Consider the following 144,179-nt stretch of genomic DNA (forward strand, 5'->3'; position numbering starts at 1 on the left):
ACACTTTAGAAAGAATGTGAAGGCATCAAAGGCAGTGCAGGGAAAAGAACATAAGAAATAGGAGCAGGAGTAGGCCATCCAGCCCCTCGAGCCTGCCCCGCCATTCAATAAGATCATGGCTGATCTGTCGTGGCTCAGTTCCACTTTCCCGCCCTCTCCCCATAACCCTTAATCCCCTCTCTTATCAAAAACCCATCAACCCGCTTCTTAAAAATATTTAGCGAGGCAGCCTCCACCACTTCAACGGGCAGAGAATTCCAGAGGTTCACCACCCTTTGAGTGAAGAAGGTCCTCCTCAACTCCGTTCTAAACCGCCCCCCCTTTATCTTGAGGCTGTGCCCCCTAGTCCTACTGTCTTTTTTGAGCGGGAAGTGTCTCTCCACCTCTATCCTATCCATCCCATTCATCATCTTATATGTCTCAATGAGATCTCCCCTCATTCTTCTAAACTCTAACGAGTACAAGCCTAGTTTATTCAGCCTCTCCTCATAGCTCAACCCCCTCAACTCCGGTATCAGCCTAGTAAACCTCCTCTGCACTCCCTCCAAGGCCAAAATACCTTTGCGCAGGTGCGGCGCCCAAAACTGCACACAGTACTCCAGCTGCGGCCTCACCAATGCCCTATACAGCTGCAGCAAGACCTCCCTACTTTTATATTCAATCCCCCTCGCTATGAAGGCCAGCATCCCATTCGCCTTCCTGACCACCTGCTGCACCTGCAAGCTGGGTTTTTGCGACTCATGCACAAGGACCCCGAGGTCCCTCTGCACCGTCGCCTGCTGCAGTTTTTCGCCACGTAAGTAATAATCCTTCCTACCATTATTCCTACCAAAGTGGACCACCTCACACTTGCCAACATTAAATTCCATTTGCCATTTCCTGGCCCATTCGCCCAGCCTATCTAGATCCTTCTGCACACTCTCCACACCCTCCGCACAATTTGCCGTTCCCCCAATCTTGGTGTCATCAGCAAATTTCGACACCCTACACTCAGTTCCCTCCTCCAGATCATCTATATAAATGGTAAAAAGCTGAGGCCCCAGCACCGACCCCTGGGGCACTCCACTAGTCACCATCCGCCAATCCGAATAGCACCCATTGACCCCCACTCTCTGCCTCCTATTTGACAACCAGTCCTCTATCCACGCTAACACCCTACCCCCGACTCCATGTCCCCCGACCTTCTGCAATAACCTCTTGTGAGGTACTTTGTCAAACGCCTTCTGAAAATCCAGAAACACCACATCCACCGGCTCTCCTCTATCCACCGCCCTAGACACATCCTCATAGAACTCCAGTAAATTTGTCAGAAACGACTACCCTTTAATGAAACCATGCTGCGTCTGCTCTATCAAGCAATTCCCTTCTAGATGCCTCGCAATTTCCTCCTTAATGACGGATTCTAACATTTTACCTACCGCAGACGTTAAACTAACAGGCCTATAATTCCCCGCCTTTTGCCTGGCACCCTTCTTAAACAATGGCGTAACATTAGCCTTTTTCCAATCTTCCGGCACTTCCCTGGAATCCAGCGACGTCTGGAAAATAACCACAAAGGCATCCACTATCACCTCCGCCATTTCTTTCAGAACCCTCAGATGCATTCCATCCGGTCCTGGGGACTTGTCCACAATCAGCCCCCTCCAGTCTGTGGAGCACCGCCTCTCTAGTAACAGTAATGTCATTGAGACCCTCCAGTCCTACCACATTTCCATCGCGAACACCCGGCAAATTATTCACATCTTCCTCCATGAAGACAGAAACAAAAAAGTTATTCAAGACCTTAGCCATATCCCCATCCCCTACCACTAGGTCCCCTTTCTCATCCTCTAAAGGACCAACGTTCACCCTAGCCAACCTCTTCCTTTTTATATATTGATAAAAACTCTTGCTATCCTTTTTTATATTAAGCGCTAGCCCAGCTTCATAGTTTCTCCTACCCTTCTTAATCAACTTCTTTGTCAGTCTTTGTTGACATTTAAACCTCTCCCAATCCTCTTCTCGCCCACTACTCTTAGCTACTCTAAACGCCTCCGCTTTTAATTTAACACTTTCCTTCACCTCCTTCGTTACCAACGGCTTATTACCTCTCCTCCTACGGTCCTTTTTGACCATCGGAATAAATTTCTGCTGAGCACCAAGAAAGATCTCCTTAAAGATCCTCCACTGCTCCTCAGCAGACCTTCCCTCCAACTCGCTCCCCCAGTCCACATTCGCCAATTCTTCTCAGAAAAATCACAGGTGAGTTCCCCAGGAAGAGACAGATTGGAGAATTTGGGACCAAAAAAGGCAGTTGAGAGACTTGATAGAATTAATTAAAATCAAGAGTCATATGAGCAGAATGGATAGATGGAAAGCTGTTCCCATCGTCGAAACATTGATATGTAAGGACATAGGTTTAAGGTAATTGATAAAAGAAGCAACGGCGATATTGATATCAAGCAGAATTGGAGATCCAGTCGGGAATGGTGGTGGACAATTAAAAGTTTTAATTTATTAGTCACAAGTAAGGCCAGCATTAACACTGCAATGAAGTTACTGTGAAATACCCCAAGTCACCACACTCCGACACCTGTTCGGGTCAATGCACCTAATCAGCATGTTTTTCAAAATGCAGGAGGAAACTGGAGCACCCGGAGAAAATGCACGCAGACACAGGGAGAATGTGCAAACTCCACACAGGCAATGACCCAAGCAAGGAATTGAACCCGGGTCCCTGGCGCTGGCAACACTGTTAACCACTGTACCACGGTGCTGTCCACATATTGCAAAAATATTACAAGAGGAGGATGCTCCACAAATATCACTGCCCTCAATAACCAGGGATCACAGCACATCAGTGCAAAATACAGGGTCAGAGAATGTGCAGCCATTTACTGCCAACAATACCTAGTAGATGATTCACCTCGGTCTCCTCCTGTGGTCCATAACATCACAGATAACATTCCATTTTAATAAATCCACGTTGTATCAAGGAACGGCTGAAGGCATTGGATATTGCAAAGGCTATGGACACTGACAACATTCTTCTAATGGTACTAAGAACATAACAAATAGGAGCAGGAGTAGGCCATCTAGCTCCTCGAGCCTGCCCCGCCATTCAGTAAGATCATGGCTGATCTGTCGTGTCTCAGTTCCACATTCCCGCCCTCTCCCCATAACCCTTAATCCCCTTGTCTATCAAAAACCTATCAACCCGCGTCTTAAATATATTTAGCAAGGCAGCCTCCACCACTTCACCATCAGAGTGCTGGCTAATTGTGTAAAGAGGACTGTAGACAGGGCTTTAAACTAATTAGGGGGGGGGGGAGGGTGTGAGGGTAGGTGACATTGCGAGGTCTAAAGTTAAGGAGACGGTACAGGTAAGGATAGAGGCCGAGGATGTCCCAATAATAGAGGGAGTAAGGGGCGTGAGTATGGTTGGTGGCGTTCCAGCAAATAAGGTCCAGGTGAAGGCTGGGATGAAGGTGCTTTATCTGAATGCGCGAAGCATTAGGAATAAAGTGGATGAGTTGGTGGCGCAGATCGACACAAATGGATATGATCTGGTGGCCATTACAGAGACGTGGCTGCAAGGTGACAGGGACTGGGAGCTGAATGTCCAGGGGTATCAAGTGTTTAGGAAGGATAGGCAGGAGGAAAAAGGGGGGGGGGGGGTGTAGCTCTGCTGATTAAGGATAGCATCAGGGTGGTAGCGAGGGATGATATTGGAGCCAAGGAGCAGAAGGTGGAATCGTTGTGGGTAGAGATTAGGAACAGCAAAGGGAGGAAGACGCTGGTGGGTGTCGTCTATAGGCCCCCCAATAATGATCTGGAGGTGGGGCGGGCTGTTAACGCGCAAATAAGTGCGGCGTGCAGGAATGGGACGGCCGTGGTTATGGGGGATTTCAATCTGCATATTGATTGGTCAACCCATGTTGGACGCGGTGGGCTCGAGAAGGAGTTCTTGGAATGCTGCTGGGATAGTTTCCTGGAACAGTGTGTGTTGGAGCCGACAAGGGAGCGAGCTATCTTGGATCTGGTGCTATGTAATGAGGCGGGTAGAATTAGGGAGCTTGCGGTAAAGGATCCTCTTGGGGAGAGTGATCATTGTATGGTGGAGTTTCTGGTGCAGATGGAGGAGGAGAAAGTGGGTTCCCAGACACGCGTCCTTTGTCTGAACAGAGGGGAGTACGGTAGGATGAGAGAAGAATTGGCGACTGTGGACTGGGGGAGCGCGTTGGAAGGTAGGTCTGCTGAGGAGCAGTGGAGGATCTTTAAGCAGATCTTTCTTGGTGCTCAGCGGAAATTTATTCCGATAGTCAAAAAGGACCGTAGGAGGAGAGGTAATAAGCCGTGGATAATGAAGGAGGTGAAGGAAAGTGTTAAATTAAAAGCGGAGGCGTTTAGAGTAGCTAAGAGTAGTGGGCGAGAAGAGGATTGGGAGAGGTTTAAATGTCAACAAAGATTGACAAAGAAGTTGATAAAGGAGGGTAGGAGAAACTATGAAGCTGGGCTAGCGCTTAATATAAAAAAGGACAGCAAGAGTTTTTATCAATATATAAAAAGGAAGAGGCTGGCTAGGGTGAACGTTGGTCCCTTAGAGGATGAGAAGGGGGACTTAGAGGTAGGGGATGGATATATGGCGGAGGTCTTGAATAACTTTTTTGTTTCGGTCTTCACGGAGGAGGACGTGAATAATTTGCGGGGTGTTAGAGATGGAAATGTGATAGGACTGGAGGGTCTCGATGACATTACTGTTACTAGAGAGGCGGTGCTCGACAGACTGGAGGGGGCTGATTGTGGACAAGTCCCCAGGACCGGATGGAATGCATCCGAGGGTCCTGAAAGAAATGGCGGAGGTGATAGTGGATGCCTTGGTGGTTATTTTCCAGACGCTGCTGGATTCCGGGGAAGTGCCGGAAGATTGGAAAACGGCTAATGTTACGCCGTTGTTTAAGAAGGGTGCCAGGCAAAAGGCGGGGAATTATAGGCCTGTTAGTTTAACGTCTGTTGTAGGTAAAATGTTAGAATCCGTCATTAAGGAGGAAATTGCGAGGCATCTAGAAGGGAATTGCTTGATAGAGCAGACGCAGCACGGTTTCCTTAAAGGGAAGTCGTGTCTGACAAATTTACTGGAGTTCTATGAGGATGTGTCTAGGGCGGTGGATAGAGGAGAGCCGGTGGATGTGGTCTTTCTGGATTTTCAGAAGGCGTTTGACAAGGTACCTCACAAGAGGTTATTACAGAAGGTCAAGGGGCATGGAGTTGGGGGTAGGGTGTTAGCGTGGATAGAGGACTGGTTGTCAAATAGGAGGCAGAGAGTGGGGGTCAATGGGTGCTATTCGGATTGGCGGATGGTGACTAGTGGAGTGCCCCAGGGGTCGGTGCTGGGGCCTCAGCTATTTACCATTTATATAGATGATCTGGAGGAGGGAACGGAGTGCAGGGTGTCGAAATTTGCTGATGACACCAAAATTGGTGGAAAGGCAAATTGTGCGGAGGGTGGGGAGAGTCTACAGAAGGATCTAGATAGGCTGGGCGAATGGGCCAGGAAATGGCAAATGGAATTTAATGTTGGCAAGTGCGAGGTGGTCCACTTTGGTAGGAATAATGGTAGGAAGGATTATTACTTACGTGGCGAAAAACTGCAGCAGGCGACGGTGCAGAGGGACCTCGGGGTCCTTGTGCATGAGTCGCAAAAACCCAGCTTGCAGGTGCAGCAGGTGGTCAGGAAGGCAAATGGGATGCTGGCCTTCATAGCGAGGGGGATTGAATATAAAAGTAGGGAGGTCTTGCTGCGGCTGTATAGGGCGTTGGTGAGGCCGCAGCTGGAGTACTGTGTGCAGTTTTGGGCGCCGTACTTACGCAAGGATATTTTAACCTTGGAGGGAGTGCAGAGGAGGTTTACTAGGCTGATGCCGGAGTTGAGGGGGTTGAGCTATGAGGAGAGGCTGAATAAACTAGGCTTGTACTCGTTAGAGTTTAGAAGAATGAGGGGAGATCTCATTGAGACGTATAAGATGGTGAATGGGATGGATAGGATAGAGGTGGAGAGACTCTTCCCGCTCAGAAAGGATAGTAGGACTAGGGGGCATAGCCTCAAGGTAAAGGGGAGGCGGTTTAGAACAGAGTTGAGGAGGAACTTCTTCACTCAAAGGGTGGTGAATCTCTGGAATTCTCTGCCCGTTGAAGTGGTCGAGGCTGCCTCGCTAAATATTTTTAAGACGCGGGTTGATGGGTTTTTGATGAGAGAGGGGATTAAGGGTTATGGGGAGAGGGCGGGAATGTGGAACTGAGCCATGACAGATCAGCCATGATCTTATTGAATGGCGGGGCAGGCTCGAAGGGCTAGTTGGCCTACTCCTGCTCCTACTTCTTATGTTCTTATGTTCTTATGTACTTCAACGGGCAGAGAATTCCAGAGATTCACCACCCTTTGAGTGAAGAAGTTCCTCCTCAACTCCGTTCTAAACCGCCCGCCCCCCTTTATCTTGAGGCTGTGCCCCCTAGTCCTACTGTCCTTTCTGAGCGGGAAGACCCTCTCCACCTCTATCCTATCCATCCCATTCATCATCTTATATGTCTCAATGAGGTCTCCCCTCATTCTTCTAAACTCTAACGAGTACAAGCTTAGTTTATTCAGCCTCTCCTCATAGTTCAACCCCCTCAACTCCGGTATCAGCCTAGTAAACCTCCTCTGCACTCCCTCCAAGGCCAAAATATCCTTGCGTTAGTGCGGCGACCAAAACTGCACTCAGTACTCCAGCTGCGACCTCACCAATGCACTATACAGCTGCAGCAAGACCTCCCTACTTTTATATTCAATCCCCCTCGCTATGAAGGCCAGCATCCCATTCGCCTTCCTGACCACCTGCTGCACCTGCAGGCTGGGTTTTTGCGACTCATGCACAAGGACCCCGAGGTCCCTCTGCACCGTCGCATGCTGCATACTAAGGACCTGTAGTCCAGAATATAGGCACCCCCAAGCCAAAATATGCCAATACAACTAAAACCTGACAAAATGGAACATTGCCCATGTATAACCAAAACTCAAAACACAGGACAAGTCTAACTGAGCCAATTATCACATCGTCAGTTTGCTGAATATCATCAGGAAAATGATGGAAAGTGTTTTGCGCAATCCAATTAAGCGGTACTTACTCAAAATAACTTGGTTACTGATGCTCAGTTTGACTTCACCCGGGGCCACTCATCTGCTGATGTCATTACAGCCTTGACCAAACATGGTCAGAAGAGCTGAAAACGGGGTGAAAGCGACAACCCTTGACATTAAGGCAACATTTAATTAAAGATGACATTCAAGAGGCCTAGCAAATTTGACATAAATGAGAATCAGGGAAAACCTCGCAATTGGTTGGAATCATAGCTATCACAAAGGAAGATTGTTAGGGTTGTTGGAAGCCAACAGTCTCAGCTCCAAGACATCACTGCAGGAATTCATGAGGTTCGTGTCCTAGGCCCAACCATCTTCAGCTGCTTCATCAATGACCATTCCTCCGTCATAATGGCAGAAGTGGGGATCTTCATTGATCATTACACAATCTTCAGCATGATTAGAGAATCCTAAGATACTGAAACAATCTGCGACCACCTGCAGAAAATCTTGGACCATAACCTTCCTTGAGTTGATAACTGGCAAATAATGTTCATCCCATAGAAATAACCAAATCCAAAAAGGAAGAATCTAACCTCTCCGGCTAACGTTTATCGGAATTGCCATCGCTGAACACCCCATGATTAATGTCCTAGGGGTTAACGCCATTCAGAAATTGAACTTGGCTGGGTATATAAATACTATGGCTACAAAAGCAGATCAGAAGCAGGGAATTCTGCGGACAGTAACTCACTTCCTGAACCCTCAAAGCCTGTTCATCATCTCCAAGGCACAAGCTAGGAATGGAATTAAATACTTTCCAATAGCCTGGATGACTGCAGCTCCAAAAAACGCTCAAAAAGCTGCACGCCATTCAGCACAAAGCAACTCATTATTTGCATTCATCCACCACTTTGAAATTGCAATCCGTCCACTACCGATGCATTGCAGGAACAATCGAAAGCTCATTCGACTACTTGTTCAAAACTGCGACATCCACCACCAGAAGGGCGGGGCAACAGAAGCATGGGAAGACCACTTGCAAGTTTTCCTTCAAGTTGCGCACCATCCTGGCTTGAAAACATGCCCTTTCTTCATCGTCACTGGGTCAAAATCCTAAAACTCCTTCTCCATTTGCATAGTATTTCTATCTACACTGTGACTCTGGACGCAGGCCCAGCTCCAGGTGAGTGACAGACGATTTAGCTGGACTCTTGCAAGGGTTTTTCCTTGATGGAGAGCTGAGAGATTCCTCGGTGGTTGTCACATACTTGCCGATTGCAATCCCTCTTACAGAGGTGTACGATGGAAGCATCTTTAAGTTCCTGAGGAATGCATTCTTGCTTCCAAAAGGACTGGAACAACTCAGTCAGCTTCTCGATAAGTGCAGGACCAGCAGCTTGATAGATCTCTGCAGGCATGGCATCTGCCCCGGGGCTTTGCCATTGGATAGCTTTCATGACTTTGGCTACTACCGGTGGGTCATCCATGGCACTGTTGATATCAATCAGGGGAATCCGTTCTATTGCCTCATCGTTAATAGATGATGGTCGGTTGAGGACGGCTTCAAAGTGTTCAGCCCATCTCTGAAGGATCTGAACCTTCTCTGTAATGAGAGTTGTACCACCTGTATTCAGGAGGGGGGAACTCCCAGGAGATCGAGGTCCGTAGAGCGTGTTGAGGGCTTCATGGAACCTTTTCAAGTCGTTTCTGTCAGCGTATCCCTGTATTTCATCTGCCTTGACGCTCAGCCAGGCATCCTGTATTTTACACAGTTTATTCTGGACTGTCCTGCCATCACTGGTAAAAGCATTTTTCTTGGCAGCTGAAGATGGGTAGTTCTGACAGGCCCGATAAAGACTGTGCTTTTCAACAAGTAGAGCCTGTATCTCCCTATCATTCTCATTGAACCAATCATGCTGCTTGCGGGTAGAGGGCCCCGAGCATCTTCAGAAAAGATGCATGGACAGCATACTTGAAGTGTTCCCAGTCGCCCTCAGCGCTGCCTGTGAGGTGCAGGTCAGCAAGCTTGATTTCTAAGTCTTCAGCCAGTGCTGAAGCTATGCTGGGGTTCTTAGCTTGGCCGCATTGATTCTTTTCATAACCTTGCTTCCTTGCAGTTGCCTCTTGGGTCTGATGCAGAGCCTCATTTTGGAGACGATGAGCCTGTGATCTGTCCAGCAGTCAGCACCACACATGGCCTTGGTCACTCTGACATCCTGCCTGTCTTTTCTCCTGACCATGACATAGTCGATAAGATGCCAATGCTTAGAGCTGGAGTGCATCCAGGAGGTTTTGTTACAGGTAGGCAGATGGAAGGTTGTGTTGGTGATGAGGAGGTTGTGGGCTGCACAGGTCTTCATTAAGAGTAGGCCGTTACTGTTACTTTTCATTCACAGGTTTTAAGTCGGTCCACCTCGTGTCCAACGAGGGGCATACACGCGATGGATCGTACTGGGGCTGCTCTTGGTTGTTCGAGATTGGCCTAGTGCTTCATGTCATTAGTGTGTGCCTAAACTGGACAAGATACTGGGCAAGACGACAGCTCAGTCGTCTGCTCAGATAGGATTTATAGTTATTTGGAGAGTAATGAGTTGATTGGAGATAGTCAGCATGGTTTTGTGGCGGGTAGGTCGTGCCTTACTAACCTTATTGAGTTTTTTGAGAAAGTGACCAAAGAGGTGGATGGGGGTAAGGCAGTGGACGTGGTGTATATGGATTTTAGTAAGGCGTTTGATAAGGTTCACCATGGTAGGCTTCTGCACAAAATGCAGATGTATGGGATTGGGGGTGATCTAGAGAACTGGATTAGGAATTGGCTAGCGGATAGGAGACAGAGGGTAGTGGTTGACGGTAAATATTCATCATGGAGTTCGGTTACAAGTGGTGTGCCTCAGGGATCTGTGTTGGGGCCACTGCTGTTTGTGATTTTTATTAATGATCTGGATGAGGGTATAGTTGGGTGGATCAGTAAATTTGCTGATGACACCAAAGTCGGAGGTGTGGTAGATAGTGAGGAAGGGTGTCATAGTTTGCAGGAAGACTTGGACAGGTTGCAGAGCTGGGCCGAGAAGTGGCGGATGGAGTTTAATGCAGAGAAATGTGAGGTAATTCACTTTGGTAGGAATAACAGATGTGTTGAGTATAGGGCTAACGGGAAGACTTTGAATAGTGTGGAGGAGCAGAGGGATCTAGGTGTATGTGTACATAGATCCCTGAAAGTTGGGAATCAAGTAGATAAGGTTGTTAAGAAGGCATACAGTGTCTTGGCGTTTATTGGTAGGGGGATTGAATTTAGGAGTCGTAGCGTTATGTTGCAACTGTACACAACTCTGGTGCGGCCGCACTTGGAGTATTGTGTGCAGTTCTGGTCCCCACATTACAGGAAGGATGTGGAGGCTTTGGAGAGGGTGCAGAGGAGGTTTACCAGGATGTTGCCTGGTATGGAGGGGAGATCCTATGAGGAGAGGCTGAGGGATTTGGGGTTGTTTTCGCTGGAAAGAAGGCGGCTAAGAGGGGATCTTATTGAAACATATAAGATGATTAGAGGTTTAGATAGGGTGGATAGTGATAGCCTTTTTCCCCTGATGGAAAAATCTAGCACGAGGGGGCATGGCTTTAAACTAAGGGGGGGTAGTTATAGGACAGATGTCAGGGGTAGGTTCTTTACCCAGAGGGTGGTGAGGGATTGGAATGCCCTGCCTGCTGCAGTTGTAAATGCGCCTAGTTTGGGGGCGTTTAAGAGATCTGGGGACAGGTTTATGGACGAAAAGGGATTGGTTTAGGTTAGTGGGTCGTTGTTTTTTTTTAACTGGTCGGCGCAACATCGTGGGCCGAAGGGCCTGTTCTGCGCTGTAATGTTCTATGTTCTATGTTCTATGTTCAGTGACTATCGCTGATTGCTGTGCAGACACGTGGATTTGGGCCGGTGTCTGTGGGAGTTTGCGCATTCTCCCCGTGCTTGCGTGGGTTTTCTCCAGGTGCTCCGGTTTCCTCCCACATCCCAAAGATGTGCTGTTAGGCTGATTGACAGGAATAAATTGTCCCTAAATCAGATTCCCTCAATCTGGATGGCCATAAAACATTAGACAGGGGTCGTGGGTGGAGAGAGGGGCTGGTGGTGTTGAGATGGCAGCGCAGGCTCGTTGGGCTGAAGGGCCTGTTTCCCGGACTGATTTTGTTCTTTGTTCTTTGTTACACTTGCCTCCATGCCTCCCATTGACTCCCTGCCAGATTGCAGAGTCAGACCCTACTCTTGCACTGAAATTGCCAAGCACGATCAGCTTGTTGGTACTGCTCACTGCTGATAGTAGGGCATTTAGTTCTTCGTAGAACTTGTCTTTCATCTCGTCCAGGTTGTCCATTGTGGGGGCATAGGCACTGATCAGGGTGGCTTGACTTCTGTTCTGTAGCGGAAGCTGTAATGTCATAAGCCAGTCGTTCACACCCTTGGGTAGACTATCAAGTTTCCAAACAAGGTGACTCCTGACAGCGAATCCAACTCCAGCATCACGATGCTCACCACTGCCATGACTGCTCCAGAAAAAAGTGTATCCACCTCCCGTTTCGGTCAACTGACCTATGTTGGCAAGACGAGTTTCGCTCTGGGCTGCAATATCAATGTTATATCTTGCAAGTTCTCTGGCAACTAAGGCTGTTCTCTCTGGTCTGTCTGCTGGAAGGTTGTCTAAAAGCGTGTGCACATTCCAAGTGCAATGGTGAGCAGTGTCACCTCGTGTTTTATTTTGTTTGTTCGACCGCAAGATGGGATCCCCACCAGCCATGGTAAACTGGCCAGGGTGTAGTGAAGCAGGCGATGTTTAGGACACCTTTTCTAGCCCCTTCCTATTCTATGGAGGTGAGCAGTGCATTCCTGAAGAGGACTGCTCAGTCGCCCAGGTAGACTCCGAGTTCCACTGCTGCTTTGGTCAGTGGAAAACCATTAGACCTGAGCTGCCTGTGTGCAGGTCCATGACTACAGCTCCCAGTGTATCCACACCTGCTGCTTTGTTGCTCACCCATCGCCACAGGACTTCAAGGGTTGAACAGGACACTGATGATGTTGATGATGATGGTGTCGAAACCAGCGCTTGATTTGGATTAAAGTGAGGGAGTATTGCACTGCATCAGCCTTGCTCTCTCTTCCCAATTCCCATCAAGATCCAGTGGCAAGACAAGAGTCAAGAGGGCTGGAGATGGGACTAGGCGCAGTGGATGACCAGGACGTCTTCTGTGTCTTGTTCTGCTCTTCGTGTTCCATGATGCTTGCAAAGGCCACCTTCTTGACCGTTGGACCTTCCATTGGTCTCGTCCGCACAATCCGCCAGGTTCTGTCTTCACATGCTGGGATAGACATCTCCCTATCTCACCAAGGGTTGAGACCCGTCGGCCACCCTCAACTGGTTTAGCTGGCTTGTCGAAGCTGTTGCCCGGGGTGTGGCCGCTGTCACATGCAAACAGCTACTGGGGGCCACAGGTGAAAGCTGAGTGCTAGGTGGAGACAAATAGTGGACAAACTTCCCTGAAAGGACGCGACACGTTTCCCTCCCCAAACGGTGCTATCCCTCACTGACACCCATACACGCCCACAAAGCTTCCGCAAACGTTGTGGAACGATTAACATAATTTTTGCTGCACGCCAACTTCAGGAGAAGTGTCAGAAGCAGAATCGCGAACTCTACACAACCTTTTCTGACCTCGCGACAACCTCCGATATTGTAAGCTGACAAGGCCTGTGGGGGATCATGTCAAAGTTTGGCTGCCCCCCAAATTCATTCAGATGGTACGCCAGTTCCATGATGGCCAGAGTACTGGATGGCAGAGAATCCCCTGAGGCATTCCCAGACACCAATGGCGTCAAACAGAGCTGTGTGCTCGCACCCACACTGTTCAGCATGATGTTTACTGCCATGCTGAATGATGCCCTCCAGGACAGTGTTGCTGGAATCAGCCTCAAGTGCAGAGTGGATGGGAAACTCTTCAACTTGAGGAGACTTCAAGCTATTACCAAAGTGAAAGACACTGTTCTGAGAGATTTCCTCTTTGCTGATGACTGCACCCTGTATGCTGGCTCAGATGTGGAGATGCCGGTGTTGGACTTGGGTAAAACAGAAAGAAATCTCACAACACCAGATTAAAGTCCAACAAATTTATTTGTAGCAAACGCCCCAAGCTTTCGGAACACGTTGTTTCAAAGACCCACTCAAGGCCTCCCTGAAGTCACTTGACATTGACGCAACCACCTGGGAAACGCTGGCACAAAACCGCCCTACCTGGCGCTGCCTCATCCATGAAGGCTGTCAAGCTCACGAAGCAAGGTGTATTGCTGAAGCACAACTTAAGCGCGAGCTGCGCAAGTCCAGAGCCACCAGCGCAACAACTACAGTGTCTACACAAATCTGTCCAGTGGGTTCCAGGACATTCCGTGCCCGAGTTGGCCTGATCAGTCATCTTCAGACACATCACAACCAGTCTCAAAATGGCTAATGGTGTCGAGGTCCTCATCAATGATGATGGACGAACAACATTTCTATCTACACCACATGGACTGAAGTGAGTTGTGAGGAGGATGCAGAGATCCTTCAGTGTGATTTGGACAAGGTGAGCGAGTGGGCAAATGCATGGTAGATGCAGTACAATGCGGATAAATGTGAACTTATCCACTGTGGTCGCAAAAACAGGAAGGCAGGTTGTTAGCTGGATGGCTATAAATTGAGAGGAAGGAATGATCATCGAGACCTGGGTGTCCTTGTACACCAATCGATGAAGGTAAGAATGCAGGTGCAGCAGGGGGTAAAGAAAGCAAATGACATGTTGGCCTTCAGAGCGAGAGGATTCGACTGCAGTGTTAAGGATGTCTTGATGCAACTATACAGTGCCCTTGTTGAGACCACACCTGGAAGGGTATGTGTAGTTTTGGTTTGCTTATATGGGGAAGGATATTCTTGCGATAGAGGGAGAGCAGAGAAGGTTTAACAGACGGATTTCTGGTTGGCGGGACTGACGTATGAGGAGCGATTGAGTCGATTATAATTATATTCGCTGGAATTTAGAAGAATGAGGCGGACCTCATAAAAACCTATAAAAGTCTAACAGGACTGGACAAGTTGGGTGCAGGAAGAACATTCCCGATGGTGGAAGTGTCCAGAAATATGGTTCATAGTTTGAGGATGTCGGGTAAACCTTTTAGGACTGACATAAGGAGAAATGAGTTCACTCAGAGAAAAGTAACCCTGTGAAATTCCCTACCATCGATAATACATTGCTTGTTTTCAAGAAGGATTAGATATACTTCTTGCTGCTAAAGGGATCAAAGAATATGTGGAAAGCAGGATCAGGCTGTTGAGTTGTATGATGAATCGTGATGATATTGAATAGTGGAGCATGCGCGGAGGACAGACTGACATATTCCTGCACCAATTGTTTCTGTTGTTTCGATATTTCTATGCCTTTTTCTCTAATTTTCAAAGCCCCATTCAATACGTCAATTCCAACCGTGTTCCTAACCCCCGTGCAGCTTAGCCAGCCCCTCTACCATGGACATGGCTCTGGCTGAGTTCCCGAGATCACTCTTATCTAATTTAGAAAGAGTTCCGGTGAGTCCTGAACAGCATGCCTGGCCCTTCATGCTTGCGTGTGAGTCACACATTTCCTCATTGCCTGCATATCATTCAGCTACGGGTAGATAACATCTCTCACTGCTAATGCAAAATACAGTAATCATTTCCCGATGCTTCAGCGGAATGGGATTATTAAACCATACCAGATGCTATACAAGCTCAGCCAGTGAAATCTGCTTGGATATGCCATGTGATCCTCAATAGACAAATGTGCGTCAACTTCAATAAATAATCAAATGGATTTTAAAAATATCCTTCCGTTTAAATTGGCACAAATGTTTCCAAACGTGTTAAACGTTGCCACCCTAACTGTATCATTAATTATTATGGATCAATGATCTGGACATCGAATCAATCCAACAAGTTGTGAACAATTGCGGGCCAACAACTTTCATATCAATCAAACACAATTAAATTAAACTCCATATGTCAGGGACAAATTGCCTCAAGCATTTGACAGTAATTTTACTGCTTATTATCTCGCTTAACCAAGGAGGCGGAACCTCATTTGGGTTATTCCAATCTGGTTAATGCTGAGGCGCTTCTGCAGTGCAAGGCTGCTCCCGAGTATATAAATTAATTTCCAGGCGAGATATGCATTATGTTCTCCAGAGATCTCGAGGACGTTGCTGTTTCATTTGGATAATGCGATCGCTTTCTATCTGGAGATTTCTGTTTCTCCTCTCAGTGAAGAAGTATTTGGCGATTCAACCTCCATGCAAGCAGCGGGAAAGGTTCAATCGCGGAATCTCCCAAAATGGAGATATTGTATTGGGTGGCTTATTTCCAATACATTTCGGTACAACAACAGATGATCACACCTTTCGCTCTAAACCTAAGCCAATGCGCTGCTTTGTGTAAGTGAATTTACCAATCTTTCAAGAATCGCAGTTTGAATAGCAATGTTTCCCGAAATATGATCAAAGCTGCGTTTGTCAAATACCACCCAATTCTTAGAGCAGGATGGGCAATAGTTCTATAACGTATCGAAATACGTGGGCGCTGTGGACACATTCGGAAGGACGAGCCGATATGTTTCTGTGCCAGGTCTTCGGCAACAGAAACAAAACGGCAAGAGGGCAAGAGTTCTAACGACTGCAATTAAAAGGCAAACTAGTACTTGATTATAAATTCTACACTACAATTGAAAAAATAAAATCAGAGATTGTTCAAGGATCATCAGATCTTTAGCTGCTGAATAATGATGGAGAGTCGAGACCAAATGTTTCGCTTCGGTGGGGGGGTGAGGGGCGGGGAGGGGAGGGGGCGTGGGTGGCGGGGTTGGACATGGAGGAGTTCTAGTTGTTTCTGTGATTTTGAATATTTCTAACATTTTCTGTGCTTTTTTTTCCATCGCGGAAAGCTAAACACGATTCATTCTACACACTCCTGGTCACGTGCCTCTCGATCTTTTTACTTACAAAGCGAATTATCTTTTGATTTTCTCACTGGGGTTGCATTTGTTCTAATTGCCTATTTATTTCACCGTTGATTTGTTCTATCCGGGCATCTCTGTAGTTTGGAGAACACAATGAAGATATCACAACCTATCTGAGATTAGATCGAATTTCAATTTGGTTACAAGTAGAAGATAAGCCAATTCGCTCCCTGTTGTACTCTGACCAAATTCAATCCAGTAACTTCAAGAACCGGGAAATGGTGGCGAGGCCGTTCCATCTGGTTTGCACTGTCACCCAAGAAAAAATGCTAACTAGCCCGTTAGAATTCAGATCGGGGGATTTGGAGAACTAACAGAAGTTTTTTTTTCACGCTTGTTCTGTAAATTTTGAGAATGAATTGCAGTGCCACAGAGAGGCAAAGAATATGGCAATATAATTTGTTAGGGGGCGGTACGGTAGCACAGTGGTTAGTACTATTGTTCCGCAGCCACAGGCATCCAGGTTCAATTCCAGCCTTGGGTCATATTCTGCGTGGAGTTCGCACATTCTCTGGTTAGGTGCATTGAGCTGAACAAGCGCCGGACGGTGGTGACTAGGAAAATTTCACAGTAACCTCATTGCATTGTTGATGCAAGCCTTACTTGTGACTAATAAGTTATCTTGATAAACTTTTTGTTCAGTAAACAAATCCAATTTACAAAATTGGTAAATAGATCTATACGTTTACAGTAAAATGCTGCCTCAAATGCTTTCATTTTTGTTGCAATGTGTTTTAAAACTGCAACATCTTTGTCTTGCAAAAGGCCGGCGTAAAATTGTACAAAAGCAAAGAACTGCTCATACTGGAAATTTGCAATAAAATGCAGGAAACGCTCAGCAGAATCTTGATGACCTTTCATCAGACCTTTCAAAAAAAACTACGATGTCTATCTAAAGTGCTTTCACATTCAGGATGTCGATGTTTATTTAATAGACTCCGGCAAAGAGAGCTGCGCTGGATGCAAACGATGATCTTCGCAATAGAAGAAATCAACAGGAATCCAGAACTGCTTCCCGATGTAACATTGGGCTACAAGATCTTTGACAGCTGTCACACACATTCTAACTCGCTGAAAGGAACTCTCAAATTACTGAACGATGATGAGTCTGAATCCAGTTACAGGTGCGCGGAACTTCCGTCAGTGCCGATCATTGTGGGAGACGCGGCCTCGTCACAGTCCATTGCCGCGTCACGTTTGTTGGCTCCCTTTGGTATTGGCCTGGTAAGATTCATTCATTAACTTCATGGGTTAAAACACGTTTACTGAATGTCACATGGGTGCTGAACAAGTGAGTATTTAAATAAATAGCTGCAGCCAGCAGTCAACAGTAGACACTGGAGAACTCGTGTTAGGGTGGCCACGTTTGATTTATTATGTATTACATATCAGTAGCATGTGCTGGTACATTTTTACCGGAAGTATTCTTTATCACGAAATCTCATTCCACACAATCACTAATTGTATAACATCTCGTGACATCAGAACAAATTAAATCACAGTATTATACGCAGGGGATTTGATTTGTCGCCCCTTTAGCGGCCAAATTGATTTGACTCATATCGGGCTCCCTGACTGACATTGATTCGATCCGGGGGAAAAAAAACAATCGATTTCAAATGAAACAGACGGGATGATATTCCTTCCGAGCCACTGAGTGAAGCCAACGTCAGTGGATCACGTAATATTTTCTATTCGGAAGTGTTCGGGATTGCACCTGACACATGCATATTGTCCCAAGTTTTTGCTATTTTTTTCTGACGCTCATAGAGTTCTTTTTTAACGTTGTGTTCTCGGGTTCAATTCCCCGTGTTAAACAATTTTGGAAAATTATACTCAACGAAATAATTGCTAGTTCCGGAACAACGCTTGAATGTTTCCTTGTTTAGGCGCACGACCACTGAATTACAAATGCGTTTTTGTGTTATAACTGAAAATGTATGTTAACATCTAGGTCAGCTACTCTTCATCTTGTACCTGTCTGAGTGACAAGCGCGAATTCCCAACTTTCTTCAGGACAATTCCCAGTGACGGCGTTCAAGTAAAAGCCTTAGTGCGGCTGGTGCAGCGCTTCAAATGGATTTGGGTTGGGATTGTAACTGAAGACAGTGAATATGGCCGATTTGCGACAATGTCTTTTATTGAAGAAGTTTCCAAGTTCGAAACATGTATCGCCTTTATTGAATTCATGTCTCCCGACAGCACCAGAATTAAGCTGCTTCGGGTTGTAGAGACTATTCAAAGGTCTTCTGCTAAGGTGCTCATAATGTTCTCCCTTGAGCGTGATACAAAATCATTGGCAATAGAACTCAGACGGCACAACGTAACCGACATTCAGTTGATTGCAAGTGAAGCGTGGATCACATCCGTCAGATTATGGACAAAAGAAACACGGCAAATATTTTCAGGAACAATCGGATTCGGAATCAGGAGAGCAAAAATTCCGGGATTGAAGGAGTTTCTAGTCAAACTCCATCCTTCCAGAACAGCAGACAATCCCTTTGTGGAAGATCTCTGGCGGGATGTTTTTGGATGCAGCGTTAAAATTTCCAATCAGAGTCTGGAAGAGAACTCATCCCCTTACAAACCGTGTACAGGTTTAGAAAGCTTGGAGACAATTGAAAATACATACACCGATGTGTCACAATTACGAATTTCGTACAATGTGTATAAAGCAGTGTATGCGATAGCTCACGCTCTTCATAACTTAAAGACTTGTGAAAATGGGAAAGGCCCATTTCTCAACAAAACGTGTGGTCAACTACCTCGTATTCTCCCCTGGCAGGTGAGGAAACATCTGATCATCCAAGCGAGGCAAAATATAGCCTCTATTTCTGCACAAAGTATTTATTTAAAGTGTTCCTTGGAAGTTAGAATAACATATGCATATCTTTCTCATAGCCATGTGAAATGTTTAACTTGTGTTGAAATAATTGAACAGACAGGCTAGGGACCATTGGATGATTTATTGTTCTTCAGAATGGAATTGATTTTCTGTGTTTCAAGCTCTTGCACTATCTGAGGGAGGTCCGCTTCACAAACCAGTTAGGCGAGGAAATACGGTTCGATAAGAACGGAGACCCTACCGCTTCCTATGACGTGATAAATTGGCAACAGCGCGCAGATGGATCGGTGCATTTTGTTAAAGTTGGATATTACGATGCAGCATTGCCTGAAGGCGAAGAATTCGTCCTGAATGAAAGCAAAATCATTTGGCATGGATCCGAAAACAGAGTAAGGATTTTTCTACTGATTGTAGAACTGCACAATTTCATAATTAGGTTTTACTTTCAGTTTCACCCTGTACATGCCTCTGACGCATCTTACTCACGAGACGAAACAATCACTTATTCTACCCATAGCACAAAGTGGAAACAGAACCATTAATCGAGTGCAAAACTATAGCCCGCCAAATCTACTACCGCTGCATCTAGAAAAACTCGCCACATTCAATAGAGGGGCAATTACGACATAATCTCCAAACTCCCTTCCAAGTCATTCCCTATCTTTGCTTGAACATTTCACATTATTCCTTCATACGTGGCAAGTACAAACCCTGTAAGTTCAGCTATCTACAGTATTTAGCGCCTTGATATTGCGGATGCTGGAATCTGAAACAAAAACGCAAAATTCTAGAAAATCTCAGCAGGTATGACAGCGTCTGTGGGGAGAGAATTGAGCCAATGTTTCGAGTGTAGTTGACCCTACGTCAGAGCCTTGCCAGTGGTGATCAGGAATAATTGGAGTTCCTCCTCCCAAATCTCACATCCTGGATGATTTGTAACAGTGTCTGTTCCACAACTTACCTCCATGCCAACGGCTCCTTTATCTTTATAATTTGTTGACTATTTTATTCGTTTGCTTTTTATTTCTCCAAATCCAAAATCGTGCGTTGCAAGAACCGAATAGAACTGGGAAATAAATGTATCAGTTCTGAATTGAACAAGAGGAAATATACGGATGAAGTCTAAAAATTATTGAATACATTGAATATACAAGTTATGAAATTAATTATATTCATTACTCAAAATGACATCCCAAAGTCGATCGCATGTTATCACCGACTTCGGCCTTTCCACAGATATGCGGGCCAACAGGTAAGATTCATACGCTATAAAAGTTGAATAACCAAGGCAAACGAGGTACCCTGCAAAATCCATATTAATATAAAGCTCTAGACCCAAACTGTGTTTCAGAGTGGATTATTTTTGTTTCCACAGGTACCAATATCAGTCTGCAGTGGCATTTGTCCTGTGGGTACAAGAAAGGGCGCTCGGAAAGGGCAACCAGTCTGTTGCTTTGATTGTTTACCATGTTCTGACGGAGAGATTAGCAACCAAACAGGTAAACAGTATTAACATCTTAAAGATGAAAAATGAACATCCAATATCGACTCATAATGCAAATGTCGGCGAAATAACCTGAACTTCAGTATATCACAGGCGAGATGCAAGGTAAAAGAGACTAATCTCAGGCTGTAGGAAGATGTAAACCTGTGCTGTTGAGGTCCCGCTACATCAGAAACATGCAGTTTAGCCAACTGAGCTAAAGTGACTGGCATATTAGAATGATCTCGCACGATACTTAAATCGGCAATTCATGATGACTTTACCCGATTTTTCCACAGGTTCAACAGAATGCATCAAATGCCCTACGGACTACTGGTCCAATAGCCGAAGAGATCAGTGCCTGCCAAAAGAAATTGAGTTCATTTCCTTTCAAGACATTCTGGGAATAACACTGGCGGCGGTTTCCTTGTTTGGAGCTTGTATCACAGGAGCTGTTGCAGTAGTTTTCTTACATTTCATAAACACTCCCATCGTAAGGGCCAACAATTCGGAATTAAGTTTCCTTCTGTTAATCTCATTAATACTCTGCTTTCTCTGCTCCATTGCATTCATTGGACAGCCATCACCATGGTCATGTATGGTGCGTCACACTGTGTTTGGGATTAGCTTTGTTCTGTGTATTTCCTGTATTCTCAGTAAAACTCTGGTGGTTCTGATGGCATTTAAAGCAACTCTACCATCCAGTAATGTGATGAAATGGTTTGGACCCAAACAACAACGATCAATTGTCTTTCTCTGCACATTGATTCAAATTATAATATGTGTGATCTGGTTGCTGACATCTCCCCCAATCCCAGTTAAAAATACCAACTATCAAAGCTCTAAAATTATCCTCGAGTGCGATGTGGGTTCAACAGTTGCTTTCTGCTGTGTGTTAGGTTACATCGGGATATTAGCTTCTGTGTGTTTAATTTTAGCTTTCTTCGCCCGAGCTTTACCGGACAAGTTCAATGAAGCTAAATTTATAACTTTCAGCATGCTCATATTTTTTGCAGTTTGGGTAACTTTCATCCCCGCTTACGTGAGCACCCCTGGAAAATATACTGTGGCTGTGGAAATATTCGCAATTTTAGCATCAAGCTTTGGGTTGTTGATTTGTATCTTTGCTTCAAAATGTTATATTATCCTAGTCAAACCAGAAGAGAACTCGAGAAAGCAAATGATGAGTAGAACAGAAACATTATAGAATCATAAATTGAGAGTACAGAAGGGAGCCACTAGGGCCATTTCTCCTCAGCCAGACGAAACAGTGAATTGACGTTATTTTAAAATTTAATGCTTCTTTGAAATTATGGGAAATTGTGGAATACTGTGAAGAATTTTCTTAGGTTTTGCCATCACACAAACAAGAGCTGTTCTAATCGATTGTAGCAGTTACAAACTAGGATAGAATGCAATATAGCGCAAGGGTGGAACTTAAAATTTCCCTTTAAGCATTGCCCTTAGGAACTTATTTGTTGATTTGAATGCTGAATTTATTGATTAATAATAATTAATGCTATTCAATAAACCCTTTTGATTTTTTAATGGACATTTTATACGAATAAACGGACAAGCGAAAATATGAATTCGGAGCAGGAGTAAGCCATTCGGCCCTTCGATCCTGTTCCGCCATTCAATAAGACCATGGCTGGTCTGATGTTATCCTCATCATGTTATCTTTCATCATTTTGCGTATCAATAATCAATCAATCTCTATCTTTAAAATATTCAAAGATTCTGTCTCCACCTCTTTTTATAGAAGAGAGATCCTAAGAGTCATGACCCTCTAAGAGAAAATAATATACTCGTCTATCTTAAATGACTGACCCCTTATTTGTAAACAGTGACCCGTAGTTCTAGATTCGCTCACGAGAGAAAACATCGTCTCCATATCCACCTTGTCAAGAGCACTTCATGATCTTATATGCTTCAATCAAATCGCCTCTTACTCGACACTCCAGCCGATACAAGCTTACAGTGCCAGCCTTTCCTTATAAGATAGCTAGCCTGTTCCAGGTATTAATATGACGGATATTACTAGATTGTCATCTTGGCTGTGCAGTAAACATACTACGCAACGCAACCAGATGATCGCTTCTGTTCTAATCCGTCCAATTCACTGGAAATATTGTGAATTGACAAAATGATCGCACCCAAAGCATAAACTCGTCCGCATTATACAACTGTGGCCAAATCTGGAAACATCTCACCCAAAAGCATAACGAAGTCAATGTCTAGAATCCCCTTTCTCCTCATTCTTTCCGCAAAACATTCGTTTATTATTTAATCGAGATTTCTACTTACTTAATGTACTGAGATTTAGTTCCCGCAAGATATTTTAACGCCATATATCAATTAGAGAATCACTGGGTATCAACAGAAAATCTTACTGCCCTCGGGCACTGAATTGAATTCTATAGATTCTGCCATTGTTATCCTCTTTATATATAGATTCCTAAACACATAGGTTCTGGTGAGCTATTAATATGTCCACGAGTTGTGGATTCTCTGTCGAGGAGAAAGGCAATCCTGAGCTCCGCACTTCCCTTTATCTTTCAGCAGTGGATGTTTAACTTCCACTGTTGATATTTTCCCTATCTTAAAAAACTATCTAGTAGTATCCTGTCCTCCTCAGTTTCTTTATACAGAAGTCGATTTTCTGTTATGTTTTCCCTGAGTTTCATGGAATCATAGAATCCCACAGTGCAGGGAGAGGCCCTTCGGCCCATCGAGTCTGCACCGAACACAATCTCACCCAGGCCCTACCCCCGTATCCCTACATATTATAGCCACTAACCCCTCTAACCTACACATCCCTGGACTCTAAGGGGCAATTTCTTTGCATGGCCAATCAACCTAACCCGCACATCTTTGGACTGTGGGAGGAAACCGGAGTACCCGGAGGAAACCCACACAGACACGAGGAGAATGTGCAAACTCAACACAGACAGTGACCCGAGCCGGGGATCGAACTCAGGGCCCTGGAAATGTGAAGCAGCAGTGCTAACCATTGTGCTACTATGCCGCTTGTTTCCATTCTTTCATTTCCATCTGCTCTATAGCCAACAGTCCAGTTACGTCCTGGGCTCTGGAACACTTCACGTCATTTCCATTTATACCTCGGAAGAAGATCATTGGTCTGTAATGTCTATGAAGACGCGTTGCTTCAGTGATTAAAACTGTCAACGTTCCCTCCTCACCCTGCATTTCTTTTGCTTCTTCGGTGTGTAATAGCCGTTGCATTATCACTTCGTCTGGAAGCTGTCTTAAAGTTTCGAGATATTTTTACACAAAAGCAAGAATAATTACGCCTTTCCTTTAGTTTTGCACTGACAGACTCACTGCATAGTGCAGCAAGGTGGCACACTGGTTAGCACTGCTACCTTACAGCACCAGGGACCCGCGTTTGATTCCCGGCTTTGGACACTGTAAGGAATTTGCACGTTCTCGTGTCTGCTCCGGTTTCCTTCCACAGTCTGAAAGACCTGCTGATTAGATGATTTGACCCGAACAAGCGCCGCATTATGGCGACTAGGGCAATTTCACAGTCACTTCATTGCTGTGTTAATGTAAGCCTTACTTGTGACCAATAAACGTACTTTAATTTTTCATTAGGGTCACAAATAGGCGTACATTAACACTGCAAGGAAGTTATTGTGACAATCTCCTAGTCGCCTCACCCTGGCGCCTGTTCGAGTACACTATGGGAGAATTTAGCACGGCCAATGCACCGAACAAGCACGTCTTTCGAACTGTTGAGGAAAAAAAAACCGGAGCACCCGGAAATAACCCACGCAGGCACCGGCCGAACAGGCCAGGAATTGAGCACGGGTCCCTTTGCTAACCATCGTGTTACTGTGCCGCCGATGCCTCTTGACTATTAATGACTTGCATTGCAACTCCTCTTGTGCTGCCCTTTTCATTCCCCGCCCCCCCCCCCCCACCTCAAACTTTGCCACGTAAATTCGAGTACGATTTGAGCGTGCTCATTTAGCTGTGCATTTTCAGATTGTTCTTGGCTATTTTAAGCAACATCATACTTCACTTTATTCAGCCAAAGCTGATTCTGCTGGCTGGCGTCATATCTGGTACATGGGAAGATGGTGGTGGTTGTGGAACATCAGCTATCTCAGTTCCAGAACATCTCCGCAGGAATCCCTCAGGATAGTGTCCTAGGCCCAACCATCTTCAGCTGCTTCATCAGTGACCTTCACTCCGTCATGAGGACGTTCACCGATGACGGCACAATGCTCAGCAACATCCCTGACTCCTCTGATGCTGAGGTTGCCCATGTTGAAATGTAACAGGATCTGGACAATATTCGGACTTGGGCTGGCAAGTGGCAAAAGAACAAATAACAACGAACAAAGAAAATTACAGCACAGAAACAAGCACTTCCGTCCTCCAGGCCAGCACCAATAATGCCGGACTGAGCTAAAACCCCCTTCCCTTCCAGAGACTATATTCCTTCATTCCCATCCTATTCATATATTTGTTAAAATGCCCCTTAGAAGTCACTATCGTATCTGCTTCCACTACCTTCCCCAACAGCGAGTTCCCACCACCCTCTATGTAAAAAAGTAACATTCGTGCCACACAAATGCCGGACCATGACTATCACCAATAAGAGACACTCTAACCACTGCTCCTTGACATTCAATGGTGTTACCATTACTGAACCCTGCAATGTCAACAGTCCTGAGGTTACCATTGACCACAAACACAACTGGACTCGTCATATAAACACAAGTGCAGGACAGAGGCTAGGAATACTGCGGCGAGTAACTCACTCCTGACTCCCTTAAACATGTCCATCATCTACAAGGCACAAGTCAGCAGTGAGATGGTTGGGTCACGTCCAACAACACTCAAGAAGCTCAACACGATCCAGTCCAAAGCAGCCTGTTTGACTGGCACCACATACACGAAAATCCCTCCAACAACAATGCTCAGTAGGAGCTGTGTATACTATCCACTAGATGAACTGCAGAAATTCACCAAAGATCCTTAGACAGCACCTTCCAAACCCACGACCACTTCCATTTAGAAGGACAAGGGCAGCAGGTACACGAGAATACCGACAGCTGCAAGTTCCTCTCCAAGCTAGTCACCACACTGACTTAGAAGTATATACCTGTTCCTTCGCAGTCGAAGGGTCAAAATCCTAAACTCCATCCCGAAAGTTGTTGTGGGTCCGCCCACAGCATGTGGACTGCAACGATTCAAGATGGCAGCTCATCACCACCTGCTCAAGGACAACTAGGAATGGCCAATAGATCCTCTGCAGCCACCGACGCCCATGTCCTACGAATAGATAAAAAAAACATTTTACAGCTGCTGAAAATTTAACAAATAGCAGTTGAGTGGCATTTTGATTTGATGTTTTATGTTTCTTTTCGACTTTGTCTTTTATTTCGGGCTGTTCCCCCTCCTTTTGGGGAGCTGACTCTTTTAATGTGTTCCTCAGTTAACTTAAGTTCGTTTATTTGGTTGGTATTGAAAAGAAATACTTGATTGAGGTCCAGGCAGCGGGTTGTCCATCCTGAATTTTTGGGCGTGCGAGGAGGCAAAAATAAGGTATATTTTTCTGTTTATTCCGTTTAACTTTTTATTTTTAGTGTTAAGTCGCGAGTTTCGGCGGTTTTTTTTTAAATTAGTTAGAAACCGGAAGTCGTCACTAGGACGCTTACCGGTAGTTGTAGTTTTTTTTTCTCTCGTGCCCCTAACACTATAAATTAGTGCAGAGAGGATTCCCGATTCTCTACACTGGTAGAGAATCCCACCCTTCCAGCTCCTCGAACCTAATTATAAGTGTGAGGGAAGTTTTTTTTTTATATTTTTACTTTTCTGCTGGTAATTGATTCAGGGATGGCAGTTCAGGCTGTAAGCTGCATCTCCTGTGGGATGTATGTAGTGAGGGACTCCCACAGTGTTTCAGGTGATTTTACTTGTGGGAAGTGTGTTAGATTGCAGTTTCTGGAGGAGCGTGTAAAGGAGCTGGAAGGGGAATTAGAGGAGCTCCGTATAATTCGGGAAGTGGAGGCGGACATAGAAAGGAGTTATAAGGAGATAGTCACTCCTAGGAATAAGTCTTGGGTCACTGCCAGGAAGAGGGGCAAAAAGCAGTTGGGGGGACAATCCCCTGGGGCTGTTCCCCTCCAAAATAGGTTCTCGGTCCTGGAGGCTACAGTTGAGGAGAAATCAACTGGGGATAGCCAAAGGGAGCAGGTCTCTGGGGGTGAGCCTATTGGCAAGCCTCAGGTGGTTAGGGGTAAGAGATTGGGCCTCGTGATTGGGGACTCCACAGTTATGGGGATGGATAGGAGAGTTGGAGGTAAGGGTAGGGACTCTGGGCTGGTGTGTTGCCTACCAGGGGCTGGGGTCCAGGATGTATCGGACAGAGTATTCAGGACTCTTAGGGGAGAGGGAGATCAACCCCAAGTTATAGTTCATGTGGGGACACATGACATAGGGAGATTAAGGGAAGGGGATATTAAGCAAAGATTTATGGAGTTGGGGTGGAAACTAAAGGCGAAGTCAGAAAGAGTAGTTATATCTGGACTCTTGCCTGTGCCACGGGATAGTTTAGAGAGGAATAGGGAGAGGGAAAGTTTGAACTCGTGGCTGAGGGGATGGTGCAGGAAGGAGGGGTTCAGGTACTTGAGCAATTGGGGCTCATTCTGGGGAAGGTGAGACCTCTATAAGAGGGATGGTCTACACCTGAACCAGAGGGGAATCAATATCCTGGGGGGTAAATTTGCAAAAGCGATGCAGGAAGGTTTAAACTGATTCGGAGGGGGGGAGGGATAGTGAGGAAAGGGGGTGAAAGTGAGGGGGGCATAGTTGGGGAATGCAAGGCACGGCATAGTGGGGGTGGGGCGGAGCAGGGTTTGAAATGCGTGTACTTTAATGCGAGGAGTATTCGCAATAAAGTGGATGAACTTGCAGCGTGGATCAGTACCTGGGACTTTGATGTTGTGGCCATTTCTGAGACATGGATAGAGCAGGGTCAGGAATGGATGTTGCAGGTTCCGGGGTACAAATGCTTTAGTCGGAGTAGAGAAGAAGGTAGAAGAGGGGGTGGGGTAGCATTGCTAGTCAAGGACTGTATCACAGTGTCGGAGAGAAAGTTTGATGAGGACTTGTCAGTTGAGGTAGTATGGGCGGAGATTAGAAATAGGAGAGGAGAGGTCACCCTGTTGGGAGTCTTTTATAGACCTCCTAAAAGTTCTAGAGAGGTTGAGGAAAGGATTGCGGAGACAATCCTGGTTAGGAGTGAAAGTAATAGGGTAATTGTTATGGGGGACTTTAACTTTACGAATATTGATTGGAGTTGCTATAGTTCTAGCTCGCTAGAGGGGTCAGTGTTTGTACAAAGCGTGCAGGAAGGTTTTTTGTCTCAGTATGTAGACAGGCCAACTAGAGGTGAGGCTATATTGGATTTGGTGCTGGGAAATGAGCCAGACCAGGTGCTAGACTTGGAAGTTGGTGTGCATTTTGGTGATAGTGACCACAATTCGGTTACGTTCACCTTAGTGATGGGAAGAGATAGGCATGAACCTCGGGTCAGCAATTTTAGCTGGGGTAAGGGCGATTATGAGGCTATCAGGAGTGAATTAGGAAGCATGGATTGGATTAGGGGATTACAGGGACTGGGAACGTCTGAAATGTGGAGTTTTTTCAAGGAGCAGCTACTGCGAGTCCTTGATAGGTATGTCCCTGTCAGGCATGGTGGATTTGGTAGATCTAGGGAACCGTGGTGCACTAAAAGAGTTGAGTCGATGGTTAAAAAGAAAAAGGAGGCTTATGTTCGGATGAGATTGGAGGGCTCAGATAGTGCACTAGAAAGCTTTAGATTGGCTAGGAGGGAGTTGAAGAGTGAGTTGAGAAGGGCTAAAAGAGGACATGAGAAGACTTTGGCTGATAGGATTAAGGAGAATCCTAAGGCGTTCTATAGGTATGTCAAGAACAGAAGGTTGGTCAGGGCAAGATTAGGGCCAGTTACAGACAGCAGGGGGAAGTTGTGTGTGGAACCGGAGGAGATTGGAGAAGTATTGAACCAATATTTCTCTTCGGTGTTCACGCAGGGGGACATGAATATAGCTGAGGAGGACATTGGGTTGCAGGGGTGTAAAATAGACAGTATTACGGTTGATAAAGAGGATGTGCTGGAAATTCTTGAGGGGCTGAAAATAGATAAGTCCCCTGGTCCGGATGGGATCTACCCTAGGATTCTCTGGGAGGCTAGAGAGGTGATTGCAGAGCCTCTGGCTCAGATCTTCAGGTCGTCATTGGTCTCTGGTGTAGTCCCGGAGGATTGGAGGATAGCGAATGTTGTCCCATTGTTTAAGAAGGGGAACAGAGACTTTGCCGGGAATTATAGACCGGTGAGTCTTACTTCTGTTGTGGGCAAGGTTTTAGAAAAAATTATTAGGGATAGGATTTATAGTTATTTGGAGTGTAATGAATTGATTAGAAATAGTCAGCATGGTTTTGTAGCAGGTAGGTCGTGCCTTACTAACCTTATTGAGTTTTTTGAGAAGGTGACCAAAGAGGTGGATGGGGGTAAGGCAGTTGACGTGGTATACATGGATTTTAGTAAGGCGTTCGATAAGGTTCACCATGGTAGGCTTCTGCAGAAAATGCAGATGTATGGGATTGTGGGTAATCTAGGAAGTTGGATCAGGAATTGGCTATCAGATAAGAGACAGAGGGTGGTGGTGGATGGTAAATATTCATCATGGAGTGCAGTTACGAGTGGTGTGCCTCAGGGATCTGTTTTGGGGCCACTGTTGTTTGTAATTTTTATTAATGATCTGGATGAGGGTATAGTTGGGTGGATTAGTAAATTTGCTGATGACACCAAAGTTGGAGGTGTGGTAGATTGTGAGGAAGGGTGTCATAGTCTGCAGGGAGACTTAGATAGGTTGCAGAGCTGGGCCGAGAGGTGGCGGATGGAATTTAATGCGGAGAAGTGTGAGGTAATTCACTTTGGTAGGAGCAACAGATGTGTCGAGTATAGGGCTAACGGGAGGACTTTGAATAGTGTGGATGAACAGAGGGATCTAGGTGTGTGTGTACATAGATCCCTGAAAGTTGGGAATCAAGTAGATAAGGTTGTCAAGAAGGCGTACGGTGTCTTGGCGTTTATTGGTAGGGGGATTGAATTTAGGAGTCGCAGTGTAATGTTGCAACTGTACACTACTCTAGTGCGGCCGCACTTGGAGTACTGTGTGCAGTTCTGGTCCCCGCATTACAAGAAGGATGTGGAGGCGTTGGAGAGGGTGCAGAGGAGGTTTACTAGGATGTTGCCTGGTATGGTGGGGAGGTCCTATGAGGAGAGACTGAGGGATCTAGGGTTGTTTTCGTTGGAAAGAAGGCGGCTAAGAGGGGATCTTATTGAAACATATAAGATGATTAGAGGTTTAGATAGGGTGGATAGTGATAGCCTTTTTCCTCGGATGGAGAAAGCTAGCACGAGGGGGCATGGCTTTAAATTAAGGGGGGGTAGCTACAGGACGGATGTCAGGGGTAGGTTCTTTACCCAGCGGGTGGTGAGGGATTGGAATGCCCTGCCTGCTGCAGTTGTAAATGCGTCTAGTTTGGGGGCGTTTAAGAGATCTCTGGATAGGTTTATGGACGAAAAGGGATTGGTATAGGCTAGTGGGTCATTGTTTTTGTAACTGGTCGGCGCAACATCGTGGGCCGAAGGGCCTGTTCTGCGCTGTAATGTTCTATGTTCTATGTTCTATGAATGTCTGCCCCTCTAACGCGGCTATATTCGCGGCCAGGTGGGTCAGGAATGTGGGATGATGACATTTAGACATATCTTCCTAAAAATTTATGTGATACAGAACACTACATTTTTTTAAAAAAATTTGAATCCTTTTAAGCTTTTATGGTTGCATTTATTAATAGTAATCAAAATACAGTTGAAGCCTTGTCAGCAGACACTCAATGTCTTACAATTTCTAGTTCATACAAAATGAAGAACATTTCATAACGTTATCCACTGACGAAAGGTATCTCCAGTCGGAGCAATCTTATCATGAACTCATTGCCAAGAATATTGAAAGTGAAAACATTTGTGCTAAGTGTAAAACCGCATTAATCATTCAACATGCCCAATTCTTCATCATCGTGCAGACTTCTGCATTTACAAAACTGGTGTAATGTGTTATGGTTGCATATTTTTAGCCATCAGGTGCTTTTTGGTGTTCTCTTCTGATTTTAACAAGATAATGTAACATTTTGGAGCAAAGATACAGATCAGCAATCCATAGCTTGATGCTAAAATTGCAAATATTTCCACAACGACCGCATATTTCCCCGGATTGCTCACATAGGTTGGAATAAAAGTTATCCAAACAGCAAAAAAGATGAGCATGCTAAAGGTAATGAATTTAGCTTCATTGAACTTGTCCGGTAAAGCTCGGGCCAGGAAAGCTAAAATCAAACACGTGCAAGCTAACAGCCCGATGTAACCTATAACACTCCAGAAAGATACTGTGGAGCCCACGTCACACTTAAGGATAATCTTTGCATTCTGATACTCCGTGAATTTAACTGGGACTGGGGGAGATGTCACCAACCAGGTCACACAGATTATAATTTGAATCAAAGTGCAGAGAAAGACAATTGATCGTTGTTGTTTGGGTCCAAACCATTTCATCACATTACTGGATGGTAGGGTTGCTTTAAATGCCATCAGAACCACCAGAGTTTTACTGAGAATACAGGAAATACACAGAACAAAACTAATCCCAAACACAGTGTGACGCACCATACATGACCATGGTGATGGCTGTCCAATGAATGCAATGGAGCAGAGAAAACAGAGTATTAATGAGATTAACAGAAGGAAACTTAGCTCAGAATTGTTGGCCCTTACAATGGGAGTGTTTATGAAATGTAAGAAAACTGCTGCAACAGCTCCTGTGACACAAGCTCCAAACAGTGAAACCGTCACCAATGTTATTCCCATGCTGTCGTGAAACGAAAGGAACTCAATCTCTTTCGGAATGCATTGATTTCTTGGAACATTGGACCAGTAATCTGTTGGGCAGTTGATACATTCAATAGAATCTGTGGACAGAAATGTACAAATAATAGTTTAAAGGCACTTTTCGGAATTAATGAAAGCTGCTCTGATGACAAATCCAAACAATGCCTTGGTACATGCAATTCCCAAGTTCTTGTTTCCTGCTGGAATATTGAGGACTTTCTCATTCTTGCCTACCTGTCTGGTTACTGATCTCCCCATCAGCGCACGGTAAACAGTCAAAGCAGCAAATAGGCTGTCCCTTACGAACAGCTCTTCTTGTTCCTGGAACACAACTATCACTGCATACTGAGACAGGGACCTGTGGAGACAGAGACAATATTTTATCCTCAAAACACAATGTTTGCAAAGTGTTAAAATCCGTGCTGGGAAGTCTTACCAGATATTAACTTCCTGTGAAATTAAAACTGATTTTATTGATAAATATCATTGCTATCTGAGTTACCGCTGTAACAGTTACAATCCAAAACTCAAAATGTAATGAAAACACAAATTCATTTTGCAACTGCATGCATCGTTTCGGTGATGACTCAGCTACAATGAAAATATCACAAGACTGTTCATCTAAAGGCCCGGCTAATTCTCTGGAGAGATGCATTCAGAACCTACCACGGCAGCTGGTGGAATCAAACTTTAATTAATATATTCGGAAGTATTAATTTAGTCTCAGTACAATGACAACGAAGCCATCATTGATTTCTTTTAAAAGCCTGGTTAAAAGGAGTGAAAGCTAACCACATTGTCTGGTCTGGGGTTCCACGGCGGCATAGTTATAAGCACTACTGCCTCACAGCGCCAAAGACCCTGGTTCGTTTCCCGATTTGGGTTTCCTCCGGGTGCTCCTGTTTCCTCTCACAATCCAAAAGACGTGCTGGTTAGGGTGCATTGGCCATGCTAAATTCTCCCTCAGTGTACCCGAACAGGTGCTGGAGTGTGGCGACTGGGGGATTTGCAGTGTTAATGTAAGCCTGCTTGTGACACAAAAAATAAACTCGTCTAGCCCACATGGCGACTCAAAGGCATGTGATTTAACTGTTATCTGCCCTCTGAAATGTCAAAGTAAGAGACTTTTATCACGGACAATTAGAATGGAAAGTAAACACTGTCCTGGCCAGTCAAAGGGTTAAGAAAGTGGCATGCTCAGTTTGAGAGTAGCTTTGAATCTGTGAACGTATGTTTGCAGATCAGATAATGATGGGCCGAATTCTTCGCAAAGTTTTCAATCGTCATCAACTTAACATTGTTTACCAGAATACATGAAAGCGGGCAGTTACGGAATGGCTGTTGCAATTGAATCACCCAGCGCATGACTCCATCCAAGGTGGAACTGATGTGTTATTTCGAATGACCCAATGGCATAGGTTTTTTTTCAATTTCATTTGTTAATTAACTTAAATGTTCCTCATTGTTGTATCGAAAAGTCCTCATCTTTCTCTTTGCATTTTAATAAATTCCACTCAAGTCGTCTGCCTTTTCGAATTAAATATTGAGTTTTGCCCTCTCCATGATATTCACGATTGCACTGCCTTCACAAGACACTCTTCCTTTTGAAGAAGTATAACCATTTTTAAATTGATAAACATGGGATAACTATCTGCAAATGTTACATTTGTTCGAATATTTTCCAATTGGACATTGATTCATCGTAGCTTTCTGGAAAGAATTTTAAAAGTTTGTTCTTAGCATGTGTGTGAACAATCAAGTCATCCTTGATTGGCCATTCCCAGGTACACTGAAAATAAAGTTAACCCTGCAGCGTGGGGCCAAAGCTATGTATCATTCTCAGCAGGTAAGGCCATTCGCTCCTCTGAATGACATGAATGATGATCTTTGGATTTTTAAATTCATTCAGCAACTTTTATCCTGATGCCAGGCTATGGATTAAATTCAATTTCACACCTTGTCATGCAGAAGGATTGGAACTCATCACCACTGAGTTAAACATCCGAGGCCAGAGAGACTGCAAGATTGTGCCCTCTATTTGTCGTGAAATAAAACGGCATGTTTATACGTAGTGAGAATAATGTTCTTTTGACTATTTATCAAAATAAAGAAACTTCGATGAAAACGAAAATATGAAATTGTAAAATCAGAATAGAACATTAGACATTAATATGGAGATACCCAAGTTTGAAAAGGAAGTTGGAATTTTGGAATTGCTAGAAACAGAACAAGAATTTGGTCTACCGAGTTCGCCTCTTCCCACGCTGATAACCAAATGATACAACAACAATGGATTTGCTGATTAAGCATCTCATTCAATCTCTATCAATGACATTCTTCAACAGGGTAAAAAGTCTGACAACACCAGGTTTTTACTGTGTTTACGCCAGTCCAACGCCGGCATACCCACATCATTCTTCAACAGGCCCAGGCATGGTCTGTGGCAGCCAAATTGCTGAGGAAATATCGAGAAGTCTGTGTTCAAACTCACCTTTTTTTTCAATGCATGCATACTTATTGCACGCCAGGTCACATATTACTTCAAATTCTGTATTCCAAAACGTTACCCTCTGAAAGAATTCGTCCTAAAGTGTAGTTTGATCAACGTCAAGAGCCTCGAATATATCGTTAATACCAGAGGTCGAAATGGCGCTCACCGATATGGTGCACCAGATTGGGTTTCAGTTTGCCACCCCCAAATACTTTCAAGCTAAGGTTATGTCTTCCGCATGTGATGCCGAATCGTATCGGCAAACCCTAAAGCACAGAATCACTGTATATTTGCAGTGCAGAATCAGATTATTCGGCTCATCGAGGCTGCACTGGCTCTCTGAAAGAGATTTCTACCCAAACTCAGCCCCCAGCCTTATTCCCCTAACTTTGCACATTCACTCATTTCAGATAGAAACTAAATTCCCTTTTGAGCTCCTCAATAGAAATCACCGCCACCACCTTCCCACGAAATTTATTTCTGACTCCAGACACACTCTGGATGTAAAACAATGACTTCACATCATTTTAATCCGTTTAACAATTATTTTAAACCAATGAACTCAAACTCTTTGTCTGCACCTGAGAAGGAACAGTCTGTCACTATTCATATAGTTATTATCCTTGAGGATCTTTAATACCTCAATCAAGCCTCTTCTTTGGCTTCTTTTATCTAAGGGAACAGATAATCGCTCCAATCTATCCTTGTAGATACAGTGCGTTTACCCTGGAATCAGACTTATAAGTGTTCTCTCTACTTTCTCCAAATCCTTCGTATCCTTCGTCAAGTATGGCATTCAGAACTGAACGCAATCTCAAGATCAGGCCTAACTAGTACAATTTCAGGAAGACTTCTTTCCTCGATCCCGCTATTAATAAACAGTAAGATAGTATATAATTTATTAGCTGCTCTCTCAACTAGTCCTGCTTCAATGGCTTCTGTACGTATACACCGAGGTCCCTCTGTTGCTGCACCTCCCTTTATTGTAAGATGCCACTCCACATTCTAAGAATGAATCACCTCGCACTTCTCTGCACTAAACTTCACCTGTCACATGTCTACCCAACCCACAAACATGTGTTTGTTCTTTTGCAGTTCATAGGTATATGCATCAGGGTTCACAATTTTCCGCATCTTTGTACCAGCTGAAAAGAAATGCAAGCACCGCAGTCCACGTCTTACTATATGTCAGGAAGAGCAGTAACCCTAACATTGATCCCATACATTCAAAACAATTCTCGGAAGGCGTAACTGAACACCAGAATTGCATGGGCCGCTACCCCTGGAGTCTGGTTCAATCTCACCTACAGTGATAGTTCAAATAAATGCGATTAAGGAGAAGCTGTAAACAGTGACCGGAGACACCCTTTCTAGTCTTCCGTGCATTGAAAATCGCCTTACTTTTCTTTCTAGCCTTATATTGTGCCAAACGATTCTCCTTTCATCCAACGCGAGTTCTTCTCCTTCCGGTAACGCTGCATCATAATAACCAACTTTAACAAAATCAACCGACCAATCGCGGCGCTTCTGCCAGTTGACCAGGTCATAGGAAGCGATGGGATCTCCAAATTCATCGAAAGTTACTTCCTCCCCAAACTGGTTTGTGAAACGTACCTCCCGCAGGTACTGTAAAAGCTTTACAAAAGAGAAAACAATTATTACCTTCTCTAACTCTATGTTTCGCATACTTTGCAAAGAGATTAAAGCAGAATGAAACAAATTCCCAATCATTCGACTTTGGAACAGGTCTCCTGTGTGCTCTTGCCGATGTTTCTGACGAAATAAGAAATTATTCAGTTTTACAGAATGAATCGGAGTTTAAGACAATTTCTCACCTGCCAGGATAGATGGTTTGACTTTTGACCACATGTTTTATTGAAAAATGGGCCTTTCCCATTTTCGCATGATTGTAAGTTATGAAGGGCGTGCGCTGCAGCGTACACCGCTTTGTACACATTGTAGGAAATTCTTAACTGCGATACATCAGTAAATGGAGTCTCAGTTGTCTCCAATTTCTCTAAACCTGTGCATTGCTTGTAAAAAGAAGCTGTTTTGTTTTCTCCCAGAGTCTGATTTGAGATTTTACAGCCAAAGATTTCCCGCCAGAGTTCTTCTACAAATGGATTGTCTACTGCTGTGGAAGGATGGAATTTGATTAGAAATTCTCTCAGTCCTGCAATTTCCGCTCTCCTGATTCCAAACCCGATTGTTCCCGTTAAAATGTCCCGAGTTTCCGCTGTCCACATTTGGAATGATGTGACCCAGGCTTCACTCGCTATCAGTTGGATGTCGGTAATGTTCTGCGTTCGGAGTTCGCTTACCAAAGACATGGCGTCACTCTCTCCGCAGAATATTATCATCACCTTCGCCGAGGAATGTTTAATGGTATTCACAACCTGCCGCATCCTTTCTCTGGTGCGACCGGGTGAGAGGAATTCGATGTAGGCGATGCAAATGTCAAACTTCGCAGCTTCTTCAATTAAAGACCTCATCCCGAATCGGCCATAATCATTTTCTTCAGCCACAGCTCCGATCCAAGTCCAGCGGAAGTGGTGTATAACCCGGACTAAAGCTCTCACCTGAACGGTATCGCTGGGAATTGTCCTGAAAAAAGTCGGGAATTCACGCTTATCACTGAGGCATGTACATGAAGCGAAGTAGCTGACCTGTGGGGGTGGAGGGGGCGGAGAGAGAGAGAATATATGAATCGAGATATTTATATTCATTGATCACACATGAAGCACACAAGGTCCGTCTATAGAATTCTTCTCACTCCTCTCCACAAACCTTTACATATCCTGCTCTACCGGCGCGCTTTCTTCCAGCGTCTGATCCACGAGGATACCAAGTTCCCGCTGAATACCCACATTCCTCAATTTACACACTTTCAAGCAATAATATGTCTTCCTATTATTGCTACCAGAATGGAGAACCTCATATTTATCCACATCACACTGCATCTGCCATGCATATGCCCATATACTAAATCTGTGCAAATCATGCTGAAGCATCTCTGCATCTTCCTGAAAGATCACCCTCCACCCACTTTGTATCAACTGCAAATTTGGAGATACTGCATTCAGTTCTCTCTTCCAAATCATTAATATATAATGTGAACAGTTGGGATCCTAGCACAGATCCCTGCGGAACCCCACTAGTCACTGCCTGCCAATCAGAGAAAGACCCATTTATGTCAATTCTTTATTTCCTATCTGTGAACCAGATTTCTATCCACTTCAAGACATTACCTGCAATCCCATCTGCTTTAAATTTACATAGTAGTCTGTTCTGTGAAACCTTGTTGACAGCCTTCTGAAAGTCTGAATAAAAGCCACATCCACCGTTCTCCTCAGTTAATTCTATCAGTTCCATCTTCAAAGACTTCCAATAGATACAAGCATGATTTCCCTCCTGTAGACCCATGCTGATTTTGTCTGATTACACCACTGCCTTTCAAATGCTGAGTAATGAAATCCTTGATAATAGAGTCTAGTACCTTCCCCAGGACCGACGTTAGGTTCACTGTTTTCCCTCTACCTCCATTTCTGGATAGCGGACTTATATTGGCTACCTTCTGATCTATCAAAATTAATCAAGTGTCCAAATAAGTTTAGGAAATAATCACCAATATATCTACTATTTCCAGAGCCTCTTCCTTAAGAACTTTGGGATGAAGATTATCACGACCTGGAGATTTGTCCACCTTCAATCCCAACAATTTCCGCAAAACTATTTCACTACTAATGCTTCGCACTAAAACTGAGAACGTCTCGAAACCCCTTGCTTCTGAAAACAGTTAAATGTATTTTCATATAAATACGAAGAATGCTGAAATAATCGGCAGGACTGGCAGAGAGAGAAACAGAGTTACCCTTTCGGGCCAACGCCGCCCCCTCCAACTCTTTCCCCTCTCCACAGACGTTGCGAGAGCCTCTGAGTATCTCCAGCATGTTCTGACATTATTACAGATTTCTGGAACTTGCAGCATTTTATTTTTGTAAAAGTAATTGCAGGAGCGTGCTTTTGCCACGACCCGTGTAAATGCATTCACACATCTTACCATACCAATGGCAAAACGAGCCACCACTCGCGATACTGCGATAGATTGCGATGATCCGGCATCTCCCACAATCATGGGCACTGATGGAACGCCAGCACACGTGTCACCGGAAGTACTTCTGTCTTTCCCGTTTAGTAATTTGAAAGCTGCTTTAAGCCCTTCAGAAGCTGCGCCACAGCTGTCGAAAATCTTGTAACCCAGGGTGATGTTAGGAAGCAAATCTGGGTTCCCATTTATTTCTTCAATGGCAAACACCATAGTTAACGCCCACCGCAGTCCACTTTGGCTAAACCTGCCACACATTTATGGAGTTACACTTATTTCAAGACAATATCATTCCGTGTGCATCATTGTTCTTTGCAAAGTTGAGAAAAAGCACCATGCATTTTTTTTCGTGGAGATTACATCATAGAGATCTTTCAAGTGAGGGTACATGGAACAGGGTAGATAGAAACAATCTGTTTCCCGTAATTCAGGGGTCCTGAATAACGGCCCACAGATGCAAGATTTAGAGCAATAAATTTAGACAGGAGGGGTGAAGCCTATGGTCACGCAGAGAATTTTGACGCTGCGGCTTTCACTTCCAAGGGTAGGTGGATGAACGGAAAAGATTCGAGGCGATATGGGAACCTGGCTCACTGAAAACATTTCCCGCATCGACACGGGCTGGTTCTGTCTACGTTATAACCCTGTTCCAAATGGCCACTTTGTCATGGTCAATTCGGATTATGACAGGAAAAGTCTGCCCTGGGCATCTATTCCGTGGGAAGAAGGTGTCACGCTACCTTTCGTTGTCTCCTAACACAAAGCATTGTACTCGGTTCAGCACCGAACTACCGTTTATTCTAACGAAATCTAGACGAAGGCATTGAGACCTAGGATGATAATGCATTTTCTGCATTTCTATTTTCTTTGTTTGTTTTGTTATTCTTTACAGTTCGGCTATGGGAAGTTAAGAAAAAAAACTCACAATTACGGGCGGAAATTTCTGAAAACGGAGTTCGCATTCTTGGAAAGTGGCAGATGCCGGGTAATTGTATTGCTAATGTGATTGTAGCTGTTTTTTTATTGCTAAGTTTTTATCCCAGACTGTTCTTGACAGTCCACGACAATAACTTACTTCAAAAGCAGAAAATGCTGAAAAATCTCAGTAAGCCTGACAACATCTGTGGGCACAGAATAGAGCCAATGTTTCGAGTCTAGCTGACTGGAAACGTTGGGGGCGGCATGGTGGCACAGTGGTTAGCACTGCTGCCTCACAGTGCGAGGGATCCGGGTTCAATTCCTAGCTTGGGTCACTGCCTGTGTGGAGTATGTACATTCTCCTCGTGTCTAATCGGGTTTCTGCCGGGAGTTCCGGTTTCCTCCCACAGTCCAATCATGTGCGAGTTAGGTTGAATGCTAAATTTCCACAGCGTCAGGGGAACCAGTAGAGCGGATGCATTTGGGTATAGGGATGGGGCCTGGGTGGGATTGTGGTCGGTACAGACTCGATCGGCCTAACGGCCTTCTTATTCACTGCGGGGATTCTATGACTCTTCGTCGGAGCTAATAAGTTAAGAACATAAGAACATAAGAAATAGGAGCAGGAGTAGGCCATCTGGCCCTTCGAGCCTGCCCCGCCATTCAATAAGATCATGGCTGATCTGTTGTGGCTCAGTTCCACTTTCCCGCCCTCTCCCCATAACCCTTAATCCCCTCGCTTATCAAAAACCCATCAACCCGCTTCTTAAAAATATTTAGCGAGGCAGCCTCCACCACTTCAACGGGCAGAGAATTCCAGAGATTCACCACCCTTTGAGTGAAGAAGTTCCTCCTCAACTCCGTTCTAAACCGCCCCCCCTTTATCTTGAGGCTGTGCCCCCTAGTCCTACTGTCTTTTTTGAGCGGGAAGAGTCTCTCCACCTCTACCCTATCCATCCCATTCATCATCTTATACGTCTCAATGAGATCTCCCCTCATTCTTCTAAACTCTAACGAGTACAAGCCTAGTTTATTCAGCCTCTCCTCATAGCTCAACCCCCTCAACTCCGGTATCAGCCTAGTAAACCTCCTCTGCACTCCCTCCAAGGCCAAAATATCCTTGCGCAGGTGCGGCGCCCAAAACTGCACACAGTACTCCAGCTGCGGCCTCACCACTCACCAAAGTTAATTACTTTGAACCTGCCAATTTCCTGCAATGAAACATCATTTTTTCAGAAATTGTATTCGGTTTATTCCCGAAATTGTGACTCCTTTTTAGAACTTCAGCTAACTGATCGACAACAGGCTGCCAAAAAAAATCAAAAAGTGTTGGAAATCCATGCGTTGCATTTTTTGTACCAAACGGCAGACTCTTTTGTCTTATCCCAACCACTCATTAGATAAATCCAGCTTCTGAACCGCTCTGTACAATGAAGTACTTGCAGCCCTCTGCACTACTTCTGTAACAGCTGGAGCTAAGCCGCATCACTTCAGCTAAACTCAAAACAGAAAATGCTGGATAAGCTGAGCCGCTCCGGCAGCACCCGTGGAGAGTGAAACAAGGTCAAAATTATGAGCCTGTTTGACTCTTCTACGAATTAAAGAGGAGCAGAAATGTGATGAATTATATAGTTGCACAAGGGAATTTGGGGAGGGCGGTGGAATAGAAGGTCACGGATAGAGTCATAAAGGTTTGTAGCATAGAAAGAGGCTATTCGGCCCAATTTGTCAATGCCGACTCATTTTTCTTAACCACTAAGCTAATACCAATTGTCTGCGTTTGTTCGATATTCCTCTCTACCATCTTACCCATGTAACAGTCTAAACGCTTTTCAAAAGACAAAACTGTCCCTCCCTCAACTACTACTTCTTCAAGCTCATTCCAGACACCAACCACCCTCTATCTAAAAAAATGGCTCCTCTATGCCCTATAGTTTTCGACTTCCTTACCTTGGGAAAAGATATTGACTATCTAGCTGATCTATGTCCTTCATTATTTTATAGACTTCTATAAGATCACCCCTAAGCCTTCTAAGCTCCAGGGGAAAAAGTCCCAGTCTATTCAGTCTCTCCTTATAACTCAAACCATCAAGTCCCGTTAGCATCCTAGTAAATCTTTCCTGCACTCTTCCTGGTATAATAATACCCTTTTCTCTCATAGGGTGACGAGAGCTGTACACAGTATTACAAGTGTATTCCAAGATAGACTAATCCTGACCTGTTGGTCTCCAGACCCATTGTCCATAATTGCACGTACAATCGCGAGATTTTACAACAAATTAAGTTATTCAGCCCACCTTGTCACTGCAATCTCAATAGTCGCGCTTCACGTGGAAATACCTCCGGTTCAACTGAACATTCAATTAATTCCAGAAAATGGCAATTAAATCCGTTTCTTCTATCCTTTCTTGCAATTAATTCCAGATCAGAAATACGCACAATGGAAAATAATTCTCATCTCTCTTCTGGCTAATTTGCCCGTTAGGTTAAACTGTGCATTCTGCTCACTGATCCACCCGCACTTTTAAACAGATTACTGCAATTGCATTCAACTACCCTTAACCTCGTCACAAGTAAGCGAGGAATGCAAAACAATTGACACGTCTAATTGTACCAACGACAAAAGAGACGACCACATTGGACCCTGCGACGATCCTCTGTCCCCCCCACATAGGTTGATTGGTTCTGAATATGAATCATATTCGACTCACAAACACCGCTTCTCCCTCCACATATGCTGCCAGTATTTCCAGAACTTTATGTTTTTTTAAATATCCGTTAACGAACTTAACATATCAAAAACCCTGACAAGATTAAACATCTCTGCCCGAAGGAGAACAATCGAGTTTCTCTCGTCTTACCGAATTACTCAACATATAAGGGTTCGATAACTAAATGAACCAAGGGAAAACGGGAGAAGGAAAGCCAAGAATGTAAAAACATAGAAGGATCATAACGACCCAAAAGAAACACAGTGATCTAAACATTAAACTACACTTAGGGAAGATTCTATTCCAGACTGGAGTATTGTCAAACAAAATGACCAAAGATAACTCTCACTCACTCCACACAGCGCATTGGTTGAGGTTTTGTTTGGAATGAGTTATAATGCGGAGCGGTTCTTAAATGGATCGGGAATAAACCACCCAAGATGACATCTCCATCCTGAAACATTCCAGGGTTGAACCTTTCCCGAAGTTGGCATGTCTGATCAAGGCCGGATCCTACAATCTGGATCGGGATCAGTAGTAAAACGCTCCAAATGGAACAAATTGGCATCAGGAAAACCAAAAGAGTTTCTCAGGAGTCACTGGGAGGGGTGTTTCGGATCGGAGTGACAGCACTCTGCTGCAAGCAACACTCTACACGGGGAATATTTAACCTCACACATCAGTCCCCAGTGTTTTCAAACACAAACCTCACTAACGCTCATTCGCTGTCATACAAGGAAAGCTCATGTCATATTTTCCAGCGCTCGGGGCTGTTGTGTCTCTGACATTTTAGTTAGATCAAATGTGCACACCGAAATGTTACCACATTTGGAAGATAGTCTGTTCCATGTTCAGTACCGGCAAGGTGTGGGACTGTTATCGTCAGTGCATCTAAAGAGAAAGTGTTCGGTGTCGATCTGCGAGGAAGTAGACCCATATTCAACATTTCAAATCATTACAGAGGCACAAAAAGAGACATTTAGTAACAGGATGAAGATTCATTTAAAGGTTAACATTTCATAATTTGATGCGAATTTGAAGTTCCGGGAGTCGCACTAAATGAGCAGCGGCCCATCCATTAAAAAAACTCATCCATATTGTTCTCCTGCGGTGAAATGAGCTGTCTCACATTCTGAGAGTGGTAACAAATGTTGTCAATGAAAATAAAAGCCATGAGAGGAGGAACTTGCTCTCATTGCTTAGTATTTTTGCAAGTGAAAAAACGTAATAAAAAAGTCATCAAAATAAATTAGTTTCGTGTTCTCTCTCTCTCAGTGCAACTGCTGCCATTCTTTATGAATATTTCCAGCATTTTCTACTTCTTTACAAATTCATAAGGTTTCTTTGTCTTTATTGGAGAAATGTAGGCCGGGGCAGACGATGTGACCAAATCACAGATATTTTCACTCCCGTCGAAAACAACGAATCAAACCCCTTCAGACCAAGTACGATAATCCTGTTCTACCCGCATTCCCAAAACTTGCAACATCTGCTGATATAAGCTACCATAAAACTACACCTTCATAACGAATACGAACTCTTCCGAGTCTTCTTCTGCTACCATGGAATGTGGGCGCGGCAGGTAATTAGGGATAAGCAATGAATGTTGGCCGAGGCAGCGACACCCACGTTTCACTGATAGATTTAAAAATATATAGCAAAAATATCATTTGTCCTGGCAGTGACCCTGAGGGAACGCCACCGAATCCAAAAAACGACCATACACCACCGTTCTCTGCTTTCTCTCTTTAAGTGTCTTTTTAATTCAATTTAACTCCAACCACCCTATTCTACAAGCTCAGTTTTGTTAAATAACTTTTGATGCGATGCATTGGCAAAAATTTTCTTAATATCCGTGTAGGCAACATCTACTGTATTGACTCCATCAACTATCTGTGTTATTTCACAGTTAAATTTCTCTCTGTGGGCGACACAGCCGCACAGTGGCTAGCACTGCTGCCGCACAGCGCCAGAGTTCAATTCCTGGTTTGGGTCACTGACTTTGTGGAATTTGCACGCTTTTCACGTGTCTGCATGGGTTTCCTAGAGTGCTCCGTCCTCCCATAGTCTGAAAGATGTACTGGTTAGGTTCATTGAACAGAACAGGTGCCCGAGTGTGGCGACTAGGGGAATTTTACAAAAACTTCATTGCAGTATTAATGTAAGCCTTACTTGTGATGAATAAATTAACTTTAAAATCCACTAAATTAGTTCAAACATGTTGTGCATTTCACAATCTGTGCTGACTCTGCTTCATTAATGCAAACTTCTCCAAGTGCCTATCAATTTCCTTCCACGATCATGGATTCCCAAACCTTATCCACCACTAATATTAAACTAATTGGCCTGTCGTTGCTGGGACTGTCCTTACACACTTTCTTGAATAAAGATGTCACATTTTCCTGTGAAAAGTGCCCTGGCACCTCCCCAGCACCTAGAGAAAACATTAATGTAAGTCCTTCCACTACTTTCTTTCTCAACATGGAATTCAATCCATCGGAGCAAGGGACGTCTTCAAAAACTTAATTGATATTTCACTTGAAAGCAAAGGAGTAGAGAGGATTGAGGTCAATGTGAAGTTAAAGCAGTACGCTCGCGTTCGGATTGTCAGCAGCGATCTAAAAATAGGAACAATAAAGAGTAAAATAGCTGTTGCAGGCTATTCCTGGCACGGTAAACGAGGTAAATTAAGTCTGACAAGATGTAACCCTTCCATAAAAACGCTTCAAATTGTTTCCAATTCAATAACCATTCCTTGTTAAAGACCCAAATGCTAAGAATGCCCTTTAGAGCACCAGGAAACATATTCTTCAGCAGGGAAATATACTCGTTCCCCAGTGATTTCGGTCACAGAATCTTCTTTTACAAAAACAGCCAAACGAGTGGATAATCACAAGGACTGACCAACATTCTCAAGAGCTGCAGAAAATGTAACAAATCCCTGGTATGCGGGGGAGAGAAGAGTGCTTGAAACAATTGGAAGTCATGAATGTGGGATGATGAACTTCAGGCATTTCTTCCCAATACATTGGTGTTATGCAGAAACTTATTTTGGTCATTTGAATCCTTTTAAGCTTTTATAGTTGTATTTATTAATAATAATCGAAATACAGACTTATCAGCAAACACTCAAAATCTTACTATATGTGTTTCTAGTTTATACAGAATGAAGAACACTTCATTACTTAAACCACCGATGAAAGGTATCTTCATTCGGGGCAATCTTATCAGAAATAAATTAACTTTAAAATGCAATACATTAGTTCAACCATGTTGTGCATTTCACAATCTGTGCTGACTCTGCTTCATTAATGCAAACCCCTCCAAATCCCTATCAATTTTCTTCCACGATTATGGATTCTCAAATCATATCCACCGCTAATATTAAACTAATTGCCTGTCGTTGCTAGGACTGTCCTTACACACTTTCTTGAATAAGGATGTCACATTTTCCTCTGAAAAGTGCCCTGGCACCTTCCCAACACCTAGAGAAAATATTAATGTAACTCCTTCCACTACTTTCTTTCTCAACATTGCCAGGAATATTAAAATTCAAAACTTGTGTGTTAAGTGTAAAACTGCATTAGTCATTCAACATGTCCAATTCTTTATCATCGTTCAGACTTCTGCATTTACAAAACTCCTATAATTAGCTAAGGTTGCACATTTTTAGCCATCAGGTTCTTTTTGGTGTTCTCTTCTGATTTTAACAAGATAATGTAACATTTTGGAGCAAAGATACAAATCAGCAATCCATAGCTTGATGCTAAAATTGCAAATATTTCCACAACGACCGCATATTTCCCCGGATTGCTCACATAGGTTGGAATAAAAGTTATCCAAACGGCAAAAAAGATGAGCATGCTAAAGGTAATGAATTTAGCTTCATTGAACTTGTCCGGTAAAGCTCGGGCCAGGAAAGCTAAAATCAAACACGTGCAAGCTAACAGCCCGATGTAACCTATAACACTCCAGAAAGATACTGTGGAGCCCACGTCACACTTAAGGATAATCTTTGCATTCTGATACTCCGTGATTTTAACTGGGACTGGGGGAGATGTCACCAACCAGATCACACATATTATAATTTGAATAAAAGTGCAGAGAAAGACAATGGATCGTTGCTGTTTGGGTCCAAACCATTTCATCACATTACTGGATGGTAGGGTTGCTTTAAATGCCATCAGCACCACCAGGGTTTTACTGAGAATACAGGAAATACACAGAACAAAACTAATCCCAAACACAGTGTGACGCACCATACATGACCATGGTGATGGCTGTCCAATGAATGCAATGGAGCAGAGAAAGCAGAGTATTAATGAGATTAATAGAAGGAAACTCAATTCAGAATTGTTGGCCCTTACAATGGGAGTGTTTATGAAATAAAAGAAAACTACTGCAACAGCTCCTGTGATACAAGCTCCAAACACGGAAATCGCTGCGAGTGTTATTCCCATACTGTCGTGAAACGAGAGAAACTCAATCTCTTTCGGAATGCATTGATTTCTTGGAACGTTGGACCAGTAATCTGTTGGGCAGTTGATACATTCGATAGAATCTGTGGGCAGAAATATACAAATAATAGTTCAAATGCACTTTTTGGAATTAGTGAAAGCTACGCTGATGGCAAATCCAAAGAATGCCTTGGTACATGTAATTCTCACTTTTATTTTTCCTGCTGAAATATTAAGGATGTTCTCATTTTTGTTTACCTGTCTGGTTACTGATCTTCCCATCAGCGCACGGTAAACAGTCATAACAGCAAATAGGCTGCCCCTTACGAACAGCTCTTCTTGTTCCTGGAACACAACTATCACTACACACCGAGACAGGGACCTGCGGAGACAGAGACAATATTTTATCCTCAAAATACAATATTTTCAAAGTATTTACGTTGGTATTGGGAAGTCTTAACACATATTAACGTCATGCGAAATCACAGCCATTGATTTTATTGATTAATGTACCTTTGTAACCTGAGGGTTTGTGGTCTCTTCTTACTACCGTTGTAACTTGGTTATAATTCAAAATTCGAAATGTAATGAAAGCACAGCTTGTCTTTGTAATACACGCATTGCTCAAGAGAATATGGTGTTTCAATGGTAATGCAACTGGACTGCAAATCTAAAGGCCGAGACTAATGCTGAAGGGCAAAACCACCACGACAGCTGGTGGGATTCGAATTTAGTTAATATTTCTGGAATTGTAGATTTTCTTTCCATACGATAACAACGAAACCATCGTTGATTTCTCTAAAACGTCTGGTTAAAAGGAAAGAAATCTGACCACCTTATCTGGCCCGACCTGCTTTGAGACGCAAAGCGATGTGGTTTAACTCCTAACCATCCTCTGATAAGGCTTTGTAGGCCATTCAGTTTAGGGACAAATAGGGATGGCCAGCAAATATTGGCTTTGCCGGTGACAGCCACATTACATCAAAGAATAAAGGAAAAACTATGGCTAATTATGAATCCAAATTTCCAATTATTCCATAAAAGGCAATAGAATGATTTGCGGGACATAGTTAGTGTGCTTCAAGGGACGAATATCAACTGCTTGAAACTCTTTCAATAAAACACAGACCAGACAGAGGCAGTACCTTGATACCTCAGAGGCTAATGGTAAAATATTTCATCAAATCTACAGGGCTAAGAAGTGGCGTGTGGAATATGAAAGGTTTCATTGAACTGTGACCATAAATGTTGCAGACCCGATGATTAATCAAATGTTTTGTCAATTTTTTAAGGTTCGTCAACATAACATTAATTACCAGAACGTCGGAAAATGGTGAGTTCATCAAAGTAAGAAGTGTCACAACACCAGGTTAAAGTCCAACAAGTTTATCTTATTGTGCTTACCCCAGTCCAAGGCCAGAATCTCCACATCATGAGTTCATCAAAGGTCATTACATTACAATCATCTGGTGCATTACATCTTCCACTGTGGATTTTGAATGATTCCGATGCCATGGGCTCTCTTATTTCTTTTGCAATTAGCCAACATGTTCCTTATTATTTCCTCGATAAGTCTTCATGTATCTAATTAGTATTTCAATAAATACCACTGATCACGTCTATCTCCATTTTCCGGTGAACTTGAAATTGAATTTTGCGTTTACTTTGTCCATGCTATTCATTATTCACCTGGCGTTCTTCCTTTCGAAGAACTAAACAAATTATAAATTGATATGCAGGGGATAACTACCTGCAAATATCATATTTGTTAGAATAGTTTCCACTTGGACATTGATTCATCAAAGCTTCCTAGAAAGACTTGTTAGTTTGTTAACAGACAAGACATTCGTCGTTGGTCATTCCTAGGTACCCTGAGAACAGTGTATAAATGACGAATAAGAGAGGACCCAGCACATATCCCTGTGGTACCCCACCGGACAACTAAGTCAATTTCGAATCCGCATTATCAAGTTATCCTGTATGTCATGTACATTTGACTTGTTTATATCTCCCACGTGGAACTTTGTCAAAGGTTTAGTTGTGTATAGGATTATGAGGCGAATGGACAGGGTGTATAAGGAGCAGCTGGCCCTCTTAGTTCAAGGGTCAGTCACGAGATGACACAAGCTCAAACTGAAGGGCAGGAGGTTTAGGGGGAATGTGAGGAAAATCCTTTTGTACCCACAGGGTGGTGACGTCCTGGAATGCTGCGCCTGGGAGGGCGGTAGAGGTGAGTTGCCTCATATACTTTAAAAAAAACCTGAATCAGCGCTTGGCACATCATAACATTTATATAGGTCAGGTGGTGACAGATGGGATTAAGTAAGTCGGTCAGGTGTCAAGAGAAGTGATCCTAACCTTGACCCTCATACATTCAAAACCATTCTCGAAAAACTGTGACTGAACAGATTCACTCAGGGTTGCTATGGCAGGAGTCTGGTTCAGTCTAATCTACAATAGTAGCTCAAATAAACTCGATTATGAGGCAGCTGTAATCAGTGACATTTTCTTTTATTTGTTCATGGGATGTGGGGGTCGCTGGCTGGGCCAGCATTCATGGTCCATCCCTGAGAGTACTTTGTTCGACCACATTGCTGTGACTCTGAAGTTACATGTAGACCAGACCAGGTAAGGACGGCAGAATTCCTTCCCTAAAGGACATTTGTGAACGAGATGGGTTTTACAACAATCGACAATGGTTTCATGGTTCTCAGAAATTTTTGAGTGAATTCAAATTCCACCATCTGCCGTGGAATTAAATCCAGGTCCTCAGACCATTATCCTAGGCCGCTGGATTACTAGTCCAGTAACAATGCCGCCATGTCACTGCTGTCCCAAGGCATCAGAGGCATCGTTTCTAGTCTTTGGTGGATTAAAAATGTACTTACTTTCTTTTCTAGCCCTCTTTTATGCCAAACGATTCTCCTTTCATCCAACCCGAGTTCTTCTCCTTCCGGTAACGCTGCATCATAATAACCAACTTTAACAAAATCAACCGACCAATCACGGCGCTTCTGCCAGTTGATCAGTTCATAGGACGCGATGGGATCTCCGTATTCATCGAAAGTTACTTCCTCCCCAAACTGGTTTGTGAAACGTACCTCCCGCAGGTACCGTAAAAGCTTTAGATAAGGGAAAACAATTATTATCTTCCGAAACTCTGACTCAATTTTACAGAATGAATTAGAGTTTGAGGCAATTTCTCACCTGCCAGGATAGATGGTTTGACTTTTGACCACACGATTTATTCGGAAAAGGGCCTTTCCCATTTTCGCACCATTGTAAGTTATGAAGGGCGTGCGCTGCAGCGTACACCGCTTTGTACACATTGTAGGAAATTCTTAACTGCGATACATCAGTAAATGGAGTCTCAATTGTTTCCAAGTTCTCTAAACCTGTGCATTGCTTGTAAAAGGAAGCTGTTATGTTTTTTCCCAGAGTCTGATTTGAGATTTTACAGCCAAAGATTTCCCGCCAGAGTTCTTCTACAAATGGGTTGTCTACAGCTGTGGAAGGATGGAATTTGATTAGAAACTCTCTCAGTCCTGCAATTTCCGCTCTCCTGATTCCAAACCCGATTGTTCCCGTTAAAATGTCCCGAGTTTCCGCTGTCCACATTTGGAATGATGTGACCCAGGCTTCACTCGCTATCAATTGGATGTCGGTAATGTTCTGCATTCGGAGTTCGCTTACCAAAGACATGGCGTCACTCTCTCCGCAGAATATTATCATCACCTTCGCCGAGGAATGTTTAATGGTATTCACAACCTGCCGCATCCTTTCTCTGGTGCGACCGGGTGAGAGGAATTCGATGTAGGCGATGCAAATGTCAAACTTCGCAGCTTCTTCAATTAAAGACCTCATCCCGAATCGGCCATAATCATTATCTTCAGCCACAGCTCCGATCCAAGTCCAGCGGAAGTGGTGTATAATCCGCACTAAAGCTCTCACCTGAATGGTATCGCTGGGAATTGTCCTGAAAAAAGTCGGGAACTCACGCTTATCACTGAGGCATGTACATGAAGCGAAGTAGCTGATCTGTTTGGGGTTGGGGGTGGGAGGGACGGAGGAGGGGGCGAAGAGAGAGGGAATTAATGAACTGAGACATTTATATTCATGGGTTACACACGAAACACACAAGGTCCGTCTATTGAATTATTCTCGTCCCCTCCACAACCCCCCAGTACCATACCACTCACTTCTCCCCCTCTCCCCCCCACCCCCCACTCCATCCTTCCACATTATCTGTAAGCATTTCCTTCCTGGCGATTTACCCAATAAATTTTTCAAAGTTGCTCCTAACTCTGACTCCACCGTTCAGGATAACAACTCGAGTTGTAAGCACCACTGACTGGGCTAACTTTTATTGCCCGACCGCGATTGCCCGGCGGCATCATTTCGGAGGGTATTTCAGAATCAACCACGTTGCTGTGGATATGGAATCATTCATAGAACAGGCCAGATGAGGGCGGCAGACTTCCTTCCCTGGATGACTTTACCTAGATGTTGTTTTATATATGGCAATCGACAATGATTTAATGGTCATCATCAGACTTTTAATTGCAGGCTATTTTAATTTTTCAAGATGGGATTCGAACACGGGTCCCCAGAGTATTACCATGCGCCTCTGAATTCCTCGTATCGTCAAATTACCACGAAGCCACCGCCTCCCTGTGCGTCACCACCTCCCTTTTTTTCTGGCTCATTTGCAAATTCCTCTACAATCTGTGCACCCTAATTATCGAAATTCGTTGCCTCTAGCAACCGTTAAATGTAATTTCATCTAAACACTAAACGGTGGAGATAGAAACAGAGTCAATGCCCCTCTTCACCTCTTTCCTCTCTCCACAGGTGCTGCTAGACTGTCTGAGGATTTCCAACATTTTCCGTTTTATTTCGGATTTCTAGCATTTACAGTATTTTACTTTTATCAGTGTAATTACAGCCGTGTGCTTTTGCCACGTCCGTTGAATGCATTGACACATCTTACCATACCAATGGCGAAAGGAGCGACTACTCGCGATACTGCGATAGATTGCGATGATCCGCCATCTCCAACAATCATGGATACTGATGGAACGCCAGCACACGCGTCATTGGAAGTGATTCTGTCTTTCCCATTTAGTAATTTGAAAGCTCCTTTAAGCCCTTCAGATGGTGTGTCACAGCTGTCGAAAATCTTGTAACCCAGGGTGATGTTAGGAAGCAAATCTGGGTTCCCATTTATTTCTTCAATGGCAAACACCATAGTTAGCGCCCACCGCAGTCCACTTTGGCTAAACCTGCCACACATTTATGGAGTTATTTCAAGAAAATATAATTCCGGCTGCATATTGTTCATTACAACGCTGAGAAAAACTTGAAAGAATTTATGTTTTGACGGGCAGATTACATGCTGAGATGTTTAAACTGGGGGGGTACATGAAACAAGGTGGGTAGATAGCAGCAGCAGAAACAGACAATTCTGGGAAAACTCAGCAGATCTGACATCATTGTGGGGAGAGAATAGAGCTAACGTTTCGAATCTGGATAATCTTTGTCAAGAGTGAATGCACAGACTCTAACAAGGGTCATCCTGACTCGAAACGTTGCCTCTATTCTCTCTCCACAAATGCCTTCAGACAAGCTGAGATTTTCCAGCACTTTCTACTTGTTGCCTCAGATTGTAGCATCTGCAGTATTCTAACTTTTCTGCCAATCTCCAGACCTGCTTTCCATATTCGCACATTCAATCGCGAGATCTTACAAAAAATGCGGTTTTTTGGCCCATCTCATTCGCTGCAATCCCAATAATCCCACTTGGCATGGAAATGTCTCCAGTTCAACCCAAATCCAATTCACTTCCGAAAATTACAACTAATTCCGTTTCTCCCATCCTTTCGGTCGATGGATTCCAGATCAGAAAAACACACAATGAGAACAACTGTCATCTTTAGCGATGAGGAGATGTTGGATAAACTTAGTTTGTTCTCACTGGAACGGCGGTGGTTGAGGGGTGACCTGATAGAGATCTACAAGATTATGAGTGATAGGGACAGAGTGGATAGTCAGATGCTCTTTTCTCGGGTAGAAAAGTTAAGTACTAGGAGGCATAGGGAAATTTGGAGGCGATATGCGAGACAAGTTTTTTACGCAGAGGATGGTGAATGTCTGGAATTTGTTGCCTGTAGAGGTGGTGGGAGCAGGTGCGATAGCAGCAGCTAAGGAGCAACTAGACGAATATATGAATAGGGTAGGAATGAAAGGATGTAGATTCCGTAACTGCATACAGTTTTAGTTTAGGCAACCTTCATTATCGGCGCAAGGTTAGAGGGTGGAAGGGCCTGTTCCTGTGCTGTACTTTTCTTTGTTCTCTTTATTTTCCTCTCTGTTCTCCCCTCAGCTTATTTTGCCAGTTCGGTTAAACTGTGTATTCTGCTCACTGATCTACCTGCATTTTTAAACAGATTGCCGCAACTGCACCAAACTGCCCTCCACCTTGCCCCAAGAAAACGTTTAATGCAGAAAAAATCTCATTGTGCCCGCTGGGCTCACCGAGGATCCTTTACCGCCCCTCCCCAACAAATTTGTCGATTGATTCTGAATAATAATCATATTTGACTCATAAAATTAACCCAGCTTCTCTCTTCACAGGTGCTGCCAACCCTGACCAGCATTCCCAGCACTTTATGCTTTTTGTTTTAATAACTGTGAGCAAATTCAAAATCCCTGATAATATTAAACACTTCCACCCCTTAGCATTCCCTGCCCTGAGGAAAACAATCCGAGTTTCTCTGGTCTCAGCGAATTGCCCAACATATAAGAGTTCGATAAATGAATCAAAGGAAGATAGGAGGAAGAAAACCAAGAATGTGAAAACCTGGAAGGATAATAACTACCCAAAAGAGACACAGTGACCTCAACATTAAACTATGCTTAGGCGAGATTCCATTCCAGACTGGAGTATTATCAAATAGAATGACCAAACATAATTCTCACTCACTCCACGCAGCGCACTGGTTGAGGTTTTGTTTGGAATGAGTTATACTCCGGAGCTGCTCTTAAATGGATCGGGAATAAACCGCCCAGGATGACGTCTCCATCCTGAAACATTCCAGGGTTGAACCTTTCCCGAAGTTGGCATGTCTGATCAGGGCCGGAGCCTACAATCTGGATCGGCATCAGAAATAAAACGCTCCAAATGGTATAAAATGGCATCAGGAAAACCGAAAGAGTTTTTCAGGAGTCGCTGGGAAAGATGTTTCGGATCGGAGTGACAGCACTCTGTTGTAAGCAACATTCTACATGGGGAATATTTAAGCGTCACACACCAGTCCCAAGAGTTTTCCAACACAAATCTCACTGACGCTCATTCGCTGTCATACAGGGAAGGCTCATGTCATATTTTCCAGCGCTCGGGGCTATTGTGTTCCTAACATTTTATGTAGATTAAATGTGCACACTGAAGACCCATTTCCATTTTTGGAAGATGGCCTGTTCTGTATTGGCAAGGTGTGGGACTGCTATTGTCAGTGCATCGATTGAGAAAGTGTTCGGTGTCGATCTGCGGGGAAATAGCCCCATATTCAACACTTCAAACCATTGCACAGGCATTGAAAGAGATACTTAGTATCGGGGTGAAAATTCGGTTAAAGATTAACATTCCATATTTTGATGCGAATTTGAAGTTCCAGGAGTCGCACAGAGGAGAGACTAAATCAGCAGCGGCCCATCCGTTAAAAAATACCTCATCCATATTGTTCTCTGGTGTGAAATAGCTGCCTCACATTCTGAGTGTGAAACAGATGTTGTCAATGAGGAGGAGCCTGCTCTGATTGCTTAGTATTTCTTGCAGGTTATAGCACGCAGTGAAAAGTTATAGAGTCAGAGAAGTTTACAGCATGGAAACAGGCCGTTCGGCCCAACTTGTCGATGCCGCCTTTCCTTTTAAACCCCTAAGCTAGTCCCAATTGCCCGCATTTGGTCCATATCCCCCGATACCCATCTTACCCATGTAACTCTTTGAACGCTTTTTAAACGACAAAATTGCACCCGCCTCCTCCAGACACTCACCACCTTCTGTGAAAAAAATACCCCTCTGGATACTTTTGTATCTCTCACATCTCACATTAAACCTATGCCATCTAGTTTTAGACTCCCTTACCTCTAGGAAAAGATATTGACCAGCGAATGTATGTTCCTCATTACTTTATAGACCTCTATAACATCGCCCCTGAGCCCCCGACTCTCCAGAGAAAAAAGTCCCAGTTTATCCAGCCTCTCCTTATAACTCAAACTATCAAGTCCTGATGGCATGCTAGTAAAGCGTTTCTGCTCTTACTAGTTTAATATCCTTTCTGTAATAGGGTGCACTGTATTCCAAATGTGGTCCTACCACTATCTTGTACAACTTCAACCACTCGTACCAACTCCTGTATTCAATGTCCTGACCAATGAAACCAAGCATGCTGATTGCCATCATCACCAAACTGTCCGCCTGTGATTTCACTTTCAAGGAACTATAAATCTGTATCCCTAGATCTCTTTGTTCTGTATCTCTCCCCAACGCCCTACCATTAACTGAGTAAGTCCTGCCCCAGTTCAATCCACCAAAATGCATCATCTTGCATTTATCCAAATTAAACTCCATCTGCCATTCGTCAGCAAGATCCCGTTGCAATCCGAGATAACCTTCTTCACTCTCCACCATGCCATGGATCTTGGTGTCATCTGCAAAGTTACTAACCATGCCTCTTTATTCTCATCCAAATCATTCATATAAATGAAAAATAACAGTGGACCCAACACCGATCCCTGAGGCACGCCGCTGGTCAGAGGCCTCCAGTTTGAAAAACAGCCCTCTACAATCATCCTCTGGCTTCTGTCATCAAGACAATTTTGTATCCATTTTGGTAACTCATCCTGAACCCTGTGAGATTTAATCTTATGCAACAACCTACTATGCGGTTACCTTGTCGAAGACTTTGTCAAAATCCGTGTAGACAACATCAACTGCACTGCCCTCAATGACGAGGCAGAGTGCAGGAATGGAATAAAAAATCTGGTGAACTAGTACAGCGGCCACAATAATCTATCTCTCAATTTCAACTAAGCAAAGGAGATTGTCATCGATTTTAGGCAGCATAGTGAGAACATGCCCCTGTCTACATCAACGAGGACGAAGTAGAAGTGGTCGAGACATTCAAGTTTTTAGGTGTCCAGATCACCAACAACCTGTCCTGGTCCACCCCACGCAGACACCGCAGTTAAGAAAGCCCACCAATGCCTTTACTTTCGCAAAAGACGAAGAAAATTTGGCATATCAGCTACAACTCTCACCAAACTTTACAGATGCACCATAGAAAGTATTATTTCTGGTTATATCACAGCTTGGTATGGCTCCTGCTCTGCCCAAGATCGCAAGAAACTACAAAATGCCATAAATGTAGCCCAGTCCAGCACGCAAATCTGTTCCCATCTATTGACTCTGTCTACACTTCCCGCTGACTTGGAAAAGTAGGCAGCATAATTAAGGACCCCATTCACCCCGGAAATTCTCTCTTCCACCTTCTTCCGTCGGGGAAAAGCTACAAAAGTCTGAGGTCACGTGCCAACTGACTCAAGAACGGTTTCTTCGCTGCTGCTGTCAGACTTTTGAATGAACCTACCGTGCATTAAGTTGATCTTCATATCTTAGCTATGACTGTAACATTAAATTCTGCATTCTCTCCTTTCCTTCTCTGTGAACGGTATACTTTGTTTGTATAGCGCATAAAGAACAATACTTTTAATTGGATACTAATACTTGTGATAATGGAGATCTCATTGAGACATATAAGATGATGAATGGGATGGATAGGATAGAGGTGGAGAGACTCTTCCCGCTCAGAAAGGACAGTAGGACTAGGGGGCACAGCCTCAAGATAAAGGGGGGCGGTTTAGAACGGAGTTGAGGAGGAACTTCTTCACTTAAAGGGTGGTGAATCTCTGGAATTCTCTGCCCGTTGAAGTGGTGGAGGCTGCCTCGCTAAATATTTTTAAGACGCGGGTTGATAGGTTTTTGATAAGCGAGGGGATTAAGGGTTATGGGGAGAGGGCGGGAATGTGGAACTGAGACACGACACATCAGCCATGATCTTATTGAATGGCGAGGCAGGCTCGAAGGGCCAGATGGCCTACTCCTGCTCCTATTTTCTTATGTTCTTAAAGCAACATGCTCCGGTTTGCATTGTAAGCAGCGATCTATAAATAGGAACAATAAAGAATAAAATAGTTGTTGCAGATTATTTCTGGCATGTGAGTTAAATTAAGTCTGACAAGATATAACACTTCTAAGAAGCGGTTCAAATTGTTTCCAACCAGATAACCATCCTTATTAAAAGCCAAGCGCTGAAAATGCGCCACAGAGCACCAGCAAACGCATTCTTCAGAAGGGAATTGTATCCTTTTCCCAATAATTTCTGTCAGAGAAACCTCTTTAACAATAACAGCCAATTGAGTGCAAAAGCACAAGGACTGACCTATGCTCTCAAAAGCTGGAAAAATGTAACACATTACAGATATATGCAGGACAGAAGCGTGCTTGAAGCAATTGGGTGTCACGCATGTGGGATAGAACCATAGAAAATTACTGCTCAGAAACAGGCCTTTTGGCCCTTCTTGTCTGTGCCGAACCATTTTTTGCCTACTCCCACTGATCTGCACTTGAACCATATCCCTCCACACCCCTCTCATGGGTGATGAACTTCAGGCATTTCTTCCCATACATTTGTGTTGTACAGCAACCTAATTTGTTCATTTGAAACCTTTTTACGCTTTTATAGTTGCATTTATTAATAGTAATCAAAATACAGCCTTAAGCCTGGTCAGCAGACACTCAAAATCTTACATTTGCTCTTCTAGTTTCTGCAAAAAGAACATTTCATAACGTAATTCACCGATGAAAGTATCTTCAATTGGAGCAATCTTATCAGAAAACATTGCCAGGAATATTAAAATTCAAAACTTGTGTGTTAAGTGTAAAACTGCATTAGTCATTCAACATGTCCAATTCTTTATCATCGTTCAGACTTCTGCATTTACAAAACTCGTATAATTAGCTAAGGTTGCATATTTTTAGCCATCAGGTGCTTTTTGGTGTTCTCTTCTGATTTTAACAAGATAATGTAACATTTTGGAGCAAAGATACAAATCAGCAATCCATAGCTTGATGCTAAAATTGCAAATATTTCCACCACAACCGCATATTTCCCCGGATTGCTCACATAGGTTGGAATAAAAGTTATCCAAACAGCAAAAAAGATGAGCATGCTAAAGGTAATGAATTTAGCTTCATTGAACTTGTCCGGTAAAGCTCGGGCCAGGAAAGCTAAAATCAAACACGTGCAAGCTAACAGCCCGATGTAACCTATAACACTCCAGAAAGATACTGTGGAACCCACGTCACACTTAAGGATAATCTTTGCACTCTGATACTCCATGTTTTTAACTGGGACTGGGGGAGATGTCACCAACCAGATCACACATATTATGATTTGAATCAATGTGCAAAGAAAGACAATTGATCGTTGTTGTTTGGGTCCAAACCATTTCATCACATTACTGGATGGTAGGGTTGCTTTAAATGCCATCAGCACCACCAGGGTTTTACTGAGAATACAGGAAATACACAGAACAAAACTAATCCCAAACACAGTGTGACGCACCATACATGACCATGGTGATGGCTGTCCAATGAATGCAATGGAGCAGAGAAAGCAGAGTATTAATGAGATTAACAGGAGGAAACTCAATTCAGAATTGTTGGCCCTTACAATGGGAGTGTTTATGAAATAAAAGAAAACTACTGCAACAGCTCCTGTGATACAAGCTCCAAACAGTGAAACTGTCACCAATGTTATTCCCATACTGTCGTGAAACGAGAGAAACTCAATCTCTTTCGGAATGCATTGATTTCTTGGAACGTTGGACCAGTAATCTGTTGGGCAGTTGATACATTCGATAGAATCTGTGGACAGAAATGTACAAATAATAGTTCAAATGCACTTTTTGGAATTAATAAAAACTGCTCTGATGGCAAATCCAGCCCATGCCTTGGTACACGCAATTCCCACTTGCACTTTTCCTGCTGGAATATTAAGGATGTTCTCATTCTTGCCTACCTGTCTGGTTACTGATCTCTCCATCAGCGCACGGTAAACAGTCAAAGCAGCAAATGGGCTGTCCCTTACGAACAGCTCTTCTTGTTCCTGGAACACAACTATCACTACACACTGAGACAGGGGCCTGTGGAGACAGAGACAATATTTTATCCTCAAATCCTAACTATTTACAAAGCGTGCAAATTGGAACTAGGAAGCCTTAGTAAGTATTAACGTCATGCGCAAATATAACTGTTAGTGTTATCAATAAGTGTACCTTTGCTACCTGAGAATATGTGGTCTCTTCTTACTACCGCTGTAACTTGGTTATAATTCAAAAATCGAAATGTAATGAAAACAGAAATTGCCTTTGCAACTACATTCATTGCTCATGGGGAACACGGCGCTACAATGGTAATGTCAACTCGTCTACTAATCTAAAGGCCGAGGCTAATGCTCTGGGGCTCTGGGGAACCAGCACTTTATACAGATTCAATATAATCTCACTGTTTTTAAACTTCATTCTTCTAGCAATGAAGGAGAAAATTCCATTTTCCTTCTTAATTACCTGCTGCACCTGAAAACCAGCTCCTTGCGATTTTTGCACCAGGACACCCAGCTCCTTCTTCACAGCAGCATGTTGCATTATTTTATCATTTAAATAATAGTCGATTTTGCTGTTATTGCTACCAAAGTGGATGTCCTCACATTTACCAACATTGTACTCCATCTGCCAGACACTCGCCTACGCATTTAGACTATCCATATCCCTTTGCAGACTTTCAGCGTCCTCTGCACACTTTGCTCTGCCACCCATCTTAGTGTCATCTGTGAATTTTGACAAACTGCACTTGGTCCCCAACTCCAACATTGCGGTCCCAGCTGTGATTCCCTGAGGCACACCACTAGTCACTGATCGCCAACCAGAAAAACACCCATTTACCCACAATCTTTGCTTTCTGTTAGTTAACCAATCCTCTATCCTTGCTAATACATTACACGTAACACCGTGCACCTTTATCTTATGCAGCAGGCTTTGGTGCGGCACCTTGTCAATCCAGGTACACCACATCCACATGTTACCCATTGTTCACTGCGCATATAATGTTCTCAAGAAATTCCACCAAATTAGTCAAACATGACCTGCCCTTCATGATACAGGTTATCTTGTTTCATTTGACAATTCACCTGCACGTTCCTCATTGATTGCTCGAAAAGTCTTAATGTTTCTCGTTAGTATTTCAATAAATTCCACTCATCTCGGGTCTCTCTTTTTTGTGATGCACTTGAATTTAAATGTTGGTGTTTGCTTTGTCCATGCTATTCATTATTATGTTACCTTCACCTGGCGCTCTTCCTTTTGAAGAACATAATAAATTATAAATTGATATACAGGGGATAACTATGTGCAAATATCGTATTGTTGGAATAGTTTCCACTTGGACCTTGACTGATCAAAGCTTATAAGAAAGATTTTGAATTTGTTCTTGGCGTGTGCATTAACTGACAAGCCATCCTTTGTTGGTCAGTACCCTGAGAATAGTATATAAATGATGTATAAGAGGGGACCCAGCACACATCACTCTGGACACTGTCTTCCAGTAACTAAAGCAGCCATCTGTCATTAGCCTTTGTCTCCTACAACTAAGCCAATTTTGAATACAGTTTATCAAATTATCATGCATCTCATGTATATTTGCCTTCTTTGTGTCTCCCACGTGGAACTTTGTCAAAGGTTTAGCCGTGTATAAGATTATGAGGCGACTGGACAGGGTGGGTAAGGAGCAGCTGGTCCTTTAGTTCAACGTTCAGTCACGAGGTGACACAAGCTCAAGGTGAGGGTCAAGAGGTTTAGGGGGAATGTGAGAAAATCCTTTCTTTCCTAGAAGGTGGTGACGTTCTGGAATGCGCTGCCAGTGAGGGTGGAGGAGGTGAGCTGCCCCAAGTCCTTTAAAAAGTACCTGGATGAGCAATTGGCACATCATCGCAGTCGTTGGGTCAAAATCCTGGAATCTCTCCTTAACGGCATTGTGGGTCAACCCTCTGAACATGGGCAGCAGCGATTCAAGAAGGGAGCTCACCACCACCTTCCCTTCTCAAGAACGACGAGGGTTGGGCAATAAATGCTGGCCGGCCAGGGACGCCCATGTCCCACAAATGAACAAAAAAAAAATTCATATGGGTCAGGTAGTGGCAGATGGGATTAGGTAGGTCGGTCGGTCAGATGTTTCTCATGTGTGAGTGCAGACACCTTCGGCCAAAGGGCCTCTTCTGCACAATGTGATCCTGTGATTTCACTTAGTCTCCTCACCCCTCAGATTTTGAATTTCTCTAACAAGTCTCTAACGAAGGCAATCCCAACCACTCCAATCTACTCTCGTAGCTAAAATTCTTTATCACTGGAGTCATTGTCGTCAATCTCTTCTCCATTCTCTCCAATGTCTTCATATCCGTCCTCAAGTATGGCGTCAAGAACGGGTCGCGATCTCCAGCTGACGGCTAACTAGTGCCTTGTACAAGTTCAACATGACCTTCTTACTTGTGTACTCAGTGCCCCTATGAATAAAGCCTACGGTACCACCTCTGCTCTATCGAGGTGTCCTCCACTTCAATGACTCATGTACTTATACACCGAGGCCAATCTGTTCCTGCTCCTCCTTTCGAGAATTTCCCTTTAGTTTAAGATGTCTCTCCATATTCCTCCTGCTAAAATGCATCAAATCACATTTCTCTTCATGAACTTCTTCTATCATCTGTCAGCCCAATGTACAAACATGATTCTGTCCTTCCAAAGATCAAAAATCTCCTCATCACTGTTGACGACTTTTCCAATTTTCGTAGAATCTGAAAAACTTACAAACGTACCCTGGACACCACAATCCATGTCATGAATATATATTAGGAAGACAAGTGATCTTAACCTTGACCCCAAACATTCAAAATCATTCTCGAAAATGTGACTGAACAGAATCGCTCGGGTCGCTACCGCAGGAGTCTGGTTCAATCTCATCTACAATAATGCTCAAATAAATTCGACTGTGGAGCAGCTGCAAAGAGTGAACTTTCGTTTGCTCATGGGATATGGGCGTAGTTGGCTGGGCCAGCACTTATTGCACATCTCTGAGGACACTTTGTCAACCACATTGCTGTGGCTTTGAAGTCACATATAAGCTAGACCAGGTAATGAAGGCAGATTTCCTTCCCTAAAGGCCATTAGTGAAACTGATGGGCTTTTACAACAATCGAAATTGTTTCATAGTCCTCGGTAAATTCTTACTTCCAGAAATTTTTGAGCAAGTTCAAATACCACCATTTGCCTTGGTGGGATTCGAACCCAGGTTATCAGATCATTATCCTAGGTTTCTGGATTACTGGTCCAGTAACAATACTGCCATGTCACTTTCTCCTCAAGGCATCAGAGGCATGGCATCGTTTCTAGTCTTTGGTGGATTAAAAATGTACTTACTTTCTTTTCTAGCCCTCTTTTGTGCCAAACGATTCTCCTTTCATCCAACGCGAGTTCTTCTCCTTCCGGTAACGCTGTATCATAATAACCAACTTTAACAAAATCAACCGACCAATCACGGCGCTTCTGCCAGTTGACCAGGTCATAGGACGCGATGGGATCTCCGTATTCATCGAAAGTTACTTCCTCCCCGAACTGGTTTGTGAAACGTACCTCCCGCAGATACTGTAAAAGCTTTAGAAAAGGGAAAGCAATTATTATCTTCTGTAACTCTGACAATGTTTCGCATTGTCTGCAGAGAAATTAAGGCAGCATGACATAAATTCCCAGTCATTCGATTTTGGGACATGTCTCCTCTGCGCTCTTGGGATGTCTCTGGCGAAACAAGAATTGTGTTAGCTTGACAGAATGAATAGAAGTTGTGGTTATGGTTAGAGTTAGGCAATTTCTCACCTGCCAGGATAGGTGGTTTGACTTTTGACCACATGTTTTATTGAAAAATGGGCCTTTCCCATTTTCGCACGACTGTAAGTTATGAAGTGCGTGCGCTGCAGCGTACACCGCTTTGTACACATTGTAGGAAATTCTTAACTGCGATACATCAGTAAATGGAGTCTCAATTGTCTCCAAGTTCTCTAAACCTGTACATGGCTTGTAAAAGGAAGCTGTTATGTTTTCTCCCAGAGTCTGATTTGAGATTTTACAGCCAAAGATTTCCCGCCAGAGTTCTTCTACAAATGGGTTGTCTACAGCTGTGGAAGGATGGAATTTGATTAGAAACTCTCTCAGTCCTGCAATTTCCGCTCTCCTGATTCCAAACCCGATTGTTCCCGTTAAAATGTCCCGAGTTTCCGCTGTCCACATTTGGAATGATGTGACCCAGGCTTCACTCGCTATCAATTGGATGTCGGTAATGTTCTGCATTCGGAGTTCGCTTACCAAAGACATGGCGTCGCTCTCTCCGCAGAATATTATTATCACCTTCGCCGAGGAATGTTTAATGGTATTCACAACCTGCCGCATCCTTTCTCTGGTGCGACCGGGTGAGAGGAATTCGATGTAGGCGATGCAAATGTCAAACTTCGCAGCTTCTTCAATTAAAGACCTCATCCCGAATCGGCCATAATCATTATCTTCAGCCACAGCTCCGATCCAAGTCCAGCGGAAGTGGTGTATAATCCGCACTAAAGCTCTCACCTGAACGGTATCGCTGGGAATTGTCCTGAAAAAAGTCGGGAACTCACGCTTATCACTGAGGCATGTACATGAAGCGAAGTAGCTGATCTGTTTGGGGTTGGAGGGTAGGCGAAGACAGAGAGAATTAATGAAGTGTGACATTTAGAATCACGGGTTACACATGAAACATACAACATTGAATTATTCAATTCCCGTCCGCAGCGCCCCCACCAGGCGGCAGACAACGCCCCCTCCCATCCTTCGACCCCCGCCCCCCGCCCCCCCGCCGACCCCACCCCTCCCCACTCATTATCCTGTAAATATTTTCTTTTCATCTATTTATCCAATAAATCTGTTTCAAAGTTGCTGCTAACTCTGATTCCACCGGTAGCTCTTTCCGGATAACTCAAACACAACATTTTTATTCATTCTTGGGTTGTGAGCATCGCTGAGTGGGCTAACATTTATTTCCCGACCTCGGTTGCCCCCCACCGCCTCCCCCCTCTCCCCACGCCATTTCAAAGGGCATTTCAGAATCAAACGCATTGTTGTGGATATGGAATCGAACATAGAACAGGCCAGGTGAGGACTGCAGATTTCCTTCCCTAAAGAATATTTGTGAACCAGATGGGGTTTTCTGACAATGGTTTAATTTTCATCATTAAACTTTTAATTCCAGAACTTTTTATTGATTTCTATCTCCATCATTTGTAAAGGTGGGATTTGAACCTGGGTCCCCAGAGCATTAACATGGGTCTCTGAATTACTACCACTAAGTCACTACCTCCCTATCCGCCACAACCTTCCATTCTCTTCACCTATCATCTGGTTCACTTGCAAATTCCTCTTCAATCTGTGTACCCTAATTATAGAGATTTCTTGCCTCTCCAGTTAAATGTAATTAAATGTAAAGGCTAAAATGTTTAAAAGAATCAGCAGGTCTTAGAACATAAGAACTAGGAGCAGGATTGGGCCATCTGGTCTCTCGAGCCTGCTCCACTATTCAATAAGATCATGGCTGATCTTTTGGTGGATTCAGCTCCACTTACCCGCCCGCTCACCATAACCCTTAATTCCTTTACTATTCAAAAATGTATCTATCCTTGCCTTAAAAACATTCAATGAGGTAGCCTCAACTGCTTCACGGACAGGGAATTCCACAGATTCACAATACTTTGTGTAAAGAAGTTTCTCCTCAACTCAGTCCTAAATCTGCTCCCCCTTATTTTGAGGCCATGCCCCCTAGTTCTAGTTTCACCCGCCAGTGGAAACAACTTCCCTGTTTCTATCTTATCTATTCCCTTCATAATCTTATATGTTTCTATAAGATCTCCCCTCATTCTTCTGAATTCCAATGAGTATAGCCCCAGTCTACTCAGTCTCTCCTCATAAGCCAACCCTCTCAACGCCGGGATCAATCTAGTGAATCTCTTCTGCACCTTCTCCAGTGCCAATACATCTTTTCTCAAGTAAGAGACCAAAACTGTACACAGTCCTCCAGGTGTGGCCTCACCAGCATCTTATACAGCTGCAACATAACCTCGCTGTTTTTAAACTCCATCCTTTTAGCAATGAAGGGCAGAATTCCATTTGCCTTCTTAATTACCTGTACACCAACGCCTTGAGATTCCTGCACACGGACACCCAGGTCCCTCTGAACAGCAGCATACTGGAATTTTTTTTTACCATTTAAATAATAGGTCTTGCAGCAACCGTAGAGAGACAAACGGAGTTAACGTTTTAGGGGAACTGGTGAAGGCACATCTAGAATATTGTGAGTAGTTGTGATCCCCGGATGTCAGGAAAGGCATAATTTCATTGGAGACAGTTCAGAGAAGGTTCACTAAGATGTTCACAGGTATGAAGGAATTGCCTTATGGGGAAAGGTTAAACAAGTTCGGACTCCACTCAGTGTAATTTAGAAGAATGAGAGGTGATCTCATTGAAATATTACGATTTCTGAAGAGGGCTTGTCAGATTAAAAATTGAGATGAAGTTTCTCCTCGTGGGAGAGGCTTAGACCAAGGGGCATAGCCTCAGAATAAAGGGATGCCAAGTTCAGACTGAGACGAGTAGGAATTTCTGGAACTCCTTGCCACAGACAACTGAGGAGACAGAGTCCTTGTGTATTTTTAAGGTTGAGATAAATAGGTTATTGATCAATGAGGGAATAGGGGGAAAGAACAGGAAAGTGAACGTGAGGAATGTTAGCTCAGTAATGAATTAGGAGAAGGTTCTAGGTCCGAATAGTACACTTCTGTTTCTATTTCTTAAGTTCTAACTCTTCACCTCTTTTCTCCCTCCACAGATGCTGCCAGGTCTTTTGCGTATTTCCAGCATTTTCTGTTTTTATTTCGGATTTCTAGCATTTACAGTATTTTATTTATGTCAGTGTAATTACGGCCGTGTGCTTTTGCCACGTCCGTTGAATGCATTCACACATCTTACCATACCAATGGCGAAAGGAGCGACTACTCGCGATACTGCGATAGATTGCGATGATCCGCCATCTCCAACAATCATGGATACTGATGGAACGCCAGCACACGCGTCATTGGAAGTGATTCTGTCTTTCCCATTTAGTAATTTGAAAGCTCCTTTAAGCCCTTCAGATGGTGTGTCACAGCTGTCGAAAATCTTGTAGCCCAGGGTGATGTTAGGAAGCAAATCTGGGTTCCCATTTATTTCTTCAATGGCAAACACCATAGTTAGCGCCCACCGCAGTCCACTTTGGCTAAACCTGCCACACATTTATAGAGTTATACTTATTTCAAGACAATAAAATTTCGGCTGTATCATTGTTCATTACAATGCTGAGAAAAACTTGAAAGAATTTATGTTTTGACGGGCAGATTACATGCTGCAGATGTTTAAAGTGGGCGGGGGGGGGGGGTACATGGAACAAGGTGGGTAGATAGCAGCACCAGAAACAGAAAATGCTGGGAAAACTCGACAATCCTCGCACGGTACAGCGCGGCACAATGAGCTGTATCTATTTCAAGTCATAGAGGTTTACAGCTCTACTTGTCCATGCCGCCCTTTTTTAACCACTAAGCTAGTTCCAATTATCCACTTTTGGTCCATATCCCTCTATACCCAGCTTATCCAAGTAACTGCTTGTTGCGGTAGATTCTAGCATCTGCAGTATTCTGTCTTTTTCCGCTAATCTCCAGACCTGTTTTCGATCTTCGCACATTCCATCGCGAGATCTAACACAAAATGAAGTTTGTCGGCTCAACAGATCCGCTGCAATCCCAATAATCCCACTCCGCATGGAAATGCCTCCTGTTCAACTCAATATCCAAATCACTTCCAAGAATTACAATTAAATCCGTTTCTCCCATCCTTTCAGGCAATGAATTCCAGATCAGAAAAACACACGATGAAAACAACTCTCACCTGCTCTCTGCTTATTCTGCCAGTTGGGTTAAGCTGTGCATTCTGCTCACTGATCGACCCGCATTCTTATAAGATTACAGCAACTGCACTAAACTGCCCTCTACCTCATCCCAAGTAAACATTTAATGCTAAAAAAAACTCTGTGCGGTGCTGGTCACCTTATCATAGAAAGGGTATTGTTAAACTAGGAAGAGTGCAGAAAAGATTTACAAGGACGCAACCGGGACTTGATGTTTTGAGTTATAAGGAGAGGCTGGATAGACTGGGACTTTTTCTCTGGGAGGCCTAAGAAGCTCAGGGTTGATCTTATAGAGGTCTATAAAATAATGAGGAGCATAGATCAGCCTGATAGACCAATTTTTTTCTCAAAGGCAAAGGTGTCTAAAACGAGAGGACGTTGGTTTAAAGTGAGAGAAGAGAGATACGAAAGGGTCCAGAGGGGCACTTTTTTTCACACAGAAGGTGCGAGACTGTCTGAATAAGCTGCCAGAGGTTGTAGTAGAGACGGGTACAATTTTGCCTTTTAAAAAGCATTTAGACAGTTACATGGGTATGATGGGTATAGAGGGATATGGGCAATTAGGATTAGCTTAGTGGTTAAAAAAGGGATGGCATGGACAGGTTGGGCCGAAGGACCTGAGTCCATGCTGTAAACCTCTATGACTCGAAATAGATACAGCTCATTGCACCTCTCTGGACCCTGCAAGGATCCTTTATCTCCTCTACAAAAGATACATCCATTGGTTCTGAATACGAACCATATTCGATTCACAATATTAACCCCGCTTCCTCCTCCACGGATGCTGCCAGTCCCAACCAGCATTCCCAGCACTTTATGTTTTCTTTTTAAATAACTGTAAACAACTTTACCGCATCAAATACCCTGATAATATTAAACACCTCTACACCTTAGCATTCCCTGCCCTGAGGAAAACTGTCCAAGTTTCTCTGGCCTCAGCGAATTACCCAACATATCAGAGCTCGATAACTAAATGACTCAAAGGAGACGGGAGAAGAAAAGCCACGAATTTAAAAACCTGGAAGGATAACAACTACCCAAAAAAGACTCAGTGAACTCAACATTAAACTATGCTTAGGCGAGATTCCATTCCAGACCGGAGTATTGTCAAACAGAATGACCAAATATAACTCTCACTCACTCCACACAGCGCACAGGTTGAGGTTTCGATTGGAACGAGTTATAATCCGGAGCTGCTCTTAAATGGATTGCGAATAAACCACCCAGAATGACGTCTCCATCCCGAAACATTCCAGGGTTGAACCTTTCCCGAAGTTGGCATGTCAGATCAAGGCCGGATCCTACAATCTGGATCGGCATCAGTAATAAAACGCTCCAAATGGAATAAAATGGCATCAGGAAAACTGAAAGAGATTCTCAGGAGTTACTGGGAAGGGTGTTTCGGATCGGAGTGACAGCACTCTGCTGTAAGCAACACTCTACACGGGGAATATTTAACCGCATACACCAGTCCCAAGTGTTTTCCAACACAAATCTTACTGACGCTCATTCTCTATCATATAGGGGAGGCTCATGTCATATTTTCCAGCGCTCGGGGCTATTGTGTCCCTGATATTTTAGTTAGATGAAATGAGTACACTGAAGACCAGTTACCATATTTGGAAGATAGTCTGTTCTATGTTCAGTACATGCTCAGCACCGGCAAGGTGTGGGACTGCTATTATAGGTTATAGGGTTATGAGGAGAAAGCAGGAAAGTGGAACTGATCCACTTCAGATCAGCCATCATCTTATTGAATGGCCGGGCAGGCTCGAAGGGCTAGATGGCCTACTCCTGCTCCTATTTCTTATGTTCTTATGTTCTATTGTCAGTGCATCTATTGAGAAAGTGTTTGGTGTCGATCTGCGGGGAAGTAGCCTCATATTCAACACTTCAAACCATTGCGCTGAAAGAGACATTTAGTAGCAGGGTGAAGATTCAATTAAAGGTTAACATTCTATAATTTGATGAGAATTTGAAGTTCCGGGAGTTGCGCAGAGGTGAAACTAAATCAGCATTGGCTCATCCATTAAAAAATATTCATCCACATTGTTTTCCTGGTGTGAAATGAACTGCCTCACATTTTGAATGTGATAACAGATGTCAAAGAACCGCACTGAGAGGGCCCTGCTCTCATTGCTTAGTATTTCTGCAGGTTATAACACGCAGTAAAAAGATCATTATCTTTATTTTTCTTTCCAAACAGCTGCTGTCAAACTTAATAGATATTTCCAGCATTTTCTAAACGTTACAAATTCATAAGATCTCTTTGCTTTTTCTGGATAAATGTAGGTCAGGGCAAACGATGTGACCGCATTGGAGATATTTTCACTGCTGTCGGAAACAATGAATCACAATGTAACAGCGAAACGGTATCCAGCTCGACAACATGTAAATACTGCCCATCAAAGCGCACTCTGGGTTGGAAAACATGTGTTAGAACCCAACTGAAACAACTTCAGGTGCCTTCAAACCAGGAAGCATGGTGAACTTGTTCTACCTGCGTCCCCAAAGGCTGCAGAAGCTACTGGTACCAGTTACCATAAACCTAAACCAAACATGATTCACTCCGAGTCTTCTCCTGTACTTTCATGGAATTTCGGCGTCGCTGACAAGGCCAACATTTGCTGCACTTATCTATGTGTCCATAAAATTGTGCTGTTGAGTCGCCTTCTTGCACCGTTTAGGCCCATGTAGTGTAGGTGTTCCTGGGTGATGTTGAGCTTCTTCCGTGTCCGTGGAATTGCATCATGAGGCCAGTGGACAGCATTCCATTAAGGGGATATACGATATAATAGTATTGTCATTGGCCTAGCAATCCAGAGGCCCAAGGTCACCCTGAGTGGCTGGGTTCGATCCTGCCATGACCCTAATGAAATTCAACAAATATCGAATGATGACCATGAAAACTACTGCCGGTTGCCATGAAAAACCAAGTACTTCATTAATGTCCTTCAGCGAAGGAAATCTGCCACCCTTGCCCGGTCTGACCTACACGTGTCTCGAGATCCACAGAAATGTGGTTGACTTTTGAACGCCCTCAGTTCGAGGTCAATTAACAATGAGTAATAAATGTTGGCCCAGCCAGCGACTTCCCAAATCCTCTGAAAGTTTTTTTTTAAATCATGTCCCTGACTTGTGCTTTCTAGTTTGTGAACAGAGTTTTGTCAGTCAGGAGGTGAGTTACTTGCTGTGATTTTCCCGAAAAAATTCAAATGGCCCAATGGGAGGGAAAGCAGAAGGTTTTCCACCCCGTTTTTGGATAACCTTAGTGAAATGAATTTACGGCAATCTGTGCAGCAAGAAGGCCGTCAGCCGATTCATACCAATCCCACCCTCCAGGCCAGTGTCCGACTGCCGAGGGGGCCACTGTGCCTACACTAATCTCCCAGTGCATAGGGATATGGGTTGACATGCTCCTCCCCACTCTTGATCGCTGATCCCGACTCCCTCCACCGCGCACATTGCCAGCCCCGCCGTCCGCCTCCCCCCAAACCCCCAGCGCGCCCCCCCCCCCCCCCCCGCCCTTCACCCGCCAAGCATCACCAATCTTCCATGCCGAGTTCCCTCTTCCCTTCCACCTGCCTTGTCTGGTTCTGCACCCGATTGGATCTGTCCCGTGCTTCTCTTCCCTCTTGGCACTGCCCAGTGCCCAGTGGGCATTTCCACTGGCAGTGCCAGCGGTGCCCAGTGAGCAGTACCAGGATGCCAGGCTGGCAATCAACCTAATCAAACCCTGAAAGCTCTAGGGGAAAACATTAAAATAACAAAACGGCATTAGCCCAGATTAAAGCAAACACTCCAACCATCATGATGTAGATGTAGGAAATGTTGTCCCAATTAAGAAACATTTTTATTGATTTAACTTATTAAAGTTGGCTTTAGCTTCAAAACGAGATTGAAAATGACATAATTGAAATGAGTTGCATCAATTGGAGCACAGCCAAAGTAATGGTACCAAAACCGGATGGTACTTAATGCTTGTATGTGAACTATAGAAAAGTTAATGCAGTTACAATGTCAGATTAATACCATATTCCTCAGTTGGAAGACTGCATTGCGAGGGTGGGACAAACAACTTTTATTTCCAAATTTGACTTACTCGAAGGAGGTAGGCAGGTACCTTTATTCGAAAGAATGAAGGAGATTACAGCTTTTCTATCATCAAATGGTTTGTACCCGTTCAAATTCATGGCATTTGGAACAAGAAATGTCTCAGCCACCTTTCCAATAAACAAGTGAGGTAATTTCCAGATTGTCGAGTTGTGTAGACAATCTGCTGATTTTTAGTCATACTTGGAAGTAACAATTGGAGCACACAATGGCATTGTTCAATCGACTTCAGGAGGCGGGTTTGGTGGTAATCTTGGTTAAGAGTTAGTTTGCAAAAATCCAAGTCACGTTACTCAGCCATACAATTGGACATGGACAGATGGCCCGACGTGATCTGGAAACAAAGGTTATTGGGGAGTTCCCAACTGGGGAGACGAGAAGGGTATATTGAAATCCCTGGACATGAGTGGTTTTTACAGAAAATGTGTGCTGAATTTTAGCAGTGCGAATGTTCCACTGACTGACCTGCGAAATAAATGCAGCAAATTTCAGTGGATGGCTGAGTGTCCTCAGAAATCTGATAGCCTGAAAACTTGTGTGAATGACTCCCCAAATAGTCACCACACCAAATTATGGCAAAACCATTCAAGATGACTATTGATGGAAGTGCTGTGGGTATTGGTGCTGTATCATTATGAGAAGACAACGAGAAGATAGAAAGCCTATTGGTTTTTTTTTAAGTTAAAGCATCAACAGGAGACATATGCAAGCATTGTGAAAGAGACATTGAGTTTGGTGCTGGTGTTGCACCATTTTAACATTTATGTTTCCAGTAATTCATCTGAGGTGGTTTTGTCCACTGAGCACAATCCTTTGATGTTTTCAGAAAACTTTAAGAATAAAAATGCAGCACTATTTAGATGGTGTTCATTATTATAGCCATTTAATTTGAAAATTATACATGTTGCATGGAGAATGAATATGATGGCTGATGTGTTTTCACAAATTTGATGAAAGAAGGAATGTTCGATGGTAGAAGAAAAGGATAAAAATGGAGTATAATACTGTTATGTTTGCATGTTTCAATTTTATAAAAATGCATATATAAATATATAGTAGTGTACCGGTAGTATAAAACTAAAAGGTTTTAAAAATAAAGCAATTTTGGCATATTGATGGTTCACTTTTTCTTAAGAGAAAGATGTGATGACACTGTGCCTTTAATAAATGTATGGTAATCATATTTCTGTGCTAAATGTCCAGTCCCTTCCATTTCACTGGAGATATTTTGGCTGGATCCAGCAGTACTGTATTGTTTCTGCAGCAGTATAATTGATCTTGATGGCTGCGATTTCAATTTTAATCTGAACAAGTGCAGAGTTCTGCTGTGTGATGTTTTTTCCTGGGGTATTTCAGAGTGAGCGTTGATTAAGTTGATTGACAAGCAAGGCCCTATGACTAGATGTGCTTGGGCTTTCACAGAGAACTCAATGCAGTTCTGCTTTGGGTCTTTTTACAGAGTGCTTCTTGATCAGTTTGAAGCGGAGACTGGAAACTGCCAGGCATTTTTCTTTTTCTCTGAGATTCTATCGGAGATGGCTGAGCTCTGCCTGCAAGTTGCTGCATGAATTTTAGAAGACAGATGTATGCCCAGATTACTTTCCAGAAGTGTCAAAAGCCTGAATATCTAATACCTACATAAGCATCTCTGTGCTAGCTCGTTCCAAAGAAGGAATTTATCTCTATGGGAGATGCTGTTCTTTTGGAACAATCGAGATAGTAAGCTGTTAGGAATTATACTTTGGATAAAAGAAGTACTTCTTCAAGATAGGCATAGAAAACAATGAAGGCGGAGGGGGGAGGGGAGAGAGGGAGACAGAGGAATTATATTTTTCATGTTAAAGTGTTTAATACTTCATAGTTTAGTAAGTCATTTTGTTATTTTCTAAGTTTGTTTTTAGAAAGCATTTGTCTGATAAAAGCTTTGTAGTGGGTCACTTGAATCATACCTGGAGCGAGACACATTATATTCGCTCTAATGCCAAAATCAGGAGTAAAGGTTGGGACTCAGCTAACTCCATAATATACCTTGGAATTTCTGACCTGGTTTCTAAAACATGTCTCATCCTCCAGGGCATCTCTACTTTGCATGGTGATGCCATTGACTGCGCAGCAAACCACCACTTTTTCAGACGCATATGAGGGGGACAGGATGATGCAACTCAAGATCTGTCCAGGTACAGGAATCCAATCCTTAGGCAACTGACCTTCAGCGCGAGAGTGGCTCTGGTGCTTTCGTATCTCTCATTGCATCTGCTCCCTGTGTCAGCTCTGAGGACACACAAACCCCATCAGCCATATTTTCTGTGATAACCTTTATTATCCCTTAGCCATCCCTCCACCATATCCAGGCCCATGCACTGATGTGGAATGTAAGTCCCTAAGGATGTAGGAATCATGACTGCTGCCCGGGTACCTGGCACGCACCTGTGTAACCCATTGAGTATGGCCAAGCACCAGCCTCACGTTGATTGAACACAAGTAATTTCTGTTAATAAAGGTGCAAGGTGGTCTCGCAGAGGTCTTAATGAGCAGTCAATGGCTTCTTGCATCCTAGTGAAACCCGCAATTGCTGCAAATTCCCGGGCTCTGTCCGTTAGAGACAGCAGTGGGAATTTATGTGTGGAACCGAAAGAGATTGGAGAGGCATTGAACCAATATTTCTCTTCGGTGTTCTCGCAGGGGGACATAAATGTAGCTGTGGAGAACTCTGGGTTACAGGGTTGTAAACTGGACAGTATTGCAGTTGATAGGGAGGATGTGCTATTTATTCTTGAGGGTTTGAAAATAGATAAGTCCCCTGGGCCGGACGGGATTTACCCTAGGATTATCTGGGAGGCAAGGGAGGAGATTGCAGAGCCTCTGGCTCTGATCTTCAGGTCGTCGTTGGTCACCGGTATAGTGCCAGAAGATTGGAGGTTAGCGAATGTTGTCCCATTGTTTAAGAAGGGGAACAGAGACTTCCCTGGGAATTATAGACCGGTGAGTCTTACTTCTGTTGTGGGCAAGGTTTTAGAAAAAATTATTAGAGATAGGATTTATAGTTATTTGGAGAGTAATGAAATGATTAGAGATAGTCAGCGTGGTTTTGTGGAGGGTAGATCGTGCCTTACTAACTTTATTGAGTTTTTTGAGAAAGTGACCAAAGGGGTGGATAGGGGTAAGGCAGTTGACGTGGTATATATGGACTTTAGTAAAGCGTTTGATAAGATTCACCATGGAAGCCTGCAGAAATTGCAGATGTATGGGATTGAGGGTGATTTAGGAAATTGGATTCGGAATTGGCTGGTGGATAGGAGACAGAGGGTGGTGGTTGATGGTAAGTATTCGTCATGGAGTTCAGTTACGAGTGGTGTGCCTCAGGGATCTGTTTTGGGGCCACTGCTGTTTGTAATTTTTATAAATGATCTGGATGAGGGTATAGCTGGGTGGATTAGTAAATTTGCTGATGACACCAAAGTCGGAGGTGTAGTAGATAGTGAGGAAGGGTGTCTTAGTCTACAGGGAGACTTGGACAAGTTGCAGTGCTGGGCCGAGAGGTGGAGGATGGAGTTTAATGCGGAAAAATGTGAGGTAATTCACTTTGGCAGGAATAATGGATGTGTAGGGTATAGGGCTAACGGTAGGGCTCTGAATAGTGTGGATGAACAGAGGGATCTAGGTGTATGTGTACATAGATCCCTGAAAGTTGGGAATCAAGTAGATAGGGTTGTTAGGAAGGCATATGGTGTCTTGGCGTTTATTGGTAGGGGGATTGAATTTAGGAGCCACAGCATCATGTTGCAACTGTACAAAACTCTGGTGCGTCCGCATTTGGAGTATTGTGTGCAGTTCTGATCCCCACATTATAGGAAGGATGTGGAGGCTTTGGAGAGGGTGCAGAGGAGGTTTACCAGGATGTTGCCTGGTATGGAGGGGAGGTCCTATGAGGAGAGACTGAGGGATTTGAGGTTGTTTTCATTAGAAAGAAGGCGGCTGCGAGGGGACCTTATTGAAACATATAAGATGATTAGAGGTTTGGATAGGGTGGACAGTGATAGCCTTTTTCCTCGGATGGAGAAAGCTAGCACGAGGGGGCATAGCTTTAAATTAAGGGGTGGTAGTTATAGGACGGATGTCAGGGGTAGGTTCTTTACCCAGAGGGTGGTGACAGATTGGAATGCCCTGCCTGCTGCAGTTGTAAATGCGCCTAGTTTGGGGGCGTTTAAGAGATCTGTGGATAGGTTTATGGATGGAAAGGGATTGGTTTAGGTTAGAGGGTCATTTTTTTTTAACTGGTCGGCGCAACATCGTGGGCCGAAGGGCCTGTTCTGCGCTGTAATGTTCTATGTTCTATGTTTGATTTTGGTTATTCTGCATGACTGAGATGTAATAGTTTGCAACCCATTGGAACATTGCACCTGTGAATACCTTGATGGATCAGTGTGCAGCAGGCTGTACTATTACACTGAGCTCTCCACAGGTTGTCTAGAATGAGCCAGCTGTGAAGAAGTCACCTTCATTGCGACAAGCATCATCCGATGGCAGTTTAATGGGATACCCTGCCAGCAACTGTTTCTTGATTTTCAGAAGGCGTTTGATAAGGTGCCACACAAGAGGTTATTACAGAAGGTCAGGGGGCATGCATTTGGGGGTAGGGTGTTAGCGTGGATAGGGGATTGGCTGTCAAATAGGAGGCAGAGAGTGGGGGTCAATGGGTGCTATTCGGATTGGTGGTTGGTGACTAGTGGAGTGCCCCAGGGGTCGGTGCTGGGGCCTCAGCTATTTACCATTTATGTAGATGATCTGGAGGAGGGAACCGAGTGTATGGTGTCGAAATTTGCTGATGACACCAAGATTGGTGGAACGGCAAATTGTGCGGAGGGCGTGGAAAGTCTGCAGAAGGATCTAGATAGGTTGGGCGAATGGGCCAGGAACTGGCAAATGGAATTTAATGTTGGCAAGTGTGAAGTTGTCCACTTCGGTAGGAAAAATGGTAGGAAGGACCATTACTTACATGGCGAAAAACTGCAGCATGCGACGGTGCAGAGGGACCTCGGGGTCCTTGTGCATGAGTCGCAAAAACCCAGCCTGCAGGTGGTCAGGAAGGCAAATGGGATGCTGGCCTTCATAGCGAGGGGGATTGAATATAAAAGTAGGGAGGTCTTGCTGCAACTGTACAGGGCACTGGTGAGGCCGCAGCTGGAGTACTGTGTGCAGTTTTGGTCGCCACACTTATGCAAGGATATTTTGGCCTTGGAGGGAGTGCAGAGGAGGTTTACTAGGCTGATTCCGGAGTTGAGGGGGTTGAACTATGAGGAGAGGCTGAATAAACTAGGCTTGTACTCGTTAGAGTTTAGAAGAATGAGGGGAGATCTCATTGAGACGTATAAGATGATGAATGGGATGGATAGGATAGAGGTGGAGAGGCTCTTCCCGCTCAGAAAGGACAGTAGGACTAGAGGGCACAGCCTCAAGATAAAGGGGGGCGGTTTAGAACGGAGTTGAGGGGGAACTTCTTCACTCAAAGGGTGGTGAATCTCTGGAATTCTCTGCCCGTTGAAGTGGTGGAGGCTGCCTCGCTAAATATTTTTAAGACGCGGGTTGATGGGTTTTTGATAAGAGAGGGGATTAAGGGTTATGGGGAGAGGGTGGGAAGGTGGAACTGAGACATGACAGATCAGCCATGATCTTATTGAATGGCGGGGCAGGCTCGAAGGGCTAAATGGCCTACTCCTGCTCCTATTTCTTATGTTCTTAAAATCTCGTATCATCGTGCCACAATCGCTATTGAACCCTGAAGTCTTCTGCACCGAGTCTCAATCAATTGCAGGTAACCAAATCGCTCTCCGTACACCCATGGCGTAACAGAGCTTCGTGTGCACCCCCTCCCCGCCCCCCACCCCCGCCTCCCCTCTTCCCCCTGGGGGTTTCTGGGTTCCTCTTGATCCTCGGGTTCTTGCGCTATTCTGTCCCATTCCTGAGGAACAAGAGCATTGTGAAGCGCCCCGGACTCCCTCCTTTTCTCACCCTTCTCTTCCTCCTCCTCCTTCTCTTTCTAATTTTATTCAACTCTGGACGTTGTGTCTACAATTGATACTGCAATGAGTCTCAGACATTTTTCACCCCTCAGCCTTTGAAATGGGCAAGAGAGTAGTCCGTCAAAAGAGTTTTCTGAATCAGAGGAGAATTCTCCTCATGAATTATATCCAAAAGATGCTTTGTCCCGTCAGTAGAGGTTGAACTGCTACAGCTTCAAAGCACACCCAAAGTAGCCGAATCCCCCAGCTGAATCTTTCCCTGAAGAAGAATAATTGCCTTCAGACTGCATTACCGGAGTCAGACTAATTTGATTTGATTTGATTTATTATCATCACATATATTAGCCTACAGTGAAAAGTATTATTTCTTGCACGCTAAACAGACAAAGCATACCGTTCATAGAAAAGGAAAGGAGAGAGTGTTACAGCCATTGCTAAGGGGAGTAGAGAAAGGTCAACTGAATGCGGCACTGTGCCCCAGTCCAACGGTATGTCCATATCACAAATTAATGTGAGGTAGGTCCATTCAAAAATCTGATGACAGCAGGAAAATAACTATTCTTGAGTCGATTGTTAGGTGTCCTCAGACTTTTGTGTCTTTTTTCCCGATTGAATCATGTAGAAGAGAGAAAGTCCGGGTGGGTGGGGTCCTTAAGTATATTACAACCTGTTCATTAAGTAGATTAGCAAGAGAAATCTGCATTTAAATAATGCGTTTTATAATCTGAGGATACCCCAAAGCTCTCCATCGCTAATAAATTATTTTGGAAGTGCAATTAGGGTTACAATGTAGAGAAATACAGCATCTAAATTTGTGCAAAGCAAGATCCCATAAACTGAAATCAGATAAACGACATGCTAATGGTGTTTAGTGACGAGATTAATCTTCGCCAGGGCATCATGCTTTTCCCTGAATGATTTTAAGGGAGAATTTATATTCATTTGAGAGGGCAAAGGGGGTCTCAGTTTAGAGGGGGTTTCGTTAGCTGCTGGCAATCCGGCATTAACTTCCATTCAAGTTGATGCGCTTAAGGCTTTGTAATGTGGTTTGTACACGTAGCGTTTAAATCAGAGGTACCGAAAAGAGACCCAAAACTAACATCTATAGTCGAGCAAAGGTGATTTTATTTTGATGAAATATGCAGTTAACGGTCAACATTATACCTTCTTCCAGCGAATGTATCGGTGCCTGGGAAGAATGTTCCAGGAAAGGAAGGGCATTTTTTATTTGAAGTGAATTGGGTATAAATGAACACAACACGCTGAAAATTCAACATTCATTGCAGTAGAGTTTGCAACAGTGGTAATAGCAGGAAGTGTGACAGTGCTTTAAAATGTATTAAAATATGCAAGATTCTGAGAGAAGGAAAATTGACTCCACAGAGTGTCATCTTCACCATCGCTATCCGGCGAAAACCTATTTCCCGCCCTTTATAAAATCATCCTGATTTTCATTCCGTTCAATTCAACCGCAGGAAGCTTGAGGCCAGGGGACAGTTCCGTTGTTACTTCTTACTTTTCAATGGAGAAATTGAAACTTGCCTTCATACTACCACAGGCATTAACACCTCCATTTCTGCGTGTGTATCGCTGACCCCCAGTTAATTCTCTGGTCAGTGATAGTCTTTTCTTACTCGTTCATGGGATGTGGGTGTCGCAGGCAAGGCCAATGTTTATTGCCCATCAGTAACTGCTCTTGAGAATAGGGTAATGAGCCGCCTTCTTAAACCATCTTCAGAGTTTTGAGAGCTCGGGATCAAGCAATGGGAACGCGTGTAACGAGGATGATGTAATTTTAATCTATTTTGCCGGGCGGGACACTAAGCTGATCAGATTTGGGGTTTTTGCACCTCGCTTCATTTCGAGTAAAACCAAGTGGGTGTCGATCTGATTGTGTCAGGTTTCCCCCACGCTGTGTTGAGTGGGGTTAAGATCGCGATATCTTATCGTCTGATTGTTAACGTTTACTCATAAGCATCTTTTTGGTGTTTTTCCCTGGCCTCAGTAGTATTATGAAACATTTCGGGGCAAAAATACACAGAAGCAGACCAAAGCTTGATGATAAAATGGCAAAGATCTCCACTGCCACCGTGTATTTGCCGGGGGAACTAACGTAGGCAGGAATAAAGGCCATCCACACGGCGAAAAAGATCAACATACTGAAGGTTATGAATTTGGCCTCGTTGAATTTGTCGGGCAATTTCCTCGCCAGAAAGGCCAACACAAAACAGATACAAGACAAGAAGCTAATGTAAGCTAGGACTGTGTAGAAAGCTACCTCTGAGCCCAAGTTACATTCGAGAATGGTTTTAGCACTTTGGTAAGCGGTATTTTTATTTGGGAATGGGGGCGCCCTGGCCAGCCACGTGACACAGATCCCAACCTGGACACAGGTACAGAGGAAGATCACAGCCCTCTGCTGACTGGCTCCAAACCATTTCATCACGTTGCTATTGGGAAGTGTCGCCCTGAATGCCATCAGCACCACCACAGTTTTAGCCAGTAAACAAGAGATACAGAGTACAAAGATGACTCCAAAAGCCGTGTGTCTCAACATACAGGACCAGACTGTTGGCCGACCAATAAACGTCAGGGAACACAAGAAGCACATGACGAGGGAACTCAGGAGAAGGAAGCTCAGCTCGGAATTGTTCGCCTTTACGATCGGAGTGTCCCTGTGTCTAAAGAAAATGGCCAGAACTGCCACTGTCAGACAGGCGCCCAACAATGCAATTATCGCCAGTGTGATGCCTGTTCCATCTTCAAAGGAAAGATACTCGATCTCCCTCCTAATACACATAGTCCTGTTACTATTTGACCAATCGTCTGAAGAGCATTTCGTGCACTCCACTGAATCTGTGAATGGAAAAGCATTATAATCAGAAATAAAAACGGAAAATACTGGAAACACTCGGCAGGTCTGGCACCATTTGTACAGAAGGCAACCAAGTGAACTTCTCAGATCACAGGTACACATAACTGCTGAACGCCCCTCTTGCCCTATCCTCCACGAACACTCAGCTAAGCAATATCTGCAAAATGAGAGGATGTTGCAGTCGGTATTTTAGGAGGATGGGTCAAAGAGATTTCTCAGTTCAGGCCCGTTTTGCCATCCTTCAGTTTGGAGCGTTTATAGCTCAACCTTATACATCTTTCGATTCTAATTTGCTTCGAAATCTTTTTCAGCTTTTCCAAATGTGGTGCTGCCTTTGTGCAGCGAGCTGCGACAATCTGGAATGGCGGTGGGAATGCATTCAGATGTGACTTGCAAATAGGACCTGATAAATGCTTGCAAAGGAAAAAGTCCATGGGAAGACAGCTCGTTCAAAGAGCTAGCACAAGTAAGATGGACTGAATGGCCTCCGTCAGTGCCGTTAAGGTTCAGTAATAATTTTCATGAGTCACTCAAAAAACTTGGAATATTAAATATGTAGTGGCCTTTCCTCTAAATACCTATTAGTCAGTATGGCTCTGCGATTCATACATTAGAACAGCTCCGAACACGAGTTAGATTGCATTGAGTAAACATTTCCCTTAATGTCCTGCAGCTAACGAAGGGACAAACACCAGCCAAGACCAGTGATTGCAAACCAGATACTGTAGTATGCAAAACACATGCCCCTGAGCGTGGTGGACAGGACCAGGCTTGTTTATAGTGCTCTTCACTATCAAAAGAAGCTTTAAGCAATGAGTTTCACAGCTCATAATTGAAGTATGAGGAGCTGGACCGCGTTGGGGAATATTGAAAGAGTTTCTGAGCAGTCCGTTATGGGCTGGAGGAATGATGTTGATGTGAAGATGCCGGCGTTGGACTAGGGAAGCACAGTAAGAACACTCACAACACCAGGTTAAAGTCCAACATTTGGTAGCACAAGCCACAAGCTTTCGGAGCGCTGCGCCTTACTCAGGTGATGAAGGGGAAGTGCTCCGAAATGATGTTGCCCAGGGTAGAGATAGAGGTTAACTAGGCTGATACCGGAGTTGAGGGGGTTGAGCTATGAGGAGAGGCTGAATAGACTGGGCTTGTACTCGTTAGAGTTTAGAAGGATGAGGGGAGATCTCATTGAGACGTATAAGATGATGAAAGGGATGGATAGGATAGAGGTGGAGAGGCTCTTCCCGCTCAGAAAGGACAGCACGGCTAGAGGGCACAGCCTCAAGATAAGGGGGGGGGGTGCAGTTTAGAGTAGAGTTGAGGAGGAACTTCTTCACTCAAAGGATGGTGAATCTCTGGAATTCTCTGCCCGTTGAAGTGGTTGAGGCTTCCTCGCTAAATATATTTAAGACGCGGGTGGATAGGTTTTTGGTAGGCAAGGGGATTAAGGGTTGTGGGGAGAAAGCGGGAAAGTGGAACTGATCCACTTCAGATGAGCCATAATCTTATTGAATGGCGGGGCAGGGTCGAAGGGCTAGATGGCCTACTCCTGCTCCTATTTCTTATGTTCTTATGAAAGACGAATTTGCTCCTGCAAGGCTCAAACCTGTGTAGCCAATATACCCACTTTGGCAGTTGGCCCCACAAACGTTCCATTTTCAACTAATGCAACAACCTTGCGAGATATCACTTTACATTAAGCGCGCATGTGTAAATATTACCTGTTTCATTGCTAATCTCCCCGTCGGCACACGGCACACAGTCGAAGCAACAAAGAGGTTCATTGTTTCGGGAGGCTTTTCTCATCCCAGGGGGGCAGCTTTCACTGCATGCCGACAATGGAGGCTGTGCACATGAACAGAAGATAGAATAGCTCATTGGTGTGATCAGCTTTTATCGTTTAACATGGAAAAGACAACAAAATGTCTAAGCGAAACTCTGGATCATTGAATTTAGTCTTGGTTCCTTGTAGCTGCCCGGTAACGCGGTTTCTTTTTCCCAATCACATTCCACAAAAATTGTATTATCTTTTCCGTAGAGGTGGGAGAGAGTTTCCCCTTCATCCTTCACCAACACGCCATTTTCCATACGTAAACTTCTGACTATTGGACAGTTATTTGATTTCAGAGGCCGTCACAGGTGACCAAAACACTATTCTCACAAAGTATCTAAAAACATGTTTCATTGCACCTGAAAACAAAAATCTAAAATACTGAGCAGGCCAGGCAGCTTCTCTGGAAAGTGAGAATTGGAATTCCAGGTCGATGGATGTTTCTAGGGTTTTCAATCATAAAGTGGTGACATTTTCCAGAGAAATCAAATTAACCATTTTAGAACATGGTTACTTATAAATAAACAATTCAGCTGACTGTTAATTAGTTCATTTTGAATACACTTCTCCTATCTAGGATGATAACCGGTTAGTAGAGACTAATTGACGATTTAAACTCAGAACAACAAGTTAACCATTGCTCACTTTTTGACTATTGAGCACATTGCAAATATTTTATTAGAGTTTAGACAAAATATTGCAATTGCCCTGATCATACCTGCGTTTTGCCACCGGTCCAAATAATGGAATGTTCTTCCAGAGAAAGTTCCAGCCCTGGAGGTGCGAAAGCATCAAAACGACCCACTTGGACATATTCAACTTTACCAGTGACACCTTTCTGACAGTTAATCATGTCATAGGAAGCAATTGCATCTCCGTTTTCATCAAATCCGATTTCCCCTCCAAACTGGTCGGTGAATCTGACTTCCTTCAGGTAGTGCAGGAGCTGAACATGAAAAGAATTGGAGCAGGAAGAGGCCATTCAGCCCTTTGAGCTGAGTCAACATTCAACAAGTTCATGGCTGATCTTTTACCTCAGCCCCAGTTGATATACATCAGTGCTCAGAAATGTAACATTCTATTTATTGAATTTATTCAATGATTCACAAGCTTCAGTTTTGTAGGGCAGAGAATTCCAAAGATTCACAACCCTTTGAGTGAAAAACGTTATCGTCACCTCAGTCCAAAATGGCTGACCCCTTTCTGAAGGAATGATTGAAACAGGTTAATGTGTCAAGGAAAAGAAACAATGCACACAAGCTTATAACATACATACCCAACCCCCCTCTGACATCATCACTTTCATCTCTTTCTTCCCTGCCTGACCAAGTTATTTGTAAGATGCATGCGCATTTGCTGTCTATCTGGAGGTACCTTGAGAAATTGATGCTGGGTCTTCTTGAACCACTGGGGGCAATTAGACACAGTGCAACTTTGTGTCAGAGTGTAGTCATTAAGCAATCAGCTTGGTGTGAGATTAGACTGGCATATAGGCCTGACCCGGTAAAGATGGCAAGATTCCTTCCCTAGTCGACAATCATGAACTTGTAGGGGGTTTACAACAAATCCAAAGTTTCATAGACAATTTGCTGATATCATGTTCAATTTCCGTGATTTTAAACTGGGTTCAAAGTATCAAAGTATCATCATGGGAGTCAGCCACGATTTCCCCGAAGAATATGTTCAGAACCCTAGATTAGTAGTTCAGTAACCAACTCTCTATTCTACATTACTTATGGTAGTTTAAATTCTGCTGGACTTTTAATGCTGCTGGCACTTGAAAAACAGCCGCATTCTCCTTCTCTCAATCCCTCCCTCCTGCAAACTACTAGATTTTAAAGCTTATCCCTGTGCCCGCTATCTGACCCCGCTTGATACATAGATAATTGTTTGGGCGCCGCACCTGCTCAAGGATATTTTGGCCCTGGAGGGAGTGCAGAGGAGGTTTACTAGGCTGATACCGGAGTTGAGGGGATTGAGCTATGTGGAGAGGCTGAATAAACTAGGCTTGTACTCGTTAGAGTTTAGAAGAATGAGGGGAGATCTCATTGAGACGTATAAGATGATGAATGGGATGGATAGGATAGAGGTGGAGAGACTCTTCCCGCTCAAAAAAGACAGTAGGACTAGGGGGCACAGCCTCAAGATAAAGGGGAGGCGGTTTAGAACGGAGTTGAGGAAGAACTTCTTCACTCAAAGGGTGGTGAATCTCTGGAATTCTCTGCCCGTTGAAGTGGTGGAGGCTGCCTCGCTAAATATTTTTAAGAAGCGGGTTGATGGGTTCTTGATAAGAGAGGGGATTAAGGGTTATGGGGAGAGGGCGGGAAAGTGGAACTGAGCCACAACAGATCAGCCATGATCTTATTGAATGGCGGAGCAGGCTCGAAGGGCTAGATGGCCTACTCCTGCTCCTATTTCTTATGTTCTTATTTCTTATGAATTCCTTCAGCCAGTAATAATCACCGTGTTTTAGATTATATAGAACCCTGTGCAGAAACGGAGACACGCGAAGCATTTTGTGATATGCATCCTGAAATTATCTTTTCCTAGTTTGAACCTGTGCTCCCTATTTCGAATTCTCTTGTTTAATTTACAGTGGTATTCCTGGTTAACTTCGTCCTTGCGCTTAACAATCCTACACATCCCTGCAGAAATATTTCTCGAGACAGGGATGTGCGGGCGAATGATTATGATCTGGAATGCAATGCCTGAAAGATGGTGGAGGCAGATGGAATAGTAACTTCCAAAAGGAAATACTTGAACAGGAAAATTCTGCTGGGCTATAGGGAATGCCACCTCTTTGAAAAAGAGCGGCGCTCCGAAAGCTGGTGGCGTTTGCTACCAAATAAACCTGTTGGACTTTAACCTGGTGTTGTGAGAATTCTTACTATGGAGAATGAGTAGCGGTATGCGACTGATTGCCTGGGTCCTCCATAGAGCTGGCACAGGAACCCTGGATTCCTTTTGTGTATCAGTATCATTTTCACATTCTCCAGTAAAAAGGAACGGTTTTGCGGATATTTTACAGGAACTGCTCACCTGCCATGGTTCAAAGTTGTGTATGCTTGCACAGGTGTTGTTCAGGAAAGGTCCTTTCCCGCTCTCACATAAACTTAAACGGTGCAGTGCGTGGGCAATGGCGTAAACGCCTTTGTACACATTGTAGGACACTCTCAGTTGGGAGGTGTCGGAGTATATGGTATTGATGTCTTCCAGCCTCTCCGCTCCAGTGCATAATCGGGCTCCTTGGGTGACATTTTCGGACAGCTGAAACTTGCAGGCAAATAACTCCTCCCAGAATACATTGGCATAGCTGTTGCTGTCGTGTGGGGAAGGTTTCAGTCGGAGGAGGAATTCCCGGAGCCCAGGGATTTCTGCTCTGCGAAATGAAAAGCCAATGGTTCCTTCCAGATAGGGCAGGAACTGCTGGGTGAAAAGCACAGCTCCAGTGACCCAGGCCTCGCTAGCGAGCCACTGAATGCCAGTGACATTCTGGCGGGAGATTTCCTCAATCAACTGAAGCATTTCCCTCTCGGGGGTGAACACCACAATGACCTTAGCCAAAGATCTTTTGATAACGTTCACCATTTGAGATATCTTCTCCGCGTTGTAGATCTTGGGCAGGATGTATGAGAAAGCGATACAAGCGCCGAAGTCAGTGACTTGTTCAATGAATTGCTGAATTCCAAATCTCCCGTAATCATCGTCATTACCGAGAGCTCCAATCCACGTCCAGCCAAAGTGTTTGACAAGTTGAGCCAAAGCCTTGGTCTGAAAGTAATCGCTGGGCGCAGTGCGGAAAAATGCCGGATATTTGCGTTTATCGCTCAAACAGGTACATGTCGAGAAGTAACTGATCTGAAAGAAACGAAGAAAGTGAGATAACTTGTCTCACTTTCAAGCTACAATACAGATTCTGACCCATAAAGAAAAGAATAGCCCAAAACCTAACCAGGAATCCAGGACCGGGCATTGGACATAGGTGGGACCGGAGTCAGGGTCCATAATCCAGGCCCGCAGTCCAGGTTCAGACCCATCATTCAAGACCAGGCTGGAGAGCCTGGGGCCATAGTGCAGAACCAGAGCCACAGCCTGGGCCCACCGTCCAGTGCTTCAGCTAAAGGTACAGACACCACACAGCAGAACTGGGATTAATGTAATATCAGCTGTCAGTTTGCTATCGCACATTTTAACCTGTGGAACAAGGGTCAATATCTAACCCAGTCGGTTTTACTCAATTCTGCCCAACACTTCATATTTTGACACATCTCAGTTAAATCAGCTTCGTTCCCATGGAAGCAGTTCCATTTGCGGGCCTTCAGCCTTCTATCTAAAGTGACGACCTGCCACACACAGTTGATCGCCATTCCTCAACCCCAACAGGGCAATTTCCTCAGGAACATTTCATCACCTCAAGCTGTAACTGCCATTCAGACCTGTGTGATGCTGCCTTTTCCTGAAGTTTTACATGTGTGTGTGCGTGAGTGGGTGTGTGCGTCTGTGTGAGAGTGTGGGTATGTGTGGGTGTGTGTGGGTATGTGTGTGTGTATGTGGATGTGTGTTGTGTGTGGGGGGAGGGTGTGTGTGTGGTGTGTGAGTGGGGGGGAGGTGGGTGTGTGTGTGTATCACTGTATGTGGATGTGTGGGGAGGTGGGTGTGTGTTGTGTGTGTGTGTATGTGTGAGTGGGTGGGTGTGTGTTGTGTGTGTGTGTGTGTGTATATGTGTTTGAGTGTGTGTTGACATCAGGTGAGCCAGGGCCAGCATTGACCCCAATACCTGGTATAGTTGTCGTCTAAGACATACTACCAAGGCTTACAATTAAATACCAATCACTTGGGGGACATATACGAAAGCTAGTTCTGGCTTTATGTTTCTGCGATTACTATTGGTACTGACAGGATCATGGAATCATAGAATCCCTACAGTGCAGAAAGAGGCCATTTGGCCCATGGAGTCTGCACCTACCATAACTCCACCCAGGCCCTACCCCCATATCCCTACACATTTACCGCTAATCCGTCTAACCAATGCATCTCAGGACAATAAAGGGCAATTTTAGCGTGGCCAACCAACCAAACCCGCACATCTTTGGACTGTGGGAGGAAAACGGCGCACCCAGGGGAAACCCACACAGACACGAGAAGAAAGTGCAAACTCCACACAGACAGTGACCCAAGCCGGAAATTGAACTCAGGTCCCTGGAGCTGTGAAGCAGCAGTACTAACCATTGTGCTACTGTGCCGCCCCACTGTGATGCCCTGCTAAGGTGGTACTCATATGAAGACCTTCCAAGGCCCTATCTCCTGGCACTCTCTCTCTCTAAACCTCTCTGCTTCTTCACTCAATTTTTTTCCTCTAACTCTTTGACCAAGCATTTGGTCATCTGGTCCTGTTACGCTTTATGTGACTGACTGATAAAGGTTTTCTGATCACGTTCCTGTGAGGCGCCCTAAGCTGGTTTACCATTTAAATTAGCTGCATTAATACAGGTTGTTGGTGTTGTTGTCAGAGAGTCACACAGCACAGAAAAGGCCTTTCAGCCCATCGAGTCTGGACCGAAAATAACAAACAGTAAAGGCGCGCTAATCCCATTTCCCAGTATTTGCCCCATAACCTCGAATGTTATATTTCAAGTGCTCATCCAAATATTTTTTAAAGGTTGTAAGATTTCTATTCTTCATTACTTTCCCAGCCAGTGTATTCCAAATTCCCACCAGCCTCTGAATGAAAAATGTGTTTTCTCAAATCCTCCCTGAATCTACTGCCCCTCCCACACCAAAACTATAGCTTCTCGTGATTGACCCCTCAACCAAGGGGAACAGCTGCTTCCTACGCACCCTGTCCATTCCCTTCATAATCTTAAACACCTCAATCATGTCGCCCCTCAGCCTCGTCTGCTCTAGAGAAAACAGTCCAAGTCTATCCAGTCTCGCCTTATAACTCAGATGTTCCACCCCAGGCAATATTGTCCCAACAATGAGTCAAAATAGGTGGCAAAGCAGGAATGAAAATTACCACAGAAAGAATTCGTTAACGAAGTAGATGAAAACTGATGAACGCTTACAATGGGAATGTGAAATGGTCCTGTTGTGCTTGCAATGATGCTGGACTGAAGCGATCCGGCCTCGCCGATTATTGCTGGGACAGATACTGCTCCTCGGCACGTTCTGTTTGTCATTTGTTCCTCAGCACCACTGAGAAATGTCATTGCTGCTCTCAGGGAGTAGATATCACAAGTGTCGAACACCCTGTATCCCAGAGTGACATTGGGCAGTATCCTCGGCTCCTTGTTTATTTCTTCAATGGTGAAGATCATCGTCTGTAACCAGCGAAAGGCTCTGAAATCAAACCTGTCGAGCACACGTTAACCCCAGGATTACCAGCACAGATATTCCTTCACTGGCTTTAATAATCTCTTTGTGACTAATCCTTTAAATATTTTATTATGATTCATTCGTGAGATGAAGGTATTTCTGGCAAGGTCACTGTGGGCTGCCCCTTCCCAAATGACCTTGAGAAATTATCAATAGCTTTTACACATTCCTTTCATTTAAAAATGTCCTCGAAGTGCTTTTAAAACATGTGGGGCAATTCTCAATTCGATATGAACTGCTGCGGAATAACGGGAAGGCACCCGCGGTGGGCAGTTTGTTTGATGGGACAACCGAGTGATTAATGGTAAATCAGCGAATCAATGCTGGGACCTCACGCCGGTAGAAAGGAGAACTGCGTCAGGAGAAATAATGCGGAATGTTTTCCCTGTTTGAGTCAATTGAAGGATGAATGGCAGCGGGAGTTACAAACCTGAAGCAAAGCTTTGTTTGGAATTTTCAACCTAGCCAAGGAAATGCCAATTTGTGTATTTCGAATTTGCCTGTAAACCATTTCCGGGATATAAACTGGGCATTTATCCCCATTCCCGTTACCCTGAGATTCATGCAACTCAGTAGCTTGTTGGGCCACTTGAGAGGCGTCAAATTGGAGAAACGTCAGCGCTATCAAACATCCTTAAACATTCCAAATGAGGGAGGGCGCGCTTAGGACAAAGAGGATAAGCATTTCTTTGCACCAGTTCTCAATCACAGGAGCAGGTGGGATTGCATAGAATCCTACAGTGCAGAAAGAGGCCCTTCGGCCCATCGAGTCTGCACTGAACACAATCCCACCCAGGCCCCACCCCCATATCCCTACATATTATACCCACTAATCCCTCTAACCTACGCATCCCTGGGCACTAAGGGGCAATTTCTTAGCAATCAACCTAACCCAACACGTCTTTGGACTGTGGAAGGAAACCCATGCAGACACGAGGAGAATGTGCAAACTCCACACAGACAGTGACCCGAGCCGGGAATCGGAGCCAGGAGCTGTGGAGCAGCAGTGCTAACCACTGTGCTACCGCGCCGCCCATTGGTAAAAGGGTCTTCTTCTGGCAGAAGAAAGCAGGCATTAGCTGAGCTGGTGAAAGTTCAGGAACCTGAAGTGTCCACTGAGTGTTTCTCTTTACGGGCACTGCCAGAACAGCTGAGTATTCCCAACATTTTCTGTTTCCATTAAAGTAGAAATTGGCTTCAGCCAATGAAACAGTGAAGATTTAAAGTTGAGGCTAGCTTTCAGCACCTCCAAGCAGATCATTGCTAAGAATCTTCCTCCTGCCTTACACAACTTGCAGTTTCTGCCTTGGACTTTTTAGTATCATAATGTCATAACTTCCAAGTGAAGTTACTCATTTAACTAAAATTTCCATGAATCCGAAGACTGTTTATCAGAAATCACAGTGGGTCACAACTGTTCAATCAATGATTTGGATTTGGGAACCAAATGTAATATTCCCAAATTTGCTGGTAACATAAAGATTGGCGGGAATGTGAGTTGTAAGGCGATTGTAATCAGACTTTATGGGGAGTTGGATAGACTAATTGAGTTGACAAGGACATGGCAGATGGAACGTAATGTCAATAAGTGTGATGTTATCCATTTTGATAAGAAAAACAGAAAGGCAGAATATTTCCAAAATGGTCAGTGGTTGGGAAGTGTTGATGTCCAAAGGGAGCTGGGTGTCTTTGTTAATGAGCCACAAATGCAGGTGTAGCAACCAACTAGAAAGGCCTAAGTTGACCTTCATTGTGAGGGGATTTGAGTATAGATGTAAAGATGTCTTGTTGCATTTACATAGAACCTGAGTGAGACGGCGCCTGGAATATGGTGTGCAGTTTTGAACTCATTATAGAAGGAAGGATGTATTTGCCATAGAGAAAATGTAATGGGGGGACATCAAATTAATCCCTGAAGTGGTGGGATTTTCTAATGAGGAGACGTTGACGAAATTGAGCCCGCATTGTCTAGTGAAACGTATACATCAGCAAGACTGGACAACCCTGGGTCAGTCACCCAGTTGGAAGTTGGATTCGTATACAGTGCAGGTGAATAAAGCAAGGAGGAAAAATAGCTAGAGGAAAATCGGAGTGGAGAAATTTGACACAGCTATGATTGACTACCTGATACGCAACACGCCAGTTTGAAGCAATGAAGCGAAATATGAGGCCAGCCGTGCAATACTTGGTTAGTCCTTTACTGATATTGTGGTAACAACTTCAAGCCAGAATCTCACTATCATCAACACAGCGGATTGAATATACTAACCCTGTGTTAGAGAATAGGTTATACACTCTTCACTGTTTATTCTTCCCGGTATATCAGAATCAATAGCTCGGTGCTTATCTGGTTGCATTAGTGATTCAAAGACTCGGACAAATAATTTGAAGTTATGAGTTCAAACCCCAAGAGCGCAACAGGGGAATTATATTGAATTAGCTCAGCAAATTCGGAATTAAAAAGCAAGTATCAGTAATGGTGACCGTGAAACTATTAGATTGTTATAAAAGCCCATCTGGTTCATGAACGGCCTTTAGGGAAAGAAATCTGCCATCTTCACTCAGTCTGGTCTATATGCAAAGCCTCGGCGACCGGTTGAATCTTAAATGGCCTAGGAGCCATTCGTTTAGACTGAAGCGTGCAGCTCGCTACTGCCCTCTCGAGGGCCCTTTGAGAAAGCCAATAAATACGGGGCCTGTCAGCAATGCCCCAAACCATGTAGAAAATTCTTCCAGACATTCAGTCTGTTCTCAGGGCTGGCGGCGGGGCGGGGAACCGTGATATTACCATATTACAAGTGCATAGCTGAAGAGTAAATAACTGAAGAAGAATGAATAACGAACAAATATTGGAAAAGATCATTTACGCATTCGTGAATAGAATACCGAAGAATGAAATAATATTTATTTTTTATCAATGGATTGTCACTCTGTTTTATCGTTCTATCCTCACCACTCATCTGAACTTTTTGCAGATACTCCATAAGTAATAAGGACCTGGTCCAATAGTCCTGCTCCTCCCACCCCACCCTCTCCCAACCTCACCAACCCCCGTCCTCATATATTACCTCACACCGCTTCCAACTCAAACTCCTTTTGATTTGAATTCTAAAGCTGGTAAGTTCATTGCGTGTCCCAATATTGCTTTACGTCCAACTACCACAGGGTCAAAATGCAACTTTGGTTGTTGGTTAAATTTCGTTCACTTACAAATCAATGGAAATAGATAGCAGGCGGGGTAGGTAATGGCAGCCGCTTAGTTATCGTTCGTTTTGTGTCGTCATCCAAAACTGAGAGTTACCCTGCCCAATGAGGTCTTAAACTCCAAGCTGCTCCCTCTGATGTATTTGGTCTTCTGTCCTACTCTTCCAATCCGCTCGGCTACTTTTCATTGCTAATCTTGAGCTTTCGTTGATTTTTTTTTGTTTGTAATGTTCCACAAGCAAGTATCACCAGTGCGGAAACCGGAGAGTCTACACAATATTTATACAATCTAACGCATATCAACTCACCCTGTGCAGCGTAACTCGTCAGGTTTTGCCCTGTAGTGAAGCTCTGGTACATTAACATACAGACTCACGGGGAACAATCCTCCAATTGTTATGTCGCTGTACTGTGCCATGCCAGGTGAAATAAAATGTTCCTGTAGTTTGCATAATCCATTTGCTTTGGATTGATGAACAAGTGTAGAATGCAGGATAACTAAAGAGAATATCCAATACATTGCAGGAGCCAAAGGAAGCAACGTATTGCAATAGTTAGAATACCTTATATATCTACCACTTACACAGATCATTAGGTGTATCAGACCGTCAGGATACCTAAGTATATACTGCGTTAATCCCAAATGATCCGAGTGCAGTTCCTAAAATGGAATTTAATTAAAATATGAATATATATATCCCCTCCTGCGCCTGTTTCCTGTACATCGTCCTGGGGAGTGTTTCAAATTGCCATCAAGTGTTGGTTATACTTGAATAATTCCAGGTAACTACTTCTGTCCAATGGGCATAGGATGTTCTTCAGGGTTTTTACACAGATATTGAAAGGGATTCCATCTGACTTAACGCAAACTGTAACTCAAATAAACAACATCTGGAAATTGAAAGATGCCAGATTCAATACAGGTTAAAGTATTCCCTTTAAATAGTTCCAACATGATGTGCATCTCTGATGTCGTTTGTTATTTAGCTGATGCTCCAAACCTTATAAATGTGTGTATATCATTCTGAATGAAATTGGACTTGGGCAGCAATGAAAGATGGGTGGTGCCCATTTTAGATGCTGCCAAATGTTGTTCTTTTATTTTCATAGTACAAAGTTATCGTCCAGTTCACTGTTGTCTATTTTGTGCTTCTGCCCAAGGTTAGATTCAGCTTATTCAGATTGTACTTTTATTAAGTGTGGCTCTATGTTGGTTGGGACAAGTCACACATTAAAAGGCTCCAAAGAAATATTCCCAGCCATACAAGTTAGTATCACTAATAAAAGCAGGAGCTTAGGGGCTAATGTAAATGAGGTCAATAGTATGAAAGATAAACACTACGTAGAGAACAGCTGCAGTTAGAATGTGTGAAAATTATTTGAAGCCTTTGCTGTGAATGTTACACCATTGTAGAGATGTAGTATCTACTCTGTTGAATGAGGAATGAAGCATTGATGGGCCTAATCCTTAAAAACATAAGAACATAAGAACTAGGAACAGGAGTAGGGCATCTGACCCCTCGAGCCTGATCTGCCATTCAATAAGATCTCTTCGCAGACTCAGCTCCACTTACCTGCCTACTCATCTTAATTCCTTTACCGTTCAAGTTCTATCCTTGACTAAAAATCATTCAAAAGGTAGCCTCCGCTACTTCAGTAGACAGGGAATTCCACAGATTCAAAACCCTTTGGGCGAAAAGGTTCCTCCTCAACTCAGTCTTAAACATGCTCCCACTTACTTTGAGGCCAGGCCCCCTATTTCTAGTTTCACCTGCCACTGGAAATGACCTCACTGCTTCTATCTTATCTATTCCCTTCATAATCTAGTTTGGGGGCGTTTAAGAGATCTGTGGATAGGTTTATGGACGAAAAGGGATTGGTTTAGGTTAGTGGGTCATTGTTTTTTAACTGGTCGGCGCAACATCGTGGGCCGAAGGGCCTGTTCTGCGCTGTAATGTAATGTTCTATGTTCTAATTTTTTTTTTGCTTCTATAAGATACCCTCACTCTCCTGAATTCCAATGAATATATTCCCAGTATACTCAGCTTCTCCTCCTAAGCCAATCCTCTCAACTCCGGAATCAATCTAGTGAATGTCCTCTGCACCCCCTCCAATGCCAGTATATCCTTTCTCAAGTAAAGAAACCAAAACTGTACACAGTACCCCAGGCGTGGCCTCGCCAACACCTTACAGAGCTGCAACAAAACCTCCATGTTTTCAAAACTCCATCCCTTTAGCAATTAAGGACAAAATTCCATTTGCTTTCTTAATTACCTGCTGCACCTGGAAACCAACTCCTTGTGAATCCTGCACAAGGGCACCCAGGTCGCTCTGCACAGCAGCATGCTGCAATTTTTTACCATTTAAATAATGGTCCAAATTTCTGTTATTCCTATTAAAATGGATGACCTCACATTTATCAACATTGTTCTCCATCTGCCAGACTCTCATCCACTCATTTAGTCTATCCATATCACTTTGCAGAATTTCAGTGTCCTCTGCACACTTTGCTCTACCATTCATCCTAATGTCATCTGTGAATTTTGACACACTACACTTGATCCCCAACTCTAAATCGTCTATACAAATTGTAAACAATTGTGATCCCAACACTGATCCCTAAGGCACACCACTAGTCACTAATCGCCAACCAGAAAAAAAATGCCCAATTACCCCCACTCTTCGATTTCTCTTAGTTAACCAATCGTCTATCCATGTTAATACATTACCCATAACACTGTGCATCTTTATCTTATGCTTCAGTCTTTGGTGCGGCACCTTGTCAAATGTCTTCTGAAAATCCAGATACACCATATCCACAGGTTCCCCATTGTCTACTGTGCATGTAAGAATTCCACCAAATTGGTCAAATATGACCTGCCTTCATGAATCTATGCTGCATCTTCCCAGTGGGACAAATTCTATCCAGATGTCTTGCTATTCCATATGTGATGATAGATTCAAGCATTTTCCTTACTACAGAAGTTAAACTAACCATCCTATAATTAACCACCTTTTGTCTACCTTCTTTTTTAAATGGTGGCATCACCTTTGCTGTTTTCCAATCTGCAGGAACTACCTCAGAGTTCAGTACAAATTCATCATTAGCAAGTCATATTTGACTAACCTGGTTTTGACTTTTATGAATTAATAAAGTTGGGTTTTCAAATAGCTTTGATAAGCTACTACATATTAGACTGTAATGGACTGTAATCCTAGCCCATTTTTGAGGCCAAGCCAGGCCAGGCATGGTGGTACCACTGCTGTCAATGAGAATTCCCATTTACATCACCCCACGCCAGTAGGAAACCCCTGGGCGGGGGGTGCATTGTTACCAGGACCAGAGAAACCCGCTGGCGTGAGTGGATGGAGATTTCTGGCCCAGATCTTGCCTGGGATGGGTTGGTAAAGGGCTTGAGTCTTTTTGAGGTTAATGTTGAGTCAGGGCCTGATTCTTTGCTACGCTCCTGCAAAGATGTCAAACGTGGCTTGGAGATTCTCTTCTGAGAGCGCGGAGATTGTGATGCCATCCACATACTGAGATTCCATGGGTGATGGTATTGTAATTTTCTTCTTGGATTTCCATCAGTTCATGTTGAAAAGTTTTCTGTCCATCCTGTAGATGATGTCCACTCCACTGGGAAGCTTGTTCTTGACAAGGTGAAGGATGATGGTGTTAAAGATTGAGAAAAGGGAAATGTGAAAACACATCCCTGCTTTATCCAATCTTGACTTTGAACATTTCTGTTTTATTTGCATCAGTGAGAGCTGTTGTTGACATCTTGTTATGGAGAAGTCAAATGTTGTAGATAAATTTCTCCGGACAGCCAGACTTTGTTAGAATTTTCCATAGCCCTTCCTGTTATGGCAGCACAGTGGCACAATGGTTAGCACTGCTGCAGTGAACCACCTCCTTCAATAGCTGCAGCCCATTGGTTCCCCTTGGTGCTGTTAGGAAGGAAGTTCCAGCTGGGCTAATGTGTCCCATTCTGGACACTATGGTTGTGAAGATTTTGGAGAGAGTGAAGAAGAGATTTACTGGAACGGTTCCAATGATGAGTTATTACTTGGGAACTCCATTACCTGGAAATTCCCTTCCTAGTCACTCACCATCCTGACTTGAAAAATGTTCCCCTCCCTTCACTGTAAATGGGTCAAAATCCTGGAGCTCCCTTCCTAACAGCACTGTTGATGTACCTACTCCTCATAGATTTCAGGTGTTCAAGAAGGCAGCTCCCCACCAACTTCTCAAGGCATAGGCAATAAATGGTGCCCTAGCCAATGATGCCCACATCCAATAATTGAATTTCAAAACTTGTTTGAATCGTTTAGAGAAGCTATGGCTGTTCCCTTTAGCACAAAGAGCTGAAGAGGATATTTAATGAGAGTGTTTAACACGCTGAAGTGTTTGGACAGAGTAGATAAAGAAAAACTTTCCAGTGGCTGAAGGGTCAGTATCCAGAGGGCGGAGATATCAGCTGATGGCAACACGCAGAAAACATTTTTGAAACAAGTTGGATTTGGAAGGGTAGCAATACAGATTTAATGGTTGCCTTTAAAAGGGATTTGCAGAATAACTTGAAGGAGAGAATATGCAGGGATAAGGGAAAGAGTTGGGAATGGGACTAACTAAATTGCTCTTCAAATTTAGCAGACTCATTGGACTGAATGACTTCCTTCTCTACTCAAAGGTAAATTTACAGTGAAATATACCATGCCAAGACACAGAACCCTGATAAACAGACCATAAAACATAAAAGCAGAATTAGGCCACTCGGCCCATCGAGTCTGCTCTGCCATTCAATCATGGCTGATACTTTTCTCATCCCCATTCTCCTGCATTTTCCCCATAACCCCCTGATTCCTTTACTAATCAAGAACCTATCTATCTCTGTCTTAAAGACCTCAATGACCGGGTCTCCACAGCCTTCTGCAGCAAAGAGTTCCACAGATTCACCACTCTCTGGCTCAAAAGATTCCTCGTCATCTCTGTTTTAAAGGATCATCCCTTTAACCTGATGTTGTGTCCTCTGGTTCTAGTTTTTCCTACTAGTAGAAACATCCTCTCCACATCCATTCTATCTAGGCCTTGCAATGTCCTGTAAGTTTCAATAAGATCCCCCCTCATCTTTCTAAATTCCAACGAGTGCAGAGTCCTCAATCATTCCTCATATAACAAGTTCTTCATTCCAGGGATCATTCTTGTGATCCTCTGGACCCTTTCCAAGACCAGCATATCCTTCTTTAGATATGGGGCTCAAAGCTGTTCACAGTACTCTAAATGCGGTCTGACCAGAGTCTTATACAACCTCAGAAGTATATCCCTGCTTCTTGTATTCTAGACCACTTGACATGAATGCTAACATTACATTTGCCTTCCTAACTGCCAACTGAACCTACACGTTAGCTTTAAGGGAATCTTGAACAATGATTCCCAAGTCCCTTTGTGTTTCTGATTTCCTAATTATTTTCCCATTTAGAAAATAGTCAATGCCCCCATTTCTCCTTCCACAGCGCATAACCTTATACTCTTCCACGTTGTATTCCATCTGCCATTTCTTTGCCCACTCTGCTAACTTGTCCAAGTCCTACTGCAGCTCCCCGCTTCCCCCCCAAACCCCATCCAGCTTCCTCTATACTACCTGTTCCTCTACATTTCTATATATTGTCTGCAAATTTAGCAACAGTGCTTTCAGTTCTTTCCTCTAAATTGTTAATGTATATTGTGAAAAGTTGTGGTCTCAGCACTGACCGCTGAGACACATCACTAGTTACTGGCTGCCATCCTGAAAAAGACCCCCGTTATCCCCATTCTCTGCCTTCCACCAGTCAGCCAATCCTCGATCCATGCCAGGGTCTTACCCCTAATACCACAGGCACTTAACTTATTTAACAGTCTCCTATGCAGTACCTTGTCAAAGGCCTTCTGGAAATCTAAATACAGCATGTCCACTGGTTCTCCTTTATCTAACTTCCTTGTTACCTCCTCAAAGAGCTCTAATAGATTTGTCAGAAATGACCTCCCCTTGACAAAGCCGCAATGACTCAGTCCTACTTTATCATGCACTTTCCAAGTACTCTGCGATCTCATCTTTAATAATGGGTTCTAAAATCTTGCCAATGATCGAAGTCAGGCTAACCGGCCTATAATTTCCTATCTGCTGTCCCCTACCTTCTTAAACAGCAGTGTTACATTTGCTAATTTCCAATTCTCTGCGACCATCCCTGACTCCCACAATTCCTGAAAGATCACCACCAATGCCTCCACAATTAGTCCTCCTAATCAGGACTAGAGGGCACAGCCTCAAGATAAGGCGGGGGGGGGGGGCAGTTTAGAATGGAGTTGAGGAGGAACTTCTTCTCTCAAACGGTGGTGAATATCTGGAATTCTCTGCCCGTTGAAGTGGTGGAAGCTACCTCACTAAATATATTTAAGTCACGGGTAGATAGGTTTTTGATAGACAAGGGAATTAAGGGTTATGGGGAGAAAGTGGAAAGTGGAACTGATCCACTTCAGATCAGCCATGATCTTATTGAATGGCGGGGCAGGCTCAAAGGGCTAGATGGCCTACTCCTGCTCCTATTTCTTATGTTCTTATGTTCTTAATTTCTTCAGATATCTCTTTTAGAATCCTGGGGTGTAGTCCATCTGATCCAGGTGATTTATCCACCTTCAGCCCTTTCAGTTTTCCCAGAACCTTCTCCTTAGTGATGGCCACTATACCCATCTGTGCCCCTGAGTCTCCTGGAGCTCTTGCATCCCATTAGTGTCTTCCACTGTGAAGACTGATACAAAGTAACTATTCAGTTCCTCTGCCATTGCTTTGTTTCCTATTATTATGTCTCCAACCTCACTTTCCAGTGGCGCAATGAGAATTTTTGCCTCCCTCTTACCTTTTATATATTGAAAATCTCTTCCTATCTTAGGGTATCCCTGCTCTGGGCATTGAGCATCCAATCAAAGCCTGATTACTTTGCATATTAGGCTTTTTGGAAAAATTTGATGATCAAAAGAATTTGTGACACCAGGTGGTCCATTCAGGCGGATGCTGTCTTGGTTTTGAAAATTAAATTTGCTAATATGAAGGAAACCTTAGTGAACATAGCTGCATCAAAATCAGAAAAACACATGTAAAAGCTGAAGAAAAATCCTTAGCAGAGATGTTTGAAAAGTACAATGTTGCTGTTTTCACTCTTTTGTGGAACTGTTCACTTCAAAGAATCAATGCCATCAGCAAATGGGGATGGTTCAGTGACACAGCTATTAGCAGGGTTCTCTCAAAGCATTAGGGACTGGGTTCGATTCCCGGCTTGGGTCACTGCCAGTGCAGAGTTTGTACTTTCTCCCCGTGTCTGCATGGGTTTCCTCTGGGTGCTCTGGTTTCCTCCCACAGTCCGAAAGACATGCTGGTTAGGTGCATTGGCCAAGCTAAATTCTCCCTCAGTGTATCTGAACAAGCATCAGAATGTGGCAACTAGAGGATTTTCACAGTAACTTCATTGCAGTGATAATGTAAGCCTACTTGTGACACTAATAAACAAATTTTAAACAAATCACTGCAAAATATTGATAAATCTTTATTGAATGCTTCACGATTGTTAGCCTCAGTTAGAGACTTTGTCATGAAAGTTCAAAATGACTCGATCTTGTGGAAAGAAATATAGCAACATCAATAAAAATACAGGCAACTGACACGACGAGAAGTGTACAAGACACAGGAAGTTATTTTTCAATGAACCTAGAGAAATGAAATCACTTAAAAAAGGAAAGAGAAGATCATTTTGAGACTGTCAATATTATTTGTGACATTATAATTTTGCTACTGCAGAGCTGAAGTGAAGAAAACTGTTGATTTATTTTGTGTGCTTTTTGACAAAGTTTGGATGAAATTGCTAAAACTGCAGTAAGAAATTAAGTAAATCTCAGCAGAAGGACATAGACACAATTCTTTTTGAAAATGAAGTGAAACCATTCATTTCATGGAGAATGATGAGTTCTGTGCTTCAAGATCACAAGACAATTTGTGCAGACTTGCACGTGATGGTTCGCAGGCAACCTTCCCAAATGTGGAAACCATTCTGAAAATATTTTTAACAATACTTGGCACAGATGCTTCCAATGAACATTCTTTAGTTCTATTGAAAAGAGTTTTAAAATATTATCTGTGAAGTAGATCTTCCAGGAACATTTGACAAGTTCAGCAATATTAATGCTTGAATGTGCATCTCAACAATGATATAAATGATAACTTTGTGAAGAAAAAGTGTAGAAAATAAGCTGTCTAAATTGCCATGCGAATATGGGATGATGCAAGAAGGACATCAAAATCTGTCACACTTGATTGGCTCATTCTGTCCTGCACTGACCTGCGCTGCAGTGGTGCCATTGGCTGATTTTCCCATCTTGTTGCTCATCAGCAAGTTCCATCTTTGCCCGCACACCCCGTGATATTGACACATAGACATTCTGACAAGGGCTAAGCTTGGATTTCAATTCAGCAATTATTCATACAGCCGTGTTTTTACAAATGAAAATGCTCTAAAACGGTGATCAATTTGTGTATTTTTGTTTCTTTAGCCACTGTGTTCTGTACAGTGAGGGTGGACAGCATTGGGACGGGTGTAATGTCAGGGGAGGGTGCAGAAACAAAGGTGAGTGGGGGACCCCATGAACTGTAAATCCACCTCTGTCTATACTGCACTATTCTGTTGTTCAATTATTGTATTTGTACGTGTGATTTCTGTGGAGGCAAGGTGCAGAGGCTTTTGGGATTCAACCCTTACTGAGGGTTTTGAGGCTGGGAAGAAAGGTTACTGGGGAAGGAGGATTAAAGTTATCCAATTTCACAAGATTCATTTACTGAAATGACTTAGGTCTACATTGTTTCCTCACATCTCTGACTAGAGCCTGATGTTTCTTTAACTGCACTATCCTTCTAATACTTTCCTCTTCCTCTTTATCTCCATCACCCTCTGGAAATCCTAACCCTTTCTGCATGGTAATGATAAGCAGAGAGTACCAAATGCGTCTCATTAGACTGCATCAAGACTCTGCCAGGTTGAGACTGGCCCATGAAACATCATTTCAAAATGCATCTAGCCTTCGCTCCCATCCATACTATCCCAATCGGAGACAGTAATAGGAGGTGTGGGGTGAAGTGGTGATTCTTTCAGAGACCCATCACAGCCACGATGAGCTGAGTGGCCTACTCTCGTACCGGGTGATTATATGAATCCATGGACCACATTGTATATATTCTCTTTTCTCAGTCTACAGGTGCTAACAAGAAGAGTAAAAGGGCACAGATGGAGTCCCTTGTCTCTTGGTCAGCCTCAAACCTTCCACCCTCCATAAGTTTTGATTCATTTAATGCTCTGTTGTTCATGCTCTTAAACATATCAAATCCTGTTCAGCCTTTACCCCACCCTGTCCTCCACCCCCTCTTCCACCCCAGTCACTGGCCCACTCTGACTCCCAATCCCGCAAACCTCAGTTTTACAATTCTTATCCTTCACTTCAAACCCTCCATAATTTTTCTCCTCCCAATTTCTTCCAGTCTTACATTCCTTCAAAACCATTTCATTCCCGTGGTCCTGACTGATTCCACGTTCCCAATTTTCACTGCTCCACCATGCATGTCTGTGGCCAAATTAAATAATGGTGCATCAATGGCAGTTTCTTGCTGTCTGGGATGACAGGCCCAGCCAGACAATCAGACAGCCCCGTGACTGGGAGCTGGGTGTTGGGGGTCTCAGCGTACAACCAGCTTTCTTGCCACATGGGACCATTGTCTATGGGATGGCTTCTCCATGGGCATGGGGTGTCCAGAATGGAGTGTCTCCCTTCTCCAGAGCCTACTGAGTCGCTATCAGTGTCTCCAGGTGATCTTTCCATATGGCAGCATAAACCTCCAGGCAGGTAAAATACCCGTGAAGACAGTAAGTGGCCTTTAATTATCCACTTAAATATCTCAGTTGTGTTCTCAGTGGACAGCTCATCTGCCACTGCCAAAATGTCACAGGGGTCAGAATGAGGAATACAGTGCACTATGTGTTCCTGTGTTATTTTGCCGCCCTCCCATCCCCAGAGAACTGCTGAAGCTCAGTCCAGTGTCTTTCTCAGCTTCAAGGCAAAAAACTTTACAACCAATTCATTAGTTTTTTGCAGCAGAGGCACTATTGTAATGTAGGAAACATGGAAGATTTGTGCACAGCAAGTTCTCGCAAACATTGATGTGATTATGAGTGGGTGGCACGGTGGCACAACTACTATCTCACAGCGCCAGAGATCCGGGTTTGATTCCCGGCTTGGGTTACTGTCTGTGTGGACTTGCACGTTGTCTGTATGGGTTTCCTTTGGGTGCTCCGGTTTTCTCACACAGTCTGAAAGATGTGCTGGTTGGGTGGATTGACCCGAGCAGGAGACTAGGGGAATATCACAGTAACTTCACTGCAGTGTTAACGTAAGCCTTATTTGCGACTAATAAAGAAAACTTTCTGCACTGTAGGATTCTATGATTCAATGACTGGATCATCTGCTTTTGTGATATCAATTGAGGAACAAATATTGGCCAGGCCGCATGGGCTAGCTCCTCTACCCTTCTTCATATAAAACCCTGGGGCTTGTTATGTCCATCTGCGAGGAAAAACAGTTTAACATCACATCCAAAAAAACAGCCTCTAAGACAGTGCAAGCCTTGCTCAGTACTCGCTCTGCCTTGTGGCAGCCTTGACTTTTGTACTCCACTCCTCAAGTGAAACATTTTTTTTATTTGTGGGACATGGGTGTCGCTGGCTGGCCAGCATTTATTGCCCACCCTTAGTTGCTCTTGAACTGAGTGTCTCACTCAGCCCATTCCAGAGGGTAGTTGAGAGTCAGCCACATTGCTGTGGCTCTGGAGTCACATGTAGGCCAGGCCGGGTAAGGATGGCAGATTTCCTTCCCTAAAGGACATTAGTGAACAAGATGGGTTTTTCCGACAATGGTTTCATGGACATCAGTAGGTTCCTAATTCCAGATTTTTTTGTTGAATTCAAATTCCACCAGCTGCCGTGGTGGGATATGAACCTGGGAACCCAGAACATTAGCTGAGTTTCTGGATTAATAGTATGGGGATGATATCACTAGGCCATCACCTCCCCTTAGAAACTTGAACAAAAAAGAAGAACAAAGAACAGCACAGCACAGGAAACAGGCCCTTTGGCCCTACAAGCCCATGCTGCCCATTTCAACACTCAGTGAGTGCCTTATTCAAGTCTTTCGTCGATCGACAATGTTTTTGTCTACCTCTAGTGGAACTCCACAATAAAGGGGCGCAAATCTAAGGAATTCTATGTGCGCCAGATTAAGGGAGATCCAATTCAGGGATAATTTATTGACACCAATCAGCCTAAAAAGCATGTTTTTGGGAGGTGGGAGGAAACTGGAGCACACGGAGAAAACCCACGCAAGCACGGGGAGAATGTGCAAACTCCCACAAACACTGATCCAAGCCGGAGATCCGACCTGGATCCCTGTAACTGTACAGCAGACAGTGATAGTCACTGAGCTGTGGTGTTGCCAGTCAGTTGGTCCAGTTTAAGCGTACACTGACGAATGTGAAGCACTAGGCAACTCTCGAAGCAACATCCAAGAGCAGCCCTCGCACGACCCACCGCGTGTATGCCCCTTGTTGGCCTGGATCCTTCCAAGGCAGAGATAGTGGTGTTACCAGGTGAGCTTTGGCTGACTCTGTCAGGGCACCATAGAAATGCAAGTGTTTCTTTCTGTAACCCTGTAAATAAACATGATCAGTGAAATGTTAAAAAGTGATTCCACAAGCATCTGGATAAACAGGTCTTCTGAGCTTTGCGGAGGCAGTCAGCTCTACTGGGAGTTATATTCATTTAAAAATGGGCAGTAATTAAATTTCCTCACCACGTTCTGCAACGGGGCAATGAAACATTGAACAATAAATCTCCTGATGATGTTACACAGAGAAACAGCTCCTGAGCCCCAATGTTATTTTAACTGTCAATAAGAATTATTTGTTCCCTTACACACTCCCAATTGGATTCCTCTTAGCAACATCGGAGACTGGTTCTGTGCATAATTTGCTCAATTGTCATGATACAATATGGAGAGAATTCCCCCGCTTGCTCCTATTCTACAATGACCTCAGCTGCTAGAATCCAAAGATTATTACTTTAATACCATGAGGATTTTAAGAGTTAGTGCTCAGAATAGCCGGTTCTATTTTGGAATGGTGCACCAGAAAACTTTGATTGATTTTCCAAGGTAATTAGGAACTTATTTCCAAATTGCAGAACATTTCTTCTCCTTCCCTATGTTGCTGCCACATTTCTATTTCAGTTTTTCTTTAAATTTCACTTTAATATTTTGTCTTCTCACTTGCTGATACTTTTCCCATTTCCTCACCTCTTTCCAAATGTGGTAATGTATTTATTATATTACTGACCTCGTAACTCAGTGGGTTACGGTAGCGATGATGTTATGTTCCTGGACAAGATGCCTAAAGAAAGTTTAAATTCCATCAGGGCAGTTTGAGACTTTATATTTTGTTGAAAATGAAAAGTTGTTCACAGTGAAAGTGATCAGGAAGCTGGTGTAATCTCATTAAAAACAATAACTTGTTCACAAATGTCCTTTAGGGGGATGGAAATCTCGTCTCGGCCTAAAAATGATTCCAATCCCACATTAACGTGATGTCTGAGGAGAGCTCAGCCAGCCCAACGGTTGTCTGAAATTCTCTGCCCCAAAGGGTATTGGAAGTAGATAAATATTTGATAGATTGAGGAATAGAGGGCTATGGGGAAATAAGAACATAAGAAATAGGAGCAGGAGTAGGCCATCTAGCCCTTCGAGCCTGCCCCGCCATTCAGTAAGATCATGGCTGATCTGAAGTGGATCAGTTCCACTTTCCCACCTGCTCCCCATAACCCTTAATCCCCTTGTCTATCAGAAATCTATCTACCCGTGACTTAAACATATTCAGTGAGGTAGCCTCCACCGCTTCAACGGGCAGAGAATTCCAGAGATTCACCACCCTTTGAGTGAAAAAGTTCCTCCTCTACTCTGTTCTAAACTGCCCCCACCTTATTTTGAGGCTGTGTCCTCTAGTTCTGGTTTCCTTTCTAAGTGGAAAGAATCTCTCTACCTCTACCCTATCTAGCCCCTTCATTATCTTGTAAGTCTCTATAAGATCCCCCCTCAGCCTTCTAAACTCCAATGAGTACAGACCCAGTCTATTTAATCTCTCCTCATAAGCTAACCCGCTCATCTCCGGTATCAGCCTGGTGAACCTTCTCTGTACTCCCTCCAAGGCCAATATACCCTTTCACAAATAAGGGGACCAAAACTGCACACAGTACACAGAAATGGCACAGAAAGAGAGCTGAGGCCAGTATAGATCAGCCCTGATTGTATTGAATGGTGGGGCAGGCTTGAAACGCCTGGTAGCCGACTCCTGCTTCTTTTTCTTGTGTTTTGTGTGTTGTGTTTGATCACACAGTTTGGGCTGTGCTTGTCCCTGCAGTCACTACACCTGTAACATAACTGTGAGCCACAGGTTTCTGCCTGGATCCAAGAATCGGACCATCCATAATATTGAGCAACGTAAAGATATTTAACTAAACTGCATCAATAAAATGCATTTTTCACTGTGGTTATGGATTGCAGTCTTCACGGAATATTGAATCCCAAAACATCAGTTAAAGTTCCTGGGATTGTGATTGGAATGTGATTTCCACTCTGCTCGCTGCCTCACTGGCTGCTCCACTCTCAGTCACTCACTGCTTCCCTCTCATTTGCAGCCCTGTAGACTTGATGTCTATACGAAAGCAAAGAGTGACAAGTGGGATGGAAAGAAAAGCAGAGTAACAAGTGAAGTGAGCAACTGGGTGGCAAGATTTCAACAGGCGCACAACAGCATCATATGTTTAGCATGGTTAGTAAGTTTGCAGATGATGCTAAGATTGGTGGCACAATGGACAGTGAAGAAAGCTATCTACAATTGCAATGGGATCTTGATCAATTGGGCCAGTGGGCTGATGAATGGCAAATGGAGTTTAATTTAGCCAAATGCAAAGTGATGCATTTTGGTAGATTGACTTAATCAGCTAATGGTAGGGTGTTGGGGAGAGTTACAGAACAAAGAGATTTAGGGGCACATTTCATACCTCCTTGAAAGTGGAGTCACAGGTGGACAGAGTGGTGAAGAAGGCATTCGGCATGCTTGGTTTCACCGGTCAGAACACTGAGTTGGAATGTCTTGTTGAAGTTGTACAAGACATTGGTAAGGCCACATTTGGAATATTGTGTGCAATTTCTGGTCATCCTACCATAGAAAGTACTATATGCCAGAAAGAGTGCAGAAAAGATTTACTAGGGTGCTACCAGGATTTGATGGATTGAGTTATAAGGAGAGGCTGGATAAACTGGAACTTTTTTCTCTGGAGAGTAGGAGGCTGAGGGATGACCTTATATAGGTCTATAAAATAACGAGGGGCACAGATCAGCTAGATATATCTTTCCCCAAAGGTAGGGGAGTCTAAAACCACAGGGCATTGGTTTAAAGTGAGAGGGGAGAGATACAAAAGTGTCCAGAGGGGCAATTTTTTAACACAGAAGGTGGTGAGTATCTGAAACAAGTTGCCAGAAGTAGTTGTAGAGGCGGGGACAATATTGTCTTTTAAAAAGCATTTAGATAGTTACATGGGTACGATGGGTAGAGGGGGATATGGACCAAATATGGGCAATTGGGATTAGATTACGGGTTTTAAAAAGGAAAGGGTGGCATGGACAAGTTGGGCCTGTTTTCATGATGTAAACCTCTACGACTCTGACTCTATGTGCGCCTCAGGGAGGATGTGGTTGCCGACTTCCTGTTGCTTGTGCAAAATGTTGACATCAAGGGCATTGACTTCCTGTTTCAGTGTGGTGGTAGAGGCACACTGAATATGCTGAAGAATTGCCTCAGGGTTCTGGCTGGGTTTTCCCTTGTTCTCTCCGTTGATTTCTAAGCAAACCTGAGACAGGGAAATGGCGGGAACTGAAGTTCCAATGCCACACATAATATCATGATGCCCACCCACTGAAGGGGCAATCCCAAAATTCCCATCCATATATTGGCTGGCTTATTGAAAGGATATGCAGATGACAGAAATAGACAGATATACCCATGGCAACTCAGGATACAAGGGACATGTATACATGCCTCAGTGACTGATCACACTACCCATCCAGGGCAGTCAGGGTTATTTTAGCTGATGGTGCAATTTAAATTATTATGTGGAAAGCCTCTGCAGTCAATCTCTGGACAAGTACAATTGATCACAGTGCAGTCAGTCATTCACTCAGAGACCAGAGAAATTGATCACAATGAAATTAATCAATCACCAAGTGATAGAGCAAAGAATAAAGTTACAGCACAGGAACAGGCCCTTGGGCCCTCCAAGCCTGCATCGACTATGATCCTCTAACTAAAACAAAATCCTTCTGCCCTTATTCAGTCCTTATCCCTCTATTTCCTCCCTATTCCTGTGCACATCCCGATCTCTGCTGATCGCCAGCATTAGCTGTAAGAATAGAAGAAATAGCAAGTGAACTAGGCCATTGGTCCTTTGATTCTGCCACCATTCAAAAACATCATGTCCTCAACTGCACCTCCTCTCGATTCCTTCAGCGTCCAAACATCAATCCCTCACTTGTATGCAGGCCTGGACTGAATAATCCACCAGCCTCTCAGGAGGAGAATTCTAAAGGTTCACACCCTGTTGCCTGAAGCTCCTTAAGAATTTTACTACTTAATAAGTAGCAACCCTTCTTAAAGATCAATCCCTTCACCTGAGAAACTAGTCAACCGAATTTCTGTCACATTCCATCTAGGCCAAGTATAGCTTTCCTGAGATAAGGAGACCAAAACTGTGCAGAGGACTCCGAGTGTAGTCTCTCCAAGGATTCTATACGATTGCTGTAAATGTTCTTTACTCCTAATCTCAATCCCTCTGAAATGATGGTCAACTTGCCATTTGTTTGCCTCAATGTTTGCTGTATCTGCATCATAATTTCCTGTGAATCTTGTACAAGAACACTCAAATCATCTGAATATTAACATTTCTCAGCACCTCATATTTTTCCAACAGAAGTGGATAAATTCATGTTTCCCCACAATATCCATCTGCCATATTGTTACCAATCAGCCTGTCCCTATCACTCTGTAACCTCTTTACATTCTCCTCAAAGTTTACTTCCCACCTAATCTTGTATCATTAGCAAAGTTGAATATGTTACACTCAGTCCCCTTACCTGAGTCACTGTGTGCGCGTTCATGTGTGTACACATGTGCATGTGTGTGTAAAATGCGTGTGTGTGCATGAGCATGCGTGTGCACGTGTGCATGTACATATTTATGTGTTTGTGTACACACATATATACGTGTAAGTGATTGTGTGTGTGTGAATGCGCATGTGTGTGTTTGCATGTATGTGTGCACGTGTGAATGTGCGATTGTGTGCACATGTGCGTGTGTGCACACATGAGTACACACGTGTACATATGCGTGTGCGAGTGATTGTGTTTGAGTGTATATATGTGTTTGCGTAGATAATATTCACCATTAACCAACTACATTGACACAGATTATCCATTCGGTTGCTGGTTGTGGGAACTCGCTGCTATATTTTCCTACACTACAACAGTAGATATTCATTGATTGTTTTCGGAAGATTGTAAAAGACCGGAAACTTGCAATGTTTGTACAAAGATTTGTAATGCATCAAGCAGCCACCAGGGGCCAGACAATAGCTGAGAATAAATCCCAGTGCAGTTCAGGAGGTGCAGATTCGGGGGAGAGTGGATCACAGGGATAAGCTAATGGCCCCTCTGAAATAGGACACCAAGTGTCATGGGTGAGCACCCAACAAGCTCAACAATCCAATTTTAAAGAACATTGAGTGCCATTGACGAGGGATCCGTTCCCTATTTCGGCTCATTCCGATAAATCAATCTCCCATTCCACACACCACTAATGAACCTGTTTCACTCACTTTCAGCTACAAGGCTGCTTACTTCCACCTGGATATATCGCCCTTGCCTCAGATCCTCTGCTGCTGAAACACTCATCCATGTCTTTATTACCTCTGGACTAGGCCATTCCAATACAACCCGCCCACAGGGATCAACCGTCCTGTATTTAAAGGAGTTGCCCTTTTTATTGTCTTTTGGCCTTTTGTTATGTATTTCTAAAACCGCCTGTGGGAGACTGAGCCTAGGAGTCATGATGTGGAGATGCCGGTATTGGACTGGGGTGGGCACGGTAAGAAATCTCACAACACCAGGTTAAAGTCCAACAGGTGTATTTGGTAGCAGGAGGTTTCGGAGCACTGCCCCTTCAGCAGGTGAGTGGAGGGATGGGTTCACAAACATGGCATATACAGACAGAGTCAGTTACAAGATAATGGTTAGAATGCGAGTCTTAACAGATAATCAAGTCTTTACAGGTACAGACAATGTGAGTGGAGAGAGAGGTAAGCACAGGTTAAAGAGTGAAGAAGTTCTTCCTCATCTCAATCCTGACTGGCTTACCCCTTATTCTTAAACTGTGGCCTCTAGTTTTAGACTTCCCTAACGTTGGGAACATTCTTCCCGCATCTAGCCTGTCCAGCCCCATCAGGATTTTATGTTTCTATGAGAGCCCTTCCTCTGGCAGTACATTCCAGGCACCCACCACTCTCTGCTTGAAAAACATCCCCCCCACCCCCACACACACATAGAACATAGAACATTACAACGCAGTACAGGCCCTTCTGCCCTCTATGTTGCGCCGACCAGTGGATCTAATCTAATGACCCTCTAACCTAAACTATTCCAATGTTATCCATATGCCTATCCACTGACCATTTGAACGCCCTTAAAGTTGACGAGTCCACAACTGCTGCAGGCAGGGCGTTCCACGCCCTTACTACCCTCTGAGTAAAGAATCCCTCAGACACATCTCCCTTAAACTTTCCCCCTCTCACCTTGAACTTGTGCCCCCTTGTAATTGACACCTCCATCCTTGGAAAAATTGTCTAAAATTGTCAATGCCTCTCTTTATTTTGTAGAGCTCCATCAGATCTCCCCTCAGCGTCCGTCTCTCCAGTGAAAACAATCCTAGGTTATTCAACCTCTCCTCAAAGCCAACACCCTCAAAATCAGCAACATCCTGGTGAACCTTCTTTGCACTCTCTCCAAAGCTTCCAAGTCCTTCTGATAACGTAGTGACCAAAACTGCATGCAATATTCCAAATGTGGCCTAACCAAGTTTTATATAGTGGCAACATGATTTCCCAACTCTTGTACTCAGTGCTCTGGCTTATGAAGGCAACCATACCATATACCTTCGTAATCATCTTGGTGACCTGTGTTGCCACTTTTAGGGAACGATGGACCTGCACGCCCAGATCCCTCTGTATGTTAATGTTCCTAAGGATTCTGCCATTTACAGTATAATTCACACCTAAATTTGATCCTCCAAAATGCATCACCTCTGATTTGTCGGGATTAAATTCCATCTGCCATTTCTGTGTCCGAGTCTCCAATCTATCTACATCCTGTTGTATCCTCTGACAATCCCCAGCACTATCAGCAACTGCACCAATCTTCGTATCATCCATACCTTACTAATCAGACCAGCCACATTTTCCTCCAGATCATTTGTATATACTACAAACAACAGAGATCCCAGCACTGATCCCTGTGATCTCCATTCTAAAAACACCCTTGCACTGCTACTCTCTGTCTTCTATAACAAAGATGTGGTGATAGCCAAGTTCTGCACACATGAGGATGGCCTCAATCAGGATCTTGGGTTCATGTCACACTATCTGTGACCCCCATGACTTGCCTGGACTTGTAAAATCTCACTAACTGTCCTGTCTGGAGATAAGTACCTTTGGTTCCACACATAACTTCCCTCCATTGTCCTTGAGTGGGCCTACTCTTTCATTTGCTATCCTCTTGTTCTTAATATATGCATAAAAAACCTTGGGATTCTCCTTGACCCTTTTTGCTAAAGGTATTTCAGGGCCCCCTTTTAGCCCTCCTAATTCCATGTTTAAGTTCCTTTCTACTTTCACTGCCTGCCTCAAGGGTTTGTCAGTTTTTTAGGTGCCTCGACCTATCGTATGCTTCCTTTTCTCTTTTGACTAAGCTCACAATTTCCCTTAATCCTGCCATTTCTATCCTTCATGTTTACAGGGACACGCCTGTCCTGCACTTCAATCAACCGGCCTTTAAAAGCCTCCCACACGTCAGACATGGATTTGCCCTCAAATAACCGGTCCCAATCCACGTTCCCCAGTTCCTGTCTAATTTGAATGTAACACCCCGATCCGAGGGCCACTCTTATCCTTATCCATGACTATCTGAAATCTTATGGATTTTTGGTTGCTAAACCCAAAATGCTCCCCCACTGCAACATTGATCACCTGGCCTGGCTCATTGCCCAATACCAAATATAGTATAAGAACATAAGAACATAAGAAATAGGAGCAGGAGTAGGCCATCTGGCCCTTCGAGCCTGCCCCGCCATTCAATAAGATCATGGCTGATCTGTCGTGGCTCAGTTCCACATTCCCGCCCTCTGCCCATAACCCTTAATCCCCTCGCTTATCAAAAACCCATCAACCCGCTTCTTAAAAATATTTAGCAAGGTAGCCTCCACCACTTCAACGGGCAGAGAATTCCAGAGATTCACCACCCTTTGAGTGAAGAAGTTCCTCCTCAACTCCGTTCTAAACCGCCCCCCCTTTATCTTGAGGCTGTGCCCCCTAGTCCTACTGTCCTTTCTGAGCGGGAAGAGTCTCTCCACCTCTATCCTATCCATCCCATTCATCATCTTATACGTCTCAATGAGATCTCCCCTCATTCTTCTAAACTCTAACGAGTACAAGCCTAGTTTATTCAGCCTCTCCTCATAGCTCAACCCCCTCAACTCCGGCATCAGCTTAGTAAACCTCCTCTGCACTCCCTCCAAGGCCAAAATATCCTTGCGTAAGTACGGCGCCCAAAACTGCACACAGCTGCGGCCTCACCAATGCCCTATACAGCCACAGCAAGACCTCCCTACTTTTATATTCAATCCCCCTCGCTATGAAGGCCAGCATCCCATTAGCCTTCCTGACCACCTGCTGCACCTGCAAGCTGGGTTTTTGCGACTCATGCACAAGGACCCCGAGGTCCCTCTGCACCGTCGCCTGCTGCAGTTTTTCTCCACGTAAGTAATAATCCTTCCTACCATTATTCCTACCAAAGTGGACCACCTCACACTTGCCAACATTAAATTCCATTTGCCAGTTCCTGGCCCATTCGCCCAGCCTATCTAGATCCTTCTGCAGACTCTCCACACCCTCCGCACAATTTGCCTTTCCACCAATCTTGGTGTCAACAGCAAATTTCGACACCCTACACTCGGTTCCCTCCTCCAGATCATCTATATAAATGGTAAATAGCTGAGGCCCCAGCACCGACCCCTGAGGCACTCCACTAGTCACCAACCACCAATCCAAATAGCACCCATTGGCCCCATACCCTGGATGGATTGTCAACGTACTGTATCAAAAAGTCCTCCTGGACACATCTAACAAATTGCTCTCTATCCAAGCTCCTGGCTGTAAGGGATTCCCAGTCAATATGGGGGAGGTTAAAGTCACCCCCGACAGCTATCCTCTTTATTCCCACCTTTTCAGTATCTGATTACACAATTGCTCCTCTGTCTCCTGCGGGCTCTTGGGAGGTCTATAGTACACTCCCAACATTGGAATTTCACTCTTCCTATTCCTGAGTTCCACCCATATCGCCTCACTGCAAGATCCCTCCAATGGTTCCTCCCTTAACACAGCTGTCATCTGCTCCTTAATCAGCAATGCAACCTCCCACACCCCCTTTCATTTCCCCCCTTCTGTCCCATCTAAAACGGTGATATCCCGGAATGCTAAGCTGCCAGTCCTGTCCCTTCTTTAACCATGTCTCTGGAATGGCAGTAACATCATGCAGTAATCTAGGCTCTCAGTTCATCTGTCTGATCTGTTATATTTCCTGCATCCAAGTAAGTGCACTCCAGATCTCCAGTCCCACCGAGCCCGCGGCTTCTCTCTGCCTGCTCTTACTCTGCGTTTTGTTTATCTCAGTCTCACTTTTTTCTTCAGTCTCTACACTTGCTAACCTGCTGTTCCAGTTCCAAACATCCACCCCCGCCACACTAGTTAAACCCTCCCGAACAGGACTAGCAAACCACCCACCCAACATATTGATGTCCCTCCAGTTCAGGTACAACCAATCCTTGTACAGGTCCCACCTTCCCCAGGAGATATTCCAGTGATCCATATGTATATATATGGACCTCCTTCCTACACCAGCTCTTTAGCCGAGTGTTCAACTGTACTTTCTTCCTATTCTAAGGCTCACTAGCACGCGGCACGGGGAGTAATCCTGAGATTACTTCCCTAGAGGTCCTGTTTTTTGGCTCCCTACTGAACTGTCTGAATTGTTTTTGCAGGACTTCCTCCCTCTTCCTGCAAATGTCATTTGTACCAATGTGGACAATGTCTGTTTAGCCTCCTGTTTTAGGATACCCTGTACCTGCTTAAAGACATCCAGGACCCTGGCACCAGAGAGATAAAAGACCACCCTAGAGTCTCGATTGAAGCCACAGAAATACCCATCTGTGCCCCTGAGTCTCCTACTACTATCACTGGACTTAGCCTGACCCTATTCTGCAACAGAACCAGTTGTGATGCCACAGGCCTGGTTGCTGCTGGTATCTTCCCCTGAGCATCTATCTCCCCCAACAGTATCCAAAACGGTGCATTGTTTGAGACGGGAATAGCCACAGGAGACTCCTGCCTTACCTACCTGCCTCTCCTCAGCAGTCACTCTCAGCTCACCTCAGCTCTTCTGTCCGTGTTTGAACCAACGTTGGTGTGGGGTGGCACAGCGATTAACACTGCTGCCTCACAGTGCCAGGGACCTGTGTTCGATTCCCAGCTTGGGTCACTGTCTGTGTGGAGTTTGTACATTCTCCCCATGTCTGCATGGGTTTCCTCCAGACCTCCGGTTTCCTCCCACAGTCTAAAGATGTGCAAGTTAGGTGGATTGGCCGTGCTAAATTGTCCCTTAGTGCCAGGGGGACTGGCTAGGGTAAATGCATGGATTTATAGGGATAGAGCTTGGGTGGGATTATGGTCAGTGCAGACTTGATGGGCTGAGTGGCCTCCTTCTGCACAGTAGGAATTCTATGATTCTATGTAATGAGGTCAGGGGCTAAATGTCACTGGCTGAGCATTAGTGAGGTTGTTAAATTTGTTCCAAAATTGTATGGTTGCTAAATTTGTTGATGCATAAAGATAGGCAGGAAAGCAAGTTGTGAAGAGTAAAGGACATAAGGAGCCTGAAAAGGAGTAAGGACAGGGTAATAAAGTGATTATGTTACTGGACTAATAATTCAGAGAATTCGGAGATTTGATGGAGGTGTTCTAAATGATGAAGGGTCCAGACAGAGTTGTCAGGAAAACTGTCCCACATGACAATAGAGATAAGAATGATTAATTCCCTTCCCTAGAGAGCAGCAAAGACAGAATAATTGAACATCTTTAAGGCTGAGTTAGATAGAACATAGAACAGTACAGCACAGTACAGGCCCTTTGTCCCTCAATGTTGTGCTGAGTTATGTCTAAACCCAAGATCAGTCTATCCCATTCCCTATCATTCTGGTGCGCTCCATGTGCCTATCCAACAAGTGCTTGAAAGTTCCTAAAGTGTCCGACTCCATTATCACAGCAGGCAGAGCGTTCCACACCCCACCCACTCTCTTTAAAGACACTTTATCTGAATGCACGAAGCATTCGGAACAAAGTGAATGAGCTGGTGGTGCAGATCAGCACAAATGAATATGATCTGGTGGCCATTACAGAAACGTGGTTACAAGGTGACAGGGACTGGGAGCTGAATGCCCAGGGTTATCAAGTGTTTAGGAAGGATAGATGGGAGGAAAAAGGGGGTGGGGTAGCTCTGCTGACTGAAGATAATATTAGGGCGGTTGTAAGGGAAGATATTGGCTCCAAAGAGCAGAACGTGGAATCGTTGTGGGTGGAGATAAGGAACAGTAAGGGGAGGAAGGCGCTGGTGGGTGTGGTCTATAGGCCCCCAAATAATAACTTGGAGGTGGGGCGGGCTATAAACAAGGAAATAAATGATGCGTGCAGAAATGGAACAGCAATAATTATGGGGGATTTCAATCTACATATTGATTGGTTGACCCATGTTGGATGCGGTGGGCTTGAGGAAGAGTTCTTGGATTGCTGCCGGGATAGTTTCCTTGAACAGTGTGTGATGGAGCCGACGAGGGAGCGAGCTATCTTAGATCTGGTGTTATGTAACGAGGCAGGTAGAATTAGGGACCTTGTTGTGAGGGATCGTCTTGGGACGAGCAATCATTGTATGGTTGAGTTTTTGATGCAGATGGGGGATGAGAAAGTAGGGTCCCAGACCTGTGTCCTCTGTTTGAACAGAGGGGAGTACGATAGGATGAGAGAGGAATTGGCAAATGTAGATTGGGGGCACAGATTGGTCGGTAGGACTGCTGAGGGACAGTGGAGGATCTTTAAGGAGATCTTTTTCAGTGCTCAGCAGAAATTTATTCCGATGGTAAAGAAGGATCGTAGGAGAAGAGATAATCAGCGATGGATAACAAAGGAAATGAAGGAGAGTATTAAATTAAAAGCTGATGCGTTTAGAGTGGCTAAAAGTAGTGGGTGAGTAGAGGATTGGGAGAGGTTTAAAAATCAGCAAAGATTGACTAAGAAGATGATAAAGAAAGGAAGGATAGACTATGAAGCTAAACTAGCACTAAATATAAAAAAGGACAGTAAGAGTTTTTATAAATATATAAAGAAGAGGAGGGTGGCTAGAGTGAATGTTGGACCCTGAGAGGATGAGAGGAGGGATTTACTGGTGGGGAATGAGGAAATGGCTGAGGCCTTCACAGAGGAGGACGCGAATAGTTTGCCGGGTATTAAAGATAGAAGGACGGTAGGAGTTGAGGGCCTGAATGCGATTACTGTCACTAAAGAGGTAGTGCTTGATAGACTAGCGGGACTAATGGTGGACAAGTCCCCAGGACCGGATGGAATGCATCCCAGGGTTCTGAAGGAAATGGCGGAGGTGATAGTGGATGCCTTAGTGATTATTTACCAAACTTCGCTGGATTCCAGGGAAGTGCCAGAAGATTGAAAAACGGCTAATGTTACGCCGCTGTTTAAAAAAGGTAGCAGGCAAAAGGCAGGTAATTATAGGCCAGTTAGTTTAACGTCTGTTGTTGGTAAAATGCTTGAATCCGTCATCAAAGAAGAAATAGCGAGGCACCTTGAGAAGAATTGTTTGATAGAGCACGGATTCATTAAGGGGAAGTCGTGTCTGACGAATTTATTGGAATTCTATGAGGATGTGACTAGTGCAGTAGACAGAGGGGAACTGGTGGGTGTGGATTTTTCAAAAGGCGTTTGATAAGGTGCCGCACAAAAGGTTGCTTCGGAAGGTTAGGGGACACGGAGTTGGGGGTAAGGTGTTAGCGTGGATAGAGGATTGGTTGTCTAATAGGAGGCAGAGAGTTGGTATCAATGGGTGCTATTCTGATTGGCGGTTGGTGACTAGTGGAGTGCCGCAGGGATCAGTGCTGGGGCCTTAGCTATTTCCCATTTATGTAGATGGTCTGGAGGAGGGGGCTGAGTGTAGGGTGTCGAAATTTGCTGATGACACAAAGATAAGTGGAAAAGCAAATTGTGCGGAGGGTGTGGAAAGTCTGCAGAGGGATCTGGAAAGGCTAAGCGAGTGGGCGAGGACCTGGCAGATGGAGTACAATGTTAGCAAGCGTGAGGTTATCCACTTTGGCAGAAATACTAGTAGGAGGGATTACTTTTTAAAGGGAGAAAAGCTGCAGCATGCTACGGTGCAGAGGGACCTGGGGGTCCTTGTACATGAGTTGCAAAAACCCAGTCTGCAGGTGCAGCAGGTGATCAAGAAGGCAAATGGGATGTTGGCCTTTATAGCGAGAGGGATAGAATATAATAGCAGGGAGGTCTTGCTGCAACTGTACAAGGCACTGGTGAGGCCGCAGCTGGAGTACTGTGTGCAGCTTTGGTCGCCGAACTTGTGCAAGGATATTTTGGCCTTGGAGGGAGTGCAGAGGAGGTTCACTAGGCTGATACCAGAGATGAGGAGGTTGGACTATGAAGAGAGGCTGAATAGACTGGGTCTGTACTCGTTGGAGGTTAGAAGGATGAGGGGGGATCTTATAGAGACGTATAAGATAATGAAGGGGATGGATAGGGTAGAGGTAGAGAGATTCTTCCCGCTCAGAAAGGACAGCAGGACTAGAGGGCACAGCCTCAAGATAAGGGGGGAGCAGTTTAGAACGGAGTTGAGGAGGAACTTCTTCACTCAAAGGGTGGTGAATCTCTGGAATTCTCTGCCCGTTGAAGTGGTGGAGGCTACCTCGCTAAATATATTTAAGACACGGGTAGATAGGTTTTTGGTAGGCAAGGGGATTAAGGGTTATGGGGAGAAAGCGGGAAAGTGGAACTGAGCCACTTCAGATCAGCCATGATCTTATTGAATGGCGGGGCAGGCTCGAAGGGCTAGATGGCCTACTCCTGCTCCTATTTCTTATGTTCTTATGTTCTATGTCTAGAATCTACCTCAGACATCCTTCCTATATCTCCCACCATGTACTTTATAGTTTTGCCCCCTACTAACAGCTTCATCCACCTGAAGAAATAGTCTCTGCATGTCCACTCTATCCCCTCATCATCTTATAAACCTCTATTAAGTCGCCTCTCATCCTCCTCCGCTCTAAAGAGAAAAGCCCCAGCTCCCTCAACCATTCCTCATAAGACCTACCCTCCAAACCAGGCAGCATCCTGGTAAATCTCCTCTGCACTCTCTCCAATGCTTCCACATCCTTCTTAGAGTGAGGTGACCAGAAGTGAACACAATATTCCAAATGTGGTCTCACCAATGTCCGGTATAGTTGCAGCATAACCCCACAACTCAAACTCAAACCCTCTGTTAATAAATGCTAACACACTATAAGCCTTCTTCATGGCTCTATCCACTTGAATGGCAACCTTCAGAGATCTGTGGATATGAACTCCAAGATCTCTCTGTTCCTCCACATTCCTTAGAACCCTGCCGTTGACCCTGTAATCTGCATTCAAGTTTGTCCTACCAAAATGAATCACCTCACACTTATCAGGGTTAAACTCCATCTGTCACTTTTCGGCCCAGCTCTGCACCCTATCAATGTCTCTTTGCAGCCTACAAGAGCCCTCCACTCATCCACTACTCCACCAATCTTGGTGTCATCAGCAAATTTACTAACCCACCCTTCAGCCCTCTCTTCCAAGTCATTGATAAAAATCACAAATAGCGGAGGACCCAGCACTGATCCCTGTGGTACACCGCTGGTAACTGGCCTCCAGTCTGAAAATTTTCCCTCCACCACCACCCTCTGTCTTCTATGAGACACAGTAAAAAGTCTGACAACACCAGGTTTTAGTCCAACCGATTTATTTGATAGTAAACGCACAAGCTTTCGGGTTAGTCCCTTCGTCAGGTGAATGGAGAGTTCTGACCTCACTCACTGTACTGTCTGGAGACAATACACATCTCTTTAACCTGTGATCAGTGCTCCTTCCACTCACATTATCGGCCACTTCAAGACTTGAACAGCAGGTTAGGTGTAAACATTCTCATTCTAATCAGTAATCTGTAAACAGTCTGTGCTTTATATGCTCTGTCTGAGGCCAGAACTCTCCACTCACCTGACGAAGGGACTAACCTGAAAGCTTGTGCATTTACTATCAAATAAATCGGTTGGACTAAAACCTGGTGTTGTCAGACTTTTTACTGTGTTTACCCCAGTCCAACGCCGGCACACCCACATCATGACTTCTATGAGACAGCCAGTTACTTACCCAATCGGCCAAATTTCCTTCTATCCCACACCTCCTTATCTTCTTCATGAGCCTACCATGGGGAACCTTATCAAACGCCTTACTAAAATCCATGTATATGACATTAATTGCTCTACCTTCATGCACACACTTAGTTACCTCCTCAAAGAATTCAATCAAGTTTGTAAGGCAGGATTTACCCCTCACAAAACTGTGCTGACTATCCCACCAATAGAAATTAAGATAAATTCTTAATTGACAAGTGAGGCTAAGTGTATAGCGGGTAGACAGGAAAATGCAATTGATCCCATAATCAGATCAGCCTTGATCTTACTTCATGGTAGAGCAGGCTCAAGGGGCTAAATAGCTTACTCCTTTCCTTATCTTTCTATGTTCATATGATTGGACCATTGACCAAGGAGCCTATGCCAATTTCTTAACAGACCCGCTTTCCCTCCCGTCTCCTTATTTTTAATCTGGGTGAAATACTGCCTGATGAACAGAGTTATCAACAAGTCTGTGAAGTCACATCCAATCACCAAAACCCCCCCAAAAAAATTTTATTTGCCTAGGGAGTCTAGAATAAGGGTGTGGTAATGGCATTGTCACTGGATTAGTAATCTAGAACCCGGAGTTAAATCCCGCCATGTCAGATGGTGAGATTTGAATTGGAATTAGAATTCTAATGATGACCATGAAACCACTGTCGATTGTCAGAAAACCCATCTGGTTCCTTATTTTATTTATTATTAGTCACAAGTAAGGCTTACATTAACACTGCAATGAAGTTACTGTGAAATTCCCCTAGTTGCCACACTCCGGCACTTTTCACGTCAATGCACCCTAACCAGCATGTCTTCCAGACTGTGGGAGGAAACCCACACAGTCAGAGAATGTGCAAACTCCACACAGAGAGTGACCCAAGCCAGGAATTGAACCCACATTCCTGGCACTGTGAGGCAGCAGTGCTAACGACTGTGCCACCACCCGCCCTTCATATCCTTTAGGGAAGGAAATCTACTATCCTTACCTGGTCTGACCTCCACGTGACTCCAGAGCCACAGCAATGTGGTTGACCTCTGCCCTATGAAATGGCCAAGTGCACCACTCATTTGTATCAAAACCACCAGCGCCATGGGTGTACCTGCACCACAGTGACTGAGCTGGTTCAAGAAAGCAGCACACCACCACCTTCTCAAGGACAATTAGTGATTGGCAATTAATGCTGGCCTAGCTACATCCCATGAATTAGTTTTAAATAATTACACCTCAACCATTCAGGAGTGAACTGAGAATACCCGAGTGGTGGTGACCTGGAACTCTCTCTCTCAGAAACTACAGATGCTGTGGTGTCTAATGAAGCTTCAAAACTGAGACTGCTAGATTTTTATTGGAAGTTGCATCAAAGGAGATGGTGCAATGCTGGGTAAACGGAGTTGAAGTACAGATACATGATCTAATATAATGTTGGAACTTTCTTACAAGGCTGAATGGCCATCTTCTGTACCTGTATAGTAGGGGTGGCACTGTGGTACAGTGGTTAGCACTGCTACCTCACATGCCAGGGACCCAGGTTCGATTCCTGGCTTGGGTCACCATCTGTGTAGAATTTACATATTACATTATGTTCTTATGTTCTTTCCCCCTGTCTGTGTGGGTTCCTCCGGGTGCTCCGATTTTCACCCACTGTCTGGAAAATGTACTGCTTAGGTGCATTGGCCATGCTAAATTCTCCCTCAGTGTACCCAAACAGGTGCCAGAGTATGACAACTTGGGAATTTTCACAGTAACTTTATTGTAGTATTAATGTAAGCCAACTTGTGACACTAATAAATAAAATGTAACTTGTCCAATGCTCATCAGATTAGGTTTCACTGGAGTCTAGATCTTTGACGGCACAGTATGATTTGATTTATTATTGTTACATGTATTAACATACAATGAAAAGTATTGTTTCTTGCGCACTATACAGGCAAGGCAAACCGTTCATAGAGAGGGCGAGGAGAGGGTTCAGAACGTAGTGTTACAGTCATAGCTAGGATGTAGAGAAAGATCAACTTAATGTGAGTTAGGCCCATTCAAAAGTCTGATAGCAGCAGGGAAGAAGCTGTTCTTGAGTCGATTGCTACGTGACCTCAGACTTTTGTATCTTTTCCCAACGGAAGAAGGTGGAAGACAGACTGTCCATGGTGTGTGGGGACCTTAATATGCTGGCTGCTTTGCCCAGGTAGTGGTAAGTGTAGACAGAGTCAATGGATGGGAGATTGTTTTGCATGATGGATTGGGCTACATTCACAACCTTTTGTAATTCCTTGCGGTCTTGGGCAGAGTAGGAGCCCATGCTAAGCTGTGATGCAACTTGAAAGAATGGTTTCTATGATGCACTTGTAAAGGTTGGTGAGAGGCGTAGCTAACATGCCAAATTTCCTTAGTCTTTTGAGAATGTAGAGGCGTTGGTGGGGCTTTCTTAACTATAGTGTTGGCATGGTGGGGACCAGGACAGGTTGTTGGTGATCTGGACAGCAAAAAAACTTGAAGCTCTTGACCCTTTCTACTTGTTCCCATTGATGTAGACAGGGGCATGTTCTCCTATACGCTTCCTGAAATCGATGACAATCTCCTTTGTTTTGTTGACATTAAGGGAGAGATTATTCTTGCCACACCAGTTCACCAGGTTTTCTATCTCATTCCTGTACTCTGTCTCGTCATTGTTTGAGATCCAGCCCACTATAGTGGTGTTGTCAGCAAACTTGAAAATCGAATTGGAGGGAAATTTGGTCACACAGTTATAAGTATACAAGGAGTATAGTAAAGGTCTAAGAACACAGCCTTGTGGGGTACCGATGTTGAAGATAATCGTGGAGGATCGTGTATTTCACCCAGATCAAAAAATGTTGCCAATCTTTACTGATTGTGATCTGTGAGTTAGGAAGTTCAGGAACTAATCGCAGAGGGGGGATGCCAAGGACCGGGCCACGAAGTTTGGAGATGAGTTTAGTGGGAATAATAGAGTTGAAGGCTGAGCTATAGTCAATAAATAGGTGTCCTTGTCGTCTAGATGTTCCAGGGTTGAGTGCAGAGCCAGGGAGATGGCGTCTGCTGTGGACCTGTTGCAGTGGTAGGCAAACTGTAGTGGATCCAGGTAGTCCGAAAGGCTGGAGTTGATTCATGCCATGACTAACCTTTCAAAGCACTTCATAATGATAGGTGTCAGAGCCACCGGCCATTAAGTCATTAAGGCACGCTGCTTGCTTTTTCTTAGGTACCAGGGTGATGAGTGGCTAGCACTCCTGCCTCACAGCACCAGGGACCCGGGTTCAATTCCAGCTTTTGGTAATTGTCTGCGTGGGTTCCGTCCGGGTGCTCTGGTTTCCTCCCACAGTTCAAAGATGTGTGGGTTAGGTGGATTGGCCATGATAAATTGCCCTTTAGAGTCCAATGTTGTGTACATTACATGGTAAATGTGTGGGGTTAGGTGGTTAGGATGGATGAAAGGGCCTGATAAGAGTTGGCACAGACTCGTTGGCCAAATGGTCTCCTTCTGCGCTGGGAATGAAACCAGAGTGAACAAAGCTTCCAGGTCAGGGTGCAAAGGCCAAAGGTCACAGTGACACAGGGTGACAGAATGACACGGAGTGAGTGGTTTGACTGGGATCCCAGAGGGGGGAGTGCTAAGCTAGGGCAGTGAAATGTAGAAACTATTAGCTCTGTGAAAGGGTAGATAGTGTGGATGGGAAAAGGGAGAGTGCTAATTAAGTTTCAGGACTTCTGGCTGCTTTTGTAACCATCCACATAGTATCAGCTTTCTTTTGTTTCCTCATTATATACAATGTTACCATGGTGATGTGACTAATATAGGAATTAACCATCCAAAACAGGAACTTATAGAACAGCTGACTCATATGTCTACATCTATGCAGCTAAACTAATGTCCCACCCTGGCTCCTACTGACTGTCCTTTCATTGACTAGACAGTTTAATTATTTGATGTCTTTGGTTAACTTCTGAGAACAGGTTTACAAACTTTACTTGTATTCATAGAACATACATAGAACATAGATCAGTATAGCACAGTTCAGGCCCTTCGGCCCTGAATGTTGTGCCGAGCTATGTCCGAATCCAAAATCAAGCTATCCCAGTCCCTATCATTCTGGTGTGCTCCATGTGCCTATCCAATAACTGCATCAAAGTTCCTAATGTGTCCGACTCCACTATCACAGCAGGCAGTGCATTCCACACCCCAACCACTCTCTGAGTAAAGAACCCACCTCGGACATCCCTCCTATACCTCCCACCATGAACCTTATAGTTCTGCCCCAAAGTAACAGCTACATCCACCCGAGGAAATAGTCTCTGAACATCCATTCTATCTATCCCTCTCATCATGTTGTAAACCTCTATTAAGTCGCCTCTCATCCTCCTCTGTTCTAAAGCTCCCTCAACCATTCCTCATAAGACCTACCCTCCAAACCAGGCAGCATCCTGGTAAGTCTCCTCTGCACTCTCTCCAATGCTTCCACATTCCTTCCTATAGTGAGGTGACCAGGGGTGGGGGCGGGGTGAGGGCAGTGTTGTTGCAGGAGTGGAGGGATTGCGGGAGTGAGGGGGAGCAGGGAAGAAGACTCCAGTACAAGGGTGAACGATCCTAAAATTAGATGCAAGTCAGGCACTTCCTCAAAAGAGGGGTGGAAATTGGGAACTTGCTGCCCCTAAGAGCGCTGCATGTTCATCTTCGGAAAAGGTTTCTATTGATGATTAAACATTTGGTCTATTGTTAAATCAATAAGGGATTTAGATGTTGAAGTCAGCACTAGGATGAATCGGGAATAGTATATCCCAAAAGGAGTTCAGGGCACATTGTCCCTTCACTTGAAATCGATGTTTTTTGGGAGTAAGAGTATCAAGAGATATGGCTCAAAGATGGGGAAGTGTGGCTGAGATACAGACCAGCCATGACCAAATTTAATGGCTGAATGGACTCGAGGGGCTGAATGGCCTCTGCTTGTTCCTATGATTGGATACAATGATGCAGCAGACACAGTAACCACTTACAGTACAACAGAAATTTGAACAAGAATTCACCTGCGAGTATAAAATTTCACAACTCTGAATTTCAACTGATTTCAGTATAAACTACAGGCACATTCAACACAGTGTGGAAAGTCAGTGCTGAGGGAGTGCCGCACTGTCAGGGGTTCACTGCTGAGGGAGTGCCGTACTGTCAGAGGGCCAGTGCTGAGGGAGTGCTGCACTGTCAGAGGGTCAGTGCTGAGGGAGTGCCGCACTGTCAGAGGGTCAGTGCTGAGGGAGTGCCGCACTGTCAGAGGGTCAGTGCTGAGGGAGCGCCGCATTGTCAGAGGGTCAGTACTGAGGGAGTGCTGCACTGTCAGCGGGTCAGTGCTGAGGGAGTGCCGCACTGTCAGAGGGTCAGTGCTGAGGGAGTGCCGCACTGTCAGAGGGTCAGTGCTGAGGGGGTGCCGCACTGTCAGAGGTTCAGTGCTGAGGGGGTGCCGCACTGTCAGAGGTTCAGTACTGAGGGAGTGCTGCACTGTCAGAGGGTCAGTACTGAGGGAGTGCCGCACTGTCAGAGGGTCAGTACTGAGGGAGTGCTGCACTGTCAGAGGGTCAGTGCTGAGGGAGCGCCGCATTGTCAGAGGGTCAGTGCTGAGGGAGCGCCGCACTGTCAGAGGGTCAGTGCTGAGGGAGTGCCGCACTGTCAGAGGGTCAGTGCTGAGGGAGTGCCGCACTGTCAGAGGATCAGTGCTGAGGGAGTGCCGCACTGTCAGAGGGTCAGTACTGAGGGAGTGCCGCACTGTCAGAGGGTCGGTGCTGAGGGAGTGCCGCACTGTCAGAGGGTCGGTGCTGAGGGAGTGCCGCACTGTCAGAGGGTCAGTATTGAGGGAGTGCCGCACTGTCAGAGGGTCAGTATTGAGGGAGTGCCGCACTGTCAGAGGGTACTGTCGATTGGTCAGTACCAAGAGAGTGATGTACTGTTAGGGGACCAGTTCTGAGGAGGATTTAAATGTCCACCCACATCGTGTCTGCCCAGAATAGTTGCTGTGATCATCTGATCTTTCGTCAATCATCAACCACACCTGGTTCCCTGGGTTACAATAAGTTCCATGAACAAAAACAAAGCACAACTGAATTTTCCAGAGATGAATCAGTTTGTGGATTCTCAGTTACACAGTCTGACAGCCAGAATATTCCATTATCTGAATAAACAACTTTGTTACCATTTGCCCCTCGCTTTGTATTATAAATCATTCTGTACATAACTCAAAGCTGCCGGTGATTCCATGGTGAGTGTAAAATACTGCGAGTGTGATCCAGCCCCTTTTCGAATCATGTGCCTGAACCAGGGTGTGTTATGACTCACTCAACTCAGCTGTGCTGTTATATTTGGCCTCAATGGCCCTGGGCAAGGCAGATTGAGCGGGTTAAAGATATCCTAGCAAGCAGCTCGCTCACAGTTCTGATCGTTATCTCCACGCTGCAAGGAACTGGATGCCTGCTGACAGTACGCCTCCTGTAGTCAAATAGCTTACCAACTGCAGTCAAAGGGAAACCCAGGAGCAGTGGGATAAACAGAATTGGGACTGGTTACAGAAGGTAAGTTTACTTAAATTATTTTGCTGCCAGCATTTGTTGCCCATCCGAGATTTCCCTTGAAACCGAGTGACTTGATCGGTCATTTCAGAGGACAGTTGAGAGTCAACCATATTGCTATGGGTCTGGAGTCACATATAATCCAGACCAGGTAGGGACACAATGTAGCAGGGTAAATATGTGGGGTTACAGGGATAGGGCCTGGGTGGGATTGTGGTCGGTGCAGACTCGATGGGCTGAATGGCCTCCTGCACTGTAGGGATCCTATGAAAAATCCACAATAGTTTCATGTCTGAGACTAGCTCTATATTCCGGATTTATCAGTTGAATTTAAATTCAACCAGCTGTTTTGTTGAGATTTGAACTCACTTTCTCAGAGCGTTCAGCTGGGTTGGTGGATTACTAGTTCGGTGATATTGCTACTTTACCCACCCCCACGCCCCAGTATCTGAGTCACCCACAGAGTCAGAAGCATCAAGGCAAAAGCTGACAGTGATCTTCACAGCCGAAAGAGTCAATCTCGGACTTGTCATCCAGAATGTGAATTTTAGGAGGCCACGCCTTCTTCCATCAACAGACATGACGTTTGGTGACAATTGCTTTTTTTTGCTGGAAACTCTATAAGTTTTAACGATCCATAAATAGTAACACTGCACCAAAATCAATTTTAAAAAGACTTATACATCTACAGCACCCGCCATAACCTCAGAACTCTGCAAAGTACTTTACAGCAAATGAAATACTTCCTGAAGTGTAGTCACTGTCACAATGTTGGAGATGTGTCCACACTAAGCTCCCACTAACAGCAATGTCATATTGACCGGATAATCTACTTGAGGGATATTTGTTGAGGGTCTAATATTAACCCAGGACATTGAGAGACCTCCCCTGCTGAAATAGTGAGCATGGATACCTGGGGGGAGTAGACAGATGAACCTTCACTCTGCCATAAGGTCAGAGGTGGGGATGTTCATTGATAATTATAAAGCATCTGGTTTCATTCATAACTCCTCAGATACTGAAGAAGTCTATATCTGAATGCAGCAAGTCTTGGAGAACATTCCAGTTTTGGCTGATATGTGGCAAAAGCAGGTTGATTGTTAGCCTGTAAATCTTTCTGATACACCTATACACAGCTGGTAAAATTGGGGTGCTCAGTCAGAGCCATTTGGTAACAGTCTCCCCCTGTTAGAAAACCCCACATGCAAGCTCTTCCTCCCTCCATCAAGCAACAGACTTGACTGCCCAAATGGCCTGCTTCTTCCCTTACATCCAATGATCAAAGGATTTCTAGAGAGAGGGATAAGTGGCAGGTAACATTTTTACCATAGAAGCTCCAAAAAATGGCCATTTCCAGCAAGAGAGAATCAAACATGGGAACATAGCAACATAGAAACTAGGGGCAGAATTCGGCAAAATCAGCCCTTTGAGCCTTATCTGCCATTCAATCAGATCATGGCTGATCTCTCCCTGGTCTCAAATCCACCTTCCCACCTGTTCACCATATTCCTCTTTCGCTTTGTTTACTAGAAATATATCTATTTCCTTCTTGAAACCATTCAATGATTCAGATTCCGCTGCGCTATATGGCAGGGAGTTCCACAAATTCACCACCGCCCCCCCCCCACTCCCTTCTGTGAGAAGTGATAACCAATTCTCTGACATTCAACAGCATTATTATCACTGAACGCCACAACAGCAAAACATCCTTCCCATTGAACAGAAACTTAACAGGTCCAAACATATCAATACTGTGGCAGGTCAGAGGCTGGGAATCCTATGACAACTGACTCATGAACCAATTGTCCATGAGACATTAGTCAGAAATATGATGAAATACTCTCTAGTTGCCAGGGTGAGACAGTACCATCCAAACCCGAGCCTCCTGCACTCTAGGACAAGGGCAACAGATACTGGGAACAACCACCACCTGGAGGTTCCCCTCCAAGCCACTCGCCATCCTGACTTGGAAATATACCACCATTTCTTCACTGTCACTGGGTCAAAATCCTGAAAATCCCTTCACTTAGAATCCTACACTGCAGAAGGAGGCCATTTGGCCCATTAAGCCTGCACCAACCACAATCCCACCCAGGCCCTATCTCCATAACCCATGCATACCCTAGCTAGTCCCCCTGACATTAAGTGACAATTTATCATGGCCAATTCATCTAACCTATACATCTTTGGACTATGGGAGGAAACTGGAGCACCCAGAGGAAACCCATGCGGACACAGGGAGCATGTGCAAACTCTGCACAGTAACACAAACCAGGAATCGAACCCAGGTCCATGGCGCTGTGAGGCAGCAGTGCTGACCACTGTGCCACCATGCTGTCCCTAACAGCACAGTGGGTGTACCTACACCACATGGACTGCAGCGGTTCAAGAAGGAAGCTCATCACCACCTTCTCAAAGGACAATTAGACATGGATGCTCACATCCAAAGAATACATACAGTCAGAGTCATAGTGCACAAGAGGCCCTTCAGCCCAGGGAGTCTGCACTGATAAAACAACACTAAATCTACACAAATCCCACTTCCCAGCATTTGGCCCACAGCATTGAATGTCATGCTATTTCAAGTGTTCATTCACCTATATAGAAAAGTTGTGGGGTCCATGTTGCACCTTACATTGCCCTTTTAAATTCACTCGCCTGGCTTCAAATGTCAAGTTGTTGCGTCAGGGGTTAGGTGGAGCCAGTGACCCGAGGGTGAGGGTTTCTGAATGTCAGGAATTGGCAGAGGACAGAGAGAGAGAGCACACTATAATCTGATTGAAGCGAGGAGGGGTGAAATCCTGCATCCTAGGTAAGGAGTCTCTTGCCCCATTCTGAAGAGGATGACATTTTAGTTTCATTAAAAGTTTCACTCAGATTTAGTTTCAGATTCGGATTCCTTTCTGTTTCATCTGTTGCTGTACGTTTCCTGTGACATTACAATTTTGAGAGGATTCTCACCCCTGGGGAAATGAAGGCTTGTCCTGACTCCCCACCTTCCCAGATCCCAGATGGGTCCCGGGACCCTACACTCCAAGTCATCAGCCCAGCCAGGCTCCCCCTCCCTCAGGCTCCCCCCGCCCTCAGGGAGGGGGCGGCGGGCTGCTGAGTGGAGCCGGAGCGGCTCTGACACAAGCCCTCACTTTACCATGTGAGTGATTTTTTTTCCCCCTGTTCTGTCCCATGACTGGTGTCAGCTGGGGAATTACATAACAAAACAGAGCGGTAACAAGACAGGACAAGACCCATTTGGCAGGGAGATTTTATATCAGCTGATGTATAACTGTAAATATTTCCATCCCCATCAGTGAATCACTGCTGAAAAGTGATCATTTAATGAGTCGCTGTTGCCACTAACCCCCGGGTTTTATTTTGCTGTGTCTCTCTGCTCCTTTACTGAGTGTTTGACAGGGCCTCAGTCACACAGCAGAACACCTTGCCATAGAATCGTACAGCATAGGAGGAGACCATTCGACCCATCCACTCTGTGCCAGCTTTTTGAATGAACTCTGCAGTGAGTCTCACTGACCTCTCCCCCCTATAATAGGGAACCTGTCGACAAAGCTCATTTAAAGCGACACTGACAATTCTCCATGTTGTGATGGGAAATACAATGGGTGAACTTAACCTGTGACTCAGGGCCACAGCAATGGGTGGTTGAATTTTAAATGCCCTCTGAACTTAATTGCCAAGCAAGCCACTCAGTTCCAGAACAGTTACGGATGAAATTCTCGCCTTGGCCTCATCCTGTTAAAGAATTTTAAAAATGTACACAGTGGGGGGGTGTTGGAAGCAAATTTTCAACATTGCTGATTGGAAGCCTCATTCAAAGCAGAGAGATGGGTACGACCTACACAAACACATCATTGACTAAGGGAAGAAAGCAAAGAAATGTGGTGAATGTTTCTCAGACTGGAAGAAGGAACACAGTGCAGTTTTCTCAGTGTTAGAATTGTTCTGGCATTAATAATTGGCACAATCTCAAAGTTTGCAGATGACCCCAGGCTCTGAATTATAATAAACAGTTGGTCACAGGGGAGTTGAGGGTTATGGGGTCAGTTAGCAAAGCAGAGGTAAGGCTGTGATTAGGTTAGCCGTGATGTTGAATGATGAGCCAAATGGCCTCCTCTTCCTCTTTGTTACGATCTTATCTGTGAGGAGGCTATTACCAGACTTCAAGAGGATGGACAGGCAGATGGAAGATGCTATTTTAACTTGGGGAAATGTAGAGAAATTCATTTTGCTGAGAACTGCAAATTGAGGCAATACAGAGTAAATTGTACAATTTTAAAGGGGCTGCAGGAATGAGAACAGAGTTTGCCACTCCTCCCAGTTCTTATATGTACAAGGATATCTGAAGATGGAAGGACAAGAGAGGCTGTTAAAATGTCACATGGGATCCTTGACTTGAGACTTAGAGGCACAGAGTATGAAAATGAGGGCATTTTGCTAACCCTTTGGGACGGCATGGTGGCACAGTGGTTAGACTGCCACCTCTCAGCGCCAGAGACTTGGGTTCAATTCCTGGTTTGGCTCACTGTCTGTGCAGAGTTTGCACATTCTCCCTGTGTTTGCATGAGTTTCCTCCCACAGTCCAAAGACATGCAGGTTAAGTTGGCTGGTCATGCTAAATGGATCCTGGTTTTGGGGGGAGGCTAGAAGGGTAAATATGTGGGATTACGAGGATAGGGTGAGATTGTTGTCAATGCAGGCTGGATGGGCTGAATAGCCTTCTTCTGTACTGTAGGGGTTCTATGATTCTTTCTAAAGGCCTCCTTCAGCATTATACCATTCTAGAATTGTATGAAATAACTTCGTCTTTTGTCATTGGCCATGTTTTTTATTCCAAACTGTCAGTGTGACTGACCTTGAGCTGATTCTTCGTCACTTCCCTAAGAAGCCAAGGTTGCTGAGCTCCATTATGAAAAAAGAAACATCTGGTTGAAGTTTTCCATCTTGAACTCATCAGGACAGAGACAGGAATTCCAAATCTCCAAGGGAGTTCGAGTTTTGTTATAATTTGTCACCTCGGGCTCTTCCTCATCTAAATGGCTCAGTTATATATTCCCTTTGATGTTTTGGTCAATATTTATTCCTCATCCAACATCACTGAAACTGCAAGGTTAACTTAGATAAATTACATCAGTTTGTGTTCCCTGAAATATGGAATATTAAGGGGTGATTTGGTTGAGAGTTTTAGAATCCTGAAAGGAATTGCTAAGGGTCAGGTCGATAGACAATCTTGAGTTACAAATCTATACCCTCTCCATCACCAAAACACTTCACTTCCACCTCCACAACATTACCCACCTGCATCCCACCTTAGTTCATCTGCTGCTGAAACCTTTAACTAGGCTTTTATTATTGACAGATTTGATTCTTCCAATGCTGTCTACTGGTCACCCTCCATCCTCCACCCTCCATTAATTTAAAACTCTATTTCCATGTCTAAGTCCCTTTGCTCGCTGATCTAGACTGGGTCCAGGTGAGGTAACATCTGCAACTAAAAATTCTCATCCTTATTTTCAAATCCTTCCTTGGTCCCACCCCTTCCTCTGGCTGTAATCTCCTCCACTCCTTAAAAAACACCAAGAACTTGTGTTATTTCAGTTCTGGCTTCCTGCCCATTCCACACTTCAACCACTCCACCCACCTTTGACTGCTGTGCTTTCAGCTGTCTTAGCCCTGAGTTCTAGAATTCCCTCTCATTAATCTTTCTGCCTCTCTCCCACTTTGTAGATTTTTATATAATACAATCCTTAAAACCTACTTCTGCTAAACAAGCATTTGACCGTCTTCTGTGTCTTGTTATTTCCATTGATTCCGGAGTTGAGAGGATTTGCTTATGAGGAGAGATTGAGTAGACTGGGGATATACTCATTGGAATTTAGAAAAATGAGGAGAGATCTTATAGAAACATAAGATTATGAAGGGAATAGATAAGATAGAAGCAGGGAAGTGGTTTGCACTGGCGGGTGAAACTAGAACTAGGGGGCATGGCCTCAAAATAAGGGGAAGCAGATTTCAGACTGAGTTGAGGAGGAACTTCTACACACAAAGGGTTGTGAAACTATGGAATTTCCTGCCCAGTGAAGCAGTTGAGGCTCCCTCATTGAATGTTTTTAAGGCAAGGATAGACAAATTTTTGAACAGTAAAGGAATTAAGGGTTATGGTGAGGGGGCGGGTAAGTGGAGCTGAGTCCGCAAAAAGATCAGCCATGATCTTATTGAATGGCAGAGCAGGCTCGAGGGGCCAATGGCCTTCTCATGTAGCTCCTGTGAAGCACTTTGTAATATTTTACTCCTTTTGAAAGTTCTATACAAATTGTTATGGTTCTGATTTACATTTGATTGCACTATCTACTTGCTATTTCTAAAACCCTCCCAAAAATATCCAAAGACTAGTTAATGGCAGCCTTGGCAGATGCCATTTGACATTGGTCTGATAAATTTAACCGCTTTCTAAGTTTATGGTGCTAGACTAATCTGGGACGTAGTTTTTGCCTTTGATAGGCACTATTAACATAGCACATAGAACACTACAGCACAAACAGGCCCTTCGGCCCACAAGCTGTGTCGATCATATCCCTACTTACTAGGCCTATCTATAACCCTGAATCCCATTAAATCCCATGTACTCATCACATTTATTACATTTTTACATTTCATTTTTTTGAAAGAGTTTCTATGTTGCCACATTGGAATTGCAGCACAGAATGAGACCATTCAGCCCATCACACTGCTGGTGCTAGATCCCTCATATCCTCTCCATTCTAATCCATTCCCCTTTCCCATTGTTTCTTAATTTCTTTTTTTCAAATTTTCATCCACTTACCTTTTTAAAGTAATTTTAAATTCTGCTTCCCTTACTCTTTTTTTCTGGTCATAAATCTGAAGTCCTCTTAATCCTGTTATTAATTGACTTTAACCTCACTCTGTATTCTCTCTCTCTCTCTCTCTCTCTCTCTCCATCTCTCCCACTATCATGTCACTTCTTTAACATCCTGTCTTTAAGGAGCTGTCATTTGCTACATTTAAACACTGGGAGGACAGATGCCTTTATCTCTGTTCCCCGCAGATTGTTTGTCTTCTATCTGAGCCTCTGGCCATATATTCCCTCAATCACAATGACCACCCACTTCACTGCTGAAACATTCTCCCCATCTTGCCTGAGTTTAGCAGCTACTGCAACTCATCACTGCCTTTCTCATCTGCAGGCTCCACTATTGAAACATGCTCCTGGTTACCCCCTTAAACTCAGCTCATCAAACTCTGGTATCTGGATCCTAACTCATTCCATTCACCCATTCATTAACCTAAGTCCAGTAAAGTCTTAACTTTAAAATTCTCAACCTTGTGTCTAAATCATTCAATGGATTGTGGAGATGTATAAACCTCTAAAATGTTTTGTGATTTTTTTTTGATGTTAAAGACACCTTTGTCTGTATCATCCTCCAGCTTTACTGTCCTCTCCTATCATTTCATCCTTCTGATTCTGGACCCTAGCATATCCCGTAATTCACTACACAGTTGGCAGTTGTGCCTTCTACTTCTTAGATTCTGTGCTCTCAATATTTCCCTAAACATGAATGTTTTTACCTGTTTAGTTCCTCTTTACAACTCCTCCACCCAATTGGGAAGGGGGTGTACTTGATTTGGAGGAAAACTGTAACAAAATACAAGAAGACACAAAAACTTGCAGAATGGGGAGGGAGTTGGCGAATTAACTTCAGTATCGATAAACGAGGTGTGGCATTTTAGAAGGAAGTAAAAGGACCTTTGTACGGGAATGTGGAACTGAGCCACGACAGATCAGCCATGATCTTATTGAATGGCGGGGCAGGCTTGAAGGGCCAGATGGCCTACTCCTGCTCCTATTTCTTATGTTATGTACTCCTTGGGAAATAACCCATTAATGGGGGAGGAAACAGAAAGTTTTGGGCTTACAAATACTTAAATCATTAAAAATCACAACAGGTTAATAAGGTTGTTTTAAAAGAAAACAAAGCACTCAGATTTGATTCTTGAGAGTGAGAATTGGAAAGAGAGAAGTTATGGTAAATTGTATACGGATCTTTCTCAGATCACATTTGCTATGGGTTTGTTTTGGGGTCGAAGTTATAAAAAGGAGAGAGATGCAATGAAGAAATCACAAAACCAATTTTCAATGATGATACTAGCACTGCAAGGTTACAACAATTCAGAAAGATATTGGGTTTCCATTTCAGGGCTGGCCGTTTAAAAATGATAAAATTACATTAGCTTTTGAAAGAGAGAAAGGTTCTTTCCACGGCGGGGGAGGGGGGGGTCGGGGCTAAGAGTCACAAATGAAAGATTGTCATTCATCAATCCAATTGGGGAAATCAAGTTCCTTAACCCCAGAGTTTGTTTTAAATCTGCCGTGGGACGTGAGCATTTCTGGCGAGGCCAATATTGTCGTCCAACCCTAACTGGCCCTGAACTGAGTGGCTTGTGAGCTATTTCTGAGGGCAGGTAAGAGTCAACCAGGTAAGAATGGCAGATTTCCTTTCCTTGTAAAGAATTTTACAACATTCAATGACTTCCACCATTATCGAATTTAATATTCTAGAGTTCTTCATTGAAACTAAGTTCCACCAGTTGCTGTGGTGGGATTTGAACCCACATTAGGTCAGATCGCTGGATTATTCAAGTGACATTACCATTATTGCACCATCTCCCCATGTGAGAGAAGTGTGAGAATGTATTTATGTTTACACAAATGCATGGAGTGGGGGGGAGGTGAGTGGAAAGATAAGGTGGCTAGGGGAAAAATCGGTCCCCTCAGGGACAGACGAGGGGAATTGTGCTTGGAGTCCGAGGAGAATGGGGGAGATCCTGAATGAATACTTTGCGTCGGTATTCACGAAGGAGAGGGGCTTGATGTCTGGTACGGTCTTCGAGGGAGCTTTAGACCAATTTAAGGAACTATTGATTATGAGGGAAGAAGTGTTAGGGCTTTTAGGTAGCATTAAAACTGATAAATCTCCGGGGCCTGATGGCATTTATCCTAGGCTGCTTAGGGAGGCGAGAGATGAAATTGCTGGGCCTCTGACGCAAATCTTTGTCTCTTCTTTTGACACAGGTGAGGTCCCAGAGGACTGGAGGACAGCGAACGTGGTACCATTGTTTAAAAAGGGTAGGTAACTATAGGCCGGTGAGTTTGACGTCAGTGGTAGACAAGTTGATGGAGAGGATTCTTAGGGATAGGGTGTATGAGCACTTAGGGCGTTGCGATCTGATTAAGGATACGCAGCATGGCTTTGTAAAGGGGAAGTCTTTCCTTACGAGTCTGGTAGAATTTTTTGAGGAGGTGACAAAAACGGTCGACGAAGGACGAGCTGTTGATGTCGTCTATATGGATTTGAATAAGGCGTTTGACAAAGTCCCTCATGGTAGGTTGGTAGAAAAGATTAAGGCTCATGGGATACATGGCCAGGTATCTAGATGGGTTGAGAACTGGCTTGGTAAGAGGAGACAGAGTAGTAGTGGAGGGGTCCTTTTCTAGCTGGAGGTCCATCACTAGTGGTGTGCCACAGGGCTCAGTACTGGGACCTCTTCTCTTTGTAGTGTATATAAATGACTTGGAAGAGGGAGTAAGTGGTGTGATCAGCAAATTTGCAGATGACACTAAGATGGCTAGATTGGCGGGCAGTGAGGAGCAGTGTCTGCAAGACAACAGGATATTGATAGACCGGTATATTGGGCAGATACATGGCAAATGGAGTTTAATCCGGATAAATGTGAGGTGATGCATTTTGGCCGGAATAATGTAGGGGGGAGTTATATGATAAAGAGTAAGCCTATAAAGAGTATAGAAATGCAGCGAGACCTGGGGGTGCAAGTGCACAAGTCTTTGAAGGTGGCAGTACAAGTGGAGAAGGTTGTGAAGAAAGCCTATGGTATGTTAGCCTTTATAGGAAGGGGTATAGAATATAAGAGCTGGAGTCTAATGCTGCAGTTGTATAGAACATTGGTTAGGCCGCATTTAGAGTACTGCGTCCAGTTCTGGTCGCCTTACTACCGGAAGGACGTGGAGACTCTGGAGACAGTGCAGAGGAGATTTACCAGGATGTTGCCTGGTATGGTAGGACTGGGTTATGAGGAAAGATTGAGCAAATTGGGGCTGTTTTCCCTTGAAAGACGGTGACTGAGGGGGGATCTAATAGAGGTATATAAGATTATGAAGGGTATAGATAGAGTAAACAGAAGTAAGCTATTTCCTATGTTAGAGACACACAGTACGAGGGGCCATGGACTTGAGGGGGGAGAGGTATAACACAGATATTAGAGGGAGGTTTTTCACACAGAGGGTAGTGGGGGTATGGAATGCTCTACCAAGTAAGATGGTGAAGGCAAGCACGCTAGAGTTGTTTAAGAATAAGTTAGACAGGCACATGAGTGGGTTGGAGATGGGAGGATATAGGAGGTTGTTTTAAATAAGGTTCACTAGCATTGGGACGTCCCTGGTAATGTAAATGGATATGGGATGATAATAATGTTTTGTCTCTTTTAATTCACAGGTTTTAAGTCGGTCCACCTTGTTGTCCGACGAGGAGCATACACGTGATGGGTCGTACTTGGGCTGCTCTTGGATGTTCGAGATTGGCCTAGTGCTTCATGTCGTTAGTGTGCGCTTAAACTGGACCAGATACTGGGCAAGACGACAGCTCAGTGACTATCACTGATTGCTGTGCAGACACATGGATTTGGGCCGGTGTCTGTGGGAGTTTGCGCATTCTCCCCGTGCTTGCGTGGGTTTTCTCCGGGTGCTCCGGTTTCCTCCCACACCCCAAAGATGTGCTATTAGGCTGATTGGAGATAATAAATTGTCCCTAAATTAGTTTCCCTCAATGTGGATTGCCATAAACAATAGATAAGGGTCATGGGTGGAGGGGGGTGCTGGTAATGTTAAAATGGCGGCGTGGGCTCGTTGGGCCGAAGGGCCTGTTTCCCGGGCTGTTTTTTGTTCTTTTTATATATTGATAATGTGAGATAAAGAGAAATGGGAGGAGGTTTGAGTGAAACAGGGACACCAGCCTCCAACATTAGGGCCGAATGGACTGTTTTTGTCAATATTTAGCAGTTCATCCCTTTGGTCAAAGCTTTTTGTGATCTTCCTAATGTTTCCTTTTCAGCTTCCATTTTGTGGATTGGTTGGTCATTTGTTTTGATGTTTTAAGTATTTTTATTGTTCCTCTCCTTCAATACCTGTAGTCTCTCTATTTAGCAAATCACCAACACCTATTACTGAGTAATCTTTCCAAACCCTCTCCTCATTTTATATTTATTGTCAGGATGAGTGTGTCATTGGCAAGACCAGCAATTATAGCGGTGAATTGACTTCTCGAACCGTTGGCTTAGTAGCAGCTTGCGAGGTAAACTCAGAATCATCCAGATTGATGTAGGACTGGAGTTACACACAGGCCAGAACAGGTCAGCACAGCTGATCTCCTTCCCTATAATACTTTGGTGGACCAGGTGGATTTTCACAATCTAACAGCTTCATGGCAACTTTTATTGAAACCAGATATTTTTCAACTGATTTCAAATTCTCAAGCTGACTGGGGTGTGACGAGTGCAGCAATGTAATCACCTTGCAAACAATAAGTTTTTGTAACCTTCTTTGGGGAAGGATGTAGTGGCACTGGAGGCGGTTCAGAGTTCATTAGATTGATTCCAGGTTTGAAGGGGGTGTCGTATAGCGAGTGGTTGAGTAGCTTGGGCTTATTCTTCTGTACTCCAGCGAGGACGAGAGGGGATTTGATTTGAGGTTTATAAAATACTCAACGGAATTGATAAAGTGAATGTTAACCAAATGTTCCCCCTTCTAGAACAGTCAAGGACAATATGTCACAGTTGTGGAGTAAGAGAGCAGAGGTTCAAGACAGAGACAAGGAGAAGCTACTTCTCACAGAGGATTGTGAATCTATGGAACTCATTGCCCCAGAGTGCAGTGGATGCAGAATCAATCAATGGATTCGAAAAAGAGATAGATAAATATTTGATCAAAAGTGGGATAAAGGGCAATGGGGAAAAGATAGGGAAGTGGAGTTAGGATGAGCTGGAGATCAGTGATGATAATATAGAATGGTGGAGCAGGCTCGAAGGGCTGAATTGCTAATTCTAGTTCCTAATTTCTATTTTCCTAATAACTTGCACCACATTTGATCCTTTTTTTAGCTTTGCTGTAATGAAACAAGACACTCAATGACTCTGTCTGTGATATAATCTAAACTCTTCCAACTTCTGTATAAGTGAACTGCTGTGTCCTGTTCCTCTGTTGCACCTGCTCCTTTTGACTGATACAAACCCCATTTTAAAGTTTTGTTTTTCTAATTGGTATTTTTATTGACAGAAACTTGAACCATTTTCCAAATGGCAGGAAGACCTGAACCTCAGGAGGGAGCGCTTCCAACAGCCACGAAAGCAGCCAGACCGAAAGGTTCAGGATCTGGTCGCCTGAGAGAGGTAAAGGCTAACAGTCCCAGCTCAATTAACCCTACAAATCAAGGAAGATCTTCGAACCGAACGGCTAAAACCACAAACTCTACAGCACAAACATCTACAAAATTAATTCCCAGAGGAGCAGAAGGCAGTGATAATGATGCCGCACGATGCACGGTGGTTGTTGGCAATGCCAGCTCTGGATCCAAGGCAAAGGGCAAAGTGACTGGCACCAAAAGCAAAGATGACCAAAAGAGCCAGCCCAGTATTTCCTCAAACCCAGCGATGACCAGTAAACAGAGGAGAGCGGAAATTGAGAAAGCGACACGGGGTCAAAGGGAAAACCCGGTGTGGTTTGAGCAGCGCAGGAACAGGATCACAGCCTCAGTCGCACACAAGGTTTCTCATTGCAAGTTTGTGAATGGAAAAAGCGCTGAGGTCCCTCAGTCCTACCTGAAGTCCATTATGGGTCAAGGTTCAACGGTTATGACTGCTGCGATGAAATGGGGCATTGAGAATGAATCTGTTGCCATCCGCAAATATGAAAAGTTGAAGTCTGAGGACACTGGGCACCAGATATCTGTCCAATCATGTGGGCTGTTCATTGACCCAGTAAAGGACTGGTTGGCAGCGAGTCCTGATGGAATAGTGGTCGACAAAACAACGGGAGACACTGTTGGCCTTGTGGAGGTCAAGTGTCCGTATAAGCACAGGGGCCACACTGTCAGAGAGGCCTGTGGAGACAAAAATTTCTGCTTGCAATACAACAGAGGGGAATTTCAGCTGAAGGAGGATCACCCCTACTTCACCCAGATTCAGTGTCAGTTAGCAGTCCTGGACCTCGAGAAAGCTGACTTTGTGGTCTACACTAACCGTGAGGTTGTCGTTGTCCCAGTGGAGTCTGACAGAAGGTTCTGGAGGAATGTTGAGGACAAACTGGAAGATTTCTATGTCCGAGCAGTCTTGCCAGAATTACTGGAACAAAATCTGGTTTTGGCAGGTAAAGAGTAATGGCGTGAAATATTCACTGGGATATTTTGAGCCGCACTAAATATCCCAACACCTGAAACATTTGGGCCTCATCGTCAAAAAATGCTTAAAAGAAAATTTTACGAAAATTCACAGTGGTCTTTGAAAAATTGCTGTGATGTGGATTTCTCTGTATTATTACCAGAGAACAGTTGGAGATTTTGTAATGGATAAAGTGATATAACGTTTGAGGAATTGTCTTTGTACAATGTATGTTAGTACTGCTTTATTTTGCAGACAGAGGTACATTGTGGCCCGATGGGGAGAGAGAGAGAGATCATTAGAGGAGGAAGGCTATAAACACTGGACTGAAAGGCCTGTTTCTGTGCTGTAGATCATGAGCTATTCCAGGTGATAAAACTTGAACCATTTTACCAATATTGAGCATAATCCCTTCACCTTTATGAATAAAGGGGATTAAACTCTCCTGTGTCCTCAATCCAGATGTTTCATGTCCCAGTGGGGAAAATCTCCATTTTCTCTGATTCCACGATACGCAGAGTGTCCCATCCAGAGACAAATCAAATAGGCACTTGTCCCACGTGTTGTGTGTGGGTTTTGCTGCTGGTGAATTGGCTGCTTTTCATTTCAATAGGTTGCACTGATGCTTCCGTTCTTAAACAGAAAAGTAGTGACTGCACATAGTAACTAATTAACTAGTTGCAAAATGCTTTGTAACATTCTAGAAGGTAGTGTGATACATTCAAGCAAATGAACCAGAGAAGTTTCTTTATGCACTGAGTGATTAAGATTTGGAATGCACTGCCTGTTGGGGTAATGGATATAATTCCAGGTCGCCTAAAAAAAAGCAATCAGATAAATATGGAGAAAAAAATTTGCATATGGGGAAAGTGCTGGATAATGGGATTGACTGGTTATTTTTAAAGTTTATTTGTTAGTTACAAGTAAGGCTTACATTAACACTGCAATGAAGTTACTGTGAAACTTCCCTAGTTGCCACAGCCTGCCACCTGTTTGGGTCACCTAACCAGCAGGTCTTTCAGAATGTGGGAGGAAACTGGAGTACCCAGAGGAAACCCATGTAGACGTGGGGAGATTGTGCAAATTTCACACATGGTGACCCAAACTGGGAATTGAACCCAGGTCCCTGACACTGTGAAGCAGCAGTGCTAACACTGTGCTGCCCCCTTCAAAAGTGCTAGCACAGACTTGATGGGCCACATGGTCTTCATTGTGTGGTACTGTTTGATTTCACACAAGTTCTTTTTGAAATCTGGTCACAGACCAGGGAATAACCTTGGCCCAAATTAACCAGTTGCACCTCAAAAATAATTCCTTTATGTAAAAGTTTACAGAATTAGCTCAATTTATTCCTTTTCATCCATTTTCTGTTCTGCCTTTATCTGATGGAAGAAAGATACCCAATCTGAAACATTGTTTTAACATCAGGACAGAAGTTACAAATCTGCCCAGTTATCTTTGAGTCAGTTGTCATCACCTTTCAGAACTATTGGGAAGTGTTTTGTGAAGTGCGCTCACTGCTGTCCTTGTCGGAAATACAGAACAGTTCCTTCACTGTCACTGGGTCAAACTGCTGGAGCCCTCGCCCTAACAGCACAGTGGATGTACCTACATCAAACGGACTTGCAGCAGTTCAAGAAGGCAGCCCACCATCTCCTTCTGAAGGGAAGTTTGGGATGGGCAATAAATGTTGGTCCTGTCCATAATGCCTGCAACCAATGAATGAATAAAACAAATATAAACAGCACAATGAAAATTGATAATGTTTGTCGTAGTGGTGATTTTGGGATAAATGTTAGGCCGCGACACTGGAGAGAACCCCCTTCTCCCCACAGCACCCCCCCACCCCCCCCCCCCCCCCAACCACTTCATCAAAATAGTGCCATAGTATCTCTTACATCAACCTGAGAAAGCAGCTGGGGCCTCTGTAAATGATTCACCCATAAAATGACACCTCTGATAGTGCAGAACTCCCTCAGTGCTACACTGGTGCCCAAACTGCACCTTATGTCAGAACAGTTGTGTACTGGGAGGAGTGGGTGGGCGGGAGGGGAGGTGGGAGGTGGGAGGTGGGAGGTGGGAGGTGGGGGGTGGGGGGTGGGCGGGAGGGGAGGTGAGGTGAGGTGGGGGGTGGGCGGGAGGGGAGGGGAGGTGAGGTGAGGTGGGGGGTGGGCGGGAGGTGAGGTGAGGTGAGGTGAGGTGGGGGGTGGGCGGGAGGTGGGGGGTGGGCGGGAGGTGAGGTGAGGTGGGGGGTGGGCGGGAGGGGAGGTGGGCGGGCGGGAGGGGAGGTGAGGTGGGGGGTGGGCGGGCGGTAGGGGAGGGGGGGGGCTGGGGGCGGGTGGGCGATAGGGGAGGGGGGAGTTGGGGGGTGGGCGGGCGATAGGGGACATTGTAACTTCTTTGCTGTGACTTTGTTTTGTATAATTTTTTGCAAATAAAATGTTACTGAAGGAAACAGCTGGGTTCATACAGGCTGAGTGAAATCATTTGGATGAAAACTCTTTGCACCATAAAGGTTTCAGGGAAACAAATATGTTTCAGAAGGTGGGATTGGGATATGGGGGATGGTTTTTAAGGAAAGTGACAGGGGTACACCACTGGCTGCAGAGCTGGTGAAAGCCCCATATTCTTTCTTTGGAATGTTACAGGGTAAGAGTCATGGGGTGGGGTTTGGCAGCTTGGGCACCCAGGGTGGGCCTCAGACTGGCACAGATCGACGAAGGCAGTCAGGTTACAAGGAAGATAATTAAATTCCACTACCAGACAGACTTTTACTCTGTATCTAACCCTGTGCTGTACCTGTCCTGGGAGTGTTTTGATGGGGACAGTGTAGAGAGAGCTTTACTCTGTATCTAAAGCATATACATATATACCTATCATAGGGGAGTGGGACTTGTTGTGAATGAAGAGTCATAGAGTCAGAATCATTGAGTTTACAGCATTGAAACTGGGTCTTTGGCCTAACTTGTCCATGCTGCCCTTTTTTTTAAACGCCTAAGCTAATCCCAATTACCCGCATTTGGTCCATATCCCTCTATACCCATCGTACCCATGTAACTGTCTAAATGCTTTTTAAAAGACAAAATTGGACCCTCTACTACTACCTCTGGCAGCTTGTTCCAAACACTCACTACCCTCTGAGTGAAAAAATTGTCCTTCTGGCCACTTTTGTATCTCTCCCCTCTCACCTTAAACCTATGCCCTCTAGTTTTAGACTCCCCTACCCTTTGGGAAAAGATATGACTATCCAGCTGATCTGTGCCCCTCATTATTTTATGGACCTCTGTAAGGTCGCCCCTCAGCCTTCACTCCAGGAAAAAAAAGTCCCAGTCTTTCTTTATAATTCAAACCATCAAGTCCTGGTATATCTTTCCTGCACTCTCTCTAGTTTAATAATATCTTTTCTATAATAGGGTGAGCAGAGTTACACAAAGTATTCCAAGTGTGGCCTTACCAATGTCTTGTACAACTTCAACAAGACATTCCAACTTCTGTATTTAATGTTCTGACCGATGAAACCAAGCATGCCGAATGCCTTCTTCACCACTCTGTCCACCTGTGACTCCACTTTCAAGGAGCTATGAACATGTACCCCTAGATCACCCCTACCACACAGGAAGCAGGATTTTGGATGACTTTGGTTTACCAAAGGTTAAATATCAGCAGTCAGCCTGGGGAGTGTTGGAATGTCAAATCTGGAGGAAACGACAGTGTGGCTGATGACTGTTTCCACAGATCAAATGGTTTCTCTAATAAAACCAGCAAGTGGAAGATTCTGGGCCTGATAACGAGCAGATCCACAGACACAGAGTGAGCAACACTTGATGTGGATTTGTGTAACAAAAATTCCAGCATTTTCTTTCAGGTTAACTCGGGAGCTGCACCATCTCATAGCAGCCCTCATGTGGTGAGCCTAAGTAATTACAGGATTGATTGTTTGCAAACAGCAGTGAAATGGTTAATTAGGGATCAGCACCAGACAGCAAAATAATTCTCATTTACGTGGAGCCCATCACAACACCAGGGCTTTTCAAAAGGCTTTACAGTCACTGTTGGAAATGTGGCAATGTACAGCAAGATGCCACAATCAGCAATGACCAGACAATGAGTTTTTGTGATACTGATTACGTTGCCAGGGAGAACTCCCCTGCAGTCTTTCAAACAGTGGTTACAGGATCCTTTACTTGAGAGCAGACAGAACCCCAATTTGAGATGGTGCTTCTTACAGTGTAGCACTCCTTCTGTCTGCACTGGGTTCATCAGCTTGGATTTTCTGTTCAAGCCTTTGGGCTGATAAAAAATGACAAATGGTGAATGTGTTTTCTCTGTGAAAATTTATTTGTCAAAACGTCATCTCTTCCTGGAGTGGAATGAGAAGCATAAAGTGACAATAATCAACAGGATTTAACCTGAGAGAGACAGAAAGAGAGAGAGAGAAGCATTTGGAAGGGTCAATATTCTAGTTCCCATTAACTGTGACCATCGTATCCCCAAAGCAATCAACACAAACTACAATGGCTGCCACGTTTAACCAGGTCGCCATGAATTGAGAATTTTAGCTCAGATGGGATTGGCAGGCAGGCAGGTGGGATAAGAGTCAATTGACATACACAAGATTGCAGCAGGCCAAGACAAGAGTGGATAGCAGAGTGATCAATAACCGGGTCATAGATTTAATACAACTGGCAAAATGATTAGAAATGGAGCAATTTTCATCCAGGGTGTGGGAGTTTGGAACTCTGCCCAGAAGGATGATAGTGGCAGAAATACTCATTGCATTCAAAGAGGTACACTTGAGGTGCTGCAACTTTGAGGATCATGACTAAAGCTGGAAGGGTGTGGACTGGATGGCTCTTATTGTGTTGGCGTAAGCAGCAATGGGCTCGATGAACACCTTTTGTAATGTAAGTCTATATTTTTAAAAGACTAAACTTCAAAACTATTCATTGGCTGTGAATCTATGGGAATATGTCCTGTACCTGTGAGGTCAGTGACATAAAATCTGTGAGCAGATGCACACGTTGCCATTTCACCCCACTACTCTTTAGCACGTTCAAGAAAATCACCCAAAAAATATGTAATCTCATCAGAGGGGATTAATATTTCAAACACGCATTCCATCAGACTGTCCCCTTGCAGCTGGGGTGCACATTGGTCCATCAATCTAACCCACAGGAATTGGCATTCTGGAGGGGGCCAAGGCAACTTATTGGTAAAGGGTTAATGACAATCTCCTCGGTGTTAGTTACATAGGCCACCTGCCCAGCTAACAATGAACACAACATACTTACCCGAAGATGGTTAAAAAATAGTGAAGGGGTGGGGGGACATGGTGTGAGAGACATATAGAAAATTTCTAAAGCGGACATTCCTATGCTCTTCATCACAGATGCCTTTGCAGTTTCAGTAACTTATTAATGAGGAAGTGGTCATAGAATCCCAATAATCCGTTCAAATCTGCGCTGACTCTGACAAGAGTAATTTACCCAGGCTCTCTCCCCCACCCTATCCCTGTAATTCCACACATTTCCCATGGCATCTAACATCTTTGGACACTAGGGGCAATTTAGCATGGCAAATTCACCTAGCCTGCACATCTTTACTGTGGGAAAAAACTGGAGCACCCAGAAGAAACCCACGCAGATGCAGGGAGAACGTACAAACGCCACACAGACACTGACCCGAGGCCAGAATTGAACCAGGGTCCCTGGAGCTGTGAGGAGGCACTGCTAACCACTGCGCCACCGTGTCGCCTGTGATAATTCAGTTGCCCAGTGCATTTCTTGCACAGGAACCAGCTGGAGTATCTGTGTCCCATTCTGGGCACTGCACCTCAAAGAATAAAATGGACCTTTGGTCAGCAGCAGTGATTCATCAGAACAGTACAGAAACCTAAAGTGATACTACATAAAGGATAAATTGGGTAAATCTGGCTTCTATTGTGTTTATAGGATGGAGATGTGATTACCTGGAATGTCTAAAATCCTTCCAAGTGTTTGACAGGGTTGAACAGAGAGGCCGTTTCCCATGGATGGGCTTTCTAAAACCAGGGGGCTTTGTTTCAGGATAAGGATCAGTTAGGGTCAAAATGAAGATAAGCTTTTTCACTAAGTGTTGAGAATCCTTGGAATTCTCTACCCAGGAGAGTTGTGGATGTTCAGTTATTGAGAACATTCAAGGCTGAGATTTGATAAGATTACTGGGCACTAAGGGCATCAAGAGACAAGGATCGAGCAGGAAAGTGGTTCGGGATAGATGACTAACCATGATCATATTGAATGACAGAACAGGATCAATGGGCCGAATGGTCTACTCCTGCTCCTATTTCTTATGAATTC

At 44.2% G+C, this 144,179-nt stretch overlaps 6 protein-coding genes across 7 annotated transcripts; 2 read left to right on the top strand and 4 right to left on the bottom strand.

Moving 5' to 3' along the window:
* The first annotated feature begins 15,468 nt into the window (after positions 1-15,468).
* LOC145341179 (extracellular calcium-sensing receptor-like) lies at positions 15,469-21,688 on the top strand. Its single transcript, XM_080186101.1, has 6 exons — positions 15,469-15,572; positions 17,089-17,377; positions 18,108-18,938; positions 19,160-19,387; positions 20,374-20,497; positions 20,781-21,688. Exons 1-6 carry the CDS (start codon positions 15,559-15,561, stop codon positions 21,686-21,688), a joined length of 2,394 nt encoding a protein of 797 aa, XP_080042227.1. The 5' UTR covers positions 15,469-15,558.
* An 8,973-nt stretch (positions 21,689-30,661) lies between these two features.
* Positions 30,662-42,210, bottom strand: LOC145341288 (extracellular calcium-sensing receptor-like). The gene is made up of 6 exons (XM_080186211.1): positions 42,068-42,210; positions 38,041-38,332; positions 35,816-36,646; positions 35,382-35,615; positions 31,724-31,847; positions 30,662-31,569 (listed from the first exon to the last, which is right to left on the bottom strand). The coding sequence occupies exons 1-6, from the start codon at positions 42,175-42,177 to the stop codon at positions 30,662-30,664; spliced, it is 2,499 nt and encodes an 832-aa protein (XP_080042337.1). The 5' UTR covers positions 42,178-42,210.
* A 3,157-nt stretch (positions 42,211-45,367) lies between these two features.
* LOC145341289 (extracellular calcium-sensing receptor-like) lies at positions 45,368-53,338 on the bottom strand. The gene is made up of 6 exons (XM_080186212.1): positions 53,154-53,338; positions 51,162-51,453; positions 49,379-50,209; positions 49,060-49,293; positions 46,430-46,553; positions 45,368-46,275 (listed from the first exon to the last, which is right to left on the bottom strand). Exons 1-6 carry the CDS (start codon positions 53,330-53,332, stop codon positions 45,368-45,370), a joined length of 2,568 nt encoding a protein of 855 aa, XP_080042338.1. The 5' UTR covers positions 53,333-53,338.
* A 3,911-nt stretch (positions 53,339-57,249) lies between these two features.
* Positions 57,250-67,601, bottom strand: LOC145341292 (extracellular calcium-sensing receptor-like). The gene is made up of 6 exons (XM_080186213.1): positions 67,492-67,601; positions 65,381-65,672; positions 62,210-63,040; positions 61,757-61,990; positions 58,312-58,435; positions 57,250-58,157 (listed from the first exon to the last, which is right to left on the bottom strand). The coding sequence occupies exons 1-6, from the start codon at positions 67,599-67,601 to the stop codon at positions 57,250-57,252; spliced, it is 2,499 nt and encodes an 832-aa protein (XP_080042339.1).
* A 10,839-nt stretch (positions 67,602-78,440) lies between these two features.
* On the bottom strand, positions 78,441-91,114 carry LOC145341181 (extracellular calcium-sensing receptor-like). The gene is made up of 6 exons (XM_080186103.1): positions 91,077-91,114; positions 87,255-87,540; positions 84,229-85,047; positions 81,908-82,135; positions 81,080-81,203; positions 78,441-79,339 (listed from the first exon to the last, which is right to left on the bottom strand). The coding sequence occupies exons 2-6, from the start codon at positions 87,504-87,506 to the stop codon at positions 78,441-78,443; spliced, it is 2,322 nt and encodes a 773-aa protein (XP_080042229.1). The 5' UTR covers positions 87,507-87,540; positions 91,077-91,114.
* Positions 91,115-124,162: 33,048 nt separating this feature from the next.
* Positions 124,163-139,682, top strand: LOC145341183 (uncharacterized). Of its 2 annotated transcripts, none has more exons than XM_080186107.1 (3): positions 124,163-124,368; positions 133,469-133,522; positions 136,742-139,682. In XM_080186107.1, the coding sequence occupies exon 3, from the start codon at positions 136,762-136,764 to the stop codon at positions 137,839-137,841; it is 1,080 nt and encodes a 359-aa protein (XP_080042233.1). In that variant the 5' UTR covers positions 124,163-124,368; positions 133,469-133,522; positions 136,742-136,761; the 3' UTR covers positions 137,842-139,682. The 2 variants fall into 2 exon arrangements, with proteins under 2 accessions (XP_080042233.1, XP_080042234.1); XM_080186108.1 differs by lacking the exon at positions 124,163-124,368 and adding an exon at positions 127,049-127,177.
* Positions 139,683-144,179: the final 4,497 nt, after the last annotated feature.

Source organism: Carcharhinus amblyrhynchos, chromosome 3 (genome assembly GCF_965287045.1).
Source record: "Carcharhinus amblyrhynchos chromosome 3, sCarAmb.v2.hapA, whole genome shotgun sequence".
Taxonomy (NCBI): domain Eukaryota; kingdom Metazoa; phylum Chordata; class Chondrichthyes; order Carcharhiniformes; family Carcharhinidae; genus Carcharhinus; species Carcharhinus amblyrhynchos.

What these genes read in the sequence shown, in the direction of transcription:
- LOC145341179 (XM_080186101.1), top strand. An exon ending in CTCGTATTCTCCCCTGGCAG is followed by an intron (nt 18,939 to 19,159) that starts GTGAGGAAACAT and finishes CTGTGTTTCAAG; the next exon opens with CTCTTGCACTATCTGAGGGA. An exon ending in AGAGATTAGCAACCAAACAG is followed by an intron (nt 20,498 to 20,780) that starts GTAAACAGTATT and finishes ATTTTTCCACAG; the next exon opens with GTTCAACAGAATGCATCAAA.
- LOC145341288 (XM_080186211.1), bottom strand. Translation starts at nt 42,177, where the DNA reads ATGTTTCAGGATGGAGATGTCATCTTGGGTGGTTTATTCCCGATCCAT. An exon ending in CTCGTTTTGCCATTGGTATG is followed by an intron (nt 36,647 to 38,040) that starts GTAAGATGTGTG and finishes CCACCCCCACAG; the next exon opens with GTCAGCTACTTCGCTTCATG. An exon ending in ATATAAGGCTAGAAAGAAAA is followed by an intron (nt 31,848 to 35,381) that starts GTAAGGCGATTT and finishes CTGTCTCCACAG; the next exon opens with GTCCCTGTCTCAGTATGCAG.
- LOC145341289 (XM_080186212.1), bottom strand. Translation starts at nt 53,332, where the DNA reads ATGCCGATCCAGATTGTAGGCTCCGGCCCTGATCAGACATGCCAACTT. An exon ending in CTCCTTTCGCCATTGGTATG is followed by an intron (nt 50,210 to 51,161) that starts GTAAGATGTGTC and finishes AACCCCAAACAG; the next exon opens with ATCAGCTACTTCGCTTCATG. An exon ending in AAAGAGGGCTAGAAAAGAAA is followed by an intron (nt 46,554 to 49,059) that starts GTAAGTACATTT and finishes CTGTCTCCGCAG; the next exon opens with GTCCCTGTCTCGGTGTGTAG.
- LOC145341292 (XM_080186213.1), bottom strand. Translation starts at nt 67,601, where the DNA reads ATGTTTCGGGATGGAGACGTCATTCTGGGTGGTTTATTCGCAATCCAT. An exon ending in CAACCTGTGCGCTGTGTGGA is followed by an intron (nt 65,673 to 67,491) that starts GTGAGTGAGAGT and finishes AATGTGTGGCAG; the next exon opens with GTTTAGCCAAAGTGGACTGC. An exon ending in AAAGAGGGCTAGAAAAGAAA is followed by an intron (nt 58,436 to 61,756) that starts GTAAGTACATTT and finishes CTGTCTCCACAG; the next exon opens with GCCCCTGTCTCAGTGTGTAG.
- LOC145341181 (XM_080186103.1), bottom strand. Translation starts at nt 87,506, where the DNA reads ATGATCTTCACCATTGAAGAAATAAACAAGGAGCCGAGGATACTGCCC. An exon ending in GACCATTTCACATTCCCATT is followed by an intron (nt 85,048 to 87,254) that starts GTAAGCGTTCAT and finishes CGTTTCTTTCAG; the next exon opens with ATCAGTTACTTCTCGACATG. An exon ending in GGACCGGTGGCAAAACGCAG is followed by an intron (nt 81,204 to 81,907) that starts GTATGATCAGGG and finishes TCATGTGCACAG; the next exon opens with CCTCCATTGTCGGCATGCAG.
- LOC145341183 (XM_080186107.1), top strand. Translation starts at nt 136,762, where the DNA reads ATGGCAGGAAGACCTGAACCTCAGGAGGGAGCGCTTCCAACAGCCACG.